The sequence below is a fragment of the Crinia signifera genome, chromosome 1 (genome assembly GCF_055691185.1).
Source record: "Crinia signifera chromosome 1, ASM5569118v1, whole genome shotgun sequence".
NCBI classification, from domain to species: domain Eukaryota; kingdom Metazoa; phylum Chordata; class Amphibia; order Anura; family Myobatrachidae; genus Crinia; species Crinia signifera.
Window position 1 is genome coordinate 13596706 of NC_139217.1, and position 144179 is coordinate 13740884.

A 144179-nucleotide genomic window follows, 5' to 3' on the forward strand; every position below is an offset into this window, starting at 1 on the left:
CCTTGTAATTTACCAGTGCCTCACTGCCTCTATGATCTCATAAGGGCCCCACCATTGAGCATACCTTACATCTTACTTTCTGTAGTAGGCACAAACACTATCACCTTGTCTCCCAGTTTAAAAGACCAGTAGATTGTGGTGATGTCATAACTCTGCTTCTGATGCGGCTGAGCCCTTTCCATGTGATCGTTCAGGAATGGTGCAATCTGCCTTAGATGGCCATACAACTGGAACACAAACTGGATGACATTAGGGCCCTGACAAGGATGTTCTTTCCACCCTTCTTTTAATAGGTCCAGAATTGCTCTGGGCTGTTTCCCATAGAGGACCTCAAAGGGACTAAACCCTGCAGAGTATTGGGGTACCTCTCTGACTGTGAACATCAGATAATGGAGGAGCAAATACCAGTCTTGTTCTTTCTTGAGACACCGCCCTCTTTATCATTTGTTTAAGAGTTTGATTAAACCTTTCTACCAGGCCATCTGTTTGCAAGGATGGTTACAGCATTGCAGCATACAGACAGAGGTCACAGCATAGTACACAGTGTGTTCCAGTGGTCCCTACCCTAGCCCACACCCCGGCCTATCACCTGGGTGGGTAACTGTTCCACCACCATTAGGAACAATGACCTCTTGCCTTGGAAACACTTATATCAGGAGAGCACAGGTGCTGCTAATCAGCCCGACCCTGATCAGATCTGTTTTCCTACTGTAGCTGCTCGAAAACCTGGACCGGATCCTCCACATTAACTTCATGTGGAAGTATGATGTCCTTGCCACAATATGTGTTCCTACGCTAGTTGTGGTTTTCTTTATCCTTGATAAAAGTGATTATTTACAATAATATACATAGCAGTAAAGTGATGATCATCAATGAGATGCTGCCTTACCTGTCCCCCTACATCTGTCCTCCAAATGCCAACAGATGTTAGTAACCCGGCCTTCTCCATCAGCACCATGGGACAGAAGTTAGTAGTAGTAGTAGTACGTTTATTTATAAGGCGCCGCAAAGTGTCCACAGCGCCGTACATAGCAAACAAAAAAAATACGAGGTAACGTACAGGGTGTGTTGAAAAATACAGTTTAAATAGGGGTATAGCTGGTAGAACTAAAATCAGCATCAGTTCAGAAGTAGGTGTCAAAATTGTCGAGGAGACTGAAGATGAAGTAGAGGAAGGGAAGAACAGGACAGGAGCACAGGTGAGGTAAAGAGGTAGGGTGAGTACGTGAGGAAGGAGGGCCCTACTCATAAGAGTTAACATACTAAAAATAGGTGGGTGGACGAACGAAAAACAATAGGATAAGTAGGAACAAAGGGGAACGGAGGCAGGATAGGAGGATCAAAAGAGGTTAGGAGGAGGGATAGGCTAGTCGAAAAAAGTGGGTTTTGAGGGAGCGCTTGAAGGAGGTAAGGGAATCAGAAAGCCTGATGGGTGGCGGGAGGTTGTTCCAGTGCAGGGGGGCAGCGCGAGAGAAGTCTTGGACATGGGAGTGGGAGGAGGTGATTAGGTGAGAGGTCAGTCGGCGGTCAGTGATGGAGCGAAGAGGACGGGAGGGAGTATGGATAGAGATCAGTGAAGAGAGGTAAGGAGCGGTGGAGGAGGAGAGAGCTTTGTAGGTGGTGGTGAGGAGTTTAAAGAGAACTCGGAAAGGAATGGGGAGCCAGTGAAGAGATAGACAGAGGGGGGAGGCGGAGGTAGAGCGGCGGGAGAGGAAGATGAGCCTAGCAGCAGCGTTAAGAATGGATTGGAGAGGTGCGAGGCGGGTGAGAGGTAGCCCAGAGAGAAGGATGTTGCAGTAGTCAAGGCGGGAGATGACAAGAGAGTGAATGAGAATTTTGGTCGCGTCAGTGGAGAGGAATGGTCTGATGCGTGAGATGTTGCGTAGGTGAAAGCGGCAAGACTGTGAGAGAGCACGAATGTGGGGGGTGAAAGAGAGGGAGGAGTCAATGATGACACCGAGGCAGCGCGTTTGGTCGGTGGAGGTGATCTCGGTTTCACCAATACTGATGGAGATAGTGGGAGAAGAGGGGATGTTCGGGGGATGGAAGATTAGAAGTTGAGTTTTAACCATGTTTAGCTTCAGGAAGCGTTGGGTCATCCAGGCTGAGATGGCCGTGAGGCATTCGGAGACCTTGGACAGGAGTGATGGGGATAGGTCGGGCGAAGAGAGATAGATTAGGGTATCATCAGCATAAAGGTGGTAATGAAAACCATAGGAGCTGATGAGGGTGCCCAGAGAGGTGGTGTAGAGAGAGAAGAGGAGAGGGCCAAGGACAGACCCTTGCGGAACACCGACTGGCTGCGGGGTAGTAGGAGAGGAGGAGCTCGGAGTGGAGACGGAGAAGGAGCGATCGGAGAGGTATGAGGTGAACCAGGAGAATACCGTGCCAGTGATGCCAAAGGAGCGGAGGGTGTTGAGCAGGAGAGGGTGGTCAACAGTGTCAAAGGCAGCCGACAGATCAAGCTGGATGAGGATAGAGAAGAGGCCTTTGGATTTAGCCGATATTAGATCGTTAGTGACTTTGGTCAGGGCAGTTTCAATGGAATGTAAAGGGCGGAACCTGGATTGGAGGGGGTCGAGAATGGAGTTAGCAGTAAGGTGGCTTAGGAGACGATTATAGGTCAGACGTTCTAGGAGCTTGGAGGCAAAAGGGAGGAGGGAGATGGGCCTGTAGTTGGATGGAGAGTTGGGGTCCAGATTTGTTTTTTTGAGAATTGGGGAGACGAGAGCATGTTTGAAGGAGGAAGGGAAGATCCCAGAGGATAGGGAAAGATTAAAGAGGTGAGCCAGGTGAGAGCAGACTGACGGACTGAGACGACGGATAATATTGGAGGGGATAGGATCGAGCGGGCAGGTGGAGGGAGAAGCGGATTGAAGGATAGAGTGGACTTCAGCAGCAGTGGTGGGGTAAAATGAGGACAGGGGTTGGAAGGAGGGGAGTGGAGATGTAGGAGGGGAGGAGGGAGAGGGTGAGGTCATGGCAGCAGTGATGGCAGTCCTGAGAGAGGAGATTTTGATTGAAAAGTAGGTAGCAAAATCAGCGGCAACGATGGAGGATGGAAGAGCTGGAGGAGGGGGGGAGAGCAAGGAGTTGAAGGTGGCGAAGAGCCTGCGGGGATTGGATGATTGGGAAAGGATGAGGGACTTAAAGTAGGATTCCTTGGCCAGAGCAAGGGCAGAGCTGAAGGAGGAAAGAATGAATCTGAAATGGAGATAATCCGCGAGGGAGCGTGATTTCTTCCAGAAGCGCTCAGCAGTGCGAGAGCACTTTTTAAGGAATCGGGGGATAGGCGAGTGCCACGGTTGGGGGTTGGAGCATCGAAGGGGGATAGAGGATGGAGGGCAGGCAGAGTCCAATGCCGAAGATAGGGTGTCATTATAGAGGGAGGCGGCGAGGTTCGGGCAGGACATGGCGGTGATTGGGGCGAGAAGAGGACACAGCGTGTTTGAGAAGGCAGCAAGATCAAGTGTGTTGACGTTATGCCGTGAGACAATGCGCTTGGGAGGGGGAGTGGGAGAGGGGGAAGCAGTGAGGGAGAAGGAGATGAGGTGATGGTCAGAGAGAGGAAAAGCCGAGATAGTGTAGTCAGTAAGGGAACAAGAGCGAGAGAAGACGAGATCGAGTGAGTGTCCTTGGATGTGGGTGGGAGAGGTAGTCCACTGAGATAGGCCAAGAGAGGAGCAGAGAGAGAGGAGTTTGGAGGTGCCAGGATCAGCGGGGTTATCCAAGGGGATGTTAAAGTCACCAAGAATGACAGATGGCAGGTCAGAGGAGAGGAAGTGTGGGAGCCAGGCGGCGAAGTTGTCAAGAAATTGGGAGATAGGGCCAGGGGGTAGGGGTAGTATAGACGGATAGAGTGAGACTCAAAGGAGGAGAAAAGGAGAGAGGGTTCAGGGTGAATGACACTGTGGGTGCATGAGGCTGAGAGGAGAAAACCCACGCCGCCACCTTGGCGACCGTCCGGCCTGGGAGTGTGAGAGAAAGAGAGGCCACCGTGGGAGAGAGCAGCCGGAGAGACAGAATCAGAGGTGGAGAGCCAGGTCTCGGTGATAGCAAGGAGGTGGAATGCTCTAGAGATGAATAGGTCATGGATGGCAGGGAGTTTGTTGCAGATGGATCTGGCATTCCATAGTGCACAGGAAAGAGGGGGGGTGGGTTGTGTATTTATGTGGATAAGGTTTTTGGGATTGCAGAAGCGAGGGGGGGTCGTTGGGAGGGTGGGGGTGCGGGGGCGAGTGGTCAGGATAGGTATGGGATGGGAGGGGGGAGGAGCAGTTGGAGAAAGTGAAGTTGAGAGATTAACAGCCATGAGGAACCGAAGGTGAGAGGGTAGGTTAGTGAAAGCAGACAGATGGATTTGGGAGGACAGACAGCGTCTGTAGTAGATTTGCGAGGATGTGGTAGAAAACAGAGTGAGAGAGAAGGTAACAGGCAAGGAACTACTTTTTCAGTATTCTAACTCGCCTGCTTCAGTTTCCAACTCACTTAAGTAATCAAGCTTCACTTTAGTCAGCAAGCTTCCCTCTCAATGAGCCATCTATTGGCTTACTCACTTCTCCATCAGCACCATGGGACAGAAGTTAGTAACCCATCTATTGGTTATCCGTCTTCTCCATCAGCATCATGGGCCAGATGTTGGTAACCCCTCTGCTTGTTGACTGACATCTTCATCAGCACCATGTGGCAGATGTTAGTAACCATTCTGCTTGCTGACTGTCTTCTCCATCAAAGCCATGGGTCTGATACTGATAACCCTACTGCGTGCTGACTGTCTTCTCCATCAGCACCATGAGCCAGATGTTAGTAGCCACTCTGCTTGCTGACTGTCTTCTCCATCAAAGCCATGGGTCAGATACGGATATCCCTACTGCGTGCTGACTGTCTTCTCCCTCAGCACCATGAGCCAGATGTTAGTAGCCACTCTGCTTGCTGACTGCATAAGTTGCATGGAGCAGATGTTAGTAACTCCCCTTCTTTCCTGTCCTCTCCATCAGCAGAATAGCATAGATGTTAGTAACCTGTCTGCTTGCTGACACTTTTCGTCTTTATTACGGGGCAGATGATAGTAACCCCTCTGTTGGCTGACTGCCTTCTACATCAGCACTATGGGGCAAATGTTAGTAACCACTCTGCTTGCTAACTGGGCTGCGGGCTTGGGAAACTGATCTGTGTACATGCCGCTGCGACTCCAGGCTAGGGAAATAGATCTGTGCCATAGTTGCCTACCATCCTTCATTTTGCACGAGACTCCCTGACATAGCAGCAATCTCCCTCTCTCCCTCATTAGTCTAGCAATCTCCCTCATGTCACCTAGCCCACATTACACTGTTACACCATAGTTACCTTCCCTCCTGCATTCTGCAGGAGACTCCCTGACATAGCAGCAATCTCCCTCTCTCCCTCATTAGTCTAGCAATCTCCCTCATGTCACCTAGCCCACATTACACTGTTACACCATAGTTACCTTCCCTCCTGCATTCTGCAGGACACTCCCGACAATCTCCCTCATGTCACCTAGCCCATATTACACTATTACACTATAGTTACCTCCCCTCCTGCATTCTGCAGGAGACTCCCTGACATAGCAGCAATCTCCCTCTCTGCCTCATTAGTCTAGAAATCTCCCTCATGTCACCCAGGCCACATTACACTGTCACATCATAGTTACCTCCCCTCCTGCATTCTGCAGGAGACTCCCTGACATAGCAGCAATCTCCCTCTCTCCCTCATTAGTCTAGCAATCTCCATCATGTCACCTAGCCCACATTACACTGTTACATCATAGTTACCTCCCCTCCTGCATTCTGCAGGAGACTCCCTGACATAGCAGCAATCTCCCTCTCTCCCTCATTAGTCTAGCAATCTCCCTCATGTCACCTAGCCCACATTACACTGTTACATCATAGTTACCTCCCCTCCTGCATTCTGCAGGAGACTCCCTGACATAGCAGCAATCTCCCTCTCTCCCTCATTAGTCTAGCAATCTCCCTCATGTCACCTAGGCCACATTACACTGTTACACCATAGTTACCTCCCCTCCTGAATTCTGCAGGAGACTCTCTGACATAGCAGCAATCTCCCTCTCTCCCTCATTAGTCTAGCAATCTCCCTCATGCCACCTAGACCACATTACACTGTCACATCATAGTTACCTCCCCTCCTGCATTCTGCAGGAGACTCCCTGACATAGCAGCAATCTCCCTCTCTCCCTCATTAGTCTAGCAATCTCCCTCATGTCAGCTAGCCCACATTACACTGTTACACCATAGTTACCTCCCCTCCTGCATTCTGTAGGAGACTCCCTGACATAGCAGCAATCTCCCTCTCTCCCTCATTAGACTAGCAATCTCCCTCATGTCATCTAGCCCACATTACACTGTTACATCATAGTTACCTCCCCTCCTGCATTCTGCAAGAGACTCCCTGACATAGCAGCAATCTCCCTCTCTCCCTCATTAGTCTAGCAATCTCCATCATGTCAGCTAGCCCACATTACACTGTTACATTATAGTTACCTCCCCTACTGAATTCTGCAGGGGACTCCCTGACATAGCAGCAATCTCCCTCTCTCCCTCATTAGACAAGCAATCTCCCTCATGTCACCTAGCCTACATTACACTTACATCATAGTTACCTCCCCTTCTGCATTCTGCAGGAGACTCCCTGACATAGCAGCAATCTCCCTCTCTCCCTCATTAGTCTAGCAATCTTCCTCATGTCACCTAGTCCACATTACACTGTTACATCATAGTTACCGCCCATCCTGCATTCTGCACGAGACTCCCTGACATAGCAGCAATCTCCCCCTCTCCCTCATTAGTCTAGCAATCTCCCTCATATCACCTAGCCCACATTACACTGTTACACCATAGTTATCTCCCCTCCTGCATTCTGCAGGAGACTCCCTGACATAGCAGCAATCTCCCTCTCTCCCTCATTAGTCTAGCAATCTCCATCATGTCAGCTAGCCCACATTACACTGTTACACCATAGTTACCTCCCCTCCTGCATTCTGCAGGAGACTCCCTGACATAGCAGCAATCTCCCTCTCTCCCTCATTAGTCTAGCAATCTCCATCATGTCAGCTAGCCCACATTACACTGTTACTTCATAGTTACCTACACTCTTGCATTCTGCAGGAGACTCCCTGACATAGCAGCAATCTCCCTCTCTCCCACATTAGTCTAGCAATCTCCCTCATGTCACCTAGCCCACATTACACTGTTAGATCATAATTACCTCCCCTACTGCATTCTGCAGGGGACTCCCTGACATAGCAGCAATCTTCCTCTCTCACTCATTAGTCTAGCAATCTCCCTCATGTCACCGAGCCCACATAACACTGTTACATTATAGTTACCTCCCCTACTGAATTCTGCAGGGGAGTCCCTGACATAGCAGCAATCTCCCTCTCTCCCTCATTAGTCAAGCAATCTCCCTCATGTCACCTAGCCTACATTATTCTGTTACATCATAGTTACCTCCCCTCCTGCATTCTGCAGAAGACTCCATGACATAACAGCAATCTCCCTCTCTCCCTCATTAGTCTAGCAATCTCCCTCATGTCACCTAGCCCACATTACACTGTTACATCATAGTTACCTCCCCTCCTGCATTCTGCAGAAGACTCCATGACATAACAGCAATCTCCCTCTCTCCCTCATTAGTCTAGCAATCTCCCTCATGTCACCTAGCCCACATTACACTGTTAGATCATAGTTACCTCCCCTACTGCATTCTGCAGGGGACTCCCTGACATAGCAGCAATCTCCCTCTCTCACTCATTAGTCTAGCAATCTCCATCATGTCAGCTAGCCCACATTACACTGTTACTTCATAGTTACCTACACTCTTGCATTCTGCAGGAGACTCCCTGACATAGCAGCAATCTCCCTCTCTCCCACATTAGTCTAGCAATCTCCCTCATGTCACCTAGCCCACATTACACTGTTAGATTATAATTACCTCCCCTACTGCATTCTGCAGGGGACTCCCTGACATAGCAGCAATCTTCCTCTCTCACTCATTAGTCTAGCAATCTCCCTCATGTCACCGAGCCCACATAACACTGTTACATTATAGTTACCTCCCCTACTGAATTCTGCAGGGGAGTCCCTGACATAGCAGCAATCTCCCTCTCTCCCTCATTAGTCAAGCAATCTCCCTCATGTCACCTAGCCCACATTACACTGTTAAATCATAGTTACCTCCCCTACTGCATTCTGCAGAAGACTCCCTGACATAACAGCAATCTCCCTCTCTCCCTCATTAGTCTAGCAATCTCCCTCATGTCACCTAGCCCACATTACACTGTTACATCATAGTTACCTCCCCTCCTGCATTCTGCAGAAGACTCCATGACATAACAGCAATCTCCCTCTCTCCCTCATTAGTCTAGCAATCTCCCTCATGTCACCTAGCCCACATTACACTGTTAGATCATAGTTACCTCCCCTACTGCATTCTGCAGGGGACTCCCTGACATAGCAGCAATCTCCCTCTCTCACTCATTAGTCTAGCAATCTCCCTCATGTCACCGAGCCCACATAACACTGTTACATTATAGTTACCTCCCCTACTGAATTCTGCAGGAGACTGCCTGATATAGCAGCAATCTCACTCTCTCCCTCATTAGTCAAGCAATCTCCCTCATGTCACCTAGCCCACATTACACTGTTACATTATAGTTACCTCCCCTACTGAATTCTGCAGGGGAGTCCCTGACATAGCAGCAATCTCCCTCTCTCCCTCATTAGTCAAGCAATCTCCCTCATGTCACCTAGCCTACATTATTCTGTTACATCATAGTTACCTCCCCTCCTGCATTCTGCAGAAGACTCCCTGACATAGCAGCAATCTCCCCCTCTCCCTCATTAGTCTAGCAATCTCCCTCATATCACCTAGCCCACATTACACTGTTACATTATAGTTACCTCCCCTACTGAATTCTGCAGGGGAGTCCCTGACATAGCAGCAATCTCCCTCTCTCCCTCATTAGTCAAGCAATCTCCCTCATGTCACCTAGCCTACATTATTCTGTTACATCATAGTTACCTCCCCTCCTGCATTCTGCAGAAGACTCCATGACATAACAGCAATCTCCCTCTCTCCCTCATTAGTCTAGCAATCTCCCTCATGTCACCTAGCCTACATTATTCTGTTACATCATAGTTACCTCCCCTCCTGCATTCTGCAGGAGACTCCCTGACATAGCAGCAATCTCCCTCTCTCCCTCATTAGTCTAGCAATCTCCCTCATGTCACCTAGCCTACATTATTCTGTTACATCATAGTTACCTCCCCTCCTGCATTCTGCAGGAGACTCCCTGACATAGCAGCAATCTCCCTCTCTCCCACATTAGTCTAGCAATCTCCCTCATGTCACCTAGCCCACATTACACTGTTAGATCATAATTACCTCCCCTACTGCATTCTGCAGGGGACTCCCTGACATAGCAGCAATCTTCCTCTCTCACTCATTAGTCTAGCAATCTCCCTCATGTCACCGAGCCCACATAACACTGTTACATTATAGTTACCTCCCCTACTGAATTCTGCAGGAGACTCCCTGACATAGCAGCAATCTCCCTCTCTCCCTCATTAGTCAAGCAATCTCCCTCATGTCACCTAGCCTACATTATTCTGTTACATCATAGTTACCTCCCCTCCTGCATTCTGCAGAAGACTCCATGACATAACAGCAATCTCCCTCTCTCCCTCATTAGTCTAGCAATCTCCCTCATGTCACCTAGCCCACATTACACTGTTAGATCATAGTTACCTCCCCTACTGCATTCTGCAGGGGACTCCCTGACATAGCAGCAATCTCCCTCTCTCACTCATTAGTCTAGCAATCTCCCTCATGTCACCTAGCCCACATTACACTGTTACACCATAGTTACCTCCCCTCCTGCATTCTGCAGGTGACTCCCTGACATAGCAGCAATCTCCCTCTCTCCCTCATTAGTCAAGCAATCTCCCTCATGTCACCTAGCCTACATTATTCTGTTACATCATAGTTACCTCCCCTCCTGCATTCTGCAGAAGACTCCCTGACATAGCAGCAATCTCCCTCTCTCACTCATTAGTCTAGCAATCTCCCTCATGTCACCGAGCCCACATAACACTGTTACATTATAGTCACCTCCCCTCCTGCATTCTGCAGGAGACTCCCTGAAATAGCAGCAATCTCCCTCTCTCCCTCATTAGTCTAGCAATCTCCCTCATGTCACCTAGCCCACATTACACTGTTACATCATAGTTACCTCCCCTACTGGATTGGATAGGAGAAGATATGTGAGGACTGTACAGTGGGGATGTGATTGGATAGGAGAGGATATGTGTGACCTGTACAGTGGGGATGTGATTGGATAGGAGAGGATGTGTGTGGCCTGTACAGCGGGGATGTGATTGGATAGGAGAGGATATGTGTGGCCTGTACAGTGCGGATGTGATTGGATAGGAGAGGATATGTGTGGCCTGTACAGTGCGGATGTGATTGCATAGGACAGAGGATATGTGTGGTCTGTACAGTGGGGATGTGATTGGATAGGAGAGGATATGTGTGGCCTGTACAGTGCGGATGTGATTGGATAGGAGAGGATATGTGTGGCCTGTACAGTGCGGATGTGATTGGATAGGACAGAGGATATGTGTGGTCTGTACAGTGGCGATGTTATTGGTAGGAGAGGATATGTGTGGCCTGTACAGTGGGGATGTGATTGGATAGGAGAGGATATGTGTGGTCTGTACAGTGGCGATGTTATTGGTAGGAGAGGATATGTGTGGCCTGTACAGTGGGGATGTGATTGCATAGCACAGAGGATATGTGTGACCTGTACAGTGGGGATGTGATTGGATAGGACAGAGGATATGTGTGGCCTGTACAGCAGGGATGTGATTGGATAGGAGAGGATATGTGTGGCCTGTACAGTGGGTATTTGATTGGATAGAAGAGGATATGTGTGTACTGTACAGTGGGATGTGATTGAATAGGAGAGGATGTGTGTGGCCGGTACAGTGGGGATGTGATTGGATAGGAGAGGATATGTGTGGACTGTACAGCGGGGATGTGATTGGATAGGAGAGGATGTGTGTGGCCTGTACAGTGGGGATGTGATTGGATAGAAGAGGATATGTGTGTACTGTACAGTGGGATGTGATTGAATAGGAGAGGATGTGTGTGGCCGGTACAGTGGGGATGTGATTGGATAGGACAGAGGATATGCGTGGTCTGTACAGTGGGTATGTGATTGGATAGGACAGAGGATATGTGTGGTCTGTACAGTGGGGATGTGATTGGATAGGAGAGGATATGTGTGGCCTGTACAGTGGGGATGTGATTGGATAGGAGTGGATATGTGTGGCCTGTACATTGGGGATGTGATTGGATAGGAGAGGATATGTGTGGCCTGTACAGTGGGGATGTGATTGGATAAGAGAGGGTATATGGGACCTGTGCAGTGTGGATGTGATTGGATAGGAGAGGATATGTGTGGCCTGTACAGCGGGGATGTGATTGGATAGGAGAGGATATGTGTGGCCTGTACAGTGGGGATGTGATTGGATAAGAGAGGGTATATGGGACCTGTGCAGTGTGGATGTGATTGGATAGGAGAGGATATGTGTGGCCTGTACAGTGGGGATGTGATTGGATAAGAGAGGGTATATGGGACTGTGATGATGTCAGACTGGGTACAGGTGTGTGATCGTTACCTGATGTTTCCATTTTCCTTTTGGTACTGCTTGGCTGCGACCTGCCTGCTTCACTCGCCTGCAATTCAGAGGGCGGAGGGACAAAGGCACCCTGGGATGGTAATACCCTAAAACAACCACACAGAATGGTCGCCACACATGAGGACGGTGATCAAAATAATTTAATTTACGGCAGGAGGGATCAAGAATCACCGCTATGAAAGGGGTTAAACAATTCAATAACAATGACACTGGAATGCAATAATTGGCAAAAAGATACATATAAAGACAATTCTCCTGTATGATATTGTGCGCAATGGGGTCACTGTGGCATTTGTAGGCCACACCTCACATACAGTAATACACTGCAATAATAAGTGCAATATGCTGTTTCCAACAATGGATGCAATGAAAGACAAACAATAATAATGTCCTATGAAGAGGATACCGTGCGCAATGGTGCCATCTGTAACCTCTGCAGGCCGCAATTCGCACGGTATACTGCGTCACCAATATCACTATGCACTAGGACCACATTGCAAATAATTCTAACCATCAATCAAAAGACTTGCAATCACATTTAAATAAATGACAGTAATATGCCACAGATTATACCTTGTGTTAATAACAGTAAGTGTCCAGATCCCAAAGAATAAGTCCCTGAACTGCGCAGTTCTACAATAGCACAAGGTACCTGTTAGGCCTAGGTGCACCGTAATTGAAGTAGCAACTACTGTAATGCAGAATTTGTAATCCAAGGCAAAGGGTGTCCAATACTGCGTGCGACTCAAATAAAAGGTTTCCAATAAATGGCCCAGTCAGCCTTCAGGCTGTGATCACAGGACTAGGACTTGGGAAGTACAGGGCTTGTCAGTGCAGGCATAGCATGACAGTTCCTGGGGTAATGGTGGGTGGCAAGTGTGAGTGGGGCAGTGTCAGGGTACCTGAGGCTCTGTTGCCAGCTCCTGTTGCTGACTCCTGCCAGTCACGACTCCATGTGCTGCAACACTCTACTGGCTCCCTGCTGTTCCTGTTACTGCTGTGAGGCACAGGCCCTCCTGCCCTTATGCTGCCAAACAATGCTGGGGTCCTCTCTCTCTGGTCCCTACTGTCAGTCTGGGCACCTTCTCCCTGCAGACGCTGGTCACCGCAGAACAATCCCCACATGCTGCTCCGCTTGGGATCTCTCTCAGCTTAGCTCAGTCCTCCTGCTTACTCATTACACAGCAGGGGCTCTCCCTCTCTCTCCTTCCTGGCTCCTCTCACTGCACACAACACACTTGTTACACTGAAATCTGCCCAGCAACAGCAGTGCTCTAACTTCCTGCTTCTCTCCCAGCACCTTGCCGGGTCCTAAAGTCCCTCCTGTCCTCTGTGCTGCTGCGGGGTAGCTGCCTAGCAACCCTCCAAAATCCTGTGTATTTTTAGGCAGCATTGGCCACCAATGATTCTGTGACACAAAAAGGGGTACTCCAGTTCTGGCTTGTCACAGGACCTGTACAGTGGGGATGTGATTGGATAGGAGAGGATATGTGTGGTCTGTACAGTGGGGATGTGATTGGATAGGAGAGGATATGTGTGGTCTGTACAGTGGGGATGTGATTGGATAGGACAGAGGATATGTGTGACCTGTACAGTGGGGATGTGATTGTATAGGAGAGGATATGTGTGGTCTGTACAGTGGGGATGTGATTGGATAGGACAGAGGATATGCGTGGCCTGTACAGTGGGGATGTGATTGGATAGGAGAGGATATGTGTGGTCTGTACAGTGGGGATGTGATTGTATAGGAGAGGATATGTGTGGTCTGTACAGTGGGGATGTGATTGTATAGGAGAGGATATGTGTGGTCTGTACAGTGGGGATGTGATTGGATAGGACATAGGATATGCGTGGCCTGTACAGTGGGGATGTGATTGGATAGGAAAGAGGATATGTGTGACCTGTACAGTGGGGATGTGATTGGATAGGAGAGGATATGTGTGGACTGTACAGTGTGGATGTGATTGGATAGGACAGAGGATATGTGTGGTCTGTACAGTGGGGATGTGACTGGATAGGAGAGGATATGTGTGTACTGTACAGTGGGGATGTGATTGTATAGGAGAGGATATGTGTGGTCTGTACAGTGGGGATGTGATTGTATAGGAGAGGATATGTGTGGTCTGTACAGTGGGGATGTGATTGGATAGGAGAGGATATGTGTGGCCTGTACAGTGGGGATGTGATTGGATAGGAGAGGATATGTGTGGTCTGTACAGTGGGGATGTGATTGGATAGGAGAGGATGTGTGGCCTGTACAGTGGGGATGTGATTGTATGTAATAACTCATAATTCACGTTGTAAATAAAGTATTGAGTAGACAAATGTACTGTATCCCTCATAGAGGAAATATTATAAGAACATCAGAGACTTTTCACAGAAAAAGAATAAAGCTTTGACAGATACTGTCAAGGGAATAATAAACCCCTCAGCTGGGACATATTGAACTAGCCCAACTGGAAAACCCAGTGCAGAAGGGCTCTGGACTACATCAATTCTCCTACACTGCAGGGGAAAACCTCAAAAGGGACATTATGCAGACTTTGCAGGTGTTAATAAAGTTGGGGTGCTCGAGCCCCACAACTATGTGCCCATGAACTGTGGGGGTCGCGTGGATAATCTTATAAAAGCACCAGCCGTTAACGGAAATAACAGTAGTCCCCTGGGGAAGCCGAGTGACTGCAGAGCTGCGCAGCCAGCAGCGGTGGACAGCGTTGCTGGGAAGATAGCCACAATACTTACCGGAGGGCTTGAAGAATCCAGCGGAGGTCCCGGCGGCATCCCCACTGTCTGCGCCGGGCACCGGAGACTGACAGCGGAGAAGTGAGCGCTCCGTCAGCTGCGCAGCTGACGGCAGTGAATAGCGGTGCTGGGGGAAGTCATTATACTCACCGGAGGGCAGCCAGACTCCAGCGGAGGTCCCGGCAGTATCCTCACCGTCTGTGCTGGGCATCGGGGATTGACAACGCAGAAACCAGCGCTCCGTCAGTAGTGCGCCAGGAGCTGAACTCCGGTGACCGGGTGCAGGAGACGAGCGCACCCCGGTCCACCAAGAGGTGTGACCCCGCCCGCTGGGCGGACCCGGAGTTCAGAGTCCCAATACCGAAGGTGAGTCGAGGAGGAGGCCGGCGCTGGGCGTTCCTGAAGCTGTCAAAAGTAAATGTTGTAGCAAGAGGCGTCGCTGATGTGAGGAGGCGCGGCCTTGCTGAAAAGCTGCCAACGGTAGGCACCTGATACAGGGAAGAGGTGTGACGCACTTAGGCCCTCCCAGAAAAGGTGTATAGAAAAAGACTGAGGCAATAACCTGGTTAGTGCAGTGAGTGAGCTACAATCGCAGGCAGAGACTACAATTACACTCAGCAAATGTCTGTTTCCCCTTCATTCATTACTGCATCTATGTAAGGACTGTGTTTGCATTGTGAGACCTAGATTCGCTGGAACTTACATGGCAGGCAGAAGTTGTGCCCTGACACTGTAACCTGTGTAGATAATACTGCCAGATTTAGGAGAAATCCTGCTGATGTTTTGGCTGGGAAAGCTACAATATTAGTCCAAGATAACCGTACAAGTAGCCGCAGACTAGACGTCCCAAGGACACACCACCAATACCTTTTGATAGAGAGTATCCAGCAGGGACAGACTTTATAGCTGTGGTAACGGGAGCGCAAAGAAAGGGCGAGTAAAGCTTTGGATAGGGATTGGGTGTGACAGCTAACATACTGAAGTGGATACAAAAGGCTTATGAGCAGCACAGCACACTTACCTGGAAACAGAATGCCAGAGTTCTTCAGGGAATGTCACAGTAGTTTCTAAAGATAAAAGACAGACAGGATCAAGCAAAGCACTTTCATATGTTACAGAGCCTAAAGAGAGCAAGGGATTTTTATTTCAACTGCCGGCATTAAATATGAGAGGTCTAGTCCATTGAAGCAGAGGATTACACATTGTAGCAAAGGCGTTGATACCTGGAAAGTAAGAGGTTACTGACAAAATCAGACAGCGTGGCTTGATATAACATTCCGTAACATATCTGGGAAACCTTTGGGGCACAAGTTGAGCTGCCTGTATAAAGTTGAATGTGTATTCTGAACAGTAAAGTTGACTTTAATTTATTCAAAGTAGACGTGTATAGTAATTGAATCGTTAGAGGAACAACTCTGAAGTTTATTGTTTGCACTGCAATTTAGCTAACCGAAATAGGAGAATTCAACGCATTGTTTATTAACTGAGATTGTTTATTAATCGAGATTGTTTTGCCATTGTATCTGTTATACGTTGACATGCATTGTCTCATATCCTGTGAAAGATGAAAAGTTATCTATGTAATTAATATGATATTTTAAATGACAAATTAAACTCCTTGTTATAAAATAAATTGCCTATACTTACCGACAAGAGAAGAGTCTTGGAAGTAGAAGAAGGAAGCATATAGAACCTGAAAGAGAAAGGTAGAGAAACATTAGAATAAAATTCCAGTTTATTACAAGGAATTTCGTGGCGTCACGAACAGGATTCGAATAGTTAATTGTGCGCAAGGGGAGAACAAAAAGAAAAAATGTCTCAGGAACAAGCGTCAGCCTCTGGAGCACAAGGAGAGGGCGTACCTAACGAAAATGTGGCTGGCCCGACGATGATAACTTCACCCATCACAATGCCCTACTATTATGGAGCTCCGTGGATGCCCACATATTCAGGCAAAGTGCGACTATCTGGCACCACCACCTTTAAGGACTTCAAATCCCAATTACAAGCCATGTTTACCATCCACCCATTGAAGGAGGAGCAAAAGGTCCAAATGCTTATTGGACAGTTGAGGGGTGCGGCCAAGAGGGAGGTCAAGTCATGGCCAGACCAACAAATCAAGACCGTCGATGGGATCTTCGAAAAATTAGTCGCCATGTTTGAATCTCGAACCGTGGCGGCATTGAAGAAACGACTTTATGCAAGACAACAACTACCCAATGAGACACTAAGAGATTTTGCGTTGAGTCTCCAAGAGTCACTCAAGACGTTACAGGCTTTGGACCCTCGTGAAAAGCAACAAGAGAACGAGACACTGATAAATGTGTTTGTAGAGGGGGCCAAGTGTAAAGATGTGAGAAAACAGCTTCGGATGTATCGATCACAGAATCCAGATGCTTCATTTTTGGAGTTTAAGGAGGCGGTACTGAAAATTTTGGAGGACGAACAGCCGGATGAGGATGAGAGTTCCGAATCAGACGATATGAGTGAGCCAGATGTTCCACACAAAAAACACTCCGTATATAAAACCGACTTGCCAAAAGCTAAAGAGTTTCCTGTCCTCCAACAAGTGCAAGCCCCTGTTCAACCCGACAGAGTAGGGGTCTTAGAGGGACAAATGACACAGCTTACCAGGAGCCTTGACCTGGTCTGTCAAGAATTGAGAGAACTTAAGCAACACCAGATGCCTAACAAACCACAAGAGTGGCGTTCAGATAGAAGAATGCCGCCTCGAAGATGGGATGTTCCTAGATTTACAGGAAGGCTACCTACGGATCAATTTGACTCTCAAGGTAGGCCCATTTGCAGGAAGTGCCAGAGGAGCGGACATATTGCTCGCAATTGTCAACAGGAAGCTTTAAACACGGAGGTCCCGAGGCAGGGGACCAACCCTCGGGAGGAGACCAGGCAATAGGTCCATCGTCGGAGGAATGGTGGCCACACTACGTGGGAGAGTGTCTTTCATTGGAGATTTCGATAAGGGGAGTGAAAGTCCCTGCGTTATTGGACACGGGCTCTCAAGTGACAACAATTCAATTAGACGAATTTATGAAACACTGGAAGAAAGATAAAATTAACACACCCCCTACTAACTGGATGAATTTAGTGGCAAGTAACGGCCAGCCCATTCCATGTAGTGGTTATTGGGAAGCAGAGATGGAAATTGGAAACACTAAGTTACCAGCGCAGGGCTTTCTAATCTCCACTGATAAGAATGAGTACTTCCCACCCATCGTTGGGATGAATGTTCTACGCAACTGTCCGGATGAGATTATTTACGCCCTGAGGACCAAGATATCTTTAGTCCCGCCAGGTGAAAGGAGAATCTTACAGCAGACCATTCGTTTTCTACAAGGCCAAAGAAATTTCGCTAATAAGCTTGGGGAAATAGGAAAAGCCCGAATTGCGGACCGGAATCCTGTTATTCTTCAACCAAATTCTGAAACGGTTGTATGGTGCAAGGCTCGAATGGGACCAGGAGGGCTCGACTATGAAGCATTGGTTGAACCATGTGACAATGAAGGCCAGAATCCATTTGTGGCTGCCCGGGCTCTAGTCTCAGTACATCAAGGGAGAGTGCCAGTTCGGATATTAAATCCTCAGTCTTATCCGGTGCGGATGTTTCGATATTGTCCTGTTGCCAAGATCTCACAAGTAACGTTCCAAGAAGTATTAGGAGAAGTGTTAACGGTAGCGCAACAGGGGGCAACCTCCGAGGAGCATGAAACTCACTCAACTGAATGTTCCTGGCTGAAAGACGTAAAAATTGGTGATGAGGGCACTTCAGAAGAACGAAGACAAGGAGTGATCCAGGTTGTGTTGAAAAATAGTGCCGCATTTAGTAAGCATGCATCCGATTTCGGCAGGGCCCTGGGAGCTTGTCACCATATTCCTACTGGAACAGCTCATCCTATTAAAGAACGGCATCGTCCTTTGCCCCCTGCTCTGTACCAGCCAGTACGCACAATGTTGGAGGAAATGAAAGAGTCCGGAGTGATCAGGGATAGCTGTAGTCCATGGGCAGCACCGTTAGTGATAGTGAAAAAAAAAGATGGAAGTCTCCGGTGTTGTGTCGACTATAGGAAGCTCAATGCGGTAACCCATAAGGATGCCTATCCTTTACCGCGTATTGAAGAAACGTTAACCGCATTAAAAACTGCCAAGTTTTTCTCTACGTTAGACTTAACAAGCGGATACTGGCAAATCCCAATGGCCATCGAGGATCAAGAGAAGACCGCATTCACCACCCCGATGGGCCTTTTCGAATGGGACAGAATGCCATTTGGGCTGTGTAATGCACCTGCGACATTCCAACGCGTAATGGAGCACTGTCTTGGGCACCGGAATTATGATATGGTCCTCTTATATTTAGATGACATTATCATTTTTTCTAAATCATATTCTGATCATCTGCAACATCTTGATGACGTCCTCTCCCAGTTGACAAAGTACGGACTCAAGTTAAAACCAGCGAAATGCCATCTGCTAAAGCCTCGTGTACAGTATCTGGGCCATATAGTTAGCGCCAATGGAATTGAAACAGATCCTGAAAAGACCCGTGTTGTGGAAGATTGGCCGATTCCTAAAACCCTTAAAGAAGTTAGGAGTTTTCTAGGGTTTGTAGGATACTACAGACGATTCATCCAAGGGTTTGCCAAAATCGCCACGCCCCTAAATGAACTTTTACGAGGAAAATCAGGTGCGGATAAGAAAAGCAATATCCCTGTGCGATGGGTTGAAGTGCATCAAGAAGCGTTTGAGCAACTGAAATCTTCATTACTGAAAGCCCCGTTATTGGCTTACCCAGACTATGAACAGCCCTTTTATGTCAGTACAGACGCTAGCCATCAGGGACTGGGGGCCGTCCTGTATCAGAAAGAAAATGGAAATAATAGAGTAATCGCCTACGCCAGTAGAGGTTTAAGGAAAACTGAGAGGAACGGCGAAAATTACAGTACCTTTAAATTGGAATTCCTCGCTGTAGTTTGGGCAATCACAGAAAAGTTTAAAAATTATTTAGCCGCAGCCAAAGTAATAATAACCACCGATAACAACCCTTTGGCCCATCTTCCGTCAGCCCACCTGAATGCCCTGGAACAGAGATGGGTATCGAGGTTGGCAAACTTTAATTATACTATCCAGTATGGTAGCGGTAAAACCAACAACGCTGCAGATGCTTTATCCCGCTTACCCACAGATGAGTTAAAGGAGAAAGAAGATGAATTAGAAGATATCGAGACTCCGCCATTTAGTCGTTCTAGAGTCAGGCAGAATGTCATTCAAGTCACCACCACAGAGGAGGATCAGGAGAGTCCAGGAATTGATTGGAGTACAGTTCAGAATCAAAGCTCCATCTTACAAGAAGTAAAGCGTATGATACAGAAGGACGTCTGGTTAACCAAAGAACAGAGGAAAACCGCAGACCCCGAGTTAATAAAATTGTTGAGACATCGTGAAAAGATCTATTTCAGGAAAGGAGTAATGATTAGGAGCATTGTCGATCCAAGAACACATCAAAACCTCCAGCAAATAGTCGTACCCAGAGCACAAGTCGAACATCTGTTGACAGCATATCATAATGAATCTGGACATTTTGGGATGCAAAAGACTGAGGCTGTGTTGAGAAATCGATATTTCTGGATAGGATTAAAATCAGACGTAGAAAAGTGGTGTCAGAATTGTGCTGTCTGTTCCAGAAAAAGAAGTACTGGTCCCACACAGAAAGCCCCTTTACATCCTATCACCAGCCAATATCCTCTTGAACTAGTGGCTCTGGATCACGTAAAGTTGGATACGAGTTCGCAAGGATACCAATACATGCTCACTATAACAGACCATTACAGCAAGTTTATAGTGGCTGTCCCAGTGAAAGACATGACCGCAAAGACCACAGCAACGGTCTTTCTAAATAAGTTTGTTCGTCCTTATGGATATCCAGACCGCATTTTAACAGATCAAGGTGCTGCTTTTGAGTCACAATTGTTCAAGGAACTCTGTCAGTTGTATGAGTGCAAGAAGCTAAGGACCACCGCCTACCATCCTCAAACTAACGGATTGTGCGAGAGGGTTAATCAGACCCTGATTGGGATGATCAGAAGTCTTCCAGTTGAAAAGAGATCCAGATGGCCAAGCATTCTTCCAGAGCTTACCTATTTATATAATAACATCGAACACTGCTCCACGGGATTCACACCGTATTATCTACTGTTTGGCAGAAGGGGCAAGCTCCCTAAAGATTTGGAACTGTTACCTGCATTAAATGACCCTTTTCCCCCCGAAACGGATTGGGTACAAGAGCACCAAAATCGGATGAAACTTGCTAAAGAAATTGTGCTACAAAAGATGGAGACAGTGCATCAGCGACAAGAGCAAAATTATAACTTAGACGCCCGAGCGATTCCCTTGCCACTGGGAAGTCGCGTGTGGAAAAGGAAAAATCACCGTTCTGGAAAGTTAGACGACAGATGGGAAGAAGAGCCCTATCAAATTATAGGGGTTCCGGATGACAATGTATTCACGTATCGGATAGAGAGACAAACTGATGGATACACTAGTGTGGTGCATCGGAACCAACTAAAATTGTGCACAACTGAGCTATCGCCGTCTACTATGAAAGAGGAAATTGAAAGGGGGATCCGATTCCCTGAAGAAGGAAGGGGCGATCCTCTTACTGATCCCATGGCAATGTTAATGCTTATGACTGGGCCTGTTATTATGGGGACTGGTTGCCCACGCTCACAAAGTTCATGTTATAGTCGTCATGAAATTGTAATTGATGATATTGATAGCTTTGCTTTGCCAAAGATAGACATGTCTGAACCGGAGTTACGAAGGTCAGAAAGAAGTAATAAAGGTCACTTACCTTTACGTTATCGGGAGTAGTTTAGTATAAAATTGTTATGTACGTGTTTCCTGAGATGTAATATTTTATGTAAGGGTGCGTGGGGACACGCAAAGTTCTAGGGGGGAGGCATGTAATAACTCATAATTCACGTTGTAAATAAAGTATTGAGTAGACAAATGTACTGTATCCCTCATAGAGGAAATATTATAAGAACATCAGAGACTTTTCACAGAAAAAGAATAAAGCTTTGACAGATACTGTCAAGGGAATAATAAACCCCTCAGCTGGGACATATTGAACTAGCCCAACTGGAAAACCCAGTGCAGAAGGGCTCTGGACTACATCAATTCTCCTACACTGCAGGGGAAAACCTCAAAAGGGACATTATGCAGACTTTGCAGGTGTTAATAAAGTTGGGGTGCTCGAGCCCCACAACTATGTGCCCATGAACTGTGGGGGTCGCGTGGATAATCTTATAAAAGCACCAGCCGTTAACGGAAATAACAGTAGTCCCCTGGGGAAGCCGAGTGACTGCAGAGCTGCGCAGCCAGCAGCGGTGGACAGCGTTGCTGGGAAGATAGCCACAATACTTACCGGAGGGCTTGAAGAATCCAGCGGAGGTCCCGGCGGCATCCCCACTGTCTGCGCCGGGCACCGGAGACTGACAGCGGAGAAGTGAGCGCTCCGTCAGCTGCGCAGCTGACGGCAGTGAATAGCGGTGCTGGGGGAAGTCATTATACTCACCGGAGGGCAGCCAGACTCCAGCGGAGGTCCCGGCAGTATCCTCACCGTCTGTGCTGGGCATCGGGGATTGACAACGCAGAAACCAGCGCTCCGTCAGTAGTGCGCCAGGAGCTGAACTCCGGTGACCGGGTGCAGGAGACGAGCGCACCCCGGTCCACCAAGAGGTGTGACCCCGCCCGCTGGGCGGACCCGGAGTTCAGAGTCCCAATACCGAAGGTGAGTCGAGGAGGAGGCCGGCGCTGGGCGTTCCTGAAGCTGTCAAAAGTAAATGTTGTAGCAAGAGGCGTCGCTGATGTGAGGAGGCGCGGCCTTGCTGAAAAGCTGCCAACGGTAGGCACCTGATACAGGGAAGAGGTGTGACGCACTTAGGCCCTCCCAGAAAAGGTGTATAGAAAAAGACTGAGGCAATAACCTGGTTAGTGCAGTGAGTGAGCTACAATCGCAGGCAGAGACTACAATTACACTCAGCAAATGTCTGTTTCCCCTTCATTCATTACTGCATCTATGTAAGGACTGTGTTTGCATTGTGAGACCTAGATTCGCTGGAACTTACATGGCAGGCAGAAGTTGTGCCCTGACACTGTAACCTGTGTAGATAATACTGCCAGATTTAGGAGAAATCCTGCTGATGTTTTGGCTGGGAAAGCTACAATATTAGTCCAAGATAACCGTACAAGTAGCCGCAGACTAGACGTCCCAAGGACACACCACCAATACCTTTTGATAGAGAGTATCCAGCAGGGACAGACTTTATAGCTGTGGTAACGGGAGCGCAAAGAAAGGGCGAGTAAAGCTTTGGATAGGGATTGGGTGTGACAGCTAACATACTGAAGTGGATACAAAAGGCTTATGAGCAGCACAGCACACTTACCTGGAAACAGAATGCCAGAGTTCTTCAGGGAATGTCACAGTAGTTTCTAAAGATAAAAGACAGACAGGATCAAGCAAAGCACTTTCATATGTTACAGAGCCTAAAGAGAGCAAGGGATTTTTATTTCAACTGCCGGCATTAAATATGAGAGGTCTAGTCCATTGAAGCAGAGGATTACACATTGTAGCAAAGGCGTTGATACCTGGAAAGTAAGAGGTTACTGACAAAATCAGACAGCGTGGCTTGATATAACATTCCGTAACATATCTGGGAAACCTTTGGGGCACAAGTTGAGCTGCCTGTATAAAGTTGAATGTGTATTCTGAACAGTAAAGTTGACTTTAATTTATTCAAAGTAGACGTGTATAGTAATTGAATCGTTAGAGGAACAACTCTGAAGTTTATTGTTTGCACTGCAATTTAGCTAACCGAAATAGGAGAATTCAACGCATTGTTTATTAACTGAGATTGTTTATTAATCGAGATTGTTTTGCCATTGTATCTGTTATACGTTGACATGCATTGTCTCATATCCTGTGAAAGATGAAAAGTTATCTATGTAATTAATATGATATTTTAAATGACAAATTAAACTCCTTGTTATAAAATAAATTGCCTATACTTACCGACAAGAGAAGAGTCTTGGAAGTAGAAGAAGGAAGCATATAGAACCTGAAAGAGAAAGGTAGAGAAACATTAGAATAAAATTCCAGTTTATTACATGTATAGGAGAGTATATGTGTGACCTGTACAGTGGGGATGTGATTGGATAGGACAGAGGATATGTGTGGTCTGTACAGTGGGGATGTGATTGGATAGGAGAGGATATGTGTGGCCTGTACAGTGGGGATGTGATTGGATAGGAGAGGATATGTGTGGTCTGTACAGTGGGGATGTGATTGGATAGGACAGAGGATATGTGTGGTCTGTACAGTGGGGATGTGATTGGATAGGAGAGGATATGTGTGGCCTGTACAGTGGGGATGTGATTGGATAGGAGAGGATATGTGTGGCCTGTACAGTGGGGATGTGATTAGATAGGACAGAGGATATGTGTGGACTGTACAGTGCGGATGTGATTGGATAGGACAGAGGATATGTGTGGTCTGTACAGTGGGGATGTGATTGGATAGGAGAGGATATGTGTGGTCTGTACAGTGGGGATGTGATTGGATAGGACAGAGGATATGTGTGGTCTGTACAGTGGGGATGTGATTGGATAGGACAGAGGATATGTGTACCCTGTACAGTGGGGATGTGATTGGATAGGACAGAGGATATGTGTGGACTGTGCAGTGGGGATGTGATTAGATAGGAGAGGATATGTGTGGCCTGTACAGTGGGGATGTGATTGGATAGGACAGAGGATATGTGTGGTCTGTACAGTGGGGATGTAATTGGATAGGACAGAGGATATGTGTGGCCTGTACAGTGGGGATGTGATTGGATAGGAGAGGATATGTGTGGTCTGTACAGTGGGGATGTGATTGGATAGGAGAGGATATGTGTGGCCTGTACAGTGGGGATGTGATTGGATAGGAGAGGACATGTGTGGTCTGTACAGTGGGGATGTGATTGGATAGGACAGAGGATATGTGTGGCCTGTACAGTGGGGATGTGATTGGATAGGAGAGGATATGTGTGGTCTGTACAGTGGGGATGTGATTGGATAGGAGAGGATATGTGTGGTCTGTACAGTGCAGATGTGATTGGATAGGAGAGGACATGTGTGGTCTGTACAGTGGGGATGTGATTGAATAGGACAGAGGATATGTGTGGCCTGTACAGTGGGGATGTGATTGGATAGGAGAGGAGATGTGTGGTCTGTACAGTGGGGATGTGATTGGATAGGACAGAGGATATGTGTGGTCTGTACAGTGGGGATGTGATTGGATAGGACAGAGGATGTGTGTGGTCTGTACAGTGGGGATGTGATTGGATAGGACAGAGGATATGTGTGGTCTGTACAGTGGGGATGTGATTGGATAGGACAGAGGATATGTGTGGTCTGTACAGTGGGGATGTGATTAGATAGGAGAGGATATGTGTGGTCTGTACAGCGGGGATGTGATTGGATAGGAGAGGATATGTGTGGTCTGTACAGTGGGGATGTGATTGGATAGGACAGAGGATATATGTGGCCTGTACAGTGGGGTTGTGATTGGATAGGACAGAGGATATGTGTGGCCTGTACAGTGGGGATGTGATTGGATAGGAGAGGATATGTGTGGTCTGTACAGTGGGATGTGATTGGATAGGACAGAGGATGTGTGTGGCCTGTACAGTGGGGATGTGATTGGATAGGAGAGGATATGTGTGGTCTGTACAGTGGGGATGTGATTGGATAGGAGAGTATATGTGTGGCCTGTACAGTGGGGATGTGATTGGATAGGAGAGGATATGTGTGGCCTGTACAGTGGGGATGTGATTGGATAGGACAGAGGATATGTGTGGCCTGTACAGTGGGGATGTGATTGGATAGGACAGAGGATATGTGTGGCCTGTACAGTGGGGATGTGATTGGATAGGACAGAGGATGTGTGTGGCCTGTACAGTGGGGATGTGATTGGATAGGAGAGGATATGTGTGGTCTGTACAGTGGGGATGTGATTGGATAGGAGAGTATATGTGTGGCCTGTACAGTGGGGATGTGATTGGATAGGAGAGGATATGTGTGGTCTGTACAGTGGGGATGTGATTGGATAGGACAGAGGATATGTGTGGTCTGTACAGTGGGGATGTGATTGGATAGGAGAGGATATGTGTGGTCTGTACAGTGGGGATGTGATTGGATAGGACAGAGGATATGTGTGGACTGTACAGTGGGGATGTGATTGGATAGGAGAGTATATGTGTGGCCTGTACAGTGGGGATGTGATTGGATAGGAGAGGATATGTGTGGTCTGTACAGTGGGGATGTGATTGGATAGGACAGAGGATATGTGTGGCCTGTACAGTGGGGATGTGATTAGATAGGACAGAGGATATGTGTGGACTGTACAGTGGGGATGTGATTGGATAGGACAGAGGATATGTGTGGTCTGTACAGTGGGGATGTGATTGGATAGGACAGAGGATATGTGTGGACTGTACAGTGGGGATGTGATTGGATAGGAGAGGATATGTGTGGTCTGTACAGTGGGGATGTGATTGGATAGGAGAGGATATGTGTGGTCTGTACAGTGGGGATGTGATTGGATAGGAGAGGATATGTGTGGTCTGTACAGTGGGGATGTGATTGGATAGGAGAGTATATGTGTGGCCTGTACAGTGGGGATGTGATTGGATAGGAGAGGATGTGTGTGGTCTGTACAGTGGGGATGTGATTGGATAGGAGAGGATATGTGTGGTCTGTACAGTGGGGATGTGATTGGATAGGACAGAGGATATATGTGGCCTGTACAGTGGGGTTGTGATTGGATAGGAGAGGATATGTGTGGTCTGTACAGTGGGGATGTGATTGGATAGGAGAGGATATGTGTGGTCTGTACAGTGGGGATGTGATTGGATAGGAGAGGATGTGTGTGACCTGTACAGTGGGGATGTGATTGGATAGGACAGAGGATATGTGTGGCCTGTACAGTGGGGATGTGATTGGATAGGACAGAGGATATGTGTGGTCTGTACAGTGGGGATGTGATTGGATAGGAGAGGATGTGTGTGACCTGTACAGTGGGGATGTGATTGGATAGGACAGAGGATATGTGTGGTCTGTACAGTGGGGATGTGATTGGATAGGACAGAGGATATGTGTGGACTGTACAGTGGGGATGTGATTGGATAGGACAGAGGATATGTGTGGCCTGTACAGTGGGGATGTGATTGGATAGGACAGAGGATGTGTGTGGCCTGTACAGTGGGGATGTGATTGGATAGGAGAGGATATGTGTGGTCTGTACAGTGGGGATGTGATTGGATAGGAGAGTATATGTGTGGCCTGTACAGTGGGGATGTGATTGGATAGGACAGAGGATATGTGTGGCCTGTACAGTGGGGATGTGATTGGATAGGACAGAGGATATGTGTGGCCTGTACAGTTGGGATGTGATTGGATAGGAGAGGATATGTGTGGTCTGTACAGTGGGGATGTGATTGGATAGGACAGAGGATGTGTGTGGCCTGTACAGTGGGTATGTGATTGGATAGGAGAGGATATGTGTGGTCTGTACAGTGGGGATGTGATTGGATAGGACAGAGGATGTGTGTGGCCTGTACAGTGGGTATGTGATTGGATAGGAGAGGATATATGAAGGTTAGTTGGCTGCTTCTGGAATGCTGCCCTTGTGGCTTTTGACAACTGATACTCTACATTTTTGTTTTTTCTATTTTAATGAATTATTTATTTATCTATTTAATTTTTAAATCAAACTTCTACTTCACGATGGGACAACACTTTCCATAATTGCTCTGCTGATCCTGATCCTGGTGTTGATGTTTATGGCATGATGTATAAATGTATCCCAATACTTCTGAGGGAGGGCAATGTTTTGCCCTTAACTAGGGGCATAGGGAGAGTGGGGCCGGCAGGGCATAAGCTCCAGGCGCTGAAAGATCACAGGGCGCCGGAGTTAATCACCGCAAACTCTGCCTGCTCCCCCGCCCGCTCACTGCCCGGCTGAGCAGCCCTGTCTGCCACTATTTTCAATGAAGTCTCCCACTGGACCACTAGCAAATAGGTGCTTGTGGTCCAGCAGCCAATCAGAAGCAGCATTGGTGGTTGCTGATTTGTGAGCGCCTATTGGCTAGCGGTCCAGCGGGAGATTTAATTGAAACTAGCGACGGACAGGGCAGCTCAGCCGGGCACAGCAGGGAGCGGTCGGGGGGCGGGCTGCAGTCCCCCTTGGCAATGAGCTATTTAGTCCCCCTTGGCAATGAGCTATTTTAGCCCCCCTTCCCCCTTGGCAATGAGCTATTTTAGCCCCCCTTCCACCTTGGCAATGAGCTATTTTAGCCCCCCTTCCCCTTTGGCATCGAGCTATTTCAGTCCCCCTTGGCAATAAGCAATTTCAGTCCCCCTTGGCAACAAGGAATTTTAGTTCCCCTTGGCAACAAGGAATTTCAGTTCCCCTTGGCAACGAGTAGGGATGCCATTTTTTCAATCCTGGAATTCTGGCTTGGCATCCCTAGCTGGAAGTTGTGTTTAGAGGAGCATAATACGAAGAAGAAGCAGCACAAATCTCCCGGCCCTCGGTTGACAAAGACCTCCTCCACCCACCCCGCATATTTACTCACTTACAGGGCGAATGGAGCCGGGTGGGTGGAACCAGGGCAGGAGGGCAGCGTGCCTAGAAAGAGTCCACCACCGCAGCGTGGTCTGCGCAGCATGACCTCTGACGTCGTCACGATGCGCAGTGCACCCGCTCAGACGCTGCCCGGCATTAGACTGCACATTGAGGGTTAATGGCAGTGGCGTAACAATAGCCCCGCAGCACACACGGTAGCGGCGAGGTGCTTTGTAAGTGCGGGTGCCGGGGGGCTGCGGGGCTATTGTAATGCCACTGCCACAGACCCGCAGATTTATCTGTATTCGCTGCGGTGGTCCTGGCTCTCCTCCTGGCTTTATTCTGCTGCTATGGAGACAGAACATCATAAAATGTCCGCCCCCATATAACAAACAGTTCTCTGAATATGTCTGCTGTATGGGGTGGACATTTTGTGATGGTCCGTTTTTCATAGCATCAGAATGAAGCCTGGAGCGGAGCCAGGACCACCGCAGTGATACAGGTAAATCTGGGGGGGATGGGGGGGGGGGGGGGGGGGGGGGGGGGGCATGGGTGTCAGGGGGGGGGGGGGGGGTGGGGGGCTGCTTAATTATCGGGGGCACATAAATTATAGTTACGCCCCTGGTTAGTGGGTGGTTGGTTTGGGCACACTCTGCATAGCTTCTTAATGCTCAGAGGGACGGGCAGTCTTTCCGTCACGGGTCCCCAGAGGTTTCCTCTCCTAAATGCTGGAGGATGATTCTTTGTGAATCACAAGGCTTCTGCCATCTTGTTCCTCTTATAGGACAAGTAAAGCTCCATACACACTGGGTAATATTATCAACTATATCGTCTAGTGTGGACAACCAATATCGTTAACAATGCACGTCGTTAACGAACATGCAGGTGAATTGGGCAGTATAGCCAAACGGGCTGCATGTTGAGCAGGTCCCAGTGACATCGCTAAACGGTATCAGTGGCCAATATCGTTCAGTGTGAATGGGCAATATCGGCCGACTGTGACAATACGGTTAATTATATCGGACATAGTTGTATGGGGCTTTCGGAAGAATTAGGAACTAATCTCAGTCCAGAATTCACTATTTTATAATGCAGAGTAAAAAGTTGAATAATACAAATGAGAGGGGTTTCTGGAGAATGAACCAATGCCTCTGACTAATTTTAATGTCATCAAGGATTGGTATGGAGACGTCATACAGTATATAACAGCTTACTGCAAGTCAATGATGTTATAATACATGGGTGGTAACCTCCTGATAAATAGTACTATACCCACAATCCTGCACACAGCCCATACACACAGTCCATACCCACAGTCCTGCACACAGCCCATACACACAGCCCCACACACAGACCATACACACAGTCCATACCCACAATCCTGCACACAGCCCATACACACAGTCCATACCCACAGTCCTGCACACAGCCCATACACAAAGACCCACACACAGACCATACCCACAGCCCCATACCCACAGTCCTGCACACAGACCATACACACAACCCCATACACACAGTCCTGCACACAGCCCATACACAAAGACCCACACACAGACCATACCCACAGCCCCATACCCACAATCCTGCACACAGCCCATACACACAGTCCATACCCACAGTCCTGCACACAGCCCATACACACAGCCCCATACCCACAGTCCTGCACACAGCCCATACACACAGTCCTGCACATACAAACAGTCCTGCACACAGACCATACACACAACCCCATACACACAGTCCTGCACACAGCCCATACACACAGCCCCATACCCACAGTCCTGCACACAGCCCATACACACAGCCCCACACACAGACCATACACACAGCCCCATACCCACAGTCCTGCACACAGCCATACACACAGTCCTGCACACAGACCATACACACAGCTCCATACCCACAGTCCATACCCACAGTCCTGCACACAGCCCATACACAAAGACCCACACACAGCCCATACACACAACCCCATACCCACAGTCCTGCACACAGCCATACACACAGTCCTGCACACAGACCATACACACAGCCCCATACCCACAGTCCTGCACACAGCCCATACACACAGCCCCACACACAGACCATACACACAGCCCCATACCCACAGTCCTGCACACAGCCATACACACAGTCCTGCACACAGACCATACACACAGCCCCATACCCACAGTCCTGCAAACAGCCCATACACACAGCCCCACACACAGACCATACACACAGCCCCATACCCACAGTCCTGCACACAGCCCATACACACAGCCCCACACACAGACCATACACACAGCCCCATACCCACAGTCCTGCACACAGCCATACACACAGTCCTGCACACAGACCATACACACAGCCCCATACCCACAGTCCTGCAAACAGCCCATACACACAGCCCCACACACAGACCATACACACAGCCCCATACCCACAGTCCTGCACACAGCCCATACACACAGCCCCACACACAGACCATACACACAGCCCCATACCCACAGTCCTGCACACAGCCATACACACAGTCCTGCACACAGACCATACACACAGCCCCATACCCACAGTCCTGCTCACAGCCCATACACACAGCCCCACACACAGACCATACACACAGCCCCATACCCACAGTCCTGCACACAGCCCATACACACAGTCCTGCACACAGCCCAATACCCACAGCCCCATACCCACAGTCCTGCACACAGCCCACACACACAGTCCTGCACACAGCCATACACACAGCCCCATACCCACAGTCCTGCACACAGCCCAATACCCACAGCCCCATACCCACAGTCCTGCACACAGCCCACACACACAGTCCTGCACACAGCCATACACACAGCCCCATACCCACAGTCCTGCACACAGCCCATACACATACACAGGGAAGTGCTGGATGGGCGGTCCTATATACAGACATGTAGATCACCATTGGCTTCTGGGCCGGCCGTGTGCACAGTGTCTGCAGTGAGCCTGTATATAACACAGGGCACAGGGGAAGCAGCAGCAACAACACAGCAGCAGCGAGGAATACACAGGGCTCACCAAGGAGGGGGTAGGGGGTTCTCTAGGTGCCCCTGGCACAGTCTCTGACAGGCCTGGCATAAGGCAATCACTTTCCAACTTCAGCTACAGTGATAGCTAAGTTTGGGAAGAAGGAATCGGAGAACTCGCTTGTTTTTTTTTATTCTTATATTTCATTTTTATATTTTTCTCAAAATAATTCTATGTATTGTGACGCGGCAAGGGACATATACCCGCAGCAAGGGACATATACCCGCGGCAAGGGAAATATACCCGCGGCAAGGGACATATACCTGCGGCAAGGGACATATACCCGCGGCAAGGGACATATACACGCAGCGAGTATCCCACCTGCATAGCAAGTCCCGTATATACGCAGCGAGTCCCGTATACACACAGCAAGGAGCCTATGTGTGACTTACTATGATGGCCAAAGACATGGATCACGGAGATGCTGGGTGTTGCGGTGAGTAGTGGGTCGCAGGGATGCTGGGTGTTGCGGTGAGTAGTGGATCGCAGGGATGCTGGGTGTTGGGGTGTGGTATATTTCCCCGACAGTCATTAGTCAGACGTCGGAATCCCGACTGCACAGCGTGGGGAGCGCAATGAAGCCCCTTGCGGGCTCGCTGCGCTCGCCGCACTGCGGGCACGGTGGCAAGCTGCACTTGCCACCTATTTTATTCTCCCTCTATGGGGGTCGTGGACCCCCACGAGGGAGAAGTCGGGATTCCGACGTCGGAGGAATGACTGTCAGAATCCCGACGGTCGGGGAGCCGTCCGGCACCCGGGTGTTGTGGGGAGTAGTGGATCTCTCTGACATGGGTAATACATAGGTAGAATAGCCTCACATCAGAGGTGGTAGAGACTGAGATGTCCTAATGTCCATATATTCTATGTACAGTGTTGTGGAATATGTGTGCGCTATATTCATTCAGGTAATGTAAAAAATAATATAGTGCAATATAGCCAGGTATGAGATCACATAGGGATCAGTTACTACAGCATTCTAGTGATTGCTATGTAAAGCGGAAGTGAGTATTACAGCATTCTAGTGATTACTATATACAGAGGTAGTGAGTAGTACAGCATTCTAGTGATTACTATATACAGAGGTAGTGAGTAGTACAGCATTCTAGTGATTACTATATACAGAGGTAGTGAGTAGTACAGCATTCTAGTGATTACTATATACAGAGGTAGTGAGTATTACAGCATTCTAGTGATTACTATATACAGAGGTAGTGAGTAGTACAGCATTCTAGTGATTACTATATACAGCGGTAGTGAGTATTACAGCATTCTAGTGATTGCTATATACAGTGGTATGAGTATTACAGCTTTCTTGTGATTACTATATACAGTGGTAGTGAGTATTACAGCATTCTAGTGATTACTATATACAGAGGTAGTGAGTAGTACAGCATTCTAGTGATTACTATATACAGAGGTAGTGAGTATTACAGCATTCTAGTGATTACTATATACAGCGGTAGTGAGTAGTACAGCATTCTAGTGATTACTATATACAGCGGTAGTGAGTAGTACAGCATTCTAGTGATTACTCTATACAGTGGTATGAGTATTACAGCTTTCTTGTGATTACTATATACAGTGGTAGTGAGTATTACAGCATTCTAGTGATTACTGTATACAGAGGTAGTGAGTAGTACAGCATTCTAGTGATTGCTATATACAGTGGTTCGAATATTACAGCATTTTAGTGATTATATATACAGCGGTAGTGAGTAGTACAGCATTCTAGTGATTACTGTATACAGAGGTAGTGAGTAGTACAGCATTCTAGTGATTACTATATACAGTGGTATGAGTATTACAGCTTTCTAGTGATTACTATATACAGTGGTAGTGAGTATTACAGCATTCTAGTGATTACTGTATACAGAGGTAGTGAGTAGTACAGCATTCTAGTGATTACTTTATACAGTGGTACGAGTATTTCAGCATTCTATTGATTGCTATGTAAAGCGGTAGTGAGTATTACAGCATTCTAGTGATTACTGTATACAGTGGTAGTGAGTATTACAGCATTCTAGTGATTACTATATACAGTGGTAGTGAGTATTACAGCATTCTAGTGATTACTGTATACAGAGGTAGTGAGTAGTACAGCATTCTAGTGATTACTTTATACAGTGGTACGAGTATTACAGCATTCTAGTGATTGCTATGTAAAGCGGTAGTGAGTAGTACAGCATTCTAGTGATTACTATATACAGTGGTACGAGTATTAGAGCATTCTAGTGATTACTGTATACAGTGGTAGTGAGTATTACATCATTCTAGTGATTACTGTATACAGTGGTAGTGTGTATTACAGCATTCTAGTGATTACTATATACTGTACAGTGGTAGTCATTAGTACAACATTTTAGTGATTACTATATACAGAAGTAGCGAGTCTTACAGCCAGGGCTATTTTTCTGCAGGCTCCAGCAGGAACTGAGGCCCTTATTCTAGTTCACTCTTTCTGACAAAATATTTCTTAGATGGACAAACCCATGTGCACTGCAGGTGAGGCAGGTTCTACTTGTGCAGAGATAATTAGATTTGGGTGGGGTTTTACACCTGCCTCACCTGCAGTGCACATGGTTTTGTCCATCTAAGAAATATTTTGTCAGAAAGAGTGAACTAGAATAAGGGCCTCAGTTCCTGCTGGAGCCTGCAGAAAAATAGCCCTGCTTACAGCATTTTAGTGATTATATATACAGTGGTAGTGAGTAGTACAGCAATGTAGTGATTACTATATACAGCGGTAGTGAGTAGTACAGCATTCTAGTGATTACAATATACAGTGGTAGTGAGTATTACAGCATTCTAGTGATTGCTATATACAGTGGTAGTGAGTATTACATCATTATAGTGATTACTATATACAGTGGTAGTGAGTATTGCAGCATTCTAGTGATTACTATATACAGTGGTAGTGCGTATTACAGCATTCTAGTGATTATATATACAGTGGTTGTGAGTATTACAGCTATATAGTCATTGCTATATACAGTGGTAGTGAGTATTACAGCATTCTTGTGATTATTATATACATAAGTAGTGAGTAGTACAGCATTCTAGTAGTGGTAGTGAGTATTACAGCATTCTAGTGATTACAATATACGGTGGTAGTGAGTATTACAGCATTCTAGTGATTGTTACACACAGTGGTACTAGTATTACAGCATTCTAGTGATTATATATATATACAGTGGTAGTGAGTATTACAGCTATATAGGCATTGCTATATACAGTGGTACGAGTATTACAGCATTCTAGTGATTAGTGTATACAGTGGTAGTGAGTATTACAGCATTCTAGTGATTACTATATACAGTATACAGCTCCACCATCCTCGGCCTCCGGAGCAGCGGGCAGCAGGCAGCGTTGTGGCAGCGGTGAGGAGAGGGAATAGGCAGTGCTGCTCACCCTCGGCAGCGAGCGGTGGCGCAGCAATGGGACAGCCAGGACCATTGGCCTGCAGGCGGGTGGCCCCCCCTGCTTGGGTTGGAGAGGAAACCACACTGGGAGCTCCAGCTCCATCCACATAGCTCTCATCCCCGGCCCCCCAGCCCCACTGCGGGATCGCAAGCTGAGACAGCCACCAGGAGTGAAGAGGAGAGAGGGCTGCGATCCCCCAGGCAGCGGCGGTCCGGCCTAGCGGAGGCCCCACACAGAGGTCTGCAGACGTCTATCCTGCGACCCTGGAATCCAGGCTACCGGCGACCATCGGTAGTAGAGGTATGGGGTAGCTACGGGAGGGCACCAGCGGTGCCGCCAGGAGACACCGTGGCATGGATCTTAGCCAAGGGAGGGCCCAACTCCAGCCCTCACTGACTCTGCCCAGGCCTCACTGACTCTCTCTCCCCCACCACCCACCAACTCCAGGCCTCAGTGACCCCCCCCCTCCTGCCCACCACCACCACCACCCACGCTACCCACGGCTCTCCATACAGGAAGATGCAAGATGGCGCCGCAATGGCTGCCTAGGAACTGTACACTTAGCCATATGTATCCCGTGTCCTCTATGTGATAACTGTATTGTTTCTGTTACAACTGTGCTCTCTTTGCCCACACTGTTACCTCATTCTGTGCTTATACTATTACCCACTTGGCTGCTGCAATGCCCTGATGGCTGCCTAGGTGCTGTGCAGCTTGGCGGGTATGTGTTCCCTGTGTGATAACTGTACTGTCCCTGCTTATATCGTTACCCACCTGGCTGCTGCAATGACCAGTGGTGCAGCTGAATGGCTGCCTAGGTGCCACGCAGCTCGGCGGGCATGCCCCCCCCCCTCCGCATGTAGTGTCCCAATGTAACGTATGTAATGTCAACCCCCCACCTTCATCCCTGCCTGATGCTGCACTGAAATCCACAAAAAATTCCTAGTGTGCGCAAGCACACATGGCCAATAAAGTTGATTCTATTCTATTGCAGCATTCTAGTGATTAGTGTATACGGGTGCCGGACGGCTCCCCGACAGTCGGAATTCCGACAGTCATTACTCTGAAGTCGGAATCCCGACTGCTCCCTCGTGGGGGTCCACGACCCCCATAGAGAGAGAATAAAATAGGTGGCAGGCACAGCTCACCACCGTGCCCGCAGCGTGGCGAGCCCGCAAGGGGCTTCATTGCGCTCCCCCCGCTGTGCAGTCGGGATTCCGACGTCTGAGTAATGACTGTCGGAATCCCGACTGGCGGTGAAATATACCACACCCAGGGCGGGATGTATTAATATACATCGCCTCCCTTCGCCTAACAACCGCCGCGATGCTGCCGCATATGTACTAACATATGCGGCTAGCATCGGGTTGCGGTGACGGAGACCCCCGCGATACCTGTGATGTGGTCTGCGGGGGTCTCCGTCACCTCCCGGCGGCTGCCAGCGTCCCCCTGCGTCTCCACCTCCCCCCTGCATCCGGATGTCCTCCCGGCTGTGACACCAGGGGGAGGAGGAGATCAAAGGAGGACGGGAGGGGGGGGTCGCGGACGGTGGGCGGCGAAAGAAGCCCATAGGGTATCGCCACGCTGGCAGCTGCCGGGATGTAACGGAGACCCCCGCAGACCACATCACAGGTATCGCGGGGGTCTCCGTTACCGCAACCCGATTCTAGCCGCATATGTTAGTACATATGCGGTAGCATCGCGGCGGTTGTTAGGCGAAGGGCGGCGATGTATATTAATACATCCCGCCTGTAGTGAGTATTACAGCATTCTAGTGATTATATATACAGAGGTAGTGAGTATTACAGCATTATTATTATTATTATTATTATTATTATTGTTTATTTGAATGGTGCCACAAAGGTTCTGCAGCGCCTGACAATACATAGATGATGAAAAGAACAAAACAAGAAAATAGTGATTACAGTACAAATGCAAATTAGGACAAGTGCAGCAGCGGACACTGATGTATTTATACCAGTGGCAGAGATATATTCTTAGAAAAGCACATTAGGAGAGAGGGCCCTGCTCATGAGAGCTTACATTCTAAAGGTACGGGGCAGACAGACTGGGGTGACACAGCTGGGATAGAAGTGAGCATAGGTTAGAAGGTTAGGATGAGAAATGGTTAGATTTAATGAAGAAAGATCTAGGACTCGCTGTGTACAGCGGTAGGGAGTATTACAGTGATCTAGGACTCGCTGTGTACAGCGGTAGGGAGTATTACAATGATCTAGGACTCGCTGTGTACAGCGGTAGGGAGTATTACAATGATCTAGGACTCGCTGTGTACATCGGTAGGGAGTATTACAGTGATCTAGGACTCGCTGTGTACAGCGGTAGGGAGTATTACAGTGATCTAGGACTCGCTGTGTACAGCGGTAGGGAGTATTACAGTGATCTAGGACTCGCTGTGTACAGCGGTAGGGATTATTACAGTGATCTAGGACTCGCTGTGTACAGCGGTAGGGAGTATGACAGTGATCTAGGACTCGCTGTGTACAGCGGTAGGGAGTATGACAGTGATCTAGGACTCCCTGTGTACAGCGGTAGGGAGTATTACAGTGATCTAGGACTCGCTGTGTACAGCGGTAGGGAGTATTACAGTGATCTAGGACTCACTGTGTACAGCGGTAGGGAGTATTACAGTGATCTAGGACTCGCTGTGTACAGCGGTAGGGAGTATTACAGTGATCTAGGACTCACTGTGTACAGCGGTAGGGAGTATTACAGTGATCTAGGACTCGCTGTGTACAGCGGTAGGGAGTATTACAGTGATCTGGGACTCTCTGTGTACAGCAGTAGGGAGTATTACAGTGATCTAGGACTCGCTGTGTACAGCGGTAGGGAGTATTACAGTGATCTAGGACTCGCTGTGTACAGCGGTAGGGAGTATAACAGTGATCTAGGACTCGCTGTGTACAGCGGTAGGGAGTATTACAGTGATCTAGGACTCGCTGTGTACAGCGGTAGGGAGTATGACAATGATCTAGGACTCGCTGTATACAGCGGTAGGGAGTATTACAGTGATCTAGGACTCGCTGTGTACAGCGGTAGGGAGTATTACAGTGATCTAGGACTCGCTGTGTACAGCGGTAGGGAGTATTACAGTGATCTAGGACTCGCTGTGTACAGCGGTAGGGAGTATTACAATGATCTAGGACTCGCTGTGTACAGCGGTAGGGAGTATTGCAGTGATCTAGGACTCGCTGTGTACAGCGGTAGGGAGTATTACAGTGATCTAGGACTCGCTGTGTACAGCGGTAGGGAGTATTACAATGATCTAGGACTCGCTGTGTACAGCGGTAGGGAGTATTACAATGATCTAGGACTCGCTGTGTACATCGGTAGGGAGTATTACAGTGATCTAGGACTCGCTGTGTACAGCGGTAGGGAGTATTACAGTGATCTAGGACTCGCTGTGTACAGCGGTAGGGAGTATTACAGTGATCTAGGACTCGCTGTGTACAGCGGTAGGGATTATTACAGTGATCTAGGACTCGCTGTGTACAGCGGTAGGGAGTATGACAGTGATCTAGGACTCGCTGTGTACAGCGGTAGGGAGTATGACAGTGATCTAGGACTCCCTGTGTACAGCGGTAGGGAGTATTACAGTGATCTAGGACTCGCTGTGTACAGCGGTAGGGAGTATTACAGTGATCTAGGACTCACTGTGTACAGCGGTAGGGAGTATTACAGTGATCTAGGACTCGCTGTGTACAGCGGTAGGGAGTATTACAGTGATCTAGGACTCACTGTGTACAGCGGTAGGGAGTATTACAGTGATCTAGGACTCGCTGTGTACAGCGGTAGGGAGTATTACAGTGATCTGGGACTCTCTGTGTACAGCAGTAGGGAGTATTACAGTGATCTAGGACTCGCTGTGTACAGCGGTAGGGAGTATTACAGTGATCTAGGACTCGCTGTGTACAGCGGTAGGGAGTATAACAGTGATCTAGGACTCGCTGTGTACAGCGGTAGGGAGTATTACAGTGATCTAGGACTCGCTGTGTACAGCGGTAGGGAGTATGACAATGATCTAGGACTCGCTGTATACAGCGGTAGGGAGTATTACAGTGATCTAGGACTCGCTGTGTACAGCGGTAGGGAGTATTACAGTGATCTAGGACTCGCTGTGTACAGCGGTAGGGAGTATTACAGTGATCTAGGACTCGCTGTGTACAGCGGTAGGGAGTATTACAATGATCTAGGACTCGCTGTGTACAGCGGTAGGGAGTATTGCAGTGATCTAGGACTCGCTGTGTACAGCGGTAGGGAGTATTACAGTGATCTAGGACTCGCTGTGTACAGCGGTAGGGAGTATTACAGTGATCTAGGACTCGCTGTGTACAGCGGTAGGGAGTATTACAATGATCTAGGACTCGCTGTGTACAGCGGTAGGGAGTATTACAGTGATCTAGGACTCGCTGTGTACAGCGGTAGGGAGTATTACAGTGATCTAGGACTCGCTGTGTACAGCGGTAGGGAGTATTACAATGATCTAGGACTCGCTGTGTATAGCGGTAGGGAGTATTACAGTGATCTAAGACTCGCTGTGTACAGCGGTAGGGAGTATTACAGTGATCTAGGACTCGCTGTGTACAGCGGTAGGGAGTATTACAGTGATCTAGGACTCGCTGTGTACAGCGGTAGGGAGTATTACAGTGATCTAGGACTCGCTGTGTACAGCGGTGAGGAGTATGACAGTGATCTAGGACTCGCTGTGTACAGCGGTAGGGAGTATTACAATGATCTAGGACTCGCTGTGTACAGCGATCGGGAGTATGACAGTGATCTAGGACTCGCTGTGTACAGCGGTAGGGAGTATGACAGTGATCTAGGACTCGCTGTGTACAGCGGTAGGGAGTATTACAGTGATCTAGGACTCGCTGTGTACAGCGATAGGGAGTTTTACAGTGATCTAGGACTCGCTGTGTACAGCGGTAGGGAGTATTACAATGATCTAGGACTCGCTGTGTACAGCGGTAGGGAGTATTACAGTGATCTAGGACTCGCTGTGTACAGCGGTAGGGAGTATTACAGTGATCTAGGACTCGCTGTGTACAGCGGTAGGGAGTATTACAATGATCTAGGACTCGCTGTGTACAGCGGTAGGGAGTATTACAGTGATCTAGGACTCGCTGTGTACAGCGGTAGGGAGTATTACAATGATCTAGGACTCGCTGTGTACAGCGGTAGGGAGTATTACAGTGATCTAGGACTCGCTGTGTACAGCGGTAGGGAGTATTACAGTGATCTAGGACTCGCTGTGTACAGCGGTAGGGAGTATTACAGTGATCTAGGACTCGCTGTGTACAGCGGTGAGGAGTATGACAGTGATCTAGGACTCGCTGTGTACAGCGGTAGGGAGTATTACAGTGATCTAGGACTCGCTGTGTACAGCGGTAGGGAGTATTACAATGATCTAGGACTCGCTGTGTACAGCGGTAGGGAGTATTACAGTGATCTAGGACTCGCTGTGTACAGCGGTAGGGAGTATTACAGTGATCTAGGACTCGCTGTGTACAGCGGTAGGGAGTATTACAATGATCTAGGACTCGCTGTGTACAGCGGTAGGGAGTATTACAGTGATCTAGGACTCGCTGTGTACAGCGGTAGGGAGTATGACAGTGATCTAGGACTCGCTGTGTACAGCGGTAGGGAGTATTACAGTGATCTAGGACTCGCTGTGTACAGCGATAGGGAGTATTACAGTGATCTAGGACTCGCTGTGTACAGCGGTAGGGATTATTACAATGATCTAGGACTCGCTGTGTACAGCGGTAGGGAGTATTACAGTGATCTAGGACTCGCTGTGTACAGCGGTAGGGAGTATTACAATGATCTAGGACTCGCTGTGTACAGCGGTAGGGAGTATTACAATGATCTAGGACTCGCTGTGTACATCGGTAGGGAGTATTACAGTGATCTAGGACTCGCTGTGTACAGCGGTAGGGAGTATTACAGTGATCTAGGACTCGCTGTGTACAGCGGTAGGGAGTATTACAGTGATCTAGGACTCGCTGTGTACAGCGGTAGGGATTATTACAGTGATCTAGGACTCGCTGTGTACAGCGGTAGGGAGTATGACAGTGATCTAGGACTCGCTGTGTACAGCGGTAGGGAGTATGACAGTGATCTAGGACTCCCTGTGTACAGCGGTAGGGAGTATTACAGTGATCTAGGACTCGCTGTGTACAGCGGTAGGGAGTATTACAGTGATCTAGGACTCACTGTGTACAGCGGTAGGGAGTATTACAGTGATCTAGGACTCGCTGTGTACAGCGGTAGGGAGTATTACAGTGATCTAGGACTCACTGTGTACAGCGGTAGGGAGTATTACAGTGATCTAGGACTCGCTGTGTACAGCGGTAGGGAGTATTACAGTGATCTGGGACTCTCTGTGTACAGCAGTAGGGAGTATTACAGTGATCTAGGACTCGCTGTGTACAGCGGTAGGGAGTATTACAGTGATCTAGGACTCGCTGTGTACAGCGGTAGGGAGTATAACAGTGATCTAGGACTCGCTGTGTACAGCGGTAGGGAGTATTACAGTGATCTAGGACTCGCTGTGTACAGCAGTAGGGAGTATTACAGTGATCTAGGACTCGCTGTGTACAGCGGTAGGGAGTATTACAGTGATCTAGGACTCGCTGTGTACAGCGGTAGGGAGTATAACAGTGATCTAGGACTCGCTGTGTACAGCGGTAGGGAGTATTACAGTGATCTAGGACTCGCTGTGTACAGCGGTAGGGAGTATGACAATGATCTAGGACTCGCTGTATACAGCGGTAGGGAGTATTACAGTGATCTAGGACTCGCTGTGTACAGCGGTAGGGAGTATTACAGTGATCTAGGACTCGCTGTGTACAGCGGTAGGGAGTATTACAGTGATCTAGGACTCGCTGTGTACAGCGGTAGGGAGTATTACAATGATCTAGGACTCGCTGTGTACAGCGGTAGGGAGTATTGCAGTGATCTAGGACTCGCTGTGTACAGCGGTAGGGAGTATTACAGTGATCTAGGACTCGCTGTGTACAGCGGTAGGGAGTATGACAGTGATCTAGGACTCGCTGTGTACAGCGGTAGGGAGTATGACAGTGATCTAGGACTCGCTGTGTACAGCGGTAGGGAGTATGACAGTGATCTAGGACTCGCTGTGTACAGCGATAGGGAGTATTACAGTGATCTAGGACTCGCTGTGTACAGCGGTAGGGAGTATTACAATGATCTAGGACTCGCTGTGTACAGCGGTAGGGAGTATTACAGTGATCTAGGACTCGCTGTGTACAGCGGTAGGGAGTATTACAGTAATCTAGGACTCGCTGTGTACAGCGGTAGGGAGTATTACAATGATCTAGGACTCGCTGTGTACAGCGGTAGGGAGTATTACAGTGATCTAGGACTCGCTGTGTACAGCGGTAGGGAGTATTACAATGATCTAGGACTCGCTGTGTACAGCGGTAGGGAGTATTACAGTGATCTAGGACTCGCTGTGTACAGCGGTAGGGAGTATTACAGTGATCTAGGACTCGCTGTGTACAGCGGTAGGGAGTATTACAGTGATCTAGAAATCGCTGTGTACAGCGGTGAGGAGTATGACAGTGATCTAGGACTCGCTGTGTACAGCGGTAGGGAGTATTACAGTGATCTAGGACTCGCTGTGTACAGCGGTAGGGAGTATTACAATGATCTAGGACTCGCTGTGTACAGCGGTAGGGAGTATTACAGTGATCTAGGACTCGCTGTGTACAGCGGTAGGGAGTATTACAGTGATCTAGGACTCGCTGTGTACAGCGGTAGGGAGTATTACAATGATCTAGGACTCGCTGTGTACAGCGGTAGGGAGTATTACAGTGATCTAAGACTCGCTGTGTACAGCGGTAGGGAGTATTACAGTGATCTAGGACTCGCTGTGTACAGCGGTAGGGAGTATTACAGTGATCTAGGACTCGCTGTGTACAGCGGTAGGGAGTATGACAGTGATCTAGGACTCGCTGTGTACAGCGGTAGGGAGTATTACAGTGATCTAGGACTCGCTGTGTACAGCGATAGGGAGTATTACAGTGATCTAGGACTCGCTGTGTACAGCGGTAGGGATTATTACAATGATCTAGGACTCGCTGTGTACAGCGGTAGGGAGTATTACAGTGATCTAGGACTCGCTGTGTACAGCGGTAGGGAGTATTACAGTGATCTAGGACTCGCTGTGTACAGCGGTAGGGAGTATTACAATGATCTAGGACTCGCTGTGTACAGCGGTAGGGAGTATTACAGTGATCTAGGACTCGCTGTGTACAGCGGTAGGGAGTATTACAATGATCTAGGACTCGCTGTGTACAGCGGTAGGGAGTATTACAGTGATCTAGGACTCGCTGTGTACAGCGGTAGGGAGTATTACAGCAGGGTTGCCGACTTTTTAATGCTCCTCTCCGGGAGAAGCCCGGAGAGGAGACTTTCCTTACCCGAACGGGGGCGGGGCTTGACGGTGACGTCATTAAGCCCCGCCCCCACCACGTTAAATATAAGAAATTACTGATACCCATGGAGGGGGCGGGGCTAAAATGACGCGATTGTGCCGTTTTAGCTCCGCCCCCTCCTCTGAGACCCGCGGATTGCGGCATTTGCATGCCGCGATTCGGGGGCTTCAGGGGGGTCCCCCAGATTCCGGGAGGGTTGCCCACCCTTCCGGGGGGCCGGGAGGGGTTCCCGATTTTCGGGAGACTCCCGGGAATTCCGGGAGGGTCGGCAACCCTGTATTACAGTGATCTAGGACTCGCTGTGTACAGCGGTAGGGAGTATTACAGTGATCTAGGACTCGCTGTGTACAGCGGTGAGGAGTATGACAGTGATCTAGGACTCGCTGTGTACAGCGGTAGGGAGTATTACAGTGATCTAGGACTCGCTGTGTACAGCGATCGGGAGTATGACAGTGATCTAGGACTCGCTGTGTACAGCGGTAGGGAGTATGACAGTGATCTAGGACTCGCTGTGTACATCGGTAGGGAGTATTACAGTGATCTAGGACTCGCTGTGTACAGCGATAGGGAGTATTACAGTGATCTAGGACTCGCTGTGTACAGCGGTAGGGAGTATTACAGTGATCTAGGACTCGCTGTGTACAGCGGTAGGGAGTATTACAGTGATCTAGGACTCGCTGTGTACAGCGATAGGGAGTATTACAGTGATCTAGGACTCGCTGTGTACAGCGGTAGGGAGTATTACAGTAATCTAGGACTCGCTGTGTACAGCGGTAGGGAGTATTACAGTGATCTAGGACTCGCTGTGTACAGCGGTAGGGAGTATTACAGTGATCTAGGACTCGCTGTGTACAGCGGTAGGGAGTATTACAGTGGTCTAGGACTCGCTGTGTACAGCTTTAGGGAGTATTACAGTGATCTAGGACTCGCTGTGTACAGCGATAGGGAGTATTACAGTGATCTAGGACTCGCTGTGTACAGCGGTAGGGAGTATTACAATGATCTAGGACTCGCTGTGTACAGCGGTAGGGAGTATTACAGTGATCTAGGACTCGCTGTGTACAGCGGTAGGGAGTATTACAGTGATCTAGGACTCGCTGTGTACAGCGGTAGGGAGTATTACAGTGATCTAGGACTCGCTGTGTACAGCGGTAGGGAGTATTACAATGATCTAGGACTCGCTGTGTACAGCGGTAGGGAGTATTACAGTGATCTAGGACTCGCTGTGTACAGCGGTAGGGAGTATTACAGTGATCTAGGACTCGCTGTGTACAGCGGTAGGGAGTATTACAGTGATCTAGGACTCGCTGTGTACAGCGGTGAGGAGTATGACAGTGATCTAGGACTCGCTGTGTACAGCGGTAGGGAGTATTACAATGATCTAGGACTCGCTGTGTACAGCGATCGGGAGTATGACAGTGATCTAGGACTCGCTGTGTACAGCGGTAGGGAGTATGACAGTGATCTAGGACTCGCTGTGTACAGCGGTAGGGAGTATTACAGTGATCTAGGACTCGCTGTGTACAGCGATAGGGAGTATAACAGTGATCTAGGACTCGCTGTGTACAGCGGTAGGGAGTATTACAATGATCTAGGACTCGCTGTGTACAGCGGTAGGGAGTATTACAGTGATCTAGGACTCGCTGTGTACAGCGATAGGGAGTATTACAGTGATCTAGGACTCGCTGTGTACAGCGGTAGGGAGTATTACAGTAATCTAGGACTCGCTGTGTACAGCGGTAGGGAGTATTACAGTGATCTAGGACTCGCTGTGTACAGCGGTAGGGAGTATTACAGTGATCTAGGACTCGCTGTGTACAGCGGTAGGGAGTATTACAGTGGTCTAGGACTCGCTGTGTACAGCTTTAGGGAGTATTACAGTGATCTAGGACTCGCTGTGTACAGCGGTAGGGAGTATTACAATGATCTAGGACTCGCTGTGTACAGCGGTAGGGAGTATTACAAAGATCTAGGACTCGCTGTGTACAGCGGTAGGGAGTATTACAGTGATCTAGGCCTCGCTGTGTACAGCGGTAGGGATTATTACAGTGATCTAGGACTCGCTGTGTACAGCGGTAGGGAGTATTACAGTGGTCTAGGACTCGCTGTGTACAGCGGTAGAGAGTATTACAATGATCTAGGCCTCACTGTGTACAGCGGTAGGGATTATTACAGTGATCTAGGACTCGCTGTGTACAGCGGTAGGGATTATTACAGTGATCTAGGACTCGCTGTGTACAGCGGTAGGGAGTATTACAATGATCTAGGACTCGCTGTGTACAGCGGTAGGGAGTATTACAGTGATCTAGGACTCGCTGTGTACAGCGGTAGGGAGTATTACAGTGATCTAGGACTCGCTGTGTTCAGCGGTAGGGAGTATGACAGTGATCTAGGACTCACTGTGTACAGTGGTAGGGAGTATTACAATGATCTCGGACTCGCTGTGTACAGCGGTAGGGAGTATGACAGTGATCTAGGACTCGCTGTGTACAGCGGTAGGGAGTATTACAATGATCTAGGACTCGCTGTGTACAGCGGTAGGGAGTATTACAGTGATCTAGGACTCTCTGTGTACAGCGGTAGGGAGTATTACAGTGATCTAGGACTCGCTGTGTATAGCGGTAGGGAGTATTACAGTGATCTAGGACTCGCTGTGTACAGCGGTAGGGAGTATTACAGTGATCTAGGACTCGCTGTGTACAGCGGTAGGGAGTATTACAGTGATCTAGGACTCGCTGTGTACAGCGGTAGGGAGTACTACAGTGGTCTAGGACTCGCTGTGTACAGCGGTAGGGAGTATTACAGTGATCTAGGACTCGCTGTGTACAGCGGTAGGGAGTATTACAGTGATCTAGGACTCGCTGTGTACAGCTGTAGGGAGTATTACAATGATCTAGGACTCGCTGTGTACAGCGGTAGGGAGTATTACAGTGATCTAGGACTCGCTGTGTATAGCGGTAGGGAGTATTACAGTGATCTAGGACTCGCTGTGTACAGCGGTAGGGAGTATTACAGTGATCTAGGACTCACTGTGTACAGCGGTAGGGAGTATTACAGTGATCTAGGACTCGCTGTGTACAGCGGTAGGGACTATTACAGTGATCTAGGACTCGCTGTGTACAGCGGTAGGGATTATTACAGTGATCTAGGACTCGCTGTGTACAGCGGTAGGGAGTATTACAATGATCTAGGACTCGCTGTGTACAGCGGTAGGGAGTATGACAGTGATCTAGGACTCGCTGTGTACAGTGGTAGGGATTATTACAGTGATCTAGGACTCGTTGTGTACAGCGGTAGGGAGTATTACAGTGATCTAGGACTCGCTGTGTACAGCGTTAGGGAGTATTACAGTGATCTAGGACTCGCTGTGTACAGCGGTAGGGAGTATTACAGTGATCTAGGACTCGCTGTGTACAGCGGTAGGGAGTATTACAGTGATCTAGGACTCGCTGTGTACAGCGGTAGGGATTATTACAGTGATCTAGGACTCGCTGTGTACAGCGGTAGGGAGTATTACAATGATCTAGGACTCGCTGTGTACAGCGATAGGGAGTATTACAGTGATCTAGGACTCGCTGTGTACAGCGGTAGGGAGTATTACAGTGATCTAGGACTCGCTGTGTACAGCGGTAGGGAGTATTACAGTGATCTAGGACTCGCTGTGTACAGCGGTAGGGAGTATTACAGTGATCTAGGACTCGCTGTGTACAGCGGTAGGGAGTATTACAGTGATCTAGGACTCGCTGTGTACAGCGGTAGGGAGTATTACAGTGATCTAGGACTCGCTGTGTACAGCGGTAGGGAGTATTACAGTGATCTAGGACTCGCTGTGTACAGCGGTAGGGAGTATTACAGTGATCTAGGACTCGCTGTGTACAGCGGTAGGGAGTATTACAGTGATCTAGGACTCGCTGTGTACAGCGGTAGGGAGTATGACAGTGATCTAGGACTCGCTGTGTACAGCGGTAGGGAGTATTACAGTGATCTAGGACTCGCTGTGTACAGCGGTAGGGAGTATTACAGTGATCTAGGACTCGCTGTGTACAGCGGTAGGGAGTATTACAGTGATCTAGGACTCTCTGTGTACAGCGGTAGGGAGTATGACAGTGATCTAGGACTCGCTGTGTACAGCGGTAGGGAGTATTACAGTGATCTAGGACTCGCTGTGTACAGCGGTAGGGAGTATGACAGTGATCTAGGACTCGCTGTGTACAGCGGTAGGGAGTATAACAGTGATCTAGGACTCGCTGTGTACAGCGGTAGGGAGTATTACAGTGATCTAGGACTCGCTGTGTACAGCGGTAGGGATTATTACAATGATCTAGGACTCGCTGTGTACAGCGGTAGGGAGTATTACAGTGATCTAGGACTCGCTGTGTACAGCGGTAGGGAGTATTACAATGATCTAGGACTCGCTGTGTACAGCGGTAGGGAGTATTACAGTGATCTAGGACTCGCTGTGTACAGCGGTAGGGAGTATTACAGTGATCTAGGACTCGCTGTGTACAGCGGTAGGGAGTATTACAGTGATCTAGAAATCGCTGTGTACAGCGGTGAGGAGTATGACAGTGATCTAGGACTCGCTGTGTACAGCGGTAGGGAGTATTACAGTGATCTAGGACTCGCTGTGTACAGCGGTAGGGAGTATTACAATGATCTAGGACTCGCTGTGTACAGCGGTAGGGAGTATTACAGTGATCTAGGACTCGCTGTGTACAGCGGTAGGGAGTATTACAGTGATCTAGGACTCGCTGTGTACAGCGGTAGGGAGTATTACAATGATCTAGGACTCGCTGTGTACAGCGGTAGGGAGTATTACAGTGATCTAAGACTCGCTGTGTACAGCGGTAGGGAGTATTACAGTGATCTAGGACTCGCTGTGTACAGCGGTAGGGAGTATTACAGTGATCTAGGACTCGCTGTGTACAGCGGTAGGGAGTATGACAGTGATCTAGGACTCGCTGTGTACAGCGGTAGGGAGTATTACAGTGATCTAGGACTCGCTGTGTACAGCGATAGGGAGTATTACAGTGATCTAGGACTCGCTGTGTACAGCGGTAGGGATTATTACAATGATCTAGGACTCGCTGTGTACAGCGGTAGGGAGTATTACAGTGATCTAGGACTCGCTGTGTACAGCGGTAGGGAGTATTACAGTGATCTAGGACTCGCTGTGTACAGCGGTAGGGAGTATTACAATGATCTAGGACTCGCTGTGTACAGCGGTAGGGAGTATTACAGTGATCTAGGACTCGCTGTGTACAGCGGTAGGGAGTATTACAATGATCTAGGACTCGCTGTGTACAGCGGTAGGGAGTATTACAGTGATCTAGGACTCGCTGTGTACAGCGGTAGGGAGTATTACAGCAGGGTTGCCGACTTTTTAATGCTCCTCTCCGGGAGAAGCCCGGAGAGGAGACTTTCCTTACCCGAACGGGGGCGGGGCTTGACGGTGACGTCATTAAGCCCCGCCCCCACCACGTTAAATATAAGAAATTACTGATACCCATGGAGGGGGCGGGGCTAAAATGACGCGATTGTGCCGTTTTAGCTCCGCCCCCTCCTCTGAGACCCGCGGATTGCGGCATTTGCATGCCGCGATTCGGGGGCTTCAGGGGGGTCCCCCAGATTCCGGGAGGGTTGCCCACCCTTCCGGGGGGCCGGGAGGGGTTCCCGATTTTCGGGAGACTCCCGGGAATTCCGGGAGGGTCGGCAACCCTGTATTACAGTGATCTAGGACTCGCTGTGTACAGCGGTAGGGAGTATTACAGTGATCTAGGACTCGCTGTGTACAGCGGTGAGGAGTATGACAGTGATCTAGGACTCGCTGTGTACAGCGGTAGGGAGTATTACAGTGATCTAGGACTCGCTGTGTACAGCGATCGGGAGTATGACAGTGATCTAGGACTCGCTGTGTACAGCGGTAGGGAGTATGACAGTGATCTAGGACTCGCTGTGTACATCGGTAGGGAGTATTACAGTGATCTAGGACTCGCTGTGTACAGCGATAGGGAGTATTACAGTGATCTAGGACTCGCTGTGTACAGCGGTAGGGAGTATTACAGTGATCTAGGACTCGCTGTGTACAGCGGTAGGGAGTATTACAGTGATCTAGGACTCGCTGTGTACAGCGATAGGGAGTATTACAGTGATCTAGGACTCGCTGTGTACAGCGGTAGGGAGTATTACAGTAATCTAGGACTCGCTGTGTACAGCGGTAGGGAGTATTACAGTGATCTAGGACTCGCTGTGTACAGCGGTAGGGAGTATTACAGTGATCTAGGACTCGCTGTGTACAGCGGTAGGGAGTATTACAGTGGTCTAGGACTCGCTGTGTACAGCTTTAGGGAGTATTACAGTGATCTAGGACTCGCTGTGTACAGCGATAGGGAGTATTACAGTGATCTAGGACTCGCTGTGTACAGCGGTAGGGAGTATTACAATGATCTAGGACTCGCTGTGTACAGCGGTAGGGAGTATTACAGTGATCTAGGACTCGCTGTGTACAGCGGTAGGGAGTATTACAGTGATCTAGGACTCGCTGTGTACAGCGGTAGGGAGTATTACAGTGATCTAGGACTCGCTGTGTACAGCGGTAGGGAGTATTACAATGATCTAGGACTCGCTGTGTACAGCGGTAGGGAGTATTACAGTGATCTAGGACTCGCTGTGTACAGCGGTAGGGAGTATTACAGTGATCTAGGACTCGCTGTGTACAGCGGTAGGGAGTATTACAGTGATCTAGGACTCGCTGTGTACAGCGGTGAGGAGTATGACAGTGATCTAGGACTCGCTGTGTACAGCGGTAGGGAGTATTACAATGATCTAGGACTCGCTGTGTACAGCGATCGGGAGTATGACAGTGATCTAGGACTCGCTGTGTACAGCGGTAGGGAGTATGACAGTGATCTAGGACTCGCTGTGTACAGCGGTAGGGAGTATTACAGTGATCTAGGACTCGCTGTGTACAGCGATAGGGAGTATAACAGTGATCTAGGACTCGCTGTGTACAGCGGTAGGGAGTATTACAATGATCTAGGACTCGCTGTGTACAGCGGTAGGGAGTATTACAGTGATCTAGGACTCGCTGTGTACAGCGATAGGGAGTATTACAGTGATCTAGGACTCGCTGTGTACAGCGGTAGGGAGTATTACAGTAATCTAGGACTCGCTGTGTACAGCGGTAGGGAGTATTACAGTGATCTAGGACTCGCTGTGTACAGCGGTAGGGAGTATTACAGTGATCTAGGACTCGCTGTGTACAGCGGTAGGGAGTATTACAGTGGTCTAGGACTCGCTGTGTACAGCTTTAGGGAGTATTACAGTGATCTAGGACTCGCTGTGTACAGCGGTAGGGAGTATTACAATGATCTAGGACTCGCTGTGTACAGCGGTAGGGAGTATTACAAAGATCTAGGACTCGCTGTGTACAGCGGTAGGGAGTATTACAGTGATCTAGGCCTCGCTGTGTACAGCGGTAGGGATTATTACAGTGATCTAGGACTCGCTGTGTACAGCGGTAGGGAGTATTACAGTGGTCTAGGACTCGCTGTGTACAGCGGTAGAGAGTATTACAATGATCTAGGCCTCACTGTGTACAGCGGTAGGGATTATTACAGTGATCTAGGACTCGCTGTGTACAGCGGTAGGGATTATTACAGTGATCTAGGACTCGCTGTGTACAGCGGTAGGGAGTATTACAATGATCTAGGACTCGCTGTGTACAGCGGTAGGGAGTATTACAGTGATCTAGGACTCGCTGTGTACAGCGGTAGGGAGTATTACAGTGATCTAGGACTCGCTGTGTTCAGCGGTAGGGAGTATGACAGTGATCTAGGACTCACTGTGTACAGTGGTAGGGAGTATTACAATGATCTCGGACTCGCTGTGTACAGCGGTAGGGAGTATGACAGTGATCTAGGACTCGCTGTGTACAGCGGTAGGGAGTATTACAATGATCTAGGACTCGCTGTGTACAGCGGTAGGGAGTATTACAGTGATCTAGGACTCTCTGTGTACAGCGGTAGGGAGTATTACAGTGATCTAGGACTCGCTGTGTATAGCGGTAGGGAGTATTACAGTGATCTAGGACTCGCTGTGTACAGCGGTAGGGAGTATTACAGTGATCTAGGACTCGCTGTGTACAGCGGTAGGGAGTATTACAGTGATCTAGGACTCGCTGTGTACAGCGGTAGGGAGTACTACAGTGGTCTAGGACTCGCTGTGTACAGCGGTAGGGAGTATTACAGTGATCTAGGACTCGCTGTGTACAGCGGTAGGGAGTATTACAGTGATCTAGGACTCGCTGTGTACAGCTGTAGGGAGTATTACAATGATCTAGGACTCGCTGTGTACAGCGGTAGGGAGTATTACAGTGATCTAGGACTCGCTGTGTATAGCGGTAGGGAGTATTACAGTGATCTAGGACTCGCTGTGTACAGCGGTAGGGAGTATTACAGTGATCTAGGACTCACTGTGTACAGCGGTAGGGAGTATTACAGTGATCTAGGACTCGCTGTGTACAGCGGTAGGGACTATTACAGTGATCTAGGACTCGCTGTGTACAGCGGTAGGGATTATTACAGTGATCTAGGACTCGCTGTGTACAGCGGTAGGGAGTATTACAATGATCTAGGACTCGCTGTGTACAGCGGTAGGGAGTATGACAGTGATCTAGGACTCGCTGTGTACAGTGGTAGGGATTATTACAGTGATCTAGGACTCGTTGTGTACAGCGGTAGGGAGTATTACAGTGATCTAGGACTCGCTGTGTACAGCGTTAGGGAGTATTACAGTGATCTAGGACTCGCTGTGTACAGCGGTAGGGAGTATTACAGTGATCTAGGACTCGCTGTGTACAGCGGTAGGGAGTATTACAGTGATCTAGGACTCGCTGTGTACAGCGGTAGGGATTATTACAGTGATCTAGGACTCGCTGTGTACAGCGGTAGGGAGTATTACAATGATCTAGGACTCGCTGTGTACAGCGATAGGGAGTATTACAGTGATCTAGGACTCGCTGTGTACAGCGGTAGGGAGTATTACAGTGATCTAGGACTCGCTGTGTACAGCGGTAGGGAGTATTACAGTGATCTAGGACTCGCTGTGTACAGCGGTAGGGAGTATTACAGTGATCTAGGACTCGCTGTGTACAGCGGTAGGGAGTATTACAGTGATCTAGGACTCGCTGTGTACAGCGGTAGGGAGTATTACAGTGATCTAGGACTCGCTGTGTACAGCGGTAGGGAGTATTACAGTGATCTAGGACTCGCTGTGTACAGCGGTAGGGAGTATTACAGTGATCTAGGACTCGCTGTGTACAGCGGTAGGGAGTATTACAGTGATCTAGGACTCGCTGTGTACAGCGGTAGGGAGTATGACAGTGATCTAGGACTCGCTGTGTACAGCGGTAGGGAGTATTACAGTGATCTAGGACTCGCTGTGTACAGCGGTAGGGAGTATTACAGTGATCTAGGACTCGCTGTGTACAGCGGTAGGGAGTATTACAGTGATCTAGGACTCTCTGTGTACAGCGGTAGGGAGTATGACAGTGATCTAGGACTCGCTGTGTACAGCGGTAGGGAGTATTACAGTGATCTAGGACTCGCTGTGTACAGCGGTAGGGAGTATGACAGTGATCTAGGACTCGCTGTGTACAGCGGTAGGGAGTATGACAGTGATCTAGGACTCTCTGTGTACAGCGGTAGGGAGTATGACAGTGATCTAGGACTCGCTGTGTACAGCGGTAGGGAGTATGACAGTGATCTAGGACTCGCTGTGTACAGCGGTAGGGAGTATTACAGTGATCTAGGACTCGCTGTGTACAGCGGTAGGGAGTATTACAGTGATCTAGGACTCGCTGTGTACAGCGGTAGGGAGTATTACAGTGATCTAGGACTCGCTGTGTACAGCGGTAGGGATTATTACAGTGATCTAGGACTCGCTGTGTACAGCGGTAGGGAGTATTACAGTGATCTAGGACTCGCTGTGTACAGCGGTAGGGAGTATTACAGTGATCTAGGACTCGCTGTGTACAGCGGTAGGGAGTATTACAGTGATCTAGGACTCGCTGTGTACAGCGGTAGGGAGTATTACAGTGATCTAGGACTCGCTGTGTACAGCGGTAGGGAGTATTACAGTGATCTAGGACTCGCTGTGTACAGCGGTAGGGAGTATTACAGCATAGTTGCCAACTTCTATGCTGCCCTTTTCTGGAGAGAGCAGCCAGGTCACTGAAGTAGGGGGGCGGGGCCATCTCCGGGAGGGAAAAATGGGGCGGAGTCATAGAGAAACTGCTCTAATGGGGCGTGGTTATAGCCCCATGTGTCATTTAGCCCCGCCCCATGCAGTGCAATGCTGGTATTTCAGGCATTGCACTGCATGGGGCGGGGCTAAAATGACGCGATTGCGTCATTTGACCAGCGGACCCCCCCCGCCGGGTGGGGGTTTGCGGGTTATGTGTGGCCATTCCGAGAGGGTTGGCAACCCTGTATTACAGTGATCTAGGACTTGATGTATACAGCGGTAGTGAGTATGTAAACTTGGGGCCTGCCTGCACTGATAGATAAGCCTGTTATTGTGTAATATGGGATCTGTTTTCTCCACAGTATAATGGTGACATCTGCTTTGTGTTGCAGGGTCCTGTGTCAGCTATTTTACGTCTGCAAAGTTCCTCATGTACCTTGGACACTCTCTGTCCACCTGGGTATGTATGACGTCATTATAATACATGCTAGCACTGCTACTGTCCTACCACTATAGCTGTGGTCACATCCTGTGCGTCACTTCTATTTGTATTATATATGCCTCATACATCCAGCCTCAGTAACCATGCAGCGTGATATACCTCATACATCCAGCCTCAGTACACCATGCAGCGTGATATACCTCATACATCCAGCCTCAGTAACCATGTAGCATGACATACCTCATACATACAGCCTCAGTACACCGTGCAGCGTGATATACCTCATACATCCAGCCTCAGTGCACCATGCAGCGTGATATACCTCATACATCCAGCCTCAGTAACCATGTAGCATGACATACCTCATACATCCAGCCTCAGTACACCGTGCAGCGTGATATACCTCATACACCCAGCCTCAGTACACCGTGCAGCGTGATATACCTCATACACCCAGCCTCAGTACACCGTGCAGCGTGATATACCTCATACATCCAGCCTCAGTACACCATGCAGCGTGATATACCTCATACATCCAGCCTCAGTACACCATGCAGCGTGATATACCTCATACATCCAGCCTCAGTACACCTTGCAGCGTGATATACCTCATACATCCAGCCTCAGTACACCGTGCAGCGTGATATACCTCATACACCCAGCCTCAGTACACCATGCAGCGTGATATACCTCATACATCCAGCCTCAGTACACCATGCAGCGTGATATACCTCATACATCCAGCCTCAGTACACCTTGCAGCGTGATATACCTCATACATCCAGCCTCAGTACACTGTGCAGCTTGATATACCTCATACATCCAGCCTCAGTACACCGTGCAGCGTGATATACCTCATACATCCAGCCTCAGTACACCTTGCAGCGTGATATACCTCATACATCCAGCCTCAGTACACTGTGCAGCTTGATATACCTCATACATCCAGCCTCAGTACACCGTGCAGCGTGATATACCTCATACATCCAGCCTCAGTGCACCATGCAGCGTGATATACCTCATACATCCAGCCTCAGTAACCATGTAGCATGACATACCTCATACATACAGCCTCAGTACACCGTGCAGCGTGATATACCTCATACATCCAGCCTCAGTACACCGTGCAGCGTGATATACCTCATACATCCAGCCTCAGTACACCGTGCAGCGTGATATACCTCATACATCCAGCCTCAGTACACCGTGCAGTGTGATATACCTCATACATCCAGCCTCAGTACACCGTGCAGCGTGATATACCTCATACACCCAGCCTCAGTACACCGTGCAGCGTGATATACCTCATACACCCAGCCTCAGTACACCATGCAGCGTGATATACCTCATACATCCAGCCTCAGTACACCATGCAGCGTGATATACCTCATACATCCAGCCTCAGTACACCTTGCAGCGTGATATACCTCATACATCCAGCCTCAGTACACCGTGCAGCGTAATATACCTCATACACCCAGCCTCAGTACACCGTGCAGCGTGATATACCTCATACACCCAGCCTCAGTACACCGTGCAGCGTGATATACCTCATACATCCAGCCTCAGTACACCATGCAGCGTGATATACCTCATACATCCAGCCTCAGTACACCTTGCAGCGTGATATACCTCATACATCCAGCCTCAGTACACTGTGCAGCTTGATATACCTCATACATCCAGCCTCAGTACACCGTGCAGCGTGATATACCTCATACATCCAGCCTCAGTACACCTTGCAGCGTGATATACCTCATACATCCAGCCTCAGTACACTGTGCAGCTTGATATACCTCATACATCCAGCCTCAGTACACCGTGCAGCGTGATATACCTCATACATCCAGCCTCAGTACATCGTGCAGTGTGATATACCTCATACATCCAGCCTCAGTACACCGTGCAGCGTGATATACCTCATACATCCAGCCTCAGTACACCATGTAGCATGACATACCTCATACACCCAGCCTCAGTACACCGTGCAGCGTGATATACCTCATACACCCAGCCTCAGTACACCATGCAGCGTGATATACCTCATACATCCAGCCTCAGTACACCATGCAGCGTGATATACCTCATACATCCAGCCTCAGTACACCTTGCAGCGTGATATACCTCATACATCCAGCCTCAGTACACTGTGCAGCTTGATATACCTCATACATCCAGCCTCAGTACACCTTGCAGCGTGATATACATCATACATCCAGCCTCAGTACACTATGCAGCTTGATATACCTCATACATCCAGCCTCAGTACACCGTGCAGCGTGATATACCTCATACCTCCAGCCTCAGTACACCGTGCAGCGTGATATACCGCATACATCCAGCCTCAGTACACCGTGCAGCGTAATATACCTCATACATCCAGCCTCAGTACACCGTGCAGTGTGATATACATCATACATCCAGCCGCAGTACACCGTGCAGCGTGATATGCCTCATACATCCAGCCTCAGTACACCGTGCAGTGTGATATACCTCATACATCCAGCCTCAGTACATCGTGCAGTGTGATATACCTCATGCATCCAGCCTCAGTACACCATGCAGCGTGATATACCTCATACATCCAGCCTCAGTACACCATGCAGCATGATATGCCTCATATCTCCAGTCTCAGTACACCATGCAGCGTGATATACCTCATACATCCAGCCTCAGTACACCGTGCAGCGTGATATACCTCATACATCCAGCCTCAGTACACCGTGCAGTGTGATATACCTCATATATCCAGCCTCAGTACACCGTGCAGCGTGAGATACCTCATACATCCAGCCTCAGTACACCGTGCAGCATGCTATACCTTATACATCCAGCCTCAGTACACCGTGCAGCGTGATATACCTCATACATCCAGCCTCAGTACACCGTGCAGCGTGATATACCTCATACATCCAGCCTCAGTACACCACGCAGCGTGATATACCTCATACATCCAGCCTCAGTACACCATGCAGCGTGAGATGCCTCATACATCCAGCCTCAGTACACCATGCAGCGTGATATACCTCATACATCCAGCCTCAGTACACCATGCAGCGTGATATACATCATACATCCAGCCTCAGTACACCGTGCAGCGTGATATACATCATACATCCAGCCTCAGTACACCGTGCAGCGTGATATACCTCAAACATCCAGCCTCAGTACACCATGCAGTGTGATATACATCATACATCCAGCCTCAGTACACCATGCAGCGTGATATGCCTCATACATCCAGCCTCAGTACACCGTGCAGTGTGATATACCTCATACATCCAGCCTCAGTACATCGTGCAGTGTGATATACCTTATGCATCCAGCCTCAGTACACCATGCAGCGTGATATACCTCATACATCCAGCCTCAGTACACCATGCAGCGTGATATACCTCATACATCCAGCCTCAGTACACCATGCAGCGTGAGGTGCCTCATACATCCAGCCTCAGTACACCGTGCAGCGTGATATACCTCATACATCCAGCCTCAGTACACCATGCAGCGTGATATACCTCATACATCCAGCCTCAGTACACCATGCAGCGTGAGGTGCCTCATACATCCAGCCTCAGTACACCATGCAGCGTGAGGTGCCTCATACATCCAGCCTCAGTACACCATGCAGCATGATATGCCTCATATCTCCAGTCTCAATACACCATGCAGCGTGATATACCTCATACATCCAGCCTCAGTAATGGTGTAATGTGCAATGGGCATTACAGTGTTTGGGACATTATGGTGTTTAATATAATGTGTAATGGGCATTACGGTGTGTGGCATAACATGAAATGGGCATTATGGCATGTGGTATACTATGTAATGGGTGTGTGATGTGTAATCGGCATTATGGTGTCCATGTGGTCCCTATTTTAGAAAAAATTTGAGTCCTGGCATAACAAGTAATAAGCATAATGTGTAATGGGCATCACGGCTTGTGGCATAACATGTAATGGCCATTATGGCATGTGGTACACTATGGCATTTTGTATACTAAGTAATGGGTGTGTGACGTGTAATCGGCATTATGTTGAAAAATTTTGGCGCGCACTTTCCATATTGTCAAGGATAACACCTAGGCAGCGAGCTTTAGAGGTAGGAGTGATTGTCATCTTCTCAACAGCAAAAGAGAGGTCAGGTTGGTAACTACTATTTATTGGCGGAAATATAATTAATTCTGTTTTTGAAATATTAAGTTTGAGGTGGCGAGATGACATCCAGGATGAAACAGCAGAAAGACATTCAGGGACATGGCTCAATACAGATGGGGACAGGTCCGGGGAGGAAAGGTAGAGCTGAGTATCATCCGCATACAGATGGGGACAGGTCCCGGGAGGATAGGTAGAGTTGAGTATCATCCGCATACAGATAGGGACAGGTCTGGGGAGGATAGGTAGAGCTGAGTATCATCTGCATACAGATGGGGACAGGTCCGGGGAGGATAGGTAGAGCTGAGTATCATCCGCATACAGATGGGGACAGGTCCGGGGAGGATAGGTAGAGCTAAGTATCATCCGCATACAGATGGGGACAGGTCTGGGGAGGATAGGTAGAGCTGAGTATCATCCGCATACAGATGGGGACAGGTCCGGGGAGGATAGGTAGAGCTGAGTATCATCCGCGTACAGATGGGGACAGGTCTGGGGAGGATAGGTAGAGCTGAGTATCATCCGCATACAGATGGGGACAGGTCCCGGGAGGATAGGTAGAGCTGAGTATCATCCGAATACAGATTGGGACAGGTCCGGGGAGGATAGGTAGTGCTGAGTATCATCCGCATACAGATGGGGACAGGTCCAGGGAGGAAAGGTAGAGCTGAGTATCATCCGCATACAGATGGGGACAGGTCTGGGGAGGATAGGTAGAGCTGAGTATCATCCGCGTACAGATGGGGACAGGTCCGGGGAGGAAAGGTAGAGCTGAGTATCATCCGCATACAGATGGGGACAGGTCCCGGGAGGATAGGTAGAGTTGAGTATCATCCGCATACAGATAGGGACAGGTCTGGGGAGGATAGGTAGAGCTGAGTATCATCCGCATACAGATGGGGACAGGTCTGGGGAGGATAGGTAGAGCTGAGTATCATCCGCGTACAGATGGGGACAGGTCTGGGGAGGATAGGTAGAGCTGAGTATCATCCGCATACAGATGGGGACAGGTCCCGGGAGGATAGGTAGAGCTGAGTATCATCCGCATACAGATGGGGACAGGTCCGGGGAGGATAGGTAGAGCTGAGTATCATCCGCGTACAGATGGGGACAGGTCTGGGGAGGATAGGTAGAGCTGAGTATCATCCGCATACAGATGGGGACAGGTCCCGGGAGAATAGGTAGAGCTGAGTATCATCCGAATACAGATTGGGACAGGTCCGGGGAGGATAGGTAGTGCTGAGTATCATCCGCATACAGATGGGGACAGGTCCAGGGAGGAAAGGTAGAGCTGAGTATCATCCGCATACAGATGGGGACAGGTCTGGGGAGGATAGGTAGAGCTGAGTATCATCCACATACAGATGGGGACAGGTCCGGGGAGGATAGGTAGAGCTGAGTATCATCCGCATACAGATGGGGACAGGTCCGGGGAGGATAGGTAGAGCTGAGTATCATCCGCATATAGATGGGGACAGGTCCGGGGAGGATAGGTAGAGCTGAGTATCATCCGCATACAGATGGGGACAGGTCCGGGGAGGATAGGTTGAGCTGAGCATCATCCGCATACAGATGATACTGAAATCCAAAGGAGCTGATTAGTTTGCCAAGAGAGGAGGTATAGATTGAGAAAAGCAGAGGACCTAAAACTGAACCCTGAGGTACTCCAACTGACAGAGGTAGCGAAAAGGAGGTAGAATCAGAGAAACAAACACTAAGGGCGGAATGTATTAATATACTTTGCTGCCCGCCGCGATGCTAGCCCATATGTACTAAGGGTACTTGTGTAGTTTCAATGTGCCACTGCGCGCTCACTCTGTGTTTACTCTGTGTTTGAAACTTGGCAGCTTGCCAGACTTCGTTACTGTACTAAGCTAATGTATGTGCGTAACCGTCTGTAGTTAGTGTAAGCGTCCCTGTGTAAATCGGCGACATACCATCTAGTTTTAGCATAGTGAGAAACAGCGGCTAGTTGACCGTAGTCAGAAGTCAGTCAGAAACAGCGTCTAAGTTAGTCAGATTGAGCGGTACGCAGTTAGCATACTCAGTCAACTGCAGGATTGTAGTGTAGTCAGTCAGAGCGGTACGCAGTTAGCGTAGTCAGTCAGCTGTAGGATTGTAGCGTAGTCAGTCAGAGCGGTACGCAGTTAGCGTAGTCAGTCAGCTGTAGGATTGTAGCGTAGTCAGTCAGAGCGGTACACAGTTAGCATACTCAGTCAGCTGTAGGATTGTAGCGTAGTCAGTCAGAGCGGTACGCAGTTAGCATACTCAGTCAGCTGTAGGATTGTAGCGTAGTCAGTCAGAGCGGTACACAGTTAGCATACTCAGTCAGCTGTAGGATTGTAGCGTAGTCAGTCAGAGCGGTACGCAGTTAGCGTAGTCAGTCAGTAGTAGGACTGTAGCGTAGTCAGTCAGAGCGGTACGCAGTTAGCATACTCAGTCAGCTGTAGGATTGTAGCGTAGTCAGTCAGAGCGGTACACAGTTAGCATACTCAGTCAGCTGTAGGATTGTAACGTAGTCAGTCAGAGCGGTACACAGTTAGCGTAGTCAGTCAGTAGTAGGACTGTAGCGTAGTCAGTCAGAGCGGTACGCAGTTAGCATACTCAGTCAGTAGTAGGACTGTAGCATAGTCAGTCAGAGCGGTACGCAGTTAGCATACTCAGTCAGCTGTAGGATTGTAGCGTAGTCAGTCAGAGCGGTACACAGTTAGCGTAGTCAGTCAGCTGTAGGATTGTAGCGTAGTCTGTCAGAGCGGTACGCAGTTAGCATACTCAGTCAGCTGTAGGATTGTAACGTAGTCAGTCAGAGCGGTACACAGTTAGCGTAGTCAGTCAGTAGTAGGATTGTAGCGTAGTCAGTCAGAGCGGTACGCAGTTAGCGTAGTCAGTCAGCTGTAGGATTGTAGCATAGTCTGTCAGAGCGGTACGCAGTTAGCATACTCAGTCAGCTGTAGGATTGTAGCGTAGTCTGTCAGAGCGGTACGCAGTTAGCATACTCAGTCAGTAGTAGGACTGTAGCGTAGTCAGTCAGAGCGGTACACAGTTAGCATACTCAGTCAGCTGTAGGATTGTAGCGTAGTCAGTCAGAGCGGTACGCAGTTAGCATACTCAGTCAGCTGTAGGATTGTAGCGTAGTCAGTCAGAGCGGTACAAAGTTAGCATACTCAGTCAGCTGTAGGATTGTAGCGTAGTCAGTCAGAGCAGTACACAGTTAGCGTAGTCAGTCAGTAGTAGGACTGTAACGTAGTCAGTCAGAGCGGTACACAGTTAGCGTAGTCAGTCAGTAGTAGGATTGTAGCGTAGTCAGTCAGAGCGGTACGCAGTTAGCGTAGTCAGTCAGCTGTAGGATTGTAGCGTAGTCAGTCAGAGCGGTACGCAGTTAGCATACTCAGTCAGCTGTAGGATTGTAGTGTAGTCAGTCAGAGCGGTACACAGTTAGCATACTCAGTCAGCTGTAGGATTGTAACGTAGTCAGTCAGAGCGGTACACAGTTAGCGTAGTCAGTCAGTAGTAGGACTGTAGCGTAGTCAGTCAGAGCAGTACGCAGTTAGCATACTCAGTCAGTAGTAGGACTGTAGCGTAGTCAGTCAGAGCGGTACGCAGTTAGCATACTCAGTCAGCTGTAGGATTGTAGCGTAGTCAGTCAGAGCGGTAAACAGTTAGCGTAGTCAGTCAGCTGTAGGATTGTAGCATAGTCTGTCAGAGCGGTACGCAGTTAGCATACTCAGTCAGCTGTAGGATTGTAGCGAAGTCTGTCAGAGCGGTACGCAGTTAGCATACTCAGTCAGCTGTAGGATTGTAGCGAAGTCTGTCAGAGCGGTACGCAGTTAGCATACTCAGTCAGCTGTAGGATTGTAGCGTAGTCAGTCAGAGCGGTACGCAGTTAGCGTAGTCAGTCAGTAGAAGGACTGTAGCGTAGTCAGTCAGAGCGGTACACAGTTAGCGTAGTCAGTCAGTAGTAGGACTGTAGCGTAGTCAGTCAGAGCGGTACGCAGTTAGCATACTCAGTCAGTAGTAGGACTGTAGCATAGTCAGTCAGAGCGGTACGCAGTTAGCATACTCAGTCAGCTGTAGGATTGTAGCGTAGTCAGTCAGAGCAGTACACAGTTAGCGTAGTCAGTCAGCTGTAGGATTGTAGCGTAGTCTGTCAGAGCGGTACGCAGTTAGCATACTCAGTCAGCTGTAGGATTGTAACGTAGTCAGTCAGAGCGGTACACAGTTAGCGTAGTCAGTCAGTAGTAGGATTGTAGCGTAGTCAGTCAGAGCGGTACGCAGTTAGCGTAGTCAGTCAGTAGTAGGACTGTAGCGTAGTCAGTCAGAGCGGTACGCAGTTAGCATACTCAGTCAGTAGTAGGACTGTAGCATAGTCAGTCAGAGCGGTACGCAGTTAGCATACTCAGTCAGCTGTAGGATTGTAGCGTAGTCAGTCAGAGCGGTACACAGTTAGCGTAGTCAGTCAGCTGTAGGATTGTAGCGTAGTCTGTCAGAGCGGTACGCAGTTAGCATACTCAGTCAGCTGTAGGATTGTAACGTAGTCAGTCAGAGCGGTACACAGTTAGCGTAGTCAGTCAGTAGTAGGATTGTAGCGTAGTCAGTCAGAGCGGTACGCAGTTAGCGTAGTCAGTCAGCTGTAGGATTGTAACGTAGTCAGTCAGAGCGGTACACAGTTAGCGTAGTCAGTCAGCTGTAGGATTGTAGCATAGTCTGTCAGAGCGGTACGCAGTTAGCATACTCAGTCAGCTGTAGGATTGTAGCGTAGTCTGTCAGAGCGGTACGCAGTTAGCATACTCAGTCAGTAGTAGGACTGTAGCGTAGTCAGTCAGAGCGGTACGCAGTTAGCATACTCAGTCAGCTGTAGGATTGTAGCGTAGTCAGTCAGAGCGGTACGCAGTTAGCATACTCAGTCAGCTGTAGGATTGTAGCGTAGTCAGTCAGAGCGGTACACAGTTAGCATACTCAGTCATAGGATTGTAGCGTAGTCAGTCAGAGCGGTACGCAGTTAGCGTAGTCAGTCAGTAGTAGGACTGTAACGTAGTCAGTCAGAGCGGTACACAGTTAGCGTAGTCAGTCAGTAGTAGGATTGTAGCGTAGTCAGTCAGAGCGGTACGCAGTTAGCATACTCAGTCAGCTGTAGGATTGTAGCGTAGTCAGTCAGAGCGGTACACAGTTAGCATACTCAGTCAGCTGTAGGATTGTAACGTAGTCAGTCAGAGCGGTACACAGTTAGCGTAGTCAGTCAGTAGTAGGACTGTAGCGTAGTCAGTCAGAGCGGTACGCAGTTAGCATACTCAGTCAGTAGTAGGATTGTAGCGTAGTCAGTCAGAGCGGTATACAGTTAGCGTAGTCAGTCAGCTGTAGGATTGTAGCATAGTCTGTCAGAGCGGTACGCAGTTAGCATACTCAGTCAGCTGTAGGATTGTAGCGTAGTCAGTCAGAGCGGTACGCAGTTAGCATACTCAGTCAGCTGTAGGATTGTAGCGTAGTCAGTCAGAGCGGTACGCAGTTAGCGTAGTCAGTCAGTAGAAGGACTGTAGCGTAGTCAGTCAGAGCGGTACACAGCATAGTCAGTCAGCAGTAGGATTGTGTGAGAGATGGCTGTATATGATGGCGAACATGACTATTTTCTCTCTGCCCCAGACGGAGGAGGAGGCGGTGGCATTCCTGCAGGGCCACCAATTCCTGCCACACACCCAGACCTGCACCAATGGTCACCCCATGAGGCTGAGTGTGAGGGAGCAGATGTGGCGCTGCCATATACGCAGCTGCCGCAAAAAAGTGAGCATCAGGTCAGCTCAATGGTTTAGTGGGTGTCATTTGACATTTGTCACCCTGATCCGCTTGACAAAGGCCCTGAGTGGCTGAAACGCGTTGGTCACAGTACTCCCAGTACTCCCACACCATCACACCAAGCTAAGGCACAGTCTCCTCCACATACGAGTGAGCGCACAGACCTACGGCGACGTCACCCCGGAAGCAGCGTTCTCGCGTGCGCTACTACCAGGAAGTACAGTCCCGCACGCAAAAGGTCTGTGGAGCCGGGACAAGAGAACATCACCGGCTGCATACTACACTGCAGCTCATACCGCGCCACCGGCTACATCGCATCAACTCCGCGGCAGCGTGCACCACGTCGCCGGTTACAGGAGAACAGACTTCCGGGACGGAAGGCTGAGCATCTCCATCCAGCAACCTCAGCAGACCGCACGGACAGGGTAAGAAGTAAGCGAGTGGGACACCGCTCCTTACTCCACCAATACCACGCCCCACCACCACCACCCCCTGCTGGACTCAAGGTTGCAGCTCAGCTGGACTCATCACCACCCCTCCGTCCACGGGCAGAACTTTACCCACAAACTACCCTGCACCTGTTTGAGACATAAACCCAAGAGCATACCTCCCAACAGTCCCAATTTTATCGGGACAGTCCCGATTGTCAGGGCCTGTCCAGCTGTCCCACCCGCGGGCGGCAGTGTCCCGCGGTGTGGGGGGGCTGTTGGGAGTCCCCCCCTGTCAGCTGCTAAGCAGCGGGGAATAAACGCTGTGCGCATGCGCACAGCGTCTATTTCCGCAGCCAGGGGGCTGGGGGCATGGCTAGAGACTCACAGAGCCTCTGGGTCATGCCCCCATAGCGGCAAAATGGGGACGTGGCCTCGCGGGGGAGAGCCGCGGGTATAGGCCACGCCCCCAAATTAGGCCACCCCCCAAAAAATTTTCGTCCCGCCTGCTGGGCTACTAAAGTTGGGAGGTATGCCCAAGAGGGCTTATGGTTAAAAAGAGGCCTGCTGGCATTCTTACACCCCGCAGGACCACCAGTACTGCAGGGCTCATCCAGGTCGCAGCAAAGAGACTTACCCACCTGTAATGAGACATAAATCTGCACAAGATTTATGGTGAAAGGAACCTGCTGGCTTCCTCATTCCCTCGAGGCTCATTACCAGGTCATTCACATTACAGACATCACCCACGCATAAGTGTGTTTTTTCACCTGTCTTTGTACATTATTCTAATAAACATCTCGGTACTTATGTAGTATCTGGGCTGCCGATTTTCTGATTGTATGCCTTACCTTAAGGCATACAATCAGATGCGATTTGACGTGATTTTCGGCAAAATCGCATCGAATCGCATCCGATATCGCATGCGATGCGATTTTCTATAGGATTCAATGTTAACAAGGTCCTGTTCATTTCCCCACTATCCAAGTGGGCATAGATTTGATTTTATAAAGCGTGGCGAGCGCAGCGAGGCGAGCGGACGCAGATTTCTTAAAAAGTAATTCTGTGTCCGCTCGCCATGCTACGGGCTCGGTGGCTCGCTACGCTCGCCACAGGTTTATATCCAACTCCATGCCCACTTGGATAGTGGGGAAAGGAAAAGGACCCCTTTTTCCCATTGAATTCTATGTTAAAATGGACTCAGACCATTTTAACATTGAATCCTATGGAAAAATCGGGACCATCGCATCGCATACGATTTGGTCGCATGCGATGCTACCGATCCGACCCGATTTCTAAATCGGACGCCCAGATACTACATAAGTACCAACATCTCTTATTTAACATAACGTTTTTCTCACTAGCATTCCTTTACCTCCACAACATCAGCAAACACATTACTAATCACAAGGGCCCTTATTCTGGTTGGTGCGGTCGAGCCGCATATGCGGCTCCGACCGCACCAGACGAATCCCCGCCTACAAGACGGATCGGCACGGCCGTCCGTACACGGACGGCTGCCGATCCGCATGAAAATGGCTGGGCGTACGCCTCCACCATGTTGGGAGCTGCCCCCTGCATTCGATGGTCGATGACCATCGAAGGCAGGGCCGCACGCTCCCCCCGCTCACGCAAGCTTAGAGCACACGGACAATCGTCCGTGTGAAAGCTTGTATTGGGGCGGGCAGCTGACATCCGGCGATGTCAGCTTTCCGCCCCCATCACTGGCGTCATAGCCTCATTACCATGCATACGCCCCGCGTTTGCATGGGAACGCCCATGAAACGCTTGGCGTATACATAGGGTAATGAGGCTATTAAGCCCCTCACACCCCTATACGCCCCCTTTGCGGCGTCTAAATTTTTTACTCGGCGAATTCCCCTGCACATGCGCAGAGTGACCTCTGCGCATGTGCAGAGTGTAAACATCGGCGGTACGGCCGCACGCGGGCCGTACCGCTCAGATCAAAATAAGGGCCAAGGTGAGCGCTTAACAATTACCTATAAACCTCTGATCGTCTGATGCTCCCACCATTTTACCCCTAACAAATGAAATCCCCCCTTCTCCCCCTTCCCTTGGTACCTGAAATAAACAAACGGAGTCATGTACTTTTGGCGAATTAGTAGTCACATTTATTAATTTGCTTACAAATATATACTGTTACTTGCTTCTGTGGCGAAGCTAAGCACTGCGGTCCACCAGCCCTGTATCGTAACTGAATCAAGCCGCCCGGGGGGCCAGGGACCCCTTCTCGCAACTTAAAACCTGTAACCGCCCGGGGTCACCCTTCACGTTGCCCCCCGACGCCAGGCCTTGGAGCTCTTCACCCCCTTAGCTGGGGGGTGCCTCCGCTTCCTGGCGCCATTTTGGCTGGCCCGCAGTACTTCCGCCTCTGTTAATCTATGTTCCATTGCATCATAATTCTGCTTGTTGTTTGTTCTTCCTTCCTCTTGGGGTGGGCGGGTGGGACAAACACTTCTCAGGTATTCTGCTGCTAAAAAGGAGCGAACGGCGAATAGCCAGGAGAGACCATAAACTATTAAGTCTGGGCTACCAAAGGCCATGAAGTGCTCCCATTGTCTAGCTGTTATCAGGATGGGGGCAGGGATGTAGCAGGAACTGAATAGGGGGAAGGAAAGAGAGAAGCAGGTAATAGGCGCCTCCCCATGGGAGTAGACCCATACTTAAGGACAGGACAGGTATGGGGGAGGATCAGAGAGAGCAAGAGGGCACGCAGTAAGGATTGTCTTTATCCAGCAAGAACATCCAGAATCCCAGATAGTGAACCAGAAATATTAGGATAAGTATCTCGATAGTTATTTGGGGTATATCTGGGGATATTTATTTGCAATTGCATTCCTTCTTATTCTTTTACTTAATTCCATATTAGGCACCCTGCTACCCTGCTACAAACTCCCAATGTCTCTGTAATTTTATGAATTCAATCTTTAATGCAGCAAGAATTTTATCACATGTTTATATTATGCCGGGTAACTTTCCCCTAAGGAATAAACGCACCTAAGTCAATGCACAGTAGTTTAAGGCCAAACAATTAGTACTTATGGATTTGTTATTATACTTGCTGCAGCCTTTAGAAAAACAGCAAAGAATTAGGCCCAAAGAATTCAGGCAAGTTGCAAACAATGTCCCCTTTCCCCCCTCCCCCTAATTAAATTACTGAAGGCATGTTTACATAGCATAGCATGCAGAGATCATGACAATACCTTCACCTACCCCGCCCACTAGGCAGAGCAAACATTGGCTGCCCAGCAATGTAAAACATATTATTATTATAGTATTATTTATAAGGCGCCACAAGTGTTGTGCAGCGCCGTACAAACATGAAATGTATGATTACAGAGCAGAGTTATTTCAGATCACATGTATGGGGGAATTACATAGTTTTAAGTAACATAATATAATATTGTGCAGCACTGTTATTAGGATATGGCAAAGCATAAGTTTAGATAGGCAGAATGCAAATATGGGAACGCATTGTTTTGTTTTTGAAGTTAATATAATGCAATATAAGGCAAGAAAATTCATTATATGGTGCAATTTTCAGCGTGCAAGGCATCATAGGGGTATAATAGACAGTATTATAAAGATGTTGATGATTGGGGGAATGATAAATGGTAACAGGTTACATTAAGCTGCAGTCAGTAATATAATATGGTGTCACATACAAATTAGTAAATTCATTGTTACATGCGTGTATGTACAATAAGAATAGTAGTACAGGAGATCAATAAGTGAATTCATTACGGTTGTGCAGAAGCATTTTACTTCATATTAGACTTTTATATCTTTGGCAGATCCAAACTTACTGTTATTTCATGAAAAGTGCTGGGTTAATCTGCTGCTGTATACAAAATCTGTTGCTGTTTAGAATTTTGTTAAGTCAATTAATGTATAAGAAGTAATGAATATAATTAGGGCACAGGGGTGGAACCATAGTTCTCACAGCAACTAAGTTTGTAAGTTAAGTTTTTAAGGGGTACATGCTTGGCCTTAGCAGGGAAGTAATACTGCTGACGCTGGGTGCAAAGTAGATGGGCCCTTTAACAGATTATACATTAAAAAATAAATAAATAAATGGGTGCACACATAACTGCACAGTACAGGTAACCGCTCAGTGCACGTTAGCTTGCCAATTAGGCGGAATGTGCTGGAAATTCGGAAAAGGAATAAGCAAAGCAGAATAATCACAGTCAAATGAAAGTCATTTTGTGTAACATGGGTGGTAAACAGCTTAGTGAAATGTCCAATGCCAACGGGGCTTCATGGGATGTTACAAATTTCCATGGGAGTAGCTATTCAGTCACTTGTATTCGGATAGAGGCAGGGTAGGAAAGGGAAAAAGGAGAATGGAGCATGGAGGTGGCATTATAGGATTATTGCTCAGGTTTGGGAGACTGCATGATGCAACGTATTTACACACAGAACAAACTAACATGCTTTATGTCACCTCGCAGTGCAACCCTTCCTCTTCCACATGCAGATGCCTAATGATCGGAGGAGGTGGGCAGGCTGATGACCCTGACGGACGCTGAGATACGGCAATGCCGAAAGCGTAGTATGCAAACAGACTCTTTCTTGACAGGAGTTCTAGTGTGGTGGCAAAATGATGGTATAACCAGGTTCCAATGGCCCATACATTGTATGTGCATAAAGTAGCAAGAGCCTTACATTTGCCATAGTGAAGAAAGCATTAGTGACAGCGGCACGGAGCAGCTGCAGGTCAGTCGGAGACGTGTTAGCGCAGGGAGTCCAAAGCGCATGCCGAAAGGCCAGGTCATGGGAAATTCAGGCTCATCCAACACCTGTCATTCCCAGCAGGAAAATCAGTGAATGACGCCTTGGAAAAGCAACAGTGAGCGTGGCTTACCAGTCTTTTCAAGAGGCGCTCAGAATAGTGCGCAGCTGCGGGGTACAGGCCCAATTGGGGAAGATATCGAATCAGCATTTAGGCTCCTCCCCCTTCACCCATATAGTCACGGATTCATGGGACTAAAGTTCAAGGGCAGTTATTATGTGGATCTATGCTTACCCATGGATGGCGCCATTTTTGAAAAATTCAGCATGTTCCTGCACTGGTGCGTTGAGGTGGGGACAGGCTGCAGGACATTTGCGCACCATCTGGATGACTTTCTAAGGGTCGGCCAGGCGAACACTGACACATGCAAGCGTCTGTTAAAATCCACGTATGCGCTGTTCCACACTTTTGGGGTTCCCATAGCAACGGAGAAAACAGAGGGGCCTATGAACAAACTGTCGTATCTGGGAATAGAAATACATACCACCGACAGGCGGTGTAGATTACCAGAGGACAAGGTTGCTGGCATTATGAGGCTGACTGGGGGAGCATGCCAGAGCAGACAAGATTACACTAAAACATCTCCAATCATTGCTGGGGTCACTGAATTTCACATGCAGGGTTATCCCTATGGGCAGAATCTTCTGCCGACCAGGGCTGGCAACAGAAATCTTGGGGCCTGGTACACTGATATATCTAGGGGGCCCAATACCCGGCCCCCTTGAGCAGAACATTGTTAGTATTATGCATATTAAACATGTTTTTTATTGTTACAAAGGAAATAGAATTAATATTCACTAATATCGGAGGGAGGTTCCAGTCAAGTACCCAGGAATCCAGGCAGGTGCCTTTTTAAACCATTGCTAGGCACTGCACTGACACAGCCATGCTTATAGCCCCCGAGTCCCTCAGAACCTTGGGGTCCCTCACAAGCTTGAGACCCGGTACAAGTGACCCCCTTGACCCCCCCCTGTCACCTGCCCTGCTGCCGACAACTGGAAAGGGCCACAGCAGGGGTAAGAAAGACGCATCATCCGATTAAGCTGACAACAGAAATCGGAGAAGGCATGTTGATGTGGGAAACGTTTCTAAGGGAATTTAATGGTATTCGCATCTCTCCAGCACCGCCTGTGGCGAGCAAGAGGCTGCAGCTGTACACCGATGCAGCAGGGTCTTGTGGTTTTGGGGCATATCTCGTGGGAGAAAGGTGCGCATCCCAGTGGCCGCAGAGCTGGGTCGGAGCAGGGCTGACCAGAAACATGCTGCTGCTAGAGCTAATCCCGATCATAGTAGTGTTGGAGTTGTGGGGTAACAGGTTAGCCAACAAGGAAATAACCTTCTGGCGTGACAACATGGGGGTGGTTCAAGCAGTCAACAGGCAGAGTGTCTTCTCCCCACCAGCGATCAACCTGATAAGGCATTTGGTATTGGTTTGCCTGCGGCACAACATTAACTTTCGCGCCAAGCACGTCCCAGGGGTAGATAACATCAGTGCGGATGCCTACTCAAGGGGAAAGTTGAAAGCCTTTAGGGAAGCGGCACCACATGCGCAGCCGCAAGGTTCAACATGTCCACCTCATTTATGGAAGGTTGTCAAGATGGCGTGAACAAGCTGGTGAAAGACTAGTTAGCGCCTGTGTCAGGGAGAAGCTGCAGCTCATGGCGGCAGTAAAGGGCGCATGCTAAGAGCTTGTTAAGGCAGCGATGCTCAGAGAGGCATTCGCAACACCCTTTAGGAACAGGGGTCTCCAGCGGTCTGTTTTCTTTACAGGAGGAGAATGAGGACTCCCAGAACAGGGTCCAAGGGTGAGATACGGTGGGGAAGCAGTTCAGTTCAGGAGTAGAGAAGAGCGTGCAGATGGTTACATGTAGGTTCTAGATTAATAGGGCGAGGGAAGGTCACGGTGAGGTGGCGGGCTATGGTTCTAGGAACCTAGCGTTGGCGGAAGTACTGCGGGCCAGCCAAAGATTGGCGCCAGGAAACGGAGGCACCCCAGAAGAGGGGGTGCAAGATCCAAGGCCTGGCGTCGAGGGGGGCAATTGGGGGGCCCCGGGCGGGTACAGGTTTCAGTTGCGAGAAGGGGCCCCCCTCCCCGGGCGGCTTGATTCAGTTACGTTGGAGGGCTGGTGGACCGCAGTGCTATCTTTGCCACCTGAGCGAGTAAGATTATATTTGTAATCTGATTAATAAATGTGACCTTTAATTCGCCAAAATAAATGACTCAGTTTGATTATTCCAGGTAAAGGGAAAAGGGAGGGGCAGTTTCAATGGTGGGTTTCTTAGTCTGTTAGGGTTAAAAGAATGGCGGGAGCATCAGACGCTCAGAGGTTTAAAAGGAGCGAACGGCGAATAGCCAGGAGAGACCATAAACTATTAAGTCTGGGCTACCAAAGGCCATGAAGTGCTCCCATTGTCTAGCTGTTATCAGGATGGGGGCAGGGATGTAGCAGGAACTGAATAGGGGGAAGGAAAGAGAGAAGCAGGTAATAGGCGCCTCCCCATGGGAGTAGACCCATACTTAAGGACAGGACAGGTATGGGGGAGGATCAGAGAGAGCAAGAGGGCACGCAGTAAGGATTGTCCCACCCACCCACCCTTGGACGAAGAAGGAGCAACATCCAAACAGCATCTAGTTACAGCAGAGATAGTCTTAACAGAAACGGAAGTACTGCGGGCCAGCCAAAGTTTGGCGCCAGGAAACTGAGGCACCCCAGAAGAGGGGGTGCAAGATCCAAGGCCTGGCATCGGAGGGGGCAATTGGGGGACCCTGGGCAGTGCTAGATACAGCAGAGATTGTCTTAACAGAGGCGGAAGTACTGCGGGCCAGCCAAAGATTGGCGCCAGGAAACGGAGGCACCCCAGAAGAGGGGGTGCAAGATCCAAGGCCTGGCGTCGAGGGGGGCAATTGGGGGGCCCCGGGCGGGTACAGGTTTCAGTTGCGAGAAGGGGCCCCCCTCCCCGGGCGGCTTGATTCAGTTACGTTGGAGGGCTGGTGGACCGCAGTGCTATCTTTGCCACCTGAGCGAGTAAGATTATATTTGTAATCTGATTAATAAATGTGACCTTTAATTCGCCAAAATAAATGACTCAGTTTGATTATTCCAGGTAAAGGGAAAAGGGAGGGGCAGTTTCAATGGTGGGTTTCTTAGTCTGTTAGGGTTAAAAGAATGGCGGGAGCATCAGACGCTCAGAGGTTTATGACCCTCCCCCTATACCTGGCCTTCCTTAAGTATGGTGATACGCCCTGAGGAGGGGTCACTTTACCTATTTCTTCTCTGCCCTCCCCCCTTGTTACCTTCCCACTTTCCCTGCTGTTCCCCACTGCATATGGGATTACAATGGTAATGGAGCACACACCAGGGATCAAAGCGCTATAACCAACAACCAATTACTACTGATCCGCTTTGTCTACTGCTGGGCTGAAGAGCTGATCAGCATCCGGTTCTGCGAGCGTCACCTGGGCATATCGCAGAAGACGACGTGATTATTAATAATAATGTAATGCGGGAGGCCTGCACTGTTGATCTGCTATCACCAGCGCATTGGTGGCCCAGGCACCATCGTGGAATCGTGTACCAAGATCTACAGTGACTGCTGGAGGGCATATAACACGCAGCAGTTGGAGCAGGCTGGGTACCACCGCGCGAAGATCAATCATAGGTACCACTTTGTGGATCCCGACACCGGGGTTCACACCCAGAACATAGAAAGGTTGTGGGGTGCTTGCAAGTGGCGCAATAAGCGCCAAAGGGGGACCCCGCGTCATCACCTGGACTCGTATCTCCAGGAGTTTATCTGGAGGAAGAGTGTAGGTGCAGAGGACCCATTGAAGCATATCCTTCACGGGCTGACCCTGCTCCCCCAAGTGGACAAAGTCGACGCCGCAGACCCAGAGTCGACAGCATTAACCTCAGCAGCTGCTTCCTGTTCAAGTGGTGGTGATGATGGCACTGCAGATCCCTAATTATGACTTTTACTAGATTTTCTTTCTTTTTTTTGTGTCTTTTATTGTTCTTTAAAATAATTATATTGTTATTGAATCATTATTTCCTCATTAATCTTCGTTATCTTTTACTAAAAAACAGTTAACAGTTAACACATGTCGTCATTACGGTCTTAGGTGTATGGTTTTGCAGGTGTGAATGTGTTCCTGAAACACCCCCACCATCCACGCCATCCCGAAGCGTGGCGAGCGCAGCGAGCCCGCGAGGGGCGGCGGTACGCGTCCTCCGACCTTTTCATACCCCCATTATCCACGTCGGTGTGGAGTTGATTTTCTATAGTGTGGCGAGCCGGAAGCGTGGCGAGCGCAGCGAGCCCCGCGAGAGGACGCAGATTACTTTACATGTATTCCGCGTCCCCTCGCGGGGCTCGATACGCCACACTATATAAATTCAACTGTTTTGCACACTGTACCCCTATGTACCCCACTGTATGCCGGTGCTGTACATAGACGTCTGAATTTTGCGTCTACTACTTAGATGCTATAGTGTCTAAGTAGTAGACACAAAATACAGACGCACCCTTTAACGGTGTGCCGGGCCGTATATTTATCTGTGGAACTACAAGTACCACAATGACTTTTAGCGCTAGGCTGCCTCGGAGTCACTACGCTGACAATGTAGTTTGAGCTGGAGCTATGAAACTACACAAGTAACATAGCAACCTGTCAGCGCTGAGCTGCCGCAGAGTCACTACACTGACAGGTCATTATGGCACCTGTAGTTCCACGGATACATATTTCAAGCTGGGATGACTACGCTACACTGACTACACTACGCTACTTCTTACTGACTATGGTACGCTACTTCTGACTGACTACGCTAGCTGACTATAGACGCTGTTTCTGACTGGGACGCTAGCTGACTATAGACGCTGTTTCTGACGGGGAAGCTACTTTTGACTATGGCCAACTAGACGCTGTTTCTGAGTACGCTAAAAACTAGACACTATTTTGCAGATTTTGACAGCTATAAGGCAGTCTGGCAGGCCTCCAGGATTCAAACAGGGAAACAGGCGCTACGCTGATAACGTAGCTTAGTACAGTAAGGAAGTCTGGCAAGCTGCCAAGTTTCAAACACCGAGTAAACACAGAGTCAGCGCGCGGTGGAGCCGTGAAACTACACAAACCGTACTAACATATGTGGCTGGCATGGCGATGCGGTGACGGAAGCCTCCCGCGATACCTGTAATGTGGTGTGCGGGGGGTCTCCGTCACCTCCCTGCCACCTCCTGCTCCCCTCACGCCGGGGACAGCTAAGCAGGCTGTCCCCGGCGCCACCTATTTCCCCTGCAGTCGGAAGAACATCCGGCTGCGTCACTGATAGAGAAAGGTTTTTCCTTCCGGGACCAGGAGGACCTGGACCAGGAAAGCCAGAAGGAGGGGGAGAGGGGGGTCGGCCAGTTTGCGGCGGAGGCAGCGAAAAGAAGCCCATAGACACCTTTGGGTGGCGATACCCTATTATGCAGTAATGGTGCGGCTGGCAAAAACAGGGGTTTTACCGCATTTTCCCCTTAGTACATCTCACCCTATAGGAGCGGTTAGATAGGTAGGATGAGAACCAAGAGAGGGCTGTGTCTTTAAGACCTAGGAATTGTAGTATTTGTATGAGAAGTGTGTGAAAAACAGTGTCAAAAGCAGCAGAGAGATCTAGAAGAATTAGTAGTGAATAGTGGCCTTTAGACTTAGCAGTGACCAGATCATTCATAACTTTAGTCAGTGCTGTCTCTGTGGAGTGTTGGGCATGAAAGCCTGACTGAAGCGGGTCCAGTAAGTTGTGCGAGTTAAGAAAGCGTGTGAGGCGAGTGTAAGCAAGTCTCTCAAGTAGTTTGGAGGTGCATGGAAGTTGAGAAATGGGACGGTAGTTTGAGAGAGAGCTTGGATCAGAATTCTGTTTTTTCAGAATCGGAGTAATAACTGCTTGTTTGAACAATGAAGGAAAGACACCAGTAGTGAAAGAGGTTACAGATTTTAGTTAAGATTGGGATGAGCACAGGAGACAGAGATTTACTTATTTGCGAGGGTATAGGGTCAAGAGGAGAGGTAGTAGAGTGGGAGGCAGAGAAAAGTGCAGATACTTCATCTTCATTTGTGGGATCAAATGAAGGAAATGCTTCAGAGGGCTCAGGTATGGAATTGAGCATATCACCAACTGAGTTGGAGCATACCAATTCATCTCTGATCTTGTCAATCTTATCCCTGAAGTGAGAAGCAAGATCTTGTGCATGGATAGTGGTTGGTGGCTTGGGTGAGGGAGGGTTGAGAAGGGATATAAATGTATTAAAAAGACGTTTCGGGTTAGAAGCTTGAGCAGAAATTAGAGTTTGGAAATATGTTTGTTTGGCAGTTTCCAGGGCATATCTATAAGTCTGGTAGATATTCTTATATGTAAAGAAATCCATTGGACTGTGAGATTTACGCCATTTACGCTCAGCTTTGCGTGAGATATTTGGTACTTGTGTAGTTTCACGGCGCTGTCTGTCTCTGAACCTTGGCATCCTGCCAGAGGCTCTGTTTACCTGTGCGCGTGCCGCTCTAGCTCTGTCTGACTGTGCGTGTGCCGCTCTAGCTCTGCCTGACTGCGCGTGCCGCTCTAGCTCTGTCTGACTGTGCGCGTGCCGCTCTAGCTCTGTCTGACTGTGCGCGTGCCGCTCTAGCTCTGTCTGACTGTGCGCGTGCCGCTCTAGCTGTAAGCTACATATTGTCAGCTACGTTATTAGCGTAGCGCCGGGCAGCAGCACAGGTCACTGTGGTACTTGTAGTTCCACAGTGAAATAGGCAGCCCTGCGCACAGCTGACAAGGGGGGCATGTAAAAGTGGACACCCCGGGCACACCCAGGCACACCTCTGTTAAAGGGGGAGTCCCCCATGCAGACGCTAAATTTAGACGCAAAAGCGTCTGAAACCCGGACTGCCTGCTAGCCGCTTACAAGCCGGGGTTTTTGGACTTAGGCTCTAAAGCCTCTGAATTTAGTTGGGTCTAGGGTACACTATTGAAACCTGTCCACAGTGGCACTAGTCGACGCAACAGCTGTCGACCTTGTAAATTCCACTATCCACGCCAACCCGAAGCGTGGCGAGCGGCGGCGGTATGCGTCATACGACCTTTTCATACCCCCACTATCCACGTCGGCGTGGAGTTGATTTTAGAAAGTGTGGCGAGCGCAGCGAGCCACCGAGCCCGATGCCCCCTGTAGTGCTGCTTACTCACATAATGCCCCTGTAGTGCTGCTTACTCACATAATGCCCCCCTGTAGTGCTGCTTACTCACATAAGGCCCCTGTAGTGCTGCTTACTTACATAATGCCCCTGTAGTACTGCTTACTCATATAATGCCCCTGTAGTGCTGCTTACTCACATAATGCCCCTGTAGCGCTGCTTACTCACATAATGCCCCCTGTAGTGCTGCTTACTCGCATAATGCCCCCTGTAGTGCTGCTTACTCACATAATGCCCCCTGTAGTGCTGCTAACTCACATAATGCCCCTGTAGTGCTGCTTACTCACATAATGCCCCTGTAGTGCTGCTTACTCACATAATGCCCCCTGTAGTGCTGCTTACTCACATAATGCCCCCCTGTAGTGCTGCTTACTCACATAATGCTCCTGTAGTGCTGCTTACTCACATAATGCCCCCTGTAGTACTGCTTACTCACATAATGCCCCTGTAGTGCTGCTTACTCACATAATGCCCCTGTAGTGCTGCTTACTCACATAATGCCCCCCTGTAGTGCTGCTTACTCACATAATGTCCCCTGTAGTGCTGCTTACTCACATAATGCCCCCCTGTAGTGCTGCTTACTCACATAATGCTCCTGTAGTGCTGCTTACTCACATAATGCCCCCTGTAGTACTGCTTACTCACATAATGCCCCTGTAGTGCTGCTTACTCACATAATGCCCCCTGTAGTGCTGCTTACTCACATAATGTCCCCTGTAGTGCTGCTTTCTCACATAATGCCCCTGTAGTGCTGCTTACTCACATAATGCCCCTGTAGTGCTGCTTACTCACATAATGCCCCTGTAGTGCTGCTTACCCACATAATGCCCCCTGTAGTGCTGCTTACTCACATAATGCCCCTGTAGCGCTGCTTACTCACATAATGCCCCCCTGTAGTGCTGCTTACTCACATAATGCCCCTATAGTGTTGCTTACTCACATAATGCCCCCTGTAGTGCTGCTTACTCGCATAATGCCCCCTGTAGTGCTGCTTACTCACATAATGCCCCCTGTAGTGCTGCTAACTCACATAATGCCCCCTGTAGTGCTGCTAACTCACATAATGCCCCCTGTAGTGCTGCTTACTCACATAATGCCCCTGTAGTGCTGCTTACTCACATAATGCCCCTGTAGTGCTGCTTACTCACATAATGCCCCCTGTAGTGCTGCTTACTCACATAATGCCCCCCTGTAGTGCTGCTTACTCACATAATGCCCCTGTAGTGCTGCTTACTCACATAATGCCCCCTGTAGTACTGCTTACTCATATAATGCCCCTGTAGTGCTGCTTACTCACATAATGCCCCTGTAGTGCTGCTTACTCACACAATGCCCCCTGTAGTGCTGCTTACTCACATAATGCCCCCTGTAGTGCTGCTTTCTCACATAATGCCCCTGTAGCGCTGCCTACTCACATAATGCCCCTGTAGTGCTGCTTACTCACATAATGCCCCCTGTAGTGCTGCTTACTCACATAATGCCCCCTGTAGTGCTGCTTTCTCACATAATGCCCCCTGTAGTGCTGCTTACTCACATAATGCCCCCTGTAGTGCTGCTAACTCACATAATGCCCCCTGTAGTGCTGCTTACTCACATAATGCCCCTGTAGTGCTGCTTACTCACATAATGCCCCTGTAGTGCTGCTTACTCACATAATGCCCCTGTAGTGCAGCTTACTCACATAATGCCCCCTGTAGTGCTGCTTACTCACATAATGCCCCCCTGTAGTGCTGCTTACTCACATAATGCCCCCCTGTAGTGCTGCTTACTCACATAATGCCCCTGTAGTGCTACTTACTCACATAATGCCCCCTGTAGTACTGCTTACTCATATAATGCCCCTGTAGTGCTGCTTACTCACATAATGCCCCTATAGTGCTGCTTACTCACATAATGCCCCCTGTAGTGCTGCTTACTCACATAATGCCCCCTGTAGTGCTGCTTACTCACATAATGCCCCCTGTATTGCTGCTTTCTCACATAATGCCCCTGTAGTGCTGCTTACTCACATAATGCCCCTGTAGTGCTGCTTACTCACATAATGCCCCCTGTAGTGCTGCTTACTTACATAATGCCCCCCCTGTAGTGCTGCTTACTCACATAATGCCCCTGTAGTGCTGCTTACACATAACACCCCCTGTAGTGCCACTTACATATGTCATGCCACCCCTATAGTGCTGCTTACACATGTAATGCCCCCCCCCCCCTGGGTTAAATGCTTGTTACCAGGGGGGTTACATGCTTGTTGCCAGGGGGTTACTTGCTTGTTGTCAGGGTGTTACTTGCTTGATGCAATGGTGGTTACATGCTTGTTGCCAGGGGTTTTACATGCTTGTTGCCAGGGGGGTTACATGCTTGTTGCCAGGGGGTTACTTGCTTGTTGCTAGGAGGTTACTTGCTTGTTGCCAGGGGGTTACATGCTTGTTGCCAGGGGGTTACTTGCTTGTTGCCAGGGGGGTTACATGCTTGTTCCCAGGGTGGTTACATGTTTGTTGCCAGGGGGGTTACATGCTTGTTCCCAGGGGTTGATGGGGCACCACACACCAGTGTTTGTATGTCACGGCTCCTGCTAGCAAAACTAGAACTTTTGTTAACACCGAGGCAAGAGAGTAAATTGGTGACCCCCTTCCACGGCCGACCTCCCACCCGCCCTGCACCTCACCCCACTATATCTCTGCCGAAACCTGTGCCCCCCCCCCAGGGTCTTTCCTGTGCCATGGTCTATATAGCCAATGCATGACATCACTTGACATCCACCCTCACTGCCCCGCTACCCTCACTGCCCCAATATCCACACTGCCCCCAATACCCACACTGCCCCCAATACCGACACTGCCACCTATGCCCAGACTGCCCCCAATACCCACACTGCCCCCTATACCGACACTGCCACCTATGCCCAGACTGCCCCCAATATCCACACTGCCCCCAGTACCCACACTGCCACCTATGCCCAGACTGCCCACAATACCCACACTGCCACCTATGCCCACACTGCCCCCATACCCCCCCCTGGGCCCAATACCCATGCTGCCACCTATGCCCACACTGCCCCCATACCCCCCCCGGGCCCAATACCCATGCTGCCACCTATGCCCACACGGCCCCCAATACCCAAACTGTCCCTTTATGAAACTCCTCTCTGGGAGAAGCCCGGAGAGGAGTGAAAGGGGGGCGGGGCGAGGCTGACGTTACCAAGCGCCACCCCCATGACAGGCAGCCGCATCAATTTGCAGGTCTGTGGATGTGGGAGGGGCTAAAATGACAGGAATCACATCATTTTAGCCCCACCCCCTCCCCACGGACCCGCAAAATTCGTAGTTTTATACCACGGGGAAGGGGGGAGCCGTTGCTGTGGGGAAAATGCGGGAGACATGCCCACCTTCCTGGGGGGCCCGATTTGTGGGACACTTACACCCATTCCGGGAGGGTAGGAAAGTATGAATTAGTGTAGCGCGTACCCTTCACTCGCCATGCTGCGCACCAGGTGCATCGTTCTCACCACACTTTACCGGATCCCATGTGGGCGCAAAGCCCTAAAAAATAAAATACAAAATTACATTAAAAAATCATGAAAAACGCACGTCGACTTTTTCTCGTGTCAACCTATTAAATGTCGACCTATCATCAGGATCGTATGTACAGTAGGTGATGGGTAGACGTCACATGTCGCAGTCATGTGACGTGACTGATGTGTGCACAGCTGGGGGAAGCCACAGTAATGTTGTTTATTATGGTGAGCACCACGAGGGGTTAATGTCCTGGCTGCCTGACAGATTATCCCGGGAGGGGGAAGGGGGAGTCAGGAGGGGGGGGGGGGGGAGTCAGGAGGGGGGGGGGGGGGAGGGGAAGGGGGGAGGGGAGGGCTGACATGGCTGCAGATTCCTGCTGCTGTGATACTAAGGGTGACATTCTATGGGATGCGATTTGGCTTTTTTTGCGTTAATTAGAGCAGAAAATGGCGATATCGCATTTTTCCTTAAAATCGCCAATTTAATGTGATGCGTTAAGGGACTGAAATCGCATATTATGTGCGTTAAGGTATGCTGAGTAAAAGTGCGAGATTAATTCGCATTTTTATCGCATCCAGATGTTTTCCAATACAAAAGTATAGAAGTCGCTTATTTAATGCAATGCGCATTTGCACATCGCATTTTTTAGGTGCCTAATTATCGCACTTTATTTATTTACTTAGTTTGGCGAATTAGCCAGAACCCTGCACAGATCGCAATGTTCTGTGCAGGGTTCTGCTGTAAAAAATAAAACAAAGGGTTAAAAAAACAAAAAAAAACGAGCGCGGGGTCCCCCGCCAGAGTATAACCAGCCCCGGGCTCACTGAGCCGGTGCTGGTGACATAAAATCAGGGTCCCCGACAAATAGGGGTCCCCTTGATTTCATGAAACCAGCACCAGGCTCAAGGTCCGGCGCTGGTTCCCAAAATACGGGGGACAAAATGACTAGGGGTCCCCCGTATTTTAAGAACCAGCACCGGACACAACCAGCCAGCAGGGTAATGCCACAGCCGGGGGAAACTTATTATATAAGCTCCCGCAGCCAAAGCATTAACCCTGTGGCTGGTCAGCATGGGCAGGGGTCCTAAGGAAGTGGGGACCCCCCCAAATGAAGGGTCCCCCCCCTCCAGGACTTACCAGCCCATGCTGATAGTCCGGGGCTGTCCCCGATGCCCCTGGGCGGTGGGCATCGGGCTGATGGCTTGTGTAAAAAAAAGAATTCAAACTATTGTTTTATACTGGCGAACTATGAGTCCCAGCAAGCCTACCCCGCATGCTGGGACTTGGAGAACCACAAGTCCCAGCATGCGGGGCATTAAAAGGCCCGCTGGCACTTGTAGTTCTGCAGTACAAAAAATAGTTAACAAAAACACACTGACACACTGTAAAATAAAAGTTTAATACACACAAAACACACACACACACTGATACTTACCTACCTTGAGCTCGTAGGTCGGTCCCTGGATCCTGGGTCCGTCCTCCGGGGCTCCAGGGCAGAAGAGTCCGGTTCCGGGGCCTTGGTCCTGGTTCCGGAGCTGGTCCTGGGGTTCCTGGGGCTCCTGGGCTGCAGAATCCGGGGTCCGGGATCCGAGGTAGTCCCCAGGGGTACCTAAGGAAGCTAATCCAACTCACCTGGTCCCCGGCGACGACCTCGGAATCCTCTCCGGTGACAGCGCTGCTCCCATCTGGTACCCGGCTCGCAGGACTTTGACAGGCGCAGAGATGTTTCCTCCTCGCGTCTCTGCACAGAATGATTTCTTGGCCAATCAGGAGCCGAGAAAGTCGGCTCCTGATTGGCCAGAAATCATTCTAACTAGAGACGCCGAGGAGGAAACATCTCTGCTCTAGATGCGCAGAGATGTTACTTCCTCGGCGTCTGTATTCAGAATGATTTCTGGCCAATCAGGAGCCGACTTTCTCGGCTCCTGATTGGCCAGAAATCATTCTGTGCAGAGACGTCGAGGAGAAAACATCTCTGCGCCTGTCAAAGTCCTGCGAGCCGGGTACCAGATGGGAGCAGCGCTGTCACCGGAGAGGATTCCGAGGTCGTCGCCGGGGACCAGGTGAGTTGGATTTGCTTCCTTAGGTACCCCTGGGGACTACCTCGGATCCCGGACCCCGGATTCTGCAGCCCAGGAGCCCCGGAACCCCAGGACCAGCCCCGAAACCAGGACCAAGGCCCCGGAACCGGACTCTTCTGCCCTGGAGCCCCGGAGGACGGACCCAGGACCCAGGGACCGACCTACGGGCTCAAGGTAGGTAAGTATCAGTGTGTGTGTGTGTTTTGTGTGTATTAAACTTTTATTTTACAGTGTGTCAGTGTGTTTTTGTTAACTATTTTTTGTACTGCAGAACTACAAGTGCCAGCGGGCCCTTTAATGCCCCGCATGCTGGGACTTGTGGTTCTCCAAGTCCCAGCATGCGGGGTAGGCTTGCTGGGACTCATAGTTCGCCAGTATAAAACAATAGTTTGAATTCTTTTTTTTACACAAGCCATCAGCCCGATGCCCACCGCCCAGGGGCATCGGGGACAACCCCGGACTATCAGCATGGGCTGGTAAGTCCTGGAGGGGGGGACCCCTTCATTTGGGGGGGTCCCCACTTCCCCAGGACCCCTGCCCATGCTGACCAGCCAGGGGGTTAATGCTTTGGCCGCGGGAGCTTATATAATAAGTTTCCCCCGGCTGTGGCATTACCCTGCTGGCTGGTTGTGTCCGGTGCTGGTTGTTAAAATACGGGGGACCCCTAGTCATTTTGTCCCCCGTATTTTGGGAACCAGCACCGGACCTTGAGCCTGGTGCTGGTTTCATGAAATCAAGGGGACCCCTATTTGTCGGGGACCCTGATTTTATGTCACCAGCACCGGCTCAGTGAGCCCGGGGCTGGTTATGCTCGGGCGGGGGACCCCACGCTCGTTTTTTTTTTTGTTACTTTTGCGTCCTCCTGGAGAGGGGCATGCTGGGAGGTATGGATAATGTAGGATTGCCAGCACCTGTGGGGAGCTAGGTAACTGATAAGAAAGGTGTCACCACAGGTGATGGCAATCATACATTACCAGGGAAGCAAAGGAACAGAGCATTGTGTCCTCCTGGAGAGGGGCATGCTGGGAGGTATGGATAATGTAGGATTGCCAGCACCTGTGGGGAGATAGGTAACTGATAAGAAAGGTGTCCCCACAGGTGCTGGTAATCATACATTACCAGGGAAGCCCAGGGACAGAGCATTGTGTCCTCCTGGAGAGGGGCATGCTGGGAGGTATGGATAATGTAGGATTGCCAGCACCTGTGGGGAGCTAGGTAACTGATAAGAAAGGTGTCACCACAGGTGCTGGTAATCCTACATATTACCAGGGAAGCCCAGGAGCAGAGCACTGTGTCCTCCTGAAGGAGAGGGTCAGGTAGGCAACCCTGTATTAGTTTGAAGTACAAACACCACCCAAATCTAACTCTCTCTGCACATGTTACATCTGCCCCACCTGCAGTGCACATGGTTTTCTCCATTAGCAAACCCAATGTCTTTTAACCATTATACCAGACTTGAAAGGGCCCCGTCATTGACAGCAGCACAGCGGGGTCCAAGTGTGACCGGTCTCTGCCAACACCTACAATAGGCATCAGATGGGTTCTGGCTGGTACTGCTCAGCCTGCACTGCAGCAAGTGATACTGCACCACACACTGCTGCTGGACTGTGACATGAGAGCCGCTGGTGACTGCTGAATGCTCGTTAGGCTGACTCTGACCCACTGACATAGCTGGAGCCGTGCCAATTCACCTACAGGTGATTGCAATGACCTTACGCCTCTGCCCAGAGCCATATGCTATTATTATTCTGGTACTGTACAATATAGATTCTGCCCCATTGGTCTCACATCGGTCATTGAAGAGATAGAGCTTGATTCAGATTTAGCAGCAAAATCTTAATCAGAAGCAATTTGTACCTTATGCTGGGTACATAGTAGATGGCATTAGTAGAAGTTGTAGTACTGGCACACAGCACTAGTACTTAATTGCTGCTCCTGCTCTTCTCGGCATTACTGTGACACTGTCTGGTTCTGATCACCAGGACCAGGCAGTTTTATTTGTATTTTTTTAAGTTTGTGTTTTATATTTGTTTCTTAACAAATGACAACAACTTCACACTGTGCCGCATGCATGGTGGTAATCAGTAACGCCAGATGCATGTACCATTGATCCAAGGACTAGTCTCCCAATCCGAGCTGGACTTTGCAGTGTAGGCAATTCGAGCCGTAGGGGACACTGGGGGGAGGGGGGTGTCCTATTACAGAGCCAGTTACAGCGTCAGTGCATTTGTCTCACACACTCCATCACCCTGAGTGACCTGTAAAACATTCTTTGAATTTAGTAAATAGCTGTAACTGGAGTTATAGTCACTGAGGCTGTGCTGTTTTCATGGCAACATATGAGAGGGGTTATACAGCCTGTTGTATAAAGGGGGGTTATTCATACATGACTGCTGAGCTGTGAATTCACAGGCCAGCCGATTACTCGCTGCGCATTTGCACGGATCGTAGTAACATGCGCGAGGACATCCAGTAATAAAGTCCAGTGTCTTTCTCTGGCCGTAGGTACGGTGATTGCCAGGAGGTCGGCGTTTGGGTGTGGCATCTGGACATGTCAGGGGACATGCAGGTGCGCCCACACATTTTAGAAAGGATGTTTGATGCCCGCTCCAGCCCCGATGAACCTGATTGTGTTGCACAGCAAGGGTAGCTTCTGGGCTATGCACAAACACTGGGAAATCATTCCGAGGTTCAGTGAGTTGGGAAAGGAGCATTATCATAAGGATCACACACACGGGGACTCAGGTGAAGACTAAGCAGGTCACAGCGTAGCAGATCACCTCCATAGGCAAGCGTAGTTACAGGCAACAGCATACAGGTAATCACAGCATATACAGACTCTTGCAAAATGCTCCACTGTTCCCTACCGTAGCCCACAGCCCGGCCTATCACTCGGGGCGTCGAATCCACCATCAAGAGCAAGAGCACTCTGCCCTGGAAACACTTATATCAGGACATCACAGGTGCTGCTAATTACACACCCGGCTTCTGCCACTGCTCCAAAACCTGGTCTGGATCCTCCACATTACTCTCATGTGGGGAGATGCTGCCTCTGCAGCATGTGCACTGCAGGTGGGGCAGATGTAACATGTGATGTGCCCAGTATAAGTGACTGTGATGCATTGTGTCCTTGCTGCAGGTGGGGCAGATGTACCATGTGATGTGCCCAGTATAAGTGACTGTGATGCATTGTGTCCTTGCTGCAGGTGGGGCAGATGTAACACCGATGCACAATGTGATATGCCCAGTATAAGTGACTGTGATACATTGCGTCCTTGCTGCAGGTGGGGCAGATGTACCATGTGATGTACCCAGTATAAGTTACTGTGATGCATTGTGTCCTTGCTGCAGGTGGGGCAGATGTAACACCGATGCACAATGTGATATGCCCAGTATAAGTGACTGTGATGCATTGTGTCCTTGCTGCAGGTGGGGCAGATGTAACACCGCTGCACAATGTGATGTACCCAGTATAAGTGACTGTGATGCATTGTGTCCTTTCTGCAGGTGGGGCAGATGTAACACCACTGCACAATGTGATGTACCCAGTATAAGTGACTGTGATGTATTTTGTCCTTGCTGCAGGTGGGGCAGATGTAACACCGCTGCACAATGTGATGTACCCAGTATAAGTGACTGTGATGTATTTTGTCCTTGCTGCAGGTGGGGCAGATGTAACACCACTGCAGAATGTGACATGCCCAGTATAAGTGACTGTGATGCATTGTGTCCTTGCTGCAGGTGGGGCAGATGTAACACCGCTGCAGAATGTGACATGCCCAGTATAAGTGACTGTGATGAATTGTGTCCTTGCTTCAGGTGGGGCAGATGTAACACCGCTGCACAATGTGACATGCCCAGTATAAGTGACTGTGATGCATTGTGTCCTTGCTGCAGGTGGGGCAGATGTAACACCACTGCACAATGTGACATGCCCAGTATAAGTGACTGTGATGCATTGTGTCCTTGCTGCAGGTGGGGCAGATGTAACACCGCTGCACAATGTGACATGCCCAGTATAAGTGACTGTGATGTATTGTGTCCTTGCTGCAGGTGGGGCAGATGTAACACCGCTGCACAATGTGACATGCACAGTATAAGTGACTGTGAGGCATTGTGTCCTTGCTGCAGGTGGGGCAGATGTACCATGTGATATACCCAGTATAAGTGACTGTGATGCATTGTGTCCTTGCTGCAGGTGGGGCAGATGTAACACCACTGCAGAATGTGACATGCCCAGTATAAGTGACTGTGATGCATTGTGTGCTTGCTGCAGGTGGGGCAGATGTAACACCACTGCACAATGTGACATGCCCAGTATAAGTGACTGTGATGCATTGTGTCCTTGCTGCAGGTGGGGCAGATGTAACACTACTGCAGAATGTGACATGCCCAGTATAAGTGACTGTGATGCATTGTGTCCTTGCTGCAGGTGGGGCAGATGTAACACCGCTGCACAATGTGACATGCCCAGTATAAGAGACTGTGATGTATTTTGTCCTTGCTGCAGGTGGGGCAGATGTAACACCGCTGCACAATGTGACATGCCCAGTATAAGTGACTGTGATGCATTGTGTCCTTGCTGCAGGTGGGGCAGATGTAACACCACTGCACAATGTGACATGCCCAGTATAAGTGACTGTGAGGCATTGTGTCCTTGCTGCAGGTGGGGCAGATGTACCATGTGATGTACCCAGTATAAGTGACTGTGATGTATTTTGTCCTTGCTGCAGGTGGGGCAGATGTAACACCACTGCACAATGTGACATGCCCAGTATAAGTGACTGTGATGTATTGTGTCCTTGCTGCAGGTGGGGCAGATGTAACATCGCTGCACAATGTGACATGCCCAGTATAAGTGACTGTGATGTATTGTGTCCTTGCTGCAGGTGGGGCAGATGTAACAACGATGCACAATGCGACATGCCCAGTATAAGTGACTGTGATGCATTGTGTCCTTGCTGCAGGTGGGGCAGATGTAACACCACTGCAGAATGTGACATGCCCAGTATAAGTGACTGTGATTTATTGTGTCCTTGCTGCAGGTGGGGCAGATGTACCATGTGATGTACCCAGTATAAGTGACTGTGATGCATTGTGTCCTTGCTGCAGGTGGGGCAGATGTAACACTGCTGCACAATGTGACAAGCCCAGTATAAGTGACTGTGATGCATTTTGTCCTTGCTGCAGGTGGGGCAGATGTAACACCACTGCAGAATGTGACATGCCCAGTATAAGTGACTGTGATGCATTGTGTCCTTACTGCAGGTGGGGCAGATGTAACACCGCTGCACAATGTGATGTACCCAGTATAAGTGACTGTGATGTATTTTGTCCTTGCTGCAGGTGGGGCAGATGTAACACTGCTGCACAATGTGATGTACCCAGTATAAGTGACTGTGATGTATTGTGTCCTTGCTGCAGGTGGGGCAGATGTAACACTGCTGCACAATGTGACATGCCCAGTATAAGTGACTGTGATGTATTTTGTCCTTGCTGCAGGTGGGGCAGATGTAACACCGCTGTACAATGTGACATGCCCAGTATAAGTGACTGTGATGTATTTTGTCCTTGCTGCAGGTGGGGCAGATGTAACACTGCTGCACAATGTGACATGCCCAGTATAAGTGACTGTGATGTATTTTGTCCTTGCTGCAGGGGGACCGCATGTGGCATTTCGCTGTCTCCCTCTTCCTGGTAGAACTTTATGGGAACAGCTTACTGCTTACCGCTGTCTATGGCCTGGTGGTTGCCGGCTCGGTCCTATTGCTGGGAGCCATCCTTGGAGACTGGGTGGATAAGAACCCAAGGCTGAGAGGTAATGTGTGTATATAAGCAGCAGTATATATAAGGTGTATATATGTATAAGATATCAGTGTTTGCTGTGTTGCACAATCACTAAGGCCTCAGTAAACTGCTGAGATATCTGCCATTATTTTTCCCAACCTCCACATCACATTCACGTGATTGTGTATTATAGTCCATGGATGTGGCGCATAGAGTCGCACTGATATAATCACAGCATAAAGCGGGTCAGTGTGATCCTGCGCTGCCTAATATGTACTAATACTGTAACATGTCTGTCTGCGTGCATACATCCAGGGGTGGGTCCAGGAGAAAGCTGCGCATGAGCTCCGGCCTCCGGTCTCCAGTTCCCGGGAACGCCACCCGTCCGCACTCCGGACACCCGGTCTAATTACCGGACCGTCCGGAGTAATTCCAGACGAGTTCTAACCCTATATCACATACTACTATATCGGTGATCTAACCCTATATCACATACTACTATATCAGTGATCTAACCCTATATCACATACTACTATATCGGTGATCTAACCCTATATCACATACTACTGTATCAGTGATCTAACCCTATATCACATACTACTATATCGGTGATCTAACCCTATATCACATACTACTATATCGGTGATCTAACACTAGATCACATACTACTATATCGGTGATCTAACCCTATATCACATACTACTATATCAGTGATCTAACCCTATATCACATACTACTATATCGGTGATCTAACCCTATATCACATACTACTATATCGGTGATCTAACACTAGATCACATACTACTATATCGGTGATCTAACCCTATATCACATACTACTATATCAGTGATCTAACCCTATATCACATACTACTATATTGGTGATCTAACCCTATATCACATACTACTATATCGGTGATCTAACCCTATATCACATACTACTATATCGGTGATCTAACACTAGATCACATACTACTATATCGGTGATCTAACCCTATATCACATACTACTATATCAGTGATCTAACCCTATATCACATACTACTATATCAGTGATCTAACCCTATATCACATACTATTATATCGGTGATCTAACCCTATATCACATACTACTATATCGGTGATCTAACACTAGATCACATACTACTATATCGGTGATCTAACCCTATATCACATACTACTATATCAGTGATCTAACCCTATATCACATACTACTATATCGGTGATCTAACCCTATATCACATACTACTATATCGGTGATCTAACCCTATATCACATACTACTATATCGGTGATCTAACCCTATATCACATACTACTATATCGGTGATCTAACACTAGATCACATACTACTATATCGGTGATCTAACCCTATATCACATACTACTATATCAGTGATCTAACCCTATATCACATACTACTATATCAGTGATCTAACCCTATATCACATACTACTATATCGGTGATCTAACCCTATATCACATACTACTATATCGGTGATCTAACACTAGATCACATACTACTATATCGGTGATCTAACCCTATATCACATACTACTGTATCAGTGATCTAACCCTATATCACATACTACTATATCGGTGATCTAACCCTATATCACATACTACTATATCGGTGATCTAACACTAGATCACATACTACTATATCGGTGATCTAACCCTATATCACATACTACTATATCGGTGATCTAACCCTATATCACATACTACTATATCAGTGATCTAACCCTATATCACATACTACTATATCGGTGATCTAACCCTATATCACATACTACTATATCGGTGATCTAACCCTATATCACATACTACTATATCGGTGATCTAACACTAGATCACATACTACTATATCGGTGATCTAACCCTATATCACATACTACTATATCAGTGATCTAACCCTATATCACATACTACTATATCAGTGATCTAACCCTATATCACATACTACTATATCGGTGATCTAACCCTATATCACATACTACTATATCGGTGATCTAACACTAGATCACATACTACTATATCGGTGATCTAACCCTATATCACATACTACTATATCAGTGATCTAACCCTATATCACATACTACTATATCGGTGATCTAACCCTATATCACATACTACTATATCGGTGATCTAACACTAGATCACATACTACTATATCGGTGATCTAACCCTATATCACATACTACTATATCAGTGATCTAACCCTATATCACATACTACTATATCAGTGATCTAACCCTATATCACATACTACTGTATCAGTGATCTAACCCTATATCACATACTACTATATCAGTGATCTAACCCTATATCACATACTACTATATCAGTGATCTAACCCTATATCACATACTACTATATCGGTGATCTAACCCTATATCACATACTACTATATCAGTGAATCTAACACTATATCACATACTACTATATCGGTGATCTAACCCTATATCACATACTACTATATCGGTGATCTAACACTAGATCACATACTACTATATCGGTGATCTAACACTAGATCACATACTACTATATCGGTGATCTAACCCTATATCACATACTACTATATCGGTGATCTAACCCTATATCACATACTACTATATCAGTGATCAAACCCTATATCACATACTACTATATCAGTGATCTAACCCTATATCACATACTACTATATCGGTGAATCTAACACTATATCACATACTATTGTATCGGTGATCTAACCCTATATCACATACTACTATATCGGTGATCTAACCCTATATCACATACTACTATATCTGTGATCTAACCCTATATCACATACTACTTTATCGGTGATCTAACCCTATATCACATACTACTATATCGGTGATCTAACCCTATATCACATACTACTATATCGGTGATCTAACTCTATATCACATACTACTATATCGGTGATCTAACCCTATATCACATACTACTATATCAGTGAATCTAACACTATATCACATACTACTATATCGGTGATCTAACCCTATATCACATACTACTATATCGGTGATCTAACACTAGATCACATACTACTATATCGGTGATCTAACCCTATATCACATACTACTATATCGGTGATCTAACCCTATATCACATACTACTATATCAGTGATCAAACCCTATATCACATACTACTATATCAGTGATCTAACCCTATATCACATACTACTATATCGGTGATCTAACCCTATATCACATACTACTATATCGGTGAATCTAACACTATATCACATACTATTGTATCGGTGATCTAACCCTATATCACATACTACTGTATCGGTGATCTAACCCTATATCACATACTACTGTATCGGTGATCTAACCCTATATCACATACTACTATATCAGTGATCTAACCCTATATCACATACTACTATATCGGTGATCTAACCCTATATCACATACTACTATATCGGTGATCTAACCCTATATCACATACTACTATATCGGTGATCTAACCCTATATCACATACTACTATATCGGTGATCTAACCCTATATCAAATACTATTATATCGGTGATCTAACCCTATATCAAATACTACTATATCTGTGATCTAACCCTATATCACATACTACTATATCGGTGAATCTTACCCTGTATCACATACTACTATATCAGTGATCTAACCCTGTATCACATACTACTATATCGGTGATCTAACCCTGTATCACATACTACTATATCGGTGATCTAACCCTGTATTACATACTACTATATCGGTGATCTAACCCTATATCACATACTACTATATCGGTGAATCTAACCCTATATCACATACATTGGTGTCTTCAAGCTTATTTTTCCACTGGCTGTATCAGATCCATACCAATTCTCAAAAGGCACGGAAATGACCAGTGGTGCTCTAAACTCTGGCCGAGGGGCTATCCTCTGGTACACTGGGCATTCCTGACAATACTTAAAGCAAAGGAAGGGGGGATTAAACACTGTGCGCTGCTGGGTGGATATGTCCATACCTTGCTGAATAGAATGCACACTGGACACACTGTATACTCAGTTTTATAAAGAGTAACATATATTGAAACAATTCACAGATAAAAAGCAACAAATACACATAAAAGTATCAATCTGATTTAGCACATTTGCAAGAATGATCCATGGAATAGACTAGACCAGGGGTGGCCAACCGGTCAGAGGTAAAGAGCCGAAAATATCGGTAGTCAAGCTAAAAAGCAGACATCATGCGCGCGCCGAAGGCGCATGCGCCCAAAAAAGGGGCGTAGTCTATTTTGACCCCTTGGGTGGGTGTGATACAAATATGCCTCCAATAGTGCAGTGCCATATATACATATGCCCCCAATAGTGACAGATACACATATGCCCCCCACGGTGCCGGGTATGCCCCCACAGTGCCAAAAAGCAGGTATGCCCCCACAGTGCCACAAACTGCTATGCCCCCACAGTGCCACAAACTGCTATGCCCCCACAGTGCAAATTTTTCAGCAGCAGCACTCACCGTTGTTGCTGCTGCTGCCGGGCGGGGAGAGGACAGTCTGGTTTCCCCCTGCAGTCCTCCTGTCATGTCACCGATGGGAGGAGAGCACAGCACACCGCGCGTCTCCTTCCCCCTCACTTCCCTGTGACTGGGCCGCCCACCAATCAAAGCTCACTGGCCGGCTCCTGATTGGCTGCTGGCCCACAAGCTCTGATTGGCGGACGGCCCAGTCACTAGGATGCACAGTAAGGGGTAGGAGAGATACGCGATGCGCGCTCTCCTCCCCTCAGAAGGAGAAGGGATTCAGGGAACCGGCAGCAGGGGGGACTGGGACAGACGGTGGGCGGCGGGCAGCAGTGGGAGCAGGAGCCGCACTTTACAAGGGGGAGAGCCGCATGAGGCTCAAGAGCCACAGGTTGGCCACCACTGGACTAGACTATATAATACAGAGTTGCTGTCCGATTAGTGTTAATATAAATGAGACATTGCTAAGTTGGTTACTGGCACAGATCCAATGAAGGTCGCCAAGCAAGCTGTATTAGTGGAGACAGTTTGTTTCCATTTGTTAGAAATGCACCCGGCCAACTTAGCGTGTAAGCAGTCCTCGCAGAGAAAGTCTGTTGGCCGATAAGTGTAACATCAAGGCAGCGTGATTGTAAATGGTGATGGAATAGCTCCGCTCTCCAATTGAATTGTTGAGTGCAGAGCCACAGGGGAGCCCGGTGTGTGGAGGGCTCAACCCCGTACAGTGGATAGCCGTGAAGATCTCAGCCTGAGAGAGATGGAAAGCAATCCGGCGGCTTACTTGTGCTGCTGGCGGTGGTGGTTGTCAGGTGGATACCAGGCAGGGCGGCTGCACGTGGAGGAAGACCAAGCGGCAAGTCAGATCGGACCCAGGAATGCAAACGTGCGGCGGAATTGATGTTGGCGAGTTTCGTTTTCTGTAGCAACCAGAAACTTTTTCAAGAGGGCGGAGCTATTCCAACACCATTTACAATCACGCTGCCTTGATGTTGCACTTATTGGCCGACAGACTTTCTCACCGGGGACTGCTTACACGCTAACAAACTGTCTCCACTAATACAGCTGCTTGGCGACCTTCATTGGATCTGTGCCAGTAACCAACTTAGCAATGTCTCATTTATATTAACACTAATCGGACAGCAACTCTGTATTATATGGTCTAGACCAGCGACCGGCAACTGGTGGACCGCAGTCCATCTCCGGACCGCAGAAGCCAGATCTCCGGACCGCGAATTACCAGAACGGTGGGGGACACAGATCTCCTCTGTCTGGCCCCATCCTGCTGACCTGCCCGCAGCTGCTTTGTGGAGCCGGGACTGCAGCCATCAGCACTGCTGCCAGGGCCGGTGCCACCACTAGGCAGCTCTAGGCATTTGCCTAGAGCGCCGGCACCTGGAGGGCGGCAGTTCGCCCTCACCCCCAGCATGGAATGACTTGCCTACCCCTGGTCTAGACTATTCAATGGATCATTCTTGCAAACGTGCTAAATCAGATTGATACTTTTATGTGTATTTGTTGCTTTTTATCTGTGAATTGTTTCAATATATGTTACTCTTTATAAAACTGAGTATACAGTGAGTCCAGTGTGCATTCTATTCAGCAAGGTATTAACACATATCCACCCAGCAGCGCACGGTGTTTAATCCCCCCCCCCTTCCTTTGCTATAATTCCTGTGTGAGTCCCAGCAGACTCACAGAAACACCTGCAGCAGTCGATACTTAATTCATACATCGATTCTTTTTTCACCCAATCTTTATATAACCCCTTCTTATTACATCAATATTTAAGCGCCGGATATTGCAGGTTGGAAGGTAGGAATACGCTTGACCACCCCCACCCTGCATACCCTTGTTTTTTATTCCTGACAATACCTCTTGGCTGAGGTATAAATGCGGGGTCCAAAGAACCTTGGCTGGATGCGTTGCAGTGTTTTCTCCTTCCCCCGATGCACATGTGCAGTTTCCAGCACCAACTGCTCGAGATTTCGGGGAACTAACAAATGATCTACTCTTTTCCCTTGTAAAGTCGCAGCGCGATACACAAATAGTTTTTTAACACAAAATATGTCACACCCTCTGGTGGTAAACAGCAATCACCCTGCCATTAACCACGTTTATAGTCTCAAAGACCAGATTGCTGTCATCACGATCTCACCCAAAGTCCTGTAAGTCCTGAATCCAACAGGGTTCCACTGGGTCTCTGTTTCCTGAGTTCTGGGCTTTGGTACTGGCATGTATCCAGACCTGGCTTTATTCAGCTTTCCCAGATTCAGGTGCCCCTCAGTCACCACTGCCAGCTCCTCGAATGTCTGGGGGTCCACTGGAAGGGCCCATTGCTGCACTGTGCAGTCTAACACCCACAGAGCCTGGTCCAGTGCGACTATCTCCACAATCCTCACTGCAGCGTTTTTATCCGGCTGTAACCAGGCCCCTGCAGGCTCAGAGCCCTCCAGCTGACAGTCATGGAACTATTGGGCTTTGCTGGGGCCTTTCACCCCAAAGTATAACTTTCTTAAGGACAGGTAGGAACTTGACTCGGCCACAGTCATATCCACATACATAGTGCCTGTAAAACAGGTCAGACCAGGTGCGCTCAAATGTGCAAAGGAATGCCTCAATGTCATCAGTTGTGGTCCACTCCGGTAGCCTTTCCCGGTCCTGCCCCGCTCTTCTCAGCTCCTCTAACTCCTCATGCAATAGCTGAATCCGGGCTAGCTGCCCTGCATGCAATAGCTGAATACAGGCTAGCTGCCCCTCATGCAATAGCTGAATACAGGCTAGCTGCCCCTCATGCAATAGCTGAATCCAGGCTAGCTGCCCCTCATGCAATAGCTAATTCTGGGCTAGCTGCCCCTCATGCAATAGCTGAATCCAGGCTAGCTGCCCCTCATGCAATAGCTGAATCCAGGCTAGCTGCCCCTCATGCAATAGCGGAATTCAGGCTAGCTGCCCCTCATGCAATAGCGGAATTCAGGCTAGCTGCCCTGCATGCAATAGCTCAATCCGGGCTAGCTGCCCCTCATGCAACATCTGAATCCGGGCTAGATGCCCCTCATGCAACATCTGAATCCGGGCTAGCTGCCCCTCATACAATAACTGAATCCGGGCTAGCTGCCCCTCATGCAATAGCTGAATCTGGGCTAGCTGCCCCTCATACAATAGCTGAATCCGGGCTAGCTGCCCCTCATGCAATAGCAGGATCCGGGCTAGCTGCCCCTCATGCAACATCTGAATCCGGGCTAGCTGCCCCTCATGCAACATCTGAATCCGGGCTAGCTGCTCCTCATGCAATAGCTGAATCCGGGCTAGCTGCCCCTCATGCAACATCTGAATCCGGGCTAGCTGCTCCTCATGCAATAGCTGAATCCGGGCTAGCTGCCCCTCATGCAAAAGCTGAATCCAGGCTAGCTGCCCCTCATGCAATAGCAGGATCCGGGCTAGCTGCCCCGCATGCAACATCTGAATCCGGGCTAGCTGCCCCTCATGCAATAGCTGAATCCAGGCTAGCTGCCCCTCATGCAATAGCTGAATCCAGGCTAGCTGCCCCTCATGCAATAGCGGAATTCAGGCTAGCTGCCCCTCATGCAATAGCGGAATTCAGGCTAGCTGCCCTGCATGCAATAGCTGAATCCGGGCTAGCTGCCCCTCATGCAACATCTGAATCCGGGCTAGATGCCCCTCATGCAACATCTGAATCCGGGCTAGCTGCCCCTCATACAATAACTGAATCCGGGCTAGCTGCCCCTCATGCAATAGCTGAATCTGGGCTAGCTGCCCCTCATACAATAGCTGAATCCGGGCTAGCTGCCCCTCATGCAATAGCAGGATCCGGGCTAGCTGCCCCTCATGCAACATCTGAATCCGGGCTAGCTGCCCCTCATGCAATAGCAGGATCCGGGCTAGCTGCCCCTCATGCAACATCTGAATCCGGGCTAGCTGCTCCTCATGCAATAGCTGAATCCGGGCTAGCTGCCCCTCATGCAACATCTGAATCCGGGCTAGCTGCTCCTCATGCAATAGCTGAATCCGGGCTAGCTGCCCCTCATGCAAAAGCTGAATCCAGGCTAGCTGCCCCTCATGCAATAGCAGGATCCGGGCTAGCTGCCCCGCATGCAACATCTGAATCCGGGCTAGCTGCCCCTCATGCAATAGCTGAATCCAGGCTAGCTGCCCCTCATGCAATAGCTGAATCCAGGCTAGCTGCCCCTCATGCAATAGCGGAATTCAGGCTAGCTGCCCCTCATGCAATAGCGGAATTCAGGCTAGCTGCCCTGCATGCAATAGCTGAATCCGGGCTAGCTGCCCCTCATGCAACATCTGAATCCGGGCTAGATGCCCCTCATGCAACATCTGAATCCGGGCTAGCTGCCCCTCATACAATAACTGAATCCGGGCTAGCTGCCCCTCATGCAATAGCTGAATCTGGGCTAGCTGCCCCTCATACAATAGCGGAATCCGGGCTAGCTGCCCCTCATGCAATAGCAGGATCCGGGCTAGCTGCCCCTCATGCAACATCTGAATCCGGGCTAGCTGCCCCTCATGCAATAGCAGGATCCGGGCTAGCTGCCCCTCATGCAACATCTGAATCCGGGCTAGCTGCTCCTCATGCAATAGCTGAATCCGGGCTAGCTGCCCCTCATGCAAAAGCTGAATCCAGGCTAGCTGCCCCTCATGCAATAGCGGAATTCAGGCTTGCTGCCCCTCATGCAATAGCGGAATTCAGGCTAGCTGCCCTGCATGCAATAGCTGAATCCGGGCTAGCTGCCCCTCATGCAACATCTGAATCCGGGCTAGATGCCCCTCATGCAACATCTGAATCCGGGCTAGCTGCCCCTCATACAATAACTGAATCCGGGCTAGCTGCCCCTCATGCAATAGCTGAATCTGGGCTAGCTGCCCCTCATACAATAGCTGAATCCGGGCTAGCTGCCCCTCATGCAATAGCAGGATCCGGGCTAGCTGCCCCGCATGCAACATCTGAATCCGGGCTAGCTGCCCCTCATGCAATAGCTGAATCCAGGCTAGCTGCCCCTCATGCAATAGCTGAATCCAGGCTAGCTGCCCCTCATGCAATAGCGGAATTCAGGCTAGCTGCCCCTCATGCAATAGCGGAATTCAGGCTAGCTGCCCCTCATGCAATAGCTGAATCCGGGCTAGCTGCCCCTCATGCAACATCTGAATCCGGGCTAGATGCCCCTCATGCAACACCTGAATCCGGGCTAGCTGCCCCTCATACAATAACTGAATCCGGGCTAGCTGCCCCTCATACAATAACTGAATCCGGGCTAGCTGCCCCTCATACAATAACTGAATCCGGGCTAGCTGCCCCTCATGCAATAGCTGAATCTGGGCTAGCTGCCCCTCATACAATAGCTGAATCCGGGCTAGCTGCCCCTCATGCAATAGCAGGATCCGGGCTAGCTGCCCCGCATGCAACATCTGAATCCGGGCTAGCTGCCCCTCATGCAATAGCTGAATCCGGGCTAGCTGCCCCTCATGCAATAGCAGGATCTGGGCTCACACCTGCCGGCGTCACTGGCCACTTTACCCAAAACATCAAACAATCTCTTATGACACGGTGGCCCTTTAGGCTGGCTGACGCACCCAACCTGTGCACAATGTGGAACCACAGCCAGTTCATCTGTCTTACCAGGGTCTGTGTTTTGGGTTGCTGTGGTTTTGCAATGTGACCCCCCACGTTGTGACAAGGAATCACAATATTACATTACCGGCCTATCACCCAGCCACTATTCAGCATTGGGAGCCATGACCTCCTGCCCTGGACACACATATAACAGGAAGCAACAGCTGCTGCTAATCAGCCAAACATTGATCACATCAGTTTAGGAAACCTGGACTGGATCTAATGTTCCTGCTGCTGCTCTAAAACCTGGACTGGATCTTCCACATACAGTATAGGCTGTCCTGCCACAATTACTAGTATAATATTATTATTTGTGTTATTATTATATTATTACTACTTATTTATTGTTATGATGACAATGATGATATTGGTGTCAGCGGGGTGTATCTCTCTATTGGGGTACAGTACTGGGGTGTGCCTAGTAACGTCTGTCTCCTCTCTCCCCATACAGTGGCACAGACCTCGCTGATTGTACAGAATGTCTCTGTCATTATCTGCGGTGTCATCCTGATGGTGGTCTTCTTATACAAGCAGGAACTGCTGTCCATGTACCAAGGATGGCTCTTGGTGAGTCTATGCCATCAGTCCCATAGAGGGGGCAGGGGTTGGAGCGCCAGGATAAGGTGCCAGGTGCATTGCCGCTAATGTGCGCTCTGCAGGAAGCTGCCATACGATTGTTAGCTGGTTTCCTAGGCACACCTGCGTTATCCCGGACACTCCCAGCGGTTTCCTAGGCACACCTGCGTTATCCCGGACACTCCCAGCGGTTTCCTAGGCACGCCTGCGTTATCCCGGACACTCCAGGTGGTTTCCTAGGCACGCCTGCGTTATCCCAGACACTCGCAGTGTTTCCTAGGCACGCCTGCGTTATCCCGGACACTCCAGGTGGTTTCCTAGGCACGCCTGCGTTTCCCCGGACACTCCCAGCGGTTTCCTAGGCACGCCTGCGTTATCCTGGACACTCCCAGCGGTTTCCTAGGCACGCCTGCGTTATCCCGGACACTCCCAGCAGTTTCATAGGCATGTCTGCGTTATCCCGGACACTCCCAGCGGTTTCCTAGGCACGTCTGCGTTATCCTGGACACTCCCAGCGGTTTCCTAGGCACGCCTGCGTTATCCCGGACACTCGCAGCGGTTTCCTAGGCACGTCTGCGTTATCCCGGATACTCCCAGCGGTTTCCTAGGCACGCCTGCATTATCCCGGACACTCCAGGTGGTTTCCTAGGCACGCCTGCGTTATCCCGGACACTCCCAGTGGTTTCCTAGGCACGCCTGCGTTATCCCGGACACTCCCAGCGGTTTCCTAGGCACGCCTGCGTTATCCCGGACACTCCCAGCGGTTTCCTAGGCATACCTGCATTTTCCCGGACATTCTAAACGGTTTCTTAGGCACGCCTGCGTTATCCCCGACACTCCCAGCGGTTCCTAGGCACGCCTGCGTTATCCCGGACACTCCCAGCGATTTCCTATCTATACCTGCGTTTCCCCTAACACTCCCAGCGGTTCCTAGGCACGCCTGCATTATCCCGGACACTCCCAGCGGTTTCCTAGGCACACCTGCGTGCTGCAGGGAGCAGTTTCCGTACCCTTCCCGCATTATATTCCTATCACCAGAATGTGCTGCAGGGAGCAGTTTCCGTGCACTTCCCGCATAATATTCCTATCACCAAAATGTGCTGCAGGGAGCAGATTCCGTACCCTTCCCGCATTATATTCCCATCACCAGAATGTGCTGCAGGGAGCAGTTTCCGTACCCTTCTCGCATTATATTCCTATCACCAGAATGTGCTGCAGGGAGCAGTTTCCGTACCCTTCCCGCATAATATTCCTATCACCAGAATGTGCTGCAGGGAGCAGTTTCCGTACACTTCCCGCATTATATTCCTATCACCAGAATGTGCTGCAGGGAGCAGTTTCCGTACCCTTCCCGCATTATATTCCTATCACCAGAATGTGCTGCAGGGAGCAGTTTCCGTACCCTTCCCGCATAATATTCCTATCACCAGAATGTTCTGCAGGGAGCAGATTCCGTACCCTTCCCGCATTATATTCCCATCACCAGAATGTGCTGCAGGGAGCAGTTTCCGTACCCTTCCCGCATTATATTCCTATCACCAGAATGTGCTGCAGGGAGCAGTTTCCGTGCACTTCCCGCATAATATTCCTATCACCAAAATGTGCTGCAGGGAGCAGATTCCGTACCCTTCCCGCATTATATTCCCATCACCAGAATGTGCTGCAGGGAGCAGTTTCCGTACCCTTCCCGCATTATATTCCTATCACCAGAATGTGCTGCAGGGAGCAGTTTCCGTACCCTTCCCGCATTTTATTCCTATCACCAGAATGTGCTGCAGGGAGCAGTTTATGTACCCTTCCCGCATTATATTCCTATCACCAGAATGTGCTGCAGGGAGCAGTTTCCGTACACTTCCCGCATAATATTCCTATCACCAGAATGTTCTGCAGGGAGCAGTTTCCGTACACTTTATATTTTATTTCCTGTTGGAATAGAGACAGACGATCTCCTGTGAAACCAGCTGATGTGCTCACAGTACACATGTGATATTGGTGTTGGCATGTGACTAGGCCTGGAAGAGTTGCTGAGCCTGCAGCCAGAGGGTAAACAGAATGTCTGTACAGCATGCGGAACGCGAAAATCAGGGCAACTGCCCACCAGGCACCAGCGTTATGCCACATGCCCCCACTGTCCACCAGTGTTATGTCACATGTCACCTCTGCCCACCAGCGTTATGTCACATGTCACCTCTGCCCACCAGCGTTATACCACATGTCCCCTCTGCCCACCAGCGTTACACCACATGCTTCCTCCACCCACCTGCGTTCTATCATATGCTTCCTCTGCCACCAGCATTATGTCACGTGACCAGGCCTGGAAGAGTTGCTGAGCCTGCAGCCAGAGGGTAAACAGAATGTCTGTACAGCATGCGGAATGCGGAAATCAGGGCAACTGCCCACCAGGCACCAGCGTTATGCCACATGCCCCCTTGGCCCACTAGCATTATGCAAAATGCCCCCACTGCCCACCAGTGTTATGTCATATGCTTCCTTTGCCCACCTGCGTTATGTCACATGTCCCCTCGGCCCACCAGTGTTATGTCATATGCTTCCTCTGTCCACCAGCATTATGTCACATGCCCCCTCGGCCCACCAGCATTATGCCACATGCCCCCACTGCCCTCCAGTGTTATGTCATATGCTTCCTTTGCCCACCTGCGTTATGTCACATGCCCCCTCGCCCCACCAGTGTTATGTCATATGCTTCCTCTGTCCACCAGCGTTATGTCATGTGACCAGGCCTGGAAGAGTTGCTGAGCCTGCAGCCAGAGGGTAAACAGAATGTCTGTACAGCATGCGGAACGCGGAAATCAGGGCAACTGCCCACCAGGCACCAGCATTATGCCACATGCCCCCTCGGCCCACCAGCATTATGCCACATGCCCCCACTGCCCACCAGTGTTATGTCATATGCTTCCTTTGCCCACCTGCGTTATGTCACATGCCCCCTCTGCACACCAGCGTTATGTCATATGCTTCCTCTGCCCACCAGCGTTATGTCATATGCCCCCTCTGGGAACCAGTGTTATGTCACATGCCCCCTCTGCCCACCAGCGTTATGCCACAGCATTATGACATACTGTTTACATCTTCTATCCTTTCCACCATGTGCTTTTTGGCCTTTCTCTTAGACACGGTTGCCCACCAGCTGTTCTCCCCCATGCCACCCTGCAGCCTCTGCCACCCACCACCCTCCAGCACGTCTCTCACACACCGTCCTTACCAGTAGCTGTCAGAGTCCGTTGGTGGCTCCAGTTCTGAGCCGGGTGGGTCTGTATCATTATCCCTATATGCAATGCATGGAGATTAAAGTAGAGTCCGGACACTGATTTCCTGGAGATCGCACACAATACGATGTATGCAATAGGCTGGGAGTGTGGTGTCATCCCTGCGGGCAGTTAGCGCAGTGTATGGGCACCTTTATACTCTGCTGAAGATATGGAGGACATTTACTATAGCTTCTAGCATGGAAAACAGCTGCTGTTGCCCGGAGCAACCAATCAGATTCTATCATTTTCTCAGATGCAATAGAGAAAATGACAGAATATTGTTGCTATCGGCAATGCCAGATCTTTTTCATTTTAGAAACTTTTGGTAAGTTTCTCCAAATGACTCCTCCTGGGATGGGAACATGGTGGAAGGAGATTATTATCAGACGTACTCCCCCTTTATGTGTGTTATAAACAGATTTCCATATAATATATCCGGCTCGGACTCTGATCTGTGCTTCCTCTTGTGTTGTGACTGCACAGACTTTATGCTACATCCTGGTTATCACCATAGCAAACATCGCCAATCTGGCCAGTACCGCCATGGCCATCACCATACAGCGGGACTGGATTGTTGTTGTTGCTGGAGAAGACAGAAGCAAACTAGCAGGTACGTTGTATGCATAGTGACTGCTGTCTGGGCAGCACCCGGGAAATATACATTGTATTGTGATGCTGCTGTTAGACCCAGAGGCTGACACATTTCACATTCTGCATTTCTCCCCCTTGTGGAGGCAGATTGGGGAGATGACATTCAGCAGCCTGAGTACTTACTCACCTTACCAGCAACATACAGCTATTCCTCTGATAATAATGATGGCGTTGGTACCTTGTCCCATTTGGAACAATAGTTTTACATCTGCAAGCCATTCCTGTCATTAGGGGACTGGTCTCTGATTGGCTCCTGTTTGTGTTAATAGGCTGTGAGTCCCACATTCCCATGAGGTCTCTGATCTTGGCTGACTGTATGCTGGTGTCTCCCTGCTGCCTGGCTGAATACTGATCTTGCTCAATTTTGGAAACCAGTTTACTCCCGCATTGCTGCTTTAACCATTTAACGCTGCTAATCTGGCCTAGTTTTACACATGTCTTTGTTTGTGTTTTAGTCCTGTTGTTTCCTACTTTAGCTTATCTACTATGATGTCCCATTTATTTCATAAGTTCCTACTGTCCATAGTTTAAGACCTGACATCCTAAGTACTGGTAACATCCGAAGTACCGGTAACATCCTAAGTACCGGTAGCATCCTAAGTACCGGTAGCATCCTAAGTACTGGGCTGCTGTTATTGGCAGAAGACCTCTCTTGCGTGACTTTTACTGCATATTACTTAAGTTATTTATGAACAGTTTTTAGTTACAAATGGAAACAGTAAGACATCAAAACTTGTAAATAACACCCTTACAATCTATAGGGAAATAGGTATTGATTCACAGGGATTACTGCTACCTGGAATACTGTGTTCAGTTCTGGAGGCTAGGAGCTAAATGAAATATCCGGTGAGAAGCAGGAGGTCTGGGACTTTGTTTGAGATTGGCCGTACTATTATTTATTTACAAAGGCACAATCAGGTTGGTTTGGCTTGTAAATTATTGCCACTTTAAAAGTACTGCTATTGTCACACAAAGTCCCTCACCTCCTATTCTTGTTGCATTATTACATTATTACATTAAGCACCTGGTCTGCAGAACTATATAAATACATTAAATAGCATACAAAGAAGGCCTCGGCCTACACCACAAAACACGTCTCGTGGCATATTGTTAGGGCACCGCATGTAATAAATTCCAGCACTGCCGGCTGAATGATATCGTATGTGACTGTGGGAGCGCACAGAATGAGTGTGCACGCTGCCCAGTTCACCTGGTGACTACATATCTGGCTGCTAAAGAGCTGGATCCAAGGGGTGGCACAGAGCTGCTGCCTGATAAGGTGGGCGCTCTGCACAGCAGTTTAGCACTGAGCAAGGAAAAAAAAAAAAAAAAACATCATTCCCACAGCTCTGAAACCATTCGCCAGTGACCATTGTTGGTTTACAACCATCATTGGTCAATCAACCTTACTAGCTACTGATGGAGCTGCTCCCATTAGCAATTATATCGCCATGCGCCATCCCCTGCCCCTCCACATGAGTCTGACAGAATGGGGGGCGCACAAGACGCTCAAGCTCCCCATTCTGTAGGAAGCCCTTTGCAGCCATCTCCCATTGTTGCCCATCCCCCCCCCCCCCCCCCGCGCTCACTGCCCTCTCCCTTTCTTTCTCCCTGAAGCAGAGACGAGCAGGGAAGCACCTGCTCCCCCCACCGCCTCGCTGATGGGACGTGCGAGCAAGTGAGGCGTTCCCGCATCCCTGTCAGCTGGCCATGCCCCACGCCACTGCTATGGATATCTCGTGCTGGCGGACTGGCTGAGGCTTGCTCCATCTGTACCTCACATATTCAAACCCATCTCCTGTGGTATTGCAGTCAGACACTCGTTTCATTGAGCCATCTGCCCTTGGATAGAAAGCTAGAGAATTCTTACTATTGGAAGCTGACCTTTTACTTTCTGAAAACATGGTCAGCATTGCAGATGAGCCAATCTATGTAGTGTGTGTGGCGGCACGGGATTGGGGGTCTGGCTGCACACTACATAGTGTTATTTACTACAGGGTATTATATAATATTATAATGTGGGATGCACTTTTGATCCCTATTATAAAAATAGAGGGGAAGGGTTGGCACCAGTTCCTTCTGGCACAGGGCACCACAAAGTCTAGTTACAGCTCTGTCTGATTATGACAGGTCAGTGCCAGTATGAGAGGTGGGCAGAAGGCTGGAAACCTGCAGACACAGAGATGTGGGCAGGCCAGCTACTGCATGCCGTAGCTCCCCGTTGTGCTGTCCCTGTGGGGTTACATAACACTGTACCACTGATACCACAGTGTGGTAATGATTATCCCTGTGTTATGTCTTAATAACAGACATGAACGCTACAGTCCGGCGGATTGACCAGCTAACAAATATATTGGCTCCATTGGCTGTTGGACAGATCATGACCTTTGGCTCAGCTGTTATTGGCTGCGGATTCATCGCTGGCTGGAACCTTGTGTCCATGTTTGTGGAATACCTGCTGCTTTGGAAGGTCTACCAGAAGACCCCAGCCCTGGCCATGAAAGTGGGGAAAAAGGTGGACGACCAAGAACTGAAGACTTTAAACATTAAAGGTAACTGGGATTAGCTCTGGATCGCTGTGTCCATCCCCCAGAATCTGTGATTCCAGCTCACTAGGTCAGGTAATGGTAGTAGATACTGCCCTGGAACTCGTTACACCCCGATCATTGGCGCCACGTCTTACAATGAGAACACAGGATATGTAGGTGAATGACTAAAGTGTCATAGCTCTAGGGTCAGGTTTCCCAGCAGAGCAGGCATGGTGATTTAGCATCAACAGAAGGTATCAATGGCAGGCATGACCACTTAGTGGTGGCACAACATTGTCACAATGCCAGATCTATAGCTTGTTCTTGGTTTTACTCCTGCTGACAATTGGAGTGTAGAACCTTTTCTTATGTGCCATTCGGTCCTTGATCCTCATATGGTTGGTATGTACAATGGATGAGCTGCACCTCGCACTATCTGTGATATATTGTATAGGGTGGGGGAATCAATTTTGGGCTTTGTCATCTGCTTCCCTTCTCATTCTGTCATATTTTACTTTCCCTGTAACCATGGCATCTATAACTGGTGCATTATGAGGGCATGCATAGGGGTGACCGGGGTGAGGATGCCGGTGTTCAGAATACCAACGCCGGCATCCTGATGGAGGTCAAATAAGTGTACAATCCACCTAAGATAGCAACGCTGGGTTTATCAGTAAGTTGGCTACTGGAAGATTAATTTCTATATCACAAAATCAGAATTGTTGGTTCAGTGTTTGAAGTAACGTGTATGTTTTGTTCAGTGATCGATCCTGAGAAGCCCACGGAAGATGTGCGCCTTATGGGGGACAAGGCTGTGGTAGCAGTTGAACTTCCCAAAGAGACCAGCTGCAGTGAGAAGATAGCTGAGCCCTTCCGCACCTTCCGAGATGGGTGGGTGGCATACTACAACCAGTCAGTGTTCTGGGCTGGCATGGCCCTTGCCTTCCTCTACATGACTGTCCTTGGCTTCGACTGCATTACCACTGGGTATGCCTACACACAAGGTCTGAGTGGTTCTGTCCTCAGCATCCTCATGGGCGCTTCTGCCATTTCTGGAATTATGGGAACGGTGGCTTTCACCTGGCTAAGACGGAAATGTGGTTTGATTCGTACAGGCTTTATCTCAGGAATAGCTCAGCTCTGTAGTCTTGTGCTTTGTGTGGTCTCAGTCTTCATGCCTGGAAGTCCTTTGGATCTCTCAGTTTCTCCATTCCAAGATGTTGGTGCTTACTTAATTGAAGGTGATATCTCACCCACAATGTCTCCAGTTGGTGGCCTTCAGGAGTTCTTCACAGCCAACGCCCAAAACCTGCTGAGTAACTCCAGCTCAACGATCAATGAGCCTGATGCTTCCCCACCCTTGATTTCCATCAGTTTACTCTTTGCTGGAGTGATTGCAGCCAGAGTAGGTAAGTGAAATCTAATATACTTGTGATTCCATGTTACTTTCAGCACTGGGTTTCTACGCATTTAACCATTAGTATGGGTTGTGACATAAAATACAGAGTAAGAGTAAAGCAAACTGCAGGCTATTGATACGTTATCTTAGAAGATGTAACCCAGTTGTATTCAGGGATAGGTTTTAGCCTCTGGGGAGCCCCACGTGTCTATGAGTTTAGACTCTGAGATAGAAAAGGACATTGTAAGTCTTCATGTTTCTAAGTGAGGCAGGCATCATCAGTCAGCATGGTCCCAAGGAGGCTGATGCCCTCAATCAGCATGGTCCCAGGTGAGGCTGATGCCCTCAATCAGCATGTTCCCAAGCAAAGCATCATCAGTCAGCATGGTCCCAAGGAGGCTGATGCCCTCAATCAGCATGGTGCCAAGTGAGACTGAAGCCCTCAATCAGCATGGTCTCAAGGAGGCTGATGCCCTCAATCAGCATGGTGCCAAGTTAGACTGATGCCCTCAATCAGCATGTTCCCAAGCGAGGCACCATCATCAGCATGGTCCCAAGTGAGGCACCATCAATCAGCATGGTCCTGTGTGGTTCCCTCAATCAGCATGGTCTCAGCTGAGGCAGATTCCCTCAATCTGTATGGTTTCAAGTGAGGTGTGCACCATCAATCAGCATGGTCCCAAGTGAGGCTGATGCCCTCAATCAGAATGGTCCCAAGTGAGCCTGGTGGCCTCAATCAGCATGGTCCTAAGTGAGGCAGATGCCCTCAATCAGCATGGTCCCAAGTGAGGCAGGCATTATTAATTAGCATGGTCCCAAGTTGTGGGGACAGTATACTAGGCAGCAGCTTCCCTAATATATGTAAAGTTATAGCATCCATACTTTTACTAACAGCAGGGGACAGTCTAGTATAAACTAGCTGAGGTCCCCGGCATTGCTCAGGTTTGGATGTGCAATTACCATTACTTGAACTTTGTCCTTGTTTTGGAGGAACATTTTATGAGGTATCAGTACTATAGAGGGTGGCATATTTGGGTTGAGGGATCGGTGCAGTAGAGTGTGGCATATATTTGGGTTGAGGGATCAGTGCAGTAGAGGGTGGCATCTTTGGGGTGAGGAATCATTGCTGTAGTGGATGGCCTCCTTCTTTTGTTTTAGGCTAGACTGCTTGCCATGCCCAGAGTGTGACCGGCAAACACCTGTCTGTGGTTGGTCCCGGATTGGACCATAGTTTTTTATTTCTTAAACCCCATTTCCTCTACCACGTTTATGTTTTGCACCTCTGCCATACCTTACATCCCTGACTCACTGTACATACATTTTTATATATATATATATATATAGATAAATCATGTGCTTGTTTATCTATGTACAGATGAAGGCCACGGGTTTGTCCTATGGCTAGCTACAGTACCTTTCCAATACAGTCAGCATATTTAAGCTCAATAACAATAAAAACTCTACTACGTGACCAGAACATATTGACGACATCTACAGACAATATTTTGTTAAAAAAACAAGAACTAAAACTTTTTACAGCAGAAGAATGTGGGGCAATGGCCACATAAACATACATCCTTCTAGTCACACTAACAAACGCCCTTCTAACATACACCCTTCTGGTCACACTAACATACACCCTTCTGGTCACACTAACATACACCCTTCTGGTCACAATAACATACACCCTTCTAGTCACACTAACAAACGCCCTTCTGGTTACACTAACATACACCCTTCTGGTTACACTAACACACGCCCTTCTGGTCACACTAACACACGCCCTTCTGGTCACACTAACATACACCCTTCTGGTCACACTAACATACACCCTTCTGGATACACTAACATACGCCCTTCTGGTTACACTAACATACGCCCTTCTGGTCACACTAACATACGCCCTTCTGGTCACACTAACACACGCCCTTCTGGTCACACTAACACACGCCCTTTGTTCTCAGCTGGTGAAGAAGATGCGCCAAACAATCGATAATTGTCCTATTTATTTTCATGTTGTTTTTAATCTGTGTCTCATCTGATGACTTTATTTTTTTTTTCAGGCCTTTGGTCCTTTGATCTGACAGTCACTCAGCTCCTCCAGGAGAATGTTATTGAATCCGAGAGAGGCATCATTAATGGTGTCCAGAACTCTATGAATTATCTACTTGACCTTCTGCATTTCATCATGGTGATCTTGGGTCCAAACCCAGAGGCCTTCGGTTTGCTTGTTCTCCTGTCCGTGTCCTTTGTTGCCATGGGGCACACAATGTATTTCCGGTTTGCCTACCAGAACCTTCAGAAGAAGCTCTTCTCCTGCTCTTCCTCTGAGCAGAAGATCGAGGCCAGCGACCAGCAGCCTGGAGTCACCACTGTTATTTAATGGCAATTACACACTTTCATTACTTTGGGTTGTGTGGTATTATGCAACAAGTGTTTTGTTATTGTGTACTATGTATAAAGTACACAAGATATTCAGGGAGTCAAGAATGGGAATTTGATAACAGACCCAGACTGTCAACACTATAGATAACGTGGTGGCTTTCGATACAGTTGACCCTGTACATCAAAGTCTTTGCTCTCTGCTCTATTTAGTTTGGGATTCTTTTTGGTTACATATAATAAAATTAGATTTTCTTGTTGAGTATTTAATTTCCATACTGTGTGACTTATAGCACTACACTATGTAGAGTTCAGGAGGGTGTGAACCCAAATAATGATGAAATGCATCACAGTCAAACCAACCAAATCCCGTTTTCTTTAGCAAATGCGTTTCGAGACAAATCATTTGGTAAAACAGGGAGTAAAATACCCGGTTTGACCCTAAATTCGCTAAGGTTCCGAAAGACATAGATGACACCTAATTGGTTGTAGCTCCACTGGGGTGGTCCGCCATTGTTAGAGAGCGGAACCTCATAGTGGGCCGCACTGCCTGTAGGACATCTCCTCCTCTAGGGACCAGCTTCCAGATTGTGCAATTTCATTATACCTATGTTATATTTAGAGATGTGCGCTGGATCAGTTTAGCTGGATCAGTTTCGCTGGATCAGTTTTGCTGGATTCGGATTTGGCTCTGATTATTTAGCTTTGTATTTGGACTTTTTTTTTTTAAAGTGAATAAAAAAAAGCTAAAATGACATCATTTGGGTATGTTTTTGTTCCCATCAATAACATAAAGTTTGCGGACAGCTTTGACCACCTCACATCTCACAATGTTGTTTTACATTTTTCACCAATATTGGCCAAATGCCGCAGTGAGTTGGCGGGTGACACTAAGGGGGAAATTTACTAAGATGGCAGTTCTATTTTAGATGGGATGCTGCTATAGGCAACCAATCAGAAACTATCTATTATCTTCTAGAATGTGCTAAATAAATAAGACGTAGATTCTGATTGGTTGCCCAGAGCAACAACCCATATGAAATAGAACTCCCCACCCTTTGTGAATTTGCCTCATAGTGACAGAGCAGCGACACTAATACACAGCACATTATTGTCCATTAGTCACAGTACACCACACCCACACAGTAGTACCCTTATACATGTTACACCACACAGTAGTACCTTATACATGTTACACCACACAGTAGTACCCTTATACATGTTACACAATGCAGTAGTACCCTTATACATGTTACACCACACAGTAGTACCCCTTATACATGTTACACCACACAGTAGTACCCTTATACATGTTACACCACACAGTAGTGCCCTTATACATGTTACACAATGCAGTAGTACCCTTATACATGTTACACAATGCAGTAGTACCCATTATACATGTTACACCACACAGTAGTGCCCCTATACATGTTACACCACACAGTAGTACCCTTATACATGTTACACCACACAGTAGTGCCCTTATACATGTTACACCACACAGTAGTGCCCTTATACATGTTACACAATGCAGTAGTGCCCATTATACATGTTACACCACACAGTAGTGCCCCTATACATGTTACACAATGCATTAATACCCCTTATACATGTTACACCACACAGTAGTGCCCCTATACATGTTAGACAATGCATTAATACCCCTTATACATGTTACACCACACAGTAGTATCCTTATACATGTTACACAATGCAGTAGTACCCCTTATACATGTTACACCACACAGTAGTACCCTTATACATGTTACACAATGCAGTAGTACCCCTTATACATGTTACACCACACAGTAGTACCCTTATACATGTTACACAATGCAGTAGTACCCCTTATACATGTTACACCACACAGTAGTGCCCTTATACATGTTACACCATACAGTAGTACCGTTATACATGTTACACAATGCAGTAGTACCCCTTATACATGTTACATCACACAGTAGTGCCCTTATACATGTTACACTACACAGTAGTACCCTTATACATGTTACACCACACAGTAGTGCCCTTATACATGTTACACCACACAGTAGTACTCTTATACATGTTACACAATGCAGTAGTACCCCTTATACATGTTACACCACACAGTAGTGCCCTTATACATGTTACACCACACAGTAGTGCCCTTATACATGTTACACCACACATTAGTACCATTATACATGTTACACAATGCAGTAGTACCCCTTATACATGTTACACCACACAGTAGTACCCCTTATACAGTACATGTTTCACCACACAGTAGTACCCTTCTACATTGCAAACCACACAGTAGTACCCTAACACATGTTTGATCCCACATTAGTACCATTAAGCATGTTACACCACACATTAGTGTCCTTACACATATTACATCACATAGTAGTACCCCTTATATATTTTAGACAACACAGTAGTATCCTTATACATGTTACACCACACAGTAGTACTCTTCTACTTGTACACCACTCTAGAGCCACTTATACACATTATACCATGGTAAATCCCCTCTTCATTCTTCATTGGTCTTCCTCCTCATTATACCTCTTTCCCTTCCCCCCACCACCACACAAGTATTCAGTATGCATCCAATATAGTGCAGGATACAGTGCATGTCAGAACAGTGTGGGTTACAGTGCAGGTCACATGCAGTGTTGGTCAAATACAGTGCAGAATAGAATGCGTGTCATATACAGTGCAAGATACAGTGTGCAGCAGATACAGTGCCAGTTAAAGTGCTCGTCAGATATAGTGTGTGTCATATACAGTGCAGATTAGATATAGTGCAGGATACAGGGCCGAATACAGAGAGTGTCGGATACAGTGCGGATTAGATATAGTGCAGGATACAGGGCCGAATACAGAGAGTGTCGGATACAGTGCGGATTAGATATAGTGCAGGATACAGGGCCGAATACAGAGAGTGTCGGATACAGTGCGGATTAGATATAGTGCAGGATACAGGGCCGAATACAGAGAGTGTCGGATACAGTGCTCTTCCGATGCAGTATTGTTTACAGCAGGGATGGGGAATAGGACGGAGTAAAAAAACTGAAATTGAGAAATTCAAAATCGGCTAGTGTGGGAAAGTTGTGACTTGACCTGAATAAGAAAGGTGCAAAAGCTTTTTGATCTGAGTCAACATCTTCTGTTCTGACAAGAGGCCTGAAGTTTCACTTTTTTGGTGAAAATGACGAAAAGTTTGAAGATGCTCCGATCTAGTAAAAATTATGTCTGTTGAATCACTGCCTTTTGGCCCTTATTCAAACCTGATCGCAGTAAAAATTTGTTCTAAAAATGGGCAAAAAAATGCTGCACTGCAGGGGGGGCATATGTAACAGGTGCAGAGTGAGTTAGATATGGGTGGGGTGTGTTGAAACTGAAATCTAAATTGCAGTGTAAAAATAAAGCAGCCAGAATTCAACCTGCACAGAAACAAAATAACTCACACAAATGTAACTCTCTCTGCATATGTTACATCTGCCCCCCCTGCAGTGCAGCATTTTTTGCCCATTTTGAGAATTTTTTTTTACTGCGATCAGGTTTGAATAAGGGCTAAAAGGCAGTGATACAACAGTTCACAGAAAAGCCTCATTACCTTTTCACTAGTAATGATGCAGACAGTTCATACATTCGGCCTGCTATCATTTAGATAGCAGCACCGATATGGACAGGGGCGCTCCTGTCCTTTACCGCACGCTGGCTCCGTCATACATGGGGGAGAAGCGGCATCAGTGCACATAACGTGCGCTTATACCCCTACTCCCCCATAACGATCTTTCATACATCTGCCCCATTGTGTCTTATCAATAAGAGTGTCTGGTTGTCAGATCTTGCTAATAAGAAATAACTGTTACAGTCTGTTATTGAAAAACAGTAACTGTTACAATAAGTATTACAAGTAACAGTGTAAACTGGTTAATGTATCATTTTAAATACATACCTCCCAACTGTCACGATTACAGCGGGACAGTCCCGATTTTCGGGTCCTGTCCCGCTGTCCCGCTGTCCCACCCGCGGCAGGCATTGTCCCGCTGCGGGGGGTGGCAGTTGGGAGACCCCCCAATCTAATAGAATAGACGCTGTGCGCATGCGCACAGCGTCCATTCTCGTATGAAAATGAGGTTGCGGCTTATTAGCACACACCCTAATTTGCATATGCCCCGCCCCTTTTTCGGGCGCTCGCGCGGAGAGTGTCCCTATTTCCCCAACACAGAAGTTGGGAGGTATGTAAATATCACTAAACATTAGATGTATTTGTTTATTACATCATAATACACTTCAACGTATTTAACTGTTAATATATTGGTTTATCTTTGGCATAACTATTTGCCATAATGCAGCCCTTTCATGTTCCCAGCATAGGGGATGCAAATGGGTCATTTATCAGGGATTTTTTCTCCCGCCAAAGTCAGTCACTTTGGCCCTTATTCTGATCGGTGCGGCCGGAGCCGATTATGCGGCCAGGACCGTGTGTGCGAAACCCCGCCTTCCATACGGATCGCCAACTCCGTCCGTATGCGGTAAGAAGCTGGCCGAACGGACTGCACGTGTATTTTTCACGGAATACGCCTCCTCCATCTAAGGGAACCTCCCCCATCATTCGATGGTCGCAGACCATCGAATGCAGGACCGAGTGCTCCACCAGCTCCCGCAACCTCAGACCACACGGACATTTTTCCGTGCAAAAGCAGGGATCTGGGCGGGCAGCTGACATCCGGCAATGTCATATGTCCGCCCCCTACACGTGCATCACGGCCGCATTACCATACGTACGCCCAGCGTTTTCATGGGAACTCCCATGAAACGCGGGGCGTATGCATATGGTAATGAGCCCAAATAGCCCTTCACGCCCCTCTCCACCCCCTGTTCGGAGTGTTCACATATCATGCGGAATTTCGCCGTACGCCCCGCTCGCACATGCGCAGAGACGCCTCTGCACATGCGCAGACACAAAACATCGGCGGGCCGAACGCACGCGGATATATCCGCACCGATCAGAATAAGGGCCTTTGTACTAGGACAAGCTCGTACTCTCTTTTACTAAGCTAAAGTATATTCATAAGACGTCCTGACATAATTGTAACTAGATCGGAGCATCTTCAGTTTTTGTGATTTTCACCAAAAAAGTGAAACTTCAGGCCTCTTGTCAGAACAGAAGATGTTGACTCAGATCAAAAAGCTTTTGCACGTTTCTTATTCAGGTCAAGTCACAACTTTCCCACACTAGCCGATTTTGAATTGATCAATTTCTGTTTTTTCACTCCGCCCTAATGGGGAACCTTCGGCCCTCCAGCGTTTGTTGAACTACACATCCCAGCATTCACTGCAACAGTTGTAGCATGGCCAGATAGCAAAACTGTAACAAGGCATGCTGGGATGTGTAGTTCCACAACACTCGGACCCTTCCATCGGGGACACTTGGAAAATTCCGTCGGTGACACTCGGGCACTTCCATCAATGACACTAAGACCCTTCTACCAGCGACACTCGGACTCTTCCGTCAGTGACACTCAGACCCTTCCCTCAGTGACACTCGGACCCTTCTGTCTGTGACACTCGGACCCTTCCCTCAGTGACACTCGGACCCTTCCGTCAGTCACACTCGGACCCTCCCGTCAGTGACATTCGGACCCTTCCATCGGTGACACTCGGACCCTCCCGTCAGTGACACCCGGACCCTTCCATCGGTGACACTCGGGCACTTCCGTCACTGACACTCGGACCCTTCCGTCGGTGACACTCGGACCCTTCCATCGGAGATACTCGGACCCTTCCGTCAGTGACATTCGGACCCTTCCATCGGTGACACCCGGACTATTCTGACGTTGACACTCGGACCCTTCCTTCCATGACACTCGGACCCTTCCCTCAGTGACACTCAGACCCTTTCGTCGGTGACACACAGAACCCTTCCGTCAGTGACACTCAGACCCTTCCCTCAGTGACACTCGGACCCTTCCTTCCATGACACTCGGACCCTTCCCTCAGTGACACTCAGACCCTTCCCTCAGTGACACTCGGACCCTTCCTTCCATGACACTCGGACCCTTCTCTCAGTGACACTCAGACCCTTTCGTCGGTGACACACAGAACCCTTCCCTCAGTGACACTCAGACCCTTCCCTCAGTGACACTCGGACCCTTCCGTCAGTGACACTCGGACCCTTCCGTCAGTGACACTCGGACCCTCCCGTCAGTGACACCCGGACCCTTCCCTCAGTGACACTCGGACCCTCCCGTCAGTGACACTCGGACCCTCCCGTCAGTGACACTCGGACCCTTCCGTCAGTGACACTCGGACCCTCCCGTCAGTGACACCCGGACCCTTCCCTCAGTGACACTCGGACCCTCCCGTCAGTGACACTCGGACCCTTCCCTCAGTGACACTCGGACCCTTCCGTCAGTGACACTCGGACCCTTCCCTCAGTGACACTCGGACCCTTCCGTCAGTGACACTCGGACCCTCCCGTCAGTGACACCCGGACCCTCCCGTCAGTGACACTCGGACCCTCCCGTCAGTGACACCCGGACCCTACCGTCAGTGACACTCGGACCCTCCCGTCAGTGACACTCGGACCCTTCCCTCAGTGACACTCGGACCCTTCCCTCAGTGACACTCGGACCCTTCCTTCCATGACACTCGGACCCTTCCCTCAGTGACACTCGGACCCTTCCGTCAGTGACACTCGGACCCTCCCGTCAGTGACACTCGGACCCTTCCCTCAGTGACACTCGGACCCTTCCGTCAGTGACACTCGGACCCTTCCGTCAGTGACACTCGGACCCTCCCGTCAGTGACACCCGGACCCTTCCCTCAGTGACACTCGGACCCTCCCGTCAGTGACACTCGGACCCTTCCCTCAGTGACACTCGAACCCTTCCGTCAGTCACACTCGGACCCTCCCGTCAGTGACACCCGGACCCTTTCATCGGTGACACTCGGACCCTTCCCTCGGTGACACTCGGACCCTTCTGTCTGTGACACTCGGACCCTTCCCTCAGTGACACTCGAACCCTTCCGTCAGTCACACTCGGACCCTCCCGTCAGTGACATTCGGACCCTTCCATCGGTGACACTCGGACCCTTATGTCTGTGACACTTGGACCCTTCCCTCAGTGACACTCGGACCCTCCCGTCAGTGACACCCGGACCCTTTCATCGGTGACACTCGGGCACTTCCGTCACTGACACTCGGACCCTTCCGTCGGTGACACTCGGACCCTTCCGTCGGAGATACTCGGACACTTCCGTCAGTGACATTCGGACCCTTCCATCGGTGACACTCGGACCATTCCGTCGGAGATACTCGGACACTTCCGTCAGTGACATTCGGACCCTTCCATCAGTGACACTCGGACCATTCCGTCAGTGACATTCGGACCCTTCCATCGGTGACACCCGGACCCTTCTGTCGTTGACACTCGGACCCTTCCTTCAGTGGCACTCGGACCCTTCTGTCAGTGACATTCGGACCCTTCCATCGGTGACTCTTGGAACCTTACGTCGGTGACACTCGGGCACTTCCAATAGTGACACTGAGACCCTTCCATCAGTGACACTCTGACCCTTCCGTCAGTGACACTCAGTCACTGATTCAATACTGAAACAATCCTGTCACTAATACAATACTGATACAATCCTGTCACTGATACAATACTGATACAATCCTGTCACTGATACAATGCTGTCACTGATACAATACTGATACAATGATGTCACTGATTCAATACTGATACAATGATGTCACTGATTCAATACTGATACAATGATGTCACTGATACAATACTGATACAATCCTGTGACTGATACCATACTGATACAATCCTGTCACTGATTCAATATTGATACAATCCTTCCACCGAAACAACACTGAAACAATCCTGTCACTGATTTAATACTCATACAATCCTGCCACTGATTCAATACTGGTACAATCCTGTCACTGATTCAATACTGATACAATCCTGTCATTGATAGAATAGAATAGAATAGAATCAACTTTATTGGCCATGTGTGCTTGCGCACACTAGGAATTTTCTGCGGATTTACAGTGCAGCATCAAGCAGGGATAGGGCGGGAGAGGACATTGCATACATTACATTGAGGACATTACATTATGTTGGGAACACATGCCCGCCGAGCTGCCCAGCGCCTAGGCAGCCATCAGCGGCGCCACTGGTCGTTGCAGCAGTCGGTAGGTAACAGTATAAGCAGGGACAGTACAGTTATCACACAGGGAACACATACCCGCTGAGCAGCACAGCGCCTAGGCAGCCATCAGCGGCGCCACTGGTCATTGCAGCAGCCAGGTAGGTAACAATATAAGCAGGGACAGTACAGTTATCACACAGGGAACACATACCTGCCGAGCTGCACAGCGCCTAGGCAGCCATCAGCGGCACCACTGGTCGCTGCACCAGCCAGGCAGGTAATATTGGAGCAAAGACACAGGGTTACATACAGTAGCTGAGTGCACAGTTCCTTGGCAGCCATTTGCGGCGCCATCTTGTAGGCCTCAACGGGCCATCTTCCTGTAGGAGAAACCAGCGTGGAAAGCTGGTGTGGTGGTGGGTATTGGTGGTGGGGCAGAGAGAGTCACTGAGTCCCAGGGGAAAGACAGTGAGGCCTGGGGCTGTAGTTGGGCCCTCCCTAGGCTGAGCTCCACGCCGCTGCCATCAGTAGGCTGATCCTACCTCCTCCTACCTGTGGTGGTGGGGGGCTGCCTCCCGGTGTGTGACATAGGTGGGTGCCGCCATCCGGTGCCGATGGAGAAGGGGGGGGGGGGCGAGCTGTAAGCCGGGTCCTATGCCGCGTTCTGGGCCTCTGGAGCTGAGCGCCAGGGGCTGTGGTGACACGTGCGGCAGATCCTATGCCGCGTCCAGTGCCGGGCCGGGTCCCCCTCCTCGCTACTTCCGTCTCCTCAGTGCCGGGGCTGTAGGGTGGCCGTTGCGGTGTTTGTCCAGGCCGGGGGGCTGGCGATGCCGTGACTGACTGTGCGCCGGGTCCCCCTCCTCCCCGTTTCCTCAGTGCCGGGGCATTGCGGGTGCTGTGGCGGTGCCCTGTCTCGGCCGGGGGGGCTTCTACTCTGCCTTCTCCCCGTCAATCTCTTCCCCCGTCCACAGAGCACCCTTTCTCCGGGGGTCGAGGATGGAAGCTCCGGTGGACAGGAGCTCGCATGTTTGCAACCATCCCCGGCCCCCACCGGAAGTCATATAGATACGATACTGATACAATCCTGTCACTGATTCAATACTGACTCAATCCTGTCACTGATTCAATACTGATACAATCCTGTCACTGATTCAATACTGACTCAATCCTGTCACTGATTCAATACTGATACAATCCTGTCACTGATTCAATACTGATACAATCCTGTCACTGATACAATACTGATACAATCCTGTCACTGATACAATACTGATACAATCCTGTCACTGATACAATATTGATACAATCCTGTCACAGATACAATACTGATACAATGCTGTCACTGATACAATACTGATACAATGCTGTCACTGATACTGTGATACTGTGATGTCCCTGATACAATACTGATACAGTAACAGTGCTGTCCCTGATACAATACTGATACAGTAACAGTGCTGTCACTGATACAATACTGATACAGTAACAGTGCTGTCACTGATACAATACTGATACAGTAACAGTACTGTCATTGATACAGAGCTGTCACTAATATAATACTACATTGGTACAATTTGCTATCAGCAACTCTTTAGGCACAAGATGTAAATTCGGGAACTACTTCCACAAACAAGCGGCAGCCTGGGGCCTGTACATGGAACTGGGGCTCTTTTGAGGATGTGAAATAGTAAAAGGGGAAGAGGGTAATATCTGCCCAGAAAGTGAGAGTTTACTCTGCATTATATTTATGTCACATAACCCCGGCTTATGTGACTTGGTTACACAACGTTCCGATCTCAGTCTGTATCGCTACCCACAATCCTTATATTTACATACAGAAACAGACCCCATCTATATCAGTGCCCTAACATGTACTTCATATATATCAATCACATATAAGATGTTACATGGTCTGTGGCTACTGATGTTTTTTTTTTTTTTTTATTATGTTTATTCAGGTTTGCAACAATGAAAACATTCGGTACTTGTTTCCTAGCACGGCGCCCCGATTTTCTACGTATGGCACCATAGGGAAATCGCATCGCATCACATCGCATGGGCCATTATAGCGGCATGCGATGCGATTTCTTTTCTATGGCCATTGTACCCCAGTATATCACATGGCATTGCATTGCTCATCCCGCAAAATTGCATGCGATAGGGTGTGCGATGCCATGACATTAGGTATACAAAAATATGATTGTATGGCCCCAAAATAGGTTTAACGCACCCCCCCCACTATCCACGCCACCCCGAAGCGAGGCAAGCACAGCGAGCCCCGCGAGGGGCCGTGGATTACTTTACATGTATTCCGTGTCCCCTCGCAGGGCTCGCTGCATTTGACACGGTTCGGGCTCGGTGACTCGCTATGCTTGCCACACTATATAGAATCAACTCCACGCCAACGTGGATAGTGGGGTAATAAAAAAGTCGGAGGACGCTTTCCGTCGCCCCTCACGGGGCTCGCTGCACTCCCCACGCTTCGGGGGGTTGGTGTGGATAGTGGGGGCATTTTTGGGACATACAATCATATTATTGTATACCTAATGTCATGGCATCGCACCCCAGAAAATCGCATGCAATCAAAATATCGCATGCGATTTTGTGGGAGGTGTGATGCGATGGCCTGGGGACATAAAAGCAGTGAATAAATTAACTTAACAATTAACACGCATCGCATCTTATCGCATGCCACTAAAATGGCATGCAATGCAATTTTTTTATGCAGAATAGCCCTCTACGCAATTAAAGTAGTGGTCGCCGTGCTAGGAAACAAGTACCAAAATATTTTATGACAGTGTATATAGATTTTTAGGCGTAATAATGAGGAGTATTATATTAGCCACATAAGATCATACAGAAAGAAGACATTTGTAAACATTTGCTGGCGGAGTGTGACAATACAGACACACACATTTATGTTAGAAAGATATTGTAACTTCAGTCAATAATCTGTTGCGCACCTTCATTTTGTGATTTCTAAACTATAACCTAGGAGGGGGGGGGGGGGGGTTCAGGGAGGAAAGGGGGGGGGGGGTTGGGGTGTATGACAGTCTTCAACAGATAGTGCATACTCTCATATAACAAAATTATCTATGTGGGTTTCAAGCAGTTTACATATATCGTCCTTAAGTTCAGGGTTTCGGCTCCGTATAAATGGGCCCCGGACATAGCAAAAACGAGAAATGGGAACATTGAAATGTCTGAAAGTATCATACCTGTCATAATACATATATTTCAAAAGTAAGGAAATCTGTTATAGTGGGGATGTGGGAGGTTATCCAGGAGTTTAGAATGACCTTTTTGGCAATAATAACCGTCCAGTCAAAATTGGAATTAAGTGAGTATAATTGGGTGGAAGAGACCAGAGGCCTTATTCAGATCTGAGCTCAGTACAAATTTGTTCGGAAAATGGGCAAAACCATGTGCGCTGCAGGTGGGGCAGATGTAACCTGTGCAAAGAGAGTTAATTATGGGGGGGGGGGGGGGGGGTGCTGAAACTGAAATCTAAATTGCTGTGTAAAAATAATGCAGCCAGTATTTACCCTGCACAGAAACAAAATAACTCACACAAATCTAACTTTCTATGCACCTGTTACATCTGTCCCACCTGCAGTGCACATGGTTTAGCCCTTTTTTCAGAACAAAGTTGTACTGAGCTCAGATCTGAATAAGGCCCCAGAAATAGCAAATAGCAAAGGGAGGGGTCTAGGCAGATTTTCAAGTGGAAGTTACAGTTGATGTAGTAAACAAGCTTAAACAAGAACTTCTGTATGTGTCTACAGGCCCAAACATTATGAATATAGGAGGCTTTGTGGAAGCGGAATTTGAGGCACATCCCCGTTTCCTCCGGAACATAATAACTTCTCTGATGCTGCGAGATATATGTGGACCTCCTGGAGTACTGAGGATCTCAATATATGGAGGGTATTATGGTAATGAGCCTGTAATGAATTGTTGTCCAATAATACAGGAATATCATTTGCCCACTTCATTCTGATATGTTTCCATATAACTGCCACTGGTAGAGAGGCCAATGTTTCATAAATACATTTGGTTTTGAATTGACCTTTTTGGAGTTTGGACGTACGCCTCATCCAGGTCAGCATTGCTGGGGTGTGCGGGTCTAGAGGGGGAAGGGATTGAGCATAGTGTCGTAATTGGAACAATGAAAACGAGCTATTGGAGGGGAGCTGGAACATAGATTGGAGTTCTGAAATGGAGTACAAACATCCTCCTGGGTCAAATACTTGCGGGATACTTTTCAGACCCTTCAGGTGGAGTCGGTAAAATATGGAGCTGTCCACACCTGGTGTGAACATTGGGTTACCCCATATGGGCGACCAGGGTGAGCTCCCGGGGTGGCGACCCAGAGCCTACGAGACCGACCGCCACGCTGTGTGTGTATCGCTGAATAGTTTGTTATGTAGGATGTGTGGGGGAATGTGGGAGCGGGGAGAATGTAGGAGAGCCCCGGGGGAGTAGGGAGCAAACATGGCGCAGTCTGTTTCATATTCAGAGTAGCTGTTTATTTCCATCAGCCATCCCAAAGCAAATCGGCACAAAAGGGCTCTGGGGTATTGTGTTAAGTCATTTATACCCAGACCCCCCAGGGATTTGGGCATTTGTAGCTTGTGTAAAGTGATTCTAGACTTCCTATCATTCCATAAGAATTTAGATATATGGGAGTTTAGTCTCTGTATGTCCTTATTGGACAGGCGCACCGCGAGCATCTGCATGACATATAAAAGTCTAGGCAGAAGCATAGACTGGATGACCTCCGCTCTTCCCCGCAGAGACAGGGGCAGCGTTTTCCATGTGTCCATGGATTTAAAGAATGATGAGAGCAGTGGGTGGAAATTTGAGGAGTATAGTCTAGATATGGCTGCAGGAATCTGCACCTCTGGGTTTGTGATTAGAGTTTTCTGTATTTTAATTGATCCCAGATCAGCTCTGCCAGGGAAGAGCGGGGTGGGTCCCTTCAGTATCATCAACTCCGATCAAATCTGATTTATTTCCATATTTGAGAAATTTTGCGTTAGCTGCAAATGTATAAAAGGACTCTGATTTGGTAAATAGACCCTCAAAGGAAGCTTTAGCATGTAGATAACCTGTGTTGTCGGCTGTAGCGGGTGATTCCTTGTAATGGTGAATGCGGCGGTTAAAGTGGACGGGGCCTGGGCAAATCCATCGGCTAATGTTTTCTTCTGGAAGGAAGTGTGGGATAATATAGCCCCTCTGATTGTGGCCTTGGAAGCCTGCCGAAACAGGGTTAGTCAGGCCGTGGCATGGTTATATAAAGTATAGTTGTCCCACGCTTTCAGGACAGTGGAGCGTAGGGACTAATGACAGCCATATAACGGAGTGGTCCGAAATCGGTTCTATTATGGTAGATGTAACCTTTGGGGATATATCAGTAGATGTCAGGGTGTAATCTATCTGAGACATTTCACTAGTGGCTGCGGAAAGACACGTGAAATCTCGCTCTGTAGGATTGAATATCCGCCATATATCCTTTGTGCCAGTGCGCCTGTATGGAGATATTGTGCCGTTCCTCCTGCAGTACAGTCACCAACTGTGGTAGTGTAGAAGGGCGAGGCGAGCGCGATTTTCATCATACCACTCCATTGTAGCCCTCGAAACATGACACGTCGCATTGTCGTCCTGGAACACACAATCGTCGTTCCCATAGAAACGCCACAATGTAGGTAACATGGAGTTATCCAGAATATCTCGGTAGGTCACCAATGTCATGTTCCCATGCACCTGTACGAGTGGGCACACGCCATGCCAGCAGAAACAACCCCAGAACATGGTGCCTCCACCTCCCATGTTTTACAGTTGGCACTACACATTCGGGTAACAGGCGTTCTCCAGGCCATCGCCATACCCACACTCTCCCATCTGATGGAAACAATGTGAAGCGTGATTCATCGCTCCATAGGACTTGTTTCCATTGCTCCACCGTCCAGTTTTTCCACTCCTTTTACTAGCCGCATGTGATCATCCAGCCATGTCTCTGTGAAGCATAGGACAGATGAACCTGCAATGCTCGACCTTGTGCTTCCCATGAGGAGGGACAGCTCATCGAACTTGTTTGCCAGGGAGCGCACGTTTGAGAGCAGGATCGCGGGGAGTGCAGACCGGTGCCCCCTGAACTTCCACCTCACTAAGGCACCGGCACGTCAGCCTCTCCTCCATGACCAGGGCAGGTACACACTGCGGCTTAATCCAGGTTGGCCTCTGCTGGCAGTGCTGGGGAGCTGATGGGCTGTGGCTCGGTCTGGGACCACCACCACGCCGCCCTGGGGGATTACTTTTCCGTTACCTCTGTGAATGGTTCTCCATGGTCGCCGGTCCACACTCCAACAACTACCATTCAACTTTGCTGCATCCTTTCTGCACATGGCAGCTTGGACTGTGAGGGCTGCCGATCTGCCCACCTCCTGTTCCGTCAGGCCCATACGGGTGGTCTGCTCCAGGGGTGAGCTCCATAAGTGACATTTATCATGCATTGCAGCCATTTTGCACTGTCTATAAATGTCTCATTACTAGATGTTAGAGGATCGACTGTCACATAGATTTATTGTTGGTGTGAAACCAAATGTAATCAGTATGTGCTATGGGAACGCGATCTATGTCCCACATACTCACTAACCGCCCGCAACTCAAGGCCAGTGTGCTACTGTTCCCTCATACACCAGTGTGCTACTGTTCCCTCATACACCAGTGTGCTACTGTTCCCTCATACACTAGTGTGCTACTGTTCCCTCATATGCCAGTGTGCTACTGTTCCCTCGTACACCACTTGTGCTACTGTTCCCTCATACACTAGTGTGCTACTGTTCCCTCATATGCCAGTGTGCTACTGTTCCCTCGTACACCACTTGTGCTACTGTTCCCTCATACGCCAGTGTGCTACTGTTCCCTCGTACACCAGTGTGCTACTGTTCCCTCATACACCAGTGTGCTACTGTTCCCTCATACACTAGTGTGCTACTGTTCCCTCATACACCAGTGTGCTACTGTTCCCTCATACACTAGTGTGCTACTGTTTCCTCATATGCCAGTGTGCTACTGTTCCCTCGTACACCACTTGTGCTACTGTTCCCTCATACACTAGTGTGCTACTGTTCCCTCATATGCCAGTGTGCTACTGTTCCCTCGTACACCACTTGTGCTACTGTTCCCTCATACGCCAGTGTGCTACTGTTCCCTCGTACACCAGTGTGCTACTGTTCCCTCATACACCAGTGTGCTACTGTTCCCTCATACACTAGTGTGCTACTGTTCCCTCATATGCCAGTGTGCTACTGTTCCCTCGTACACCACTTGTGCTACTGTTCCCTTTTACGCCAGTGTGCTACTGTTCCCTCGTACACCAGTGTGCTACTGTTCCCTCATACACCAGTGTGCTACTGTTCCCTCATACGCTAGTGTGCTACTGTTCCCTCGTACGCCAGTGTGCTACTGTTCCCTCGTACACCAGTGTGCTACTGTTCCCTCATACGCCAGTGTGCTACTGTTCCCTCATACGCCAGTGTGCTACTGTTCCCTCATACGCCAGTGTGCTACTGTTCCCTCGTACGCCAGTGTGCTACTGTTCCCTCGTACGCCAGTGTGCTACTGTTCCCTCGTACGCCAGTGTGCTACTGTTCCCTCGTACGCCAGTGTGCTACTGTTCCCTCGTACGCCAGTGTGCTACTGTTCCCTCGTACACCAGTGTGCTACTGTTCCCTCGTACGCCAGTGTGCTACTGTTCCCTCGTACGCCAGTGTGCTACTGTTCCCTCGTACGCCAGTGTGCTACTGTTCCCTCGTACGCCAGTGTGCTACTGTTCCCTCGTACGCCAGTGTGCTACTGTTCCCTCGTACGCCAGTGTGCTACTGTTACCTCGTACGCCACTTGTGCTACTGTTACCTCGTACGCCACTTGTGCTACTGTTCCCTCGTACGCCAGTGTGCTACTGTTCCCTCGTACGCCAGTGTGCTACTTTTCCCTCGTACGCCAGTGTGCTACTTTTCCCTCGTACGCCAGTGTGCTACTGTTCCCTTGTACCCCAGTGTGCTACTGTTCCCTCGTACGCCAGTGTGCTACTGTTCCCTCGTACGCCAGTGTGCTACTGTTCCCTCGTACGCCAGTGTGCTACTGTTCCCTCGTACGCCAGTGTGCTACTGTTCCCTCCCACCCCAGTGTGCTACTGTTCCCTCGTACGCCAGTGTGCTACTGTTCCCTCGTACGCCAGTGTGCTAATGTTCCCTCGTACGCCAGTGTGCTACTGTTCCCTCGTACGCCAGTGTGCTACTGTTCCCTCGTACGCCAGTGTGCTACTGTTCCCTCGTACGCCAGTGTGCTACTGTTCCCTCGTACGCCAGTGTGCTACTGTTCCCTCGTACGCCAGTGTGCTACTGTTCCCTCGTACGCCAGTGTGCTACTGTTCCCTCGTACGCCAGTGTGCTACTGTTCCCTCGTACGCCAGTGTGCTACTGTTCCCTCGTACGCCAGTGTGCTACTGTTCCCTCGTACGCCAGTGTGCTACTGTTCCCTCATACGCCAGTGTGCTACTGTTCCCTCATACGCCAGTGTGCTACTGTTCCCTCCTACGCCAGTGTGCTACTGTTCCCTTGTACACCAGTGTGCTACTGTTCCCTCATACGCCAGTGTGCTACTGTTCCCTCATACGCCAGTGTGCTACTGTTCCCTCCTACACCAGTGTGCTACTGTTCCCTCATATTATACTGTATGAAGTCCTTCCAAGAATCAGTATCTCAGGTGTTATATAGGAGAGGATGATTGCTCAGGAGATGCTAGTGTGATGCTCTGTGGAAGAATTGGTTGGAGATATTTCATTCCCATGAATTCCACCCATAAAGAGACTTCTTCCATGCTGACCTATGGGATGCAGTGCCAGGACCTGCCATTTCGAGCGGGTGTGCCATGGACCTGAAGGCCGTCCTGCCCACCCTATGCCTTGCTATGTCTGCTGGTTGTCCTGTCTGGTGATGCTTCAGCAGATAAATGCCTTTATTCTGTTCTCCTGGGTGCGACACCAGATGCCACCATGGTATGCAGATGTAGGTGCCCATTTATCACGGAATGTCTGTTTCTATATCCCAGGAAAATGCCCATTTTGGGTTGGTAGCAGCAAATATTAAGCATGGCCGCCATGTATGATGGAGGGACCCAGCACATATCTCCGATACCTGCTCCCATCTCTCGTCCCGCCGTAAGCAGCATTCCTATATGGCTGTACATCCTCCACCATGCCATGTGGGCCTAGGACGGGTCAGTGCGCTGTATGGACATATAGGGGCATGGTCAGTGTGTTGTATGGGCTTATAGGGGGATGGGTCAGTGTGATGTATGGGCATATAGGGGATGGGTCAGTGTGATGTATAAGCATATAGGGGATGGGTCAGTGTGATGTATGGCATATAGGGGGTGGGTCAGTGTGTTGTATGGGCATATAGGGGGAAGGGTCAGTGTGTTGTATGGGCATATAGGGGCATAGGTCAGTGTGATGTATGGGCATAAAGGGGATGGGTCAGTGTGACTTATGGGCATATAGGGGATGGGTCAGTGTGTTGTATGGGCATATAGGGGGAAGGGTCAGTGTGTTGTATGGGCATATAGGGGCATAGGTCAGTGTGATGTATGGGCATATAGGGGATGGGTCAGTGTGATGTATGGGCATATAGGGGATGGGTCAGTGTGATGTATGGGCATATAGGGGATAGCTCAGTGTGTTGTATGGGCATATAGGGGATGGGTCAGTGTGATGTATGGGCATATAGGGGATGGGTCAGTGTATTGTATGGGCATATAGGGGGATGGGTCAGTGTGATGTATGGGCATATAGGGGGATGGGTCAGTGTGATGTATGGGCTTATAGGGGCATGGGTCAGTGTGTTGTATGGGCATATAGGGGCACGGGTCAGTGTGATGTATGGGCATATAGGGGATGGACAAGTGTGTTGTATGGGCATATAGGGACATGGGTCAGTGTGATGTATGGGCGTATAGGGGATGGGTCAGTGTGATGTATGGGCATATAGGGGATGGGTCAGTGTGTTGTATGGGCATATAGGGGGATGGGTCAGTGTCATGTATGGGCATATAGGGGTATGGGTCAGTGTGTTATATGGGCATATAGGGGATGGGTCAGTGTGATGTACGGGCATATAGGGGGATAGGTCAGTGTGCTGTATGGGCATATAGCGGCATGGGTCAGTGTGCTGTACGGGCATATATAGGGGATGGGTCAGTGTGCTATATGGGTATATAGGGGCATAGGTCAGTGTGCTGTATGGGCATATAGGGGCATGGGTCAGTGTGCTGTACGGGCATATATAGGAGGATGGGTCAGTGTGCAGTACGGGCATATAGGGGCATAGGTCAGTGTGCTGTATGGGCATATAGGGGCATAGGTCAGTGTGATGTATGGGCATATAGGGGATGGGTCAGTGTGCTGTATGGGCATATAGGGGCATAGGTCAGTGTGCTGTATGGGTATATAGGGGCATGGGTCAGTGTGCTGTACTGGCATATATAGGAGGATGGGTCAGTGTGCTGTATGGGCATATATAGGGGGATGGGTCAGTGAGCAGTACGGGCATATAGGTGATGGGTCAGTGTGCTGTATGGGCATATATAGGGGGATGGGTCAGTGTGCTGTACGGGCATATATAGGGGGATGGGTCAGTGAGCAGTACGGGCATATAGGGGCATAGGTCAGTGTGCTGTATGGGCATATATAGGGGGATGGGTCAGTGTGCTGTACGGGCATATAGGTGATGGGTCAGTGTGCTGTATGGGCATATATAGGGGGATGGGTCAGTGTGCTGTACGGGCATATAGGTGATGGGTCAGTGTGATGTACGGGCATATAGGGGCATGGGTCAGTGTGATGTATGGGCATATAGGGGCATGGGTCAGTGTGATGTATGGGCATATAGGGGCATGGGTCAGTGTGATGTACGGGCATATAGGGGATGGGTCAGTGTGCTGTATGGGCATATAGGGGCATAGGTTAGTGTGCTGTACGGGCATATATAGGGGGATGGGTCAGTGTGCTATATGGGTATATAGGGGCATAGGTTAGTGTGCTGTATGGTCATACAGGGGCATGGGTCAGTGTGCTATATGGGTATATAGGGGCATAGGTTAGTGTGCTGTATGGGCATACAGGGGCATGGGTCAGTGTGCTGTACGGGCATATATAGGGGGATGGGTCAGCGTGTAGCGGGCTGTGTGGTGCAATGTTTGCAGCCTGTATGGAGACAGAAGGGTAAACTCTGGAAAGTCTGAGTCTGCAGTTCTGTTCCCACATGAACTTTCCCCCAGTGATTTGTTCCGTCCTGTGTGTTCTGAGCTGCTGAGTCAGCGGGACAGAAATCCTGCTGTGTCCTCACATTGCTCACCTGAAGGAAGCAGTCCTGTATACAATCACGTTATTGTAGTCACATGGTCATATAATCACTGCATTGTATAGTCACAGTGTTATATAATCACTGTATTGTATAGTCACAGTGTTATATAATCACGCTGTTGTATAATCTCATTATTGCATAGTCTCATACACATAGTATATATATATCCCACAGCCAGCATACATGCAGCATACACAAACGGTGGCACTCTGCTGGACTTTTAAAAAGTGCTTTTAATGGTACAAATTCCAACATTTCCGGGCTATGAAAACCACGTTGTCAAGGTGTACAGGTTCTGTGTGGGCCTAACCCTAACCCCTGCACCCAACCGCCTAATCCTAACCACCCGCAGCCTACTCATAACCCCCCTGAGGCCCGCAGCCTAACCCTATCATTGTCCCACCTGCAGCCTAACCCGGACTACTTTGTGTCATAATGTGAATAAGCGGCTCTACTATGTGGTGTGATATGAATCAGGGGCACTACATACAGTGTAATGGGATATAAGAATATATAATATGGATGATAATAGCAGCAGTCCTTTTGCCCAATACCTGGATACTGAGGTACCACAAGCTGATCAGATATTACCCATGATACAGTATGTACAGAAAGTCCTCAGATCGCAGAACATGTCTACACGTCAGCACCCTACAGTACGTCGACTACAGACAAATTAGTTTTCTCATGAACACATAAGTTCTCGGACATTGTCATTAATACCGAATCGATCAGATAATTCTAGAATTGAAAAGTCGGGATACAATAGCGATATGCTTATTGATAATGTAGCAAGAATGACAGGGCAGGGGGATAGAGCCAGACAAGTATCGGGGTTAGAGGCCTTTTGGTCTCAGTAAATCCAGTCATTTAGGATGTTTCCTAGTCTGCATTATAATTATAGTGATAACCCTAATGAGTTTCCCCATCGTTTAAGATTCTGTCTATGATCATATATGTTTCTGAGATCTATATTCAATTATTGCTAAAATATGTCAAATAAATGGCGAGCCATTAAAGCGCTGGGCATTCCCCTGAACGCAGGCGTGCAGAAGCCTGATATCAGTGCCCGAGTGCCCGCGGCGAATTCACCCATCTTCGGACAAGATAAAAGTCAGTCTAAAAGTCCCCTCACATGCAAATGGGGGGGGGTAGAGTTTACCCACACTGGGCAGCGTGTTCTTCAAATATGCTGTCTGAACCATCGGGACTGACATCACAAATGATGACTGAGCTGTCAATCACCAGTTGGCTCCCGGCATGGCTGTATGGGCAGTTGGCGGATACAGGTTAAGGGGGGGGGGGTCGTCTAGCATGGTGCAGGCCGTGATGGTGTACACGTGACCACACTTATCCACCAGGTTTACTACCTCACGCTGTATTATTGGGGAAGGAAATCCATTTGGGAAATTGGACTTTACACACCAGAGAACTTTCCTACTGCACCTATGTATGAGAAGTCTGTAGAGGGTGTGATTGGAGTCTGGTATTAAATGTATATATGATCTTCATATAATTATAATGCCATTGTGCTCTCAGATATAAGCCTATTTCATCTCTTTTTGCCAACAAGTAATTCCCAGATTGCTTCTCGGGCGCTGCGTATTACAATAGTGTGATCCGCCAAGTAACGTGATATTAGTGATTGTTTGCACCGAGATATTATGTAGCTTTTGTACAGGAATAACATCCAGTACTTTCTTTCCTGTACAACAGCTTACTATATATACATTTCTCTCAGTATTTGGGTTGCTGCTGACACCTTGTGGTATTTAGGAAATTAACTCAGATAGGAAATTAACTAATGCTCGGTTCACATTGCCGCCCCTGCAAAATCTCGGATTTTTGTTCCCATTTTTTTGTCTCTACAGTCCCCATTCATACTGCACCTTAGACCCGGGAAATTCCCGTGTCTGCCCCGTTCACACTGCTTCCCCTGGTCTGCCTGCCATCAAGTGTGTGGTATCTAAGAGCAGCTTTGATTGGATGTTTAAAAAGTATATTTGATTGGCTGTTTAAAAAGCAGCTTTGAGCAATGCAATGAACTCGCTTTTTTGAATTTTGTGAGAAAAACCCGGGTCTAACCTGTTCACAAGGCCATACAGCCGTGTATTACCCAGGAAAAACCCTGCAAAAAACCTGTGTGTAATTCCCGGGGCATAACACCAGGGAATTTCACAAAGACCCTTTCACACAGAGACGCAACACTGGAAATTTCCGCTTGCCCCGAAAAATACCCGGGTTTTTGCGGCAATGAGAACGGGGTATAAGATGGGAATTCACACGGGATGTTGCTATGGGCAATCAATCAGAATCTACTTTAGCACCTTGTAGAAGATAACAGATATTATCTGATTGGTTGCCATAGCAAGATAACATCTAAAATAGAACTGTCATCTTAGTACATTTCCCCCTTAATATTGTTATCATCCTTTATTTATATGGTGCCTCAAGGGGTCATCTGTGCCTGGTTACAGATAAACAGGGCATACAGTACAAGACAGCGTGGCACAAGAACAGGGTATGAAACCAGCTCTGCGTCAGCAGACATTACTGGCATAAGTATTAGGGTGGCATAAAATGGAGGGATTAGATGCCATTGACAGAAGTATGGAGAAGGGTTTCAGTAAAAGCCAGGAGTTATAAGCCGCCTCTGGCTAGTCTGGGTTACTGTAGCCCTGGGGTAGCCAACCCTAGTCCTCGAGAGCTACCAACAGTGCATGTTTTGCAGGTCTCCTCACAGAGTCACAAGTGAGCTAATTAGCTCCATCTGTGGATCTTTTTAAATGTGTCAGTGATTAATGAGTGCAGCTGTGCAGCAGCTAGGTTGTCTGGAAAATGTGAACTGTTGGTAGCTCTCGAGGGCTAGGGTTGGCTACCACTGCTGTAGCCTGATCCTGTACATGTTCTGTGTCCAGTCCCAGCTACAGTACTACATATTAGCAGGGCCGGTGCTAGGCACCGGAGCGCCCTAGGCGGGGGGGGCTCCCCGGCGCTCGCCTGCTCCATGGGCAATATCTCCACGGGTGGCGGGGGGGGGATGTTCAATGTGGCGGCGGCAGCATGGGGGGAGGAGAGTGTACACTCACCTCCTTTTGCTGCCGGTGGCCGTGCTGCTGCTGCCGCTGAGTATCTTCACGGGGGGCGGGGGGAGGATGTGCGATGCGGCAGCAGCGCGGAGGGGAGGAAGAGTGTAACAGTCTCCGGCTTGTGCTGCTGGATCTGCGGGGAGCTCCGGGGCGCAGGGCTCTGGCCAGACTCCGGCTCCTCGCTGTGCTGGACGGCCAGGGGGTGAGCCTGGCTGCGTGCAGGGCTCTCCGGCTCTCCCTGGACCCCACCTGGGTTGCTCAGACACAGGCTGAGCTTAGAGCGCACAGGTAGAGCTGGGAGCGGAGTCTTGCCAGGCACAGGCTGCGGTTGTCCTCTGGCTGCTACCACTAGTATCCCCACAGGGGGCGGGGGGGGGTGTGATGCGGCGGCAGCACGGAGGGAGTAGGAGTGTGTCCTCTCACCTCTGGCTGCCGGTGCTGCTGTTGCTGCTGCCAAGTCTCGACGGGCACAGGCGATGCGGCGGGCGAGGACGACACCTAGTCCAACTCCCGCCCTCCAGGGCCGGCGCCCTAGGCAAATGCCTAAAGCTGCCTAGTGGTGGCGCCGGCCCTGCATATTAGCCAATACCTCTATATAACAGGCTGCAGTGTCTGCCAGGTGTTTAGCTGCAGCTGTGTTCCCACTCACCTGGCACATAATGAGGCCATCAGCACTCTGCCTGTGTGTCTGGCTGACCACCTGCCATGATTAGGATGATTGTCCTTTCTGGTGGTTCTCATTGGGAGTTGCTCCCTGTATCACCCAGCCTGCCTTGGACTCAATGTCGGTTATAGGGTTTTGTTACCTGATCCTGGTTTGTGCTGTCGGTCTGGTATACTGAGCTCCTGTGGGAGTTTGAGCTTTTCCAGTCTGTGTCCCAGTTCTGTGTTACTGGCTGACAGTGAAAGCTAAGTTTCTGGAGGTGTGATGGCGGGACTGTGTGAGGTGACGTATAAGTGGTGTGATGGCGGGACCGGGGGAGGGGGGGTTATTCTAAATGTTTCAGTCCCCCATGCGTTCACACAGGAGACCAATGTTTTGCACACTTCTGTGCTTTTGCAGATGCATGTACATGTTCGCTGTCCCATTCACACCTAGTAGTCCGGGCGTGGAGTGGCGGGGGGGGGGGTACAACCCATGTGAACGCCCAATGTTTAATGTGGGGGCGGGATTTTGTCTGGTATATATGTTTGATTGTTTGTTACATGCACTTGTATGTCCTTGATAACGGGGTAACACCTGAAACGCCGTTGGATTAAAGGCTTTTTATACTACTGAAACCAGTCTGGAGAGTGCCGCTTTCTTCACACCATTATATTTGGAGCAACCCTGTTTGTTACCCGAGAAGGCACCACAGCAATATCCCTGGATACCTACACGAGTGCCAGACCAACTATCTGTCTTTATATATATATATATATATATATATATCAGACTTGGGGTCGGCACTCCTTTTAACTGAAATAACTTGGCCGATGCCTTCACAGTAAATTGAAGATTAGTATCCAACGTGGGTGCGGCACTCGTAGCAGCAATAAAAACTATGCAAACGCCTTAGTGATCAACGTTTCAATTTTTATCAAATTGTCATCAGGATCAAGAGGGGGTTTAGACCCCTGAGGAAGTCCCAGCACATAAGGAAGGGACGAGACCGGTCGGGCTGTACACCTCTCCATTCCCGCTGACCTATATCTGATAAGCATGTCTTTTTAAGTCAAATGTACGGGTCCATTTTTTACAGTTTTTTTCTCTATATACGTGTTTGTTTTAAATAAATGTATTTTATGAAACAATATCACGCTATGAGCCTTTCCCTTGGTGGGAGCTTTTTTTTGGGGGGGGGGGGGGGAGTTTTAAGGGTCCTGTACTACTCCTGATGGGAAATACATCTGGACAAAGATATTCATAGTGTGAGTTCAGTACCTGTCTTTATAAAAAGTCTTTTATCACAGGGTGACCACACAAGTGCAAATTAAATAAGGATAGCCACAAGGTGGCTTTTGTTCACCCCTAATAATAATTTTTCTTGCACATGAACAAGCACTTTATTATAAGGAATCACTTTGATTGCACATATATTTACAAATATTTTGTAAACTCCTAATAATCTCCTTCTGGAAATTTCACACGCAATCGAATGCCCTACGCAATCGGCGGAGCCTGAAAATAAAAGGAAGAAGGAGCACCTTGGAGTGAAAGACACTACTACGTGTGATATTGCCTGAAACATTCTGGTACGCACATAGAAAGCACTTTAAGGATTGCCGTAACACCGCTTTAATTGTTTATGTCAACACTGAAGGCGCAGAAGTTTTACCACAAAAAGAGATTATATATATATTCATCAATGGTGGAACTTTGCACCTTCAGTGTAATTGCATAAGTGATATAAATCCTTATACAACTGTTCTATAAGAGTGAATGATGTATCACAGCGTATAGCGGTATCTCTGGCAGGATACTTCTTCCTGGTGTTCTCCAGGGTCTCAGTTGATACACATGTGAAGCAATGTGGTATGGTGTGTGTTTTTATGTGTGTGCAGTGGCGTAGCTAGCATGGAGCCAGTGGAGCTCACGCTCCAGGCGCCAAAGGTTCAAATGGCGCCGTTCACTGCTAACAGCACCTGCTGTGTCTTCTCTGCTGTGCCGCCGGCTCAAAATTACAGCTGGAGCCACAGCCGGAAACAATGTTTCAATGTTTTTATTTGATTTATTTCTTAATTGCTGCAGAGACGACGACAGCCTTGTCTCCGTATCTGCACTTTCCGGGGCCACTCTGCTCAGAGCAGCTCAGCTCTGATCGGATCACACTAGGGATGGCCATCGTTGCCATTGCCATCGATGGTTGCCATTGATGGCAATTAGGCAACTGGCCATCGATAAGTGCTTAACTATGCAATGGATAACCATCGATATTTTTAAATATCGATGGTCATCCATTGTGTTTGATTGATGGCCTGTGGGCCAATCAAAACACGGGGACAGGGCTTCGCGGGTGTCGGGGGCGGAGCTATGCTCAGTGTCCCTGAACTTTGGAGGTAAACCATCTGGTACTCCCCCATCGATGGCAAAAGTATCCGGCGTCGGCCATGAACCATCGATGATTTTGAATCATTGATGGTCGATGGCCATCCCTAGATCACACAGGAAGGAAGCATCAGCAGCAGCAGCTCCTCTCCCGGGCACTGTCACTAATGTCCTCCTCTTCTCCTCAAAGGTATTGGTTACTGATCCGTGTGTGTGGGGGGTGGGGGTGTGGGGGCCACTGGCAGTGTGTGCTACAGTATTGTACTGTATTGTACTGTAGGTATGCTGCATGAGTTTATATGCTGTGTGTGTGTTTATGCATGCTGTATGTGTGTATAGGATATGCTGCATGTGGGTTTTGTGTGTTTGCATGCTATTTGTATGTTTGTAGGTATCCTGCATGTGTATGCATGCTGTATTTATGTATGTATATATGTTGTGTGTATGTGTATATATGTATGCTGTGTGTATGATTTTATGCTGTATGTATGTATGCACTGCATGCTGTGTGTGTGTGTGTGTATCTATCCTGTGTGTGTAGGTATGCTTTGTGTGTGTGTATGCATACTGTACATGCTATTTGTGTTTGTGTGTGTGTGTGTGTGTATGTATGTAAGACATGGGGTGCACTAAAAAATGACTATGGGACGAGCAATTGGGTAATAATTGATCATTGGAAAGTGGGGAGGCCTGCTAAAAATTAGGTGGTGCTGGGGGGGGGGGGGGTTTGTTGCGGGGGGGTGACACATACCCTAGCTACACCGCTGTGTACACACACACACACACATATATTTAGGTGCTTCTGGTGCCTTACTAGACAAGTCTTAACAAGGATATTGCATATATCAGAAATGTGTCAAAGGTGCTCTGCTGCCACCATGTGGTTAAACACTATACATAAGAAATACTTGGTGACAAATTACCAAAGCACCCAATATAGTAGTGAGAGGTTTTTACACTGACTTTTTGTTTGGGTTCTTTACAGCTGGTTCCTCCAGTGCTGAACCTTAATAACTGACACCCCCCCCTCCCCCCCCAAAAAAAAAACACACACACATAAGAAACATAAAATAGATAGAATGGATTTGTACAATATAAAATAACCATATATGCTTATATGATACTTGGCATCGGTTTGTGGAGAGGTAATACCTCAGTAGGCAGCACTGGAAAATACTGAGGAGTCTGTACTGTGCTGTGACACCTGTATGCTGCAATGCTGTGACCATACTTGCCTATGCTGATTACCTGGTATGCTGTGTACCTGCTACAAAATAAAGTCCAATACTTCATCTTATGTGATTCCTTGTCACATTTGGTGCCCAATGTAAACTTGCATCTCAGCAGGAATCTACAATACAGCAGAGAACCTTGGGTGAGGCAGCTACAGGACCTGTGTTTAACACTGGTACGTTTTTGTTTTTTTGTTTGGATACACGCTGCATACAGATGGGGCCGGGCTCATCTTTGCAGGGGATGGCGATGGCGTCGCCATCGCCATTCCCTGCTCCCGCGCCATCTGTGTGTCGGAAGGGGACGCGCGCGCACGAGGTGCGCGCGCGTCCCCTTCCGACGGTGCTGCCCTCGGTCGCCCGGTGACCACACCGTGCGCCCGCACCCCCCCACAGCCTCCTCGGGTCCCCCCAGCCCCCCTCGAGCGGGAGGCGGACAGTTTTGCGTCCGCCTCGCCGGCAGGCCGCCCGGATACTGAGACGCGCGTGCGTGGGGGACGCACGCGCGCCTCAGTCAGATGGCGCGCCGTGTTGCTGGCGGATCGCCAGCAGCATGCTGCTGGCGATTCGCCAGCAAGCATAAGGCCTGCGCTATCTGTACCTCCCAACTTTTTGTCCTGATGGATCGGGACAGGCGCGCGGTGTCCTAAGACCACGCCCCCATTTTTTGCAGCTCTGCACCGCTGAATAGATGCTGTGCGCAAGTGCACAGCGTCTATTCTCTTTAGGCTGGGGGGGGGACTCCCAACTGCCCCCCCCCCCCCCCCACGAGGGATAATGGTCGCCCTCGGTGAGACGTTCCCATGGTAAGCGGGACAGTTGGGAGGTATAACACTGTGCAGCAGCAGCTGCCTGGGAGCCAGGAAAGGTTTTTAATTGTAGTGTGTCCTTAGTGATTTGGTTGGCTTGCTCAACCTCCCCAGTCTGTGCCTGTAGTGGAATAACAGGGAACCTTGGAGTTGACAGCGGGTTGTGTGGAAGGCAGCCAGCCTTAAAGGGCCACCGTATGATTAAAAAAAGTATGTCATTTTTATGTTAAGTGTCCAGTAGAGCATGCGGGTGTTGGCTTGGTCTGTTGTGTGAGACTGGCAGGTTATATTATACACAGGGTACTATGGAGCCATTAATGTAAATGTTTGCTGAACTGTCTGCAGGGCAACAGGACCTGGCTGCTAAACAGCAAACTCAGATTCAGCTGTTGCATGAGGGGAAACAGCAAATTAAAGGACATCAGCTGCTGCATGAAAAGCTAAAGGAGATGAGCAAAGGGAGACTGGAGCAGGAGAGGCTATGGAAACTCACCCCAGCTGATGACATAGAGGCATTCCTTTGCACGTTTAAGCTCACGGCCATGCATTTGGAATGGCCTGCGGAGCAATGGTCTGACAGGCTGGCTCCCTGTTTATGACTGTGGCTAAGGCACGCTCCTACTCTGGCCTTCAGAAGGCTATACTAGACAGAATTGGAGTGACGGGTCCCAGCAAACCCCAAGAATTCCATGACTGGCTGCTGGAGGGCTCTGAGCCTTCCAGGATTCAGTTGGCCAAACTATCCCGGCTGGCAGGGGCCTGGTTACAGCTGGATAAAAACTCTTTACCTAGAACGGCGCCCATCGCGGGCATCGCATGTACATCGCATGCCATTATAATGGCATGCGATGCGACCGATGCGATGCCCGCGATTTCACATAGAAATGCATGTTAAAATATAAATTGCGTCGGTCGCATCGCATGCGACCAAAAAACGTATGCGATGCGACCAACGCGATTACCGCGATTTTACATAGGGAACAATGTAAAATGGCCCACAGAGCCCAAACAGCCACCCTCAAGTGTGAAATGGCCCCCCCAATTGTTAACACCACACCACGATCAACGAGCCTGGTCATGTGCGCTGGGACTCCAAGAGCTGACAAGGTCCTGCCTCCTGTTACAGTGTTGTGTATCCATGGTGACATTGAGGAGTGTCCACGGTTGTACTTACCCCTGACCATACAGGGCCGACTATTAAAGGTAGTAGCTGCGGTGACCTCCAGATCACCTTATCCATTAATCCTGGGCCGTGACTTCCCATTGCTGCAGGAGCTGGATACCTGGTATGACTCTGAAAGACTGTCCCATGCAAAGGCAACTCAGGGCCCAGAGACTACCAAGGCTTGGCATCCGGGAGATATTGAACCACCTCAGGAGACCGAGTCTGAGGACCAATGGAACCCTGTTGGTGAGAAGATATCAACACAGGGCTTTGGGCGAGACCAATGCGATGACAGCAATTTGGTACATACCTTTGACACTGTTAGAGTGGTAAATGGCAGGGCTATTGCTTCTTTACCATCAGAAGGTGTGACATATGTTGTGCTATTGAATGTTCTGCTGTATAGTGTTATTACTTTACAGGAGAAAAGATAATATCAGTTTCTAGTTCCCTTGAGCAGTTCGTATTAGAAGCTGCACATACCCAAATGTGGGGCAGCCAATTAGGGGAGGAGAAAACGCTCCAACATACAAACATAAGTTTAGGGCTCCACTGTTACCCCTCCCTATCATTTCCATGTCTTTTGAGCGGATTGTATTGGATCTGATAGGGCCAGTGGAAAAGATCTGCTCAAGGTCACCAGCGCAGTAGTGTATTATGCCACCAGGTACACCAAGGCTTTACCCCTACACAATATAAATCTGGCACTATTGCCAGAGAGCTACTAATCATGTATACCCGCTTAGAGATACCGAAAGAAGTCTTAATGGACCAAGGTACCCCCTTTGTTACCAAGCTTATGAAAGATTTATACTAATTGTTAAAGGTAGACAGGATTACCACCTCAGCGTACCACCCACAAACAGATGGCCTGGTAGAAAGGTTTAATCAAACCCTTAAACAGATAGAGGGCCGTGTCTCCAAAAAAATGAGACTGGGATTTGCTCCTACCTTATTTAATGTTCATGGTCAGAGAGGTACCCCAATCCTCTGAGCTCCTCTATGAAAGACAGCCCAGAGAGATTCTGGATCTGTTGAAAGAGGGGTGGGAAGAACAACCTTGCAGGATCTTAACATTTAGTATGTGTTACAATTGTACATCCGTCTAAGGCAGATTGTGCCACTCCTGAACGAACATAAGGAAACAGCGACAGAAGTAGAGTTATGACATCACCGCAGTCATCCGGTCCACTAACCCCGGAGACATGGTGCTAGTGTATGCTTTAGAATGTAAGCGTTAAAAAATGTAAGCTAAAACCTAGGAAGGAAAGTACCGGAAGTGGTGAACTTGGTGAAGCGGTACCAATATGTGTGTTCTGCCATTCTGCAAAAGACACAGATCATCCAACATGATGTTGTGACTCCACCCTAGTATAGATAAATCTCAGCCTAGTAAGGTAGAAGCAGTCCTCACCTGGTCTAAGCCTAAGTGTAAGTCACAACCTACAGTAGGACATTTCTCGGTCTGGTGGGATATTATTTCAGGTTTTTTCAACATTTCGCCACTATGGCGGCTCCACCAATCGAATTATTTATCTTATTATGTCTTCTACCCGTGCCCAGTGACGTAACCCTAGCCCACAGCTCCAGTGGTAGTGGGGAGGCGCTGTGTAAGTGCGGGTGCCGGTGGGCTGTGGGGCTATTGTAACGCTACTGCCGACACCACAGACCCACAGATTTAACTTGTATTTGCAGTGGTCCCGACTCCTCTCCTGGCTTCCTTTGTTGCTACGGAGATGGACCATCATAAAATGTCCGCCCCAATATAGCAGACAGTTCTCTGAAACTGTCTGCTGTATGGGGTCGGACATTTTGTGATAGTCCTTTTTTTCATAGAAGCCAGGAGGGGAGCCAGACCGCACCGCAGCCTGCTGCTGGGCATGGATGTAAGGCATGGAGGGGGGGAGCTGTCAAATTATCAGCAGGAGGGCACTTATATTATAGCTACGCAACTGCCCTCTTGTATACACATTCAGCAGAGTCATACAGCATTTCTATTTTCAACTCTGCCTTCTTTTTTCAGCATGGTGTTCCCTTAATCTGTGGAAGCAGCGAAACGAATCGGTACCTAGCCGGTTGCAGCCATTGTGCCCATGATCACCCCAACAAAGGGAAATTTTCCTGCACACTGTTATTTGTAGCACATTGTACCCCTTCCCTTTTATAATTATTATTATCGGCATTCCGAAGGACGACCCCCGTCCCCACTGCCGCCTGCCCCAATCCTTGCAAATGGCTCAGCAACTGTGCAAGTCACCGAAGCCATTTGCAAATTGGAGCTGCACCTGTGCATAATAGGCCGTGGGCAGTCCCCAAAATATCAGGACAGGGACAAATTTGCAGTAATGTGAGAAGATCAGAATGACTCCCTATATCAGGAATGACCCCCTATATCAGGAGTGACCCCCTATATCAGGAATGATATTGGTTATTTTTGCCATCATGAAAAATATTGTCCGGGATATCGTCCAGTGTGTATGAATGGCGATAATGATGCACACTCCCGCATATCGTTATCGCTCCTCATTCTGGCCTGGTCATGCCCAGGGAGGTAGCGGGTGATGTCACCGAACGATATTGTTAAGTGTGTATGCGATATATCATTCATGTGTATATACCACACCCAGATCTCATTGTAAATGCGCACCTTGATAAATAGGCCCCAAAATACTGCAGACTGAGAAAGTGATGGACAGAATTCTTTTTAGAGCTATTGGTACTTTTTTTTCTTTATTCTACAAGACATAACTTGGGGGATGGGACTTTCCTACAAACGCCAATAACTTTCTCACACCATTGTTATTCCTTATTCCATTATGTGGAACAGGAAAGTGAGGCTATTTCTCAGCCACGCTAAGAAATTATATCTTTATTCAAATTAATGTCTGGTGTACTGTAAGCAGGGCCAGATTTATGGGTCATGCCGCCCCTAGGCACAAGGCATGGGGTCAGGCCGCCCCTCCCCCTCCCCTCCTCTTACAGGACCTCTCCAGGGAAACTCTTTTGGGTCACGCTGCGCTGCATCCACACTTCCTCCGTGTCCCAGCAGCCGCATGGTGTGTGTTTCACCCGCGCTGCGTTCTGTAGTGTGTGACGAGCTGCCTTTGAATCTGCCCCCAAACCCACCCAGGGCCCGACATTAGACGGTCCTTCTGACAAAGGGGAAATTTCTGATACTACTGTGTTCCTCCGGCGGCAGCCTTCCCCCAGCAGCAGCCCTCTTCCTCCACCTCCTTCCACTACCCGTGCAGGCTCCGTAGTCTGCAGCCGCAATGTCCACACTTTAGGTCACAATGGGCCAGGAGGAGGAGACATGGCGCTGCCTGCCGCCCATAACAGGTTCCGCCCCTAGGCCCATGCCTCACGGGCCTAGTGAGAAATCCAGCCCTGACTATAAGATAAAAACACATTGGAAAGAAATGTATTTCTGTTTTTAAGGTTTCCTTTATTCTATGTGTAAAGTTCTTATATAGCGCACACATATTCCGTTGCGCTTTACAATCACAGTTGCTATGTATTAGTGTATGGTCAGATCTCTGCCACATACTGTTAATGATAATTATTGTAATTATAGATGGCGCTGCTCTCATCAGAGCGGCTCCTGGCAAGATGATCGCCACGGAATAAGGTGCGTGTGAGTCGGAGACACGCGTGCGCCTCATTCCCGGCAAAGGACGCGCAAGAGTGTAAGACGCTCACACATCCACCACTGATAACGCACCAGCAGCCCGGATGGCACTGGCCCCATCTGTATATGAACATTATGTACGATCACCCAGGGCGGAATAGTTTATAGGACACATAATGTGGTGATTGCAGAGGCCGAACACTGTGCAGTCCCAATATAAGCTATAGTCCGTGTACACTGTCATTCCGGCCACAAGATAAATATACAGATATGTACTATGGATATGATATATAGTCCGTGTACACTGTCATTCCGGCCACAAGATAAATATACAGATATGTACTATGGATATGATATATATGCTGTGTACACTGTCATTCCATCCACAAGATAAATATACAGATATGTACTATGGGTATGATATATAGTCCGTGTACACTGTCATTCCGGCCACAAGATAAATATACAGATATGTACTATGGATATGATATATAGTCCGTGTACACTGTCATTCCGGCCACAAGATAAATATACAGATATGGACTATGGATATGATATATATGCCGTGTACGCTGCCATTCCATCCACAAGATAAATATACAGCTATGTACTATGGATATGATATATAGTCCGTGTACACTGTCATTCCATCCACAAGATAAATATACAGATATGTACTATGGATATGATATATATGCCGTGTACACTGTCATTCCGGCCACAAGATAAATATATAGCTATGTACTATGGATATGATATATATGCTGTGTACACTGTCATTCCATCCACAAGATAAATATACAGATATGTACTATGGGTATGATATATAGTCCGTGTACACTGTCATTCCGGCCACAAGATAAATATACAGATATGTACTATGGATATGATATATAGTCCGTGTACACTGTCATTCCGGCCACAAGATAAATATACAGATATGTACTATGGATATGATATATAGTCCGTGTACACTGTCATTCCAGCCACAAGATAAATATACAGATATGTACTATGGATATGATATATAGTCCGTGTACACTGTCATTCCGGCCACAAGATAAATATATAGATATGTACTATGGGTATGATATATAGTCCGTGTACACTGTCATTCCGGCCACAAGATAAATATACAGATATGTACTATGGTTATGATATATAGTCCGTGTACACTGTCATTCCGGCCACAAGAAAAATATATAGCTATGTACTGTGGATATGATATATATGCTGTGTACACTGTCATTCCGGCCACAAGATAAATATACAGATATGTACTATGGATATGATATATATGCTGTGTACACTGTCATTCCGGCCACAAGATAAATATACAGATATGTACTATGGATATGATATATATGCTGTGTACACTGTCATTCCATCCACAAGATAAATATACAGATATGTACTATGGATATGATATATATGCTGTGTACACTGTCATTCCATCCACAAGAAAAATATATAGCTATGTACTATGGATATGATATATAGTCCGTGTACACTGTCATTCCATCCACAAGATAAATATACAGATATGTACTATGGATATGATATATAGTCTGTGTACACTGTCATTCCGGCTACAAGATAAATATATAGCTATCTACTATGGATATGATATATAGTCCGTGTACACTGTCATTCCGGCCACAAGATAAATATACAGATATGTACTATGGATATGATATATATGCCGTGTACACTGCCATTCCATCCACAAGATAAATATACAGATATGTACTATGGGTATGATATATAGTCCGTGTACACTGTCATTCCGGCCACAAGATAAATATATAGATATGTACTATGGTTATGATATATATGCTGTGTACACTGTCATTCCATCCACAAGATAAATATACAGATATGTACTATGGTTATGATATATATGCTGTGTACACTGTCATTCCGGCCACAAGATAAATATACAGATATGTACTATGGATATGATATATAGTCCGTGTACACTGTCATTCCGGCCACAAGATAAATATATAGATATGTACTATGGGTATGATATATAGTCCGTGTACACTGTCATTCCGGCCACAAGATAAATATACAGATATGTACTATGGTTATGATATATAGTCCGTGTACACTGTCATTCCGGCCACAAGAAAAATATATAGCTATGTACTGTGGATATGATATATATGCTGTGTACACTGTCATTCCGGCCACAAGATAAATATACAGATATGTACTATGGATATGATATATATGCTGTGTACACTGTCATTCCGGCCACAAGATAAATATACAGATATGTACTATGGATATGATATATATGCTGTGTACACTGTCATTCCATCCACAAGATAAATATACAGATATGTACTATGGATATGATATATATGCCGTGTACACTGTCATTCCATCCACAAGATAAATATACAGATATGTACTATGGATATGATATATATGCTGTGTACACTGTCATTCCATCCACAAGATAAATATACAGATATGTACTATGGATATGATATATAGTCTGTGTACACTGTCATTCCGGCTACAAGATAAATATATAGCTATCTACTATGGATATGATATATAGTCCGTGTACACTGTCATTCCGGCCACAAGATAAATATACAGATATGTACTATGGATATGATATATATGCCGTGTACACTGCCATTCCATCCACAAGATAAATATACAGATATGTACTATGGGTATGATATATAGTCCGTGTACACTGTCATTCCGGCCACAAGATAAATATATAGATATGTACTATGGTTATGATATATATGCTGTGTACACTGTCATTCCATCCACAAGATAAATATACAGATATGTACTATGGTTATGATATATATGCTGTGTACACTGTCATTCCGGCCACAAGATAAATATATAGCTATCTACTATGGATATGATATATATGCTGTGTACACTGTCATTCCGGCCACAAGATAAATATATAGCTATGTACTATGGATATGATATATATGCTGTGTACACTGTCATTCCATCCACAAGATAAATATATAGCTATGTACAATGGATATGATATATAGTCTGTGTACACTGTCATTCCGGCCACAAGATAAATATATATAGATCTGTACTATGGTTATGAT

The 144179-nt window shown here is 48.5% G+C and overlaps 1 protein-coding gene across 2 annotated transcripts; it reads left to right on the plus strand.

Moving 5' to 3' along the window:
• The first annotated feature begins 31140 nt into the window (after positions 1 to 31140).
• On the plus strand, positions 31141 to 109289 carry SLC40A1 (solute carrier family 40 member 1). 2 transcript variants are annotated; one of them, XM_083179195.1, is made up of 8 exons: positions 31141 to 31648; positions 53750 to 53817; positions 87456 to 87615; positions 98179 to 98294; positions 102056 to 102182; positions 104533 to 104775; positions 105513 to 106160; positions 108214 to 109289. In XM_083179195.1, the coding sequence occupies exons 1-8, from the start codon at positions 31606 to 31608 to the stop codon at positions 108531 to 108533; spliced, it is 1725 nt and encodes a 574-aa protein (XP_083035321.1). In that variant the 5' UTR covers positions 31141 to 31605; the 3' UTR covers positions 108534 to 109289. The 2 variants fall into 2 exon arrangements, with proteins under 2 accessions (XP_083035321.1, XP_083035326.1); XM_083179200.1 differs by having other exon boundaries at positions 31636 to 31683.
• Positions 109290 to 144179: the final 34890 nt, after the last annotated feature.

Coding starts and splice junctions, on each gene's coding strand:
- SLC40A1 (XM_083179195.1), top strand. CDS start 31,606: ATGATGGCCAAAGACATGGATCACGGAGATGCTGGGTGTTGCG. Junction 98,295..102,055: donor TGTACCAAGGATGGCTCTTG/GTGAGTCTATGC, acceptor GTGACTGCACAG/ACTTTATGCTACATCCTGGT. Junction 106,161..108,213: donor AGTGATTGCAGCCAGAGTAG/GTAAGTGAAATC, acceptor TTTTTTTTTCAG/GCCTTTGGTCCTTTGATCTG.